Below are 144,179 nucleotides of genomic sequence, written 5' to 3'. Positions count from 1 at the left end.
TTTATCAGAATATGTCCCTACATTCAACGGCAAAAAGAAAAAATAGGGACATTTAAAGGGTTTCTGCCACTAGAATTTTCACTATTAACCCCTTAAGGACCAGGCTCATTTTCACCTTCAGGACCAGGCCATTTTTTGCAAACCTGACCAGTGTCACTTTAAGTGCTCATAACTTTAAAACGCTTCGACTTACCCAGGCCGTTCTGAGATTGTTTTTTCGTCACATATTGTACTTCATGACACTGCTAAAATTGGGTCACAAAAGTTAATTTTTTTGCATAAAAAAATAAATTTTTTACCAAAATTTTTGAAAAATTAGCAAATTTCAAAGTTTCAGTTTCTCTACTTCTGTAATACATAGTAATACCCCCAAAAATTGTGATGACTTTACATTCCCCATATGTCTACTTCATGTTTGTAGCATTTTGGGAATGATATTTTATTTTTTGGGGATGTTACAAGGCTTAGAAGTTTAGAAGCAAATTTTGAAATTTTTGAGAAATCTTCAAAATCCCACTTTTTATGGACCAGTTCAGGTTTGCAGTCATATTGTGAGGCTTAGATAATAGAAACCTCCCAAAAATGACCCCATTCTAGAAACTACACCCCTCAAGGTATTCAAAACTGTTTTTTCAAACTTTATTAACCCTTTAGGTCTTCCACAAGAGTTGATGGCAGATGGAGAAACAATTTTGAAATTTCTATTTTTTGGAAAATTTTCCAATATAATCAATTTTTTCCAGGAGTAAAACAAGGGTTAACTGCCAAACAACACTCAAAATGGGTTGCCCTGATTCTGTAGTTTGCAGAAACACCCCATATGTGGTCGTAAACTACTGTTTGGCCGAACGGTAGCACATAGAAGGAGGGGAACACCATATGGGTTTTGGAAGGCAGATTTTGCAGGACTGGTTTTGTTTATACCATGTCCCATTTGAAGCCCCCTGTTGCACCCCTAGAATAGAAATTTCAAAAAAGTGACTCCATCTAAGAAAGTACACCCCTCAAGGTATTCAAAACTGGGTTTACAAACTTTGTTAACCCTTTAGGTGTTCCACAAGAGTTAATGGCAGATGGAGAAACAATTTAGAAATTTCAATTTTTTGGAAAATTTTCCAATATAATCAATTTTTTCCAGGAGTAAAACAAGGGTTAACTGCCAAACAACACTCAAAATGGGTTGCCCTGATTCTGTAGTTTGCAAAAACACCCCATATGTGGTCGTAAACTACTGTTTGGCCGAACGGTAGCACATAGAAGGAGGGGAACACCATATGAGTTTTGGAAGGCAGATTTTGCAGGACTGGTTTTGTTTATACCATGTCCCATTTGAAGCCCCCTGTTGCACCCCTAGAATAGAAATTTCAAAAAAGTGACTCCATCTAAGAAAGTACACCCCTCAAGGTATTCAAAACTGGGTTTACAAACTTTGTTAACCCTTTAGCTGTTCCACAAGAGTTAATGGCAGATGGAGAAACAATTTAGAAATTTCTATTTTTTGGAAAATTTTCCAATATAATCAGTTTTTTCCAGGAGTAAAACAAGGGTTAACTGCCAAACAAAACTCAAAATGGGTTGCCCTGATTCTGTAGTTTGCAAAAACACCCCAAATGTGGTTGTAAACTACTGTTTGGCTAAACGGCAGGACATAGAAGAAGGGGAACGCCATACGGTTTTTGGAAGGCAGATTTTGCTGGACTGGTTTATTTACACCATGTACCCTTTCAAGCCCCCTGATGCACCCCTAGAGTAGAAACTCCATAAAAGTGACCCCATCTAGGAAACTACGGGATAAGGTGGTTGTTGTTTTGGGACAATTTTTGGGGTAAATTAGATTTTTGGTTGCTCTATATTACTCTTTTTTGAGGCAATGTAACAAAAAAATTTAATTCTAAAATTGTTTCTACATTCGCTATTTAGTTTTGTGGAACACCTAAAGCATGGATGTCAAACTCATGGCCCTCCAGATGTTGCAAAACTACAACTCCCATCATTCCCTGATAGCTGTAGTATGCCCAGGCATGATGGGAGTTGTAGTTTTGCAACAGCTGGAGGGCAACGAGTTTGACATCCCTGACCTAAAGGGTTAACATAGTTTGTAAAGTAATTTTTGAATACCTTGAGGGGTGTAGTTTCTTAGATGGGGTCACTTTTTTGGAGTTTCTAGTCTAGGCTACATCAGGGGGGGCTTCTAATGGGACATGGTGTAAAAAAAAAAAACTGTCCATCAAAATCTGCCTTCCAGAAACCGTATGGAGTTCCCTTCGTTCTATGCCCTGCCGTGTGGCTATATAGCCATTTACGACCACATATGGGGTGTTTCTGCAAACTACAGAATTGGGGCAATAAATGTTTAGTTTTGTTTGGCTGTTAACCCTTGCTTTATTACCGGCAAAATGGATTTAAATTTAAATTTTGCCCAAAAATAGGTGTTTTGGCACTGTTTTTATTTTATATTTTTAACACCGTTCATCCGAGGCGTTTGGTAAAAAGTTATTTTTATAGCGACGACTTTTACGCACGCGACGATGCCCAATATGTATGGCTCTCAGACTTTGGAGACACTAAGCAGGCATCCTAAAACTGCGGCCCTCCAGATGTTGTAAAACTACAATTCCCACCATGCCCTGATGATGGCTGTAGGTTGTCTGGGCATGCTGGGAGTTATAGTTTTACAACATCTGGAGGGCCGCAGTTTGAGGATGCCTGCACTAAAACTAATATTTTTTGGGGAAAGAAAAATTGTTTTCGTGTCTCCAAAGTCTGAGAGCCATAGTGTTTTATGTTCTCTAGTGAACTGTTGGGGATTATAAAAATTTAGTACTCCATGGAAGTGTGATACTCCCTGAAGCAATCGATAATGCAGAGGCCCGGATGATCGGGGCACATGTCACATTGAGTTGTGGTGTCCTTCCGTATCCCCCTCTTGTGACACACTCTGCACTTTTTTTGGGTTCGTCCCTTCTTTCCAGTATGGGGGACCACACCTGGAAAGTGTTGGCCAGGGACGATCCGGGTGCCTCCAGTTCCCGAGGTACTCCGGCCTGCTCTTTCCCGGTCCGAAAAGATCAGGTCTTTGAGGACTGCCTCATAGAATTGGAGGAATGTCCCTGTGCTGCCAGCGCTTCGGGATAGTACAAAAGAGTTGTACATGGCAACCTGCACCATGTAGACCGCAACTTTTTTGTACCATGCCCGGGTTTTGCGCATGGCGTTATATGGCTTGAGGACTTGATCAGAGAGATCAACTCCTCCCATATACCGATTGTAGTCGACGATACAATCGGGCTTGAGGACCGTTGCCGCGGTACCTCGCACAGGGACTGGGGTGGTGCTGTTACCGTGGATTGTGGACAGCATAAGGACATCCCTCTTGTCCTTATACCTGACCAGCAACAGGTTTCCACTGGTAAGTGCACGGGTCTCACCCCTGGGGATAGGTACCTGGAGGGGGTAGGCAGGGAGGCCGCGTTGATTTTTCCGCACGGTCCCACAAGCGAACGTGGATCTGGCGGCAAGGGACCTGAACAAGGGAATGCTGGTATAAAAGTTGTCCACGTACAAGTGGTAACCCTTATCCAGCAGTGGGTACATAAGGTCCCACACGAGTTTCCCGGTAACACCCAGAGTGGGGGGACATTCTGGTGGTTGAATCCGGGAATCTCGCCCCTCGTACACACGAAATTTGTAAGTGTACCCTGAGGTACTCTCACAAATTTTGTATAGCTTCACGCCATACCTCGCCCGCTTTGTGGGAATGTATTGGCGGAAACTGAGTCTCCCCTTGAACGCAACGAGAGACTCATCAACCGCGACCTCCCTTCCAGGTACGTAGGCCTGCTGAAATGTGGCCCCAAAGTGATCGATGACCGGCCGTATCTTGTACAGCCGGTCATAGGCAGGATCACCTCGGGGTGGACATGCTGCATTATCGGAATAATGCAGACATTTCCGGATGGCCTCAAACCGGTGACGTGTCATGACCATACTGTACAGTGGGGTCTGGTACAGGACGTCCCCACTCCAGTATTGCCTGACACTGGGTTTTTGGACTAGACCCATATGCAGCACGAGGCCCCAAAATGTCCTCATCTCGGCTGCACTGACCGGCGTCCAGCCACCGGGTCTAGCCAAAACTGAGCCTGGGTTTTGAGCGACGAACTGTTGGGCGTACAGATTCGTCTGCTCCACCATCAAATTCACCAGTGGGTTACTGAAAAAAAAACTAAAAAAGTCTATTTCAGTAAACCCCACTGTGGGAATCTGGATTCCAGGATTGCCAGCGAAATCCGGAATCTCAGGCTCAAAGTCCACTGGGGGACACCAGCTAAGTTCATCGGCAGGGGGCTCCGGTGAACTTATTTGGTGGGCCGGGAAACCAGTACGAACCCCAGGGCGGCTCGTACTAGGGTGGGCCACAGGATCCCTAGCATGTGTGGCCCGTGGCTCCGCCTGGCGGCGTCTCCGCTGCCTTGGTGGCTCATCGTCATCCGATGATGATGAGGAGGATGCGGATGACAAAAGGAACGTGGGGTCATCCTCATCCTCACTGGGGCTCTCAGAGTAGGAGGCAATCTGGGCATATGCCTCCTCGGCCGAGAACACCCGGCGGGCCATGGGTGTGTGTGTGTGCGTGTGTATGTGCGTGCGTGTAAACCTTTATTCTATGTGTGTGTGTGGGGGCACGGGTGTTCACGTACTAAAAAGTCCAGGCAAAAAAAATGGGCAAGTGTTAGGAAAAAAAAAAAAAGTTCAAACTTGCTGATCAGCGGTTCAACGCTGATCAGCGGTCGGTGGGGTGGTGGGGCGGGCGATGCGCTAACAGTGGACGGACGCTAAAAAGTGCCGGCCAGTCAGCGCACGCAGAAAAAAAAAAAAGTGGTGGTGGGGGAAGGGTCTGGTGGTGGGGGGAGGGGGTTGGTGGGTGGGGGGGGGGCTGGTGGTGGGGGGGATGCGGGGGGGGCAAGTGGCAGGGGGGGTCTGGGGTCTGAAAGTTGAAAAAAAAAAGTTTGGAATAAATGTGCTTTTTTTTTTTTTTTTTTTTTCTAACTTTTCCCTTCTATCCCTGCCTAAAGGTGCCTCTCCCTCACTGACCCTAACCTACCTGGGTGGCGATGGGTGCACGAGGGTGATGGATGCCGATTTAGGGGGACACAGGAGCTGGTGCTGGACGATGCTGCACGGTCAGGGTGCTGGACAGGAAGAGGAGGGGAGAGAGGAGCGCAGGAAGTTTGAATCTCGCGCCTCTCTCCCCTGCACCAATCAGCACCCTGGACAGCGGCGTTCAGCACCAGGGCCAGCTCCGCCTCTGCAAATCCTCGGACTGCGATTGGTGGTGTAAAATTACGCCACCGATCGCAGTCTTTTTCCAGTTCATCGGGTCACAGGACACCCGAATGGACCGGAAACGCAGAAAACCGCAGGTCTGAATTGACCTGCGGTTTTCTGCGATCGCCGATACGGGGGGGTCCAATGACCCCCCCTGCGTTGTTACGGGATGCCGGCTGAATGATTTCAGCCGAAATCCCGTTTCGATTAACCCCCGCGGCGCCGGAATTCAGATTTTAAGTCAGGACGTACCGGTACGTCCTCGGTCCTTAAGGACTCGGGAAATAGGGCGTACCGGTACGTCCTCGGTCCTTAAGGGGTTAAACTGGCTGACATTAGCGATGTGCTAATGTCCGCTGCACCTCAGTATGCTATTCTTGTGATTATTCATGCCCCCGTTACTGCTGAATTTTGACTTAATAAACTATAATATGCAAATTAGCCTCTAGGAGCAGGGGGGGGGGGGGGGGGCGTTGCTCATGGTCCTAGAGGCTCCATTCTCCCACCTCATTACACGCCCTCCAAGTCTTGATTGACAGGGCGAGGCAGCATTCGCATCCTCCTGTCGCCCCTGTGCGCTGGGAAAATCTCGCGCCGTTCAGTATTCGGCGCAGGCGCGTTGAGGAAGCTGGCAGCCGGAGAGAGTCCTTCCCTCACCGCACCAAACACTGAACGGAGTCCAACTGCCGCCTCCCGTGGATAGAGACACCAGGGCGATGGGATAGTCCTTTAAATCTCCATGTATGCACACGACCCCTGATTTTTCGGCCAGTATACTCGTTGGGCCGCACCAGGGTAGCTCTTACCAAGGACACCAGACTCCCTGATTCCAACAAAGCCACTGCCAGAGTGTCTCCCACTTCTACCTGGAACAGGTGGTTAATGTCTATAGTCTCTGGGATACCTGATGCACATAGCTTCCTGGAGTACAACGAGTTGCGGTATCCATAGTTAGTCTCCATGGGTTCGCTCCGATGGGGACAGTCGGCCCTTACGTGGCCAGGCTCCTGACACCGCCAGCATTCTATTGGAGCCGGGTCTACGGGGGGTACACCCCGGGCAGGCTTGGTTGGCACAAGTCACAAAGTGGTGGGGGCTGGTATTTGGTAATGCATCTGCAGACTGTGAAGATACTAACATGTGTGTTATCTATAGATCTTCCAGACAGGACTCCATTCATGTTATAGGTCCCAGTATTGGATTAGATCCAATGATGTCTGCAAATAACCTTTCCCAATTGTATGTTCCTCTATTTTAAAATGTGCCTGCAGAGATTATTCCTATGATGCCAACTGGAAGTGTCCCTAACCAATCCAGTCAATCTAAGTTTGCACCCATTCTAAGTCCTTGTTCAGATGAGTGGATTTCAGTCACAGGAAAATTTCAGATATCTAGCATCAAATCTGCTGTACCCAGTATCCCCAGTAGTGACATCAATTTTACCCGATGAGTAGAATTTCCAATTCAGAGGACTTACCTATGCTATTTGTTGAGGGAAGTGTTAGATTTAAATATATATGTATATATGCCCTTACATATATGCATATATATTGGCCCTTTTGAATGGGCTGGTCCAGGTGGTAGGTGTATACATAGAGATGTACAGTCAGGTACATGAATATTGGGACATCAACACAATTCTAACATTTTTGGCTCCATACACCACCACAATGGATTTGAAATGAAACGAACAAGATGTGCTTTTTTTTTTTTTTTATTCAACATTTTATTGAGAATTTCAGTTGAGATTATTCATGTGCATATGAACATTTTGACATGTACAATAATCATTGATATACATGAGTTGAAATAATATCATTGACTTAGATATACAAATACAGTATTGTAAAACCCTCAACATCTTTCCCTCCCCTCCCCCTCAACTGCAGACGGTCAGCTTTAATTTGATGGCATTTACATCCAAATCAGGTGAACGGTGCAGGAATTACAACAGTTTGCATATGTGCCTCCCACTTGTTAAGGGACCAAAAGTAATGGGACAATTGGCTTCTCAGCTGTTCCATGGCCAGGTGTCTGTTATTCCCTCATTATCCCAATTACAATGAGCAGATAAAAGGTCCAGAGGTCATTTCCAGTCTGCTATTTGCATTTGGAATCTGTTGCTGTCAACTCTCAAGATGAGATCCAAAGAGCTGTCACTATCAGTGAAGCCATCATTAGGCTGAAAAACACAACAAACCCATCACAGAGATAGCAAAAACATTAGGTGTGGCCAAAACAACTGTTTGGAACATTCTTAAAAAGAAGGAACGCACCGGTGAGCTCAGCAACACCAAAAGACCCGGAAGACCACGGAAAACAACTGTGGTGGATGACCGAATAATTCTTTCCCTGGTGAAGAAAACACCCTTCACAACAGTTGGTCAGATCAAGAACACTCTCCAGGAGGTAGGTGTATGTGTGTCAAAGTCAACAATCAAGAGAAGACTTCACCAGAGTGAATACAGAGGGTTCACCACAAGATGTAAACCATTGGTGAGCCTTAAAAAACAGGAAGGCCAGATTAGAGTTTGCCAAACGACATCTAAAAAAGCCTTCAAAGTTCTGGAACAACATCTTATGGACAGATGAGACGAAGATCAACTTGTACCAGAGTGATGGGAAGAGAAGAGTATGGAGAAGTAAAGGAACTGCTCATGGTGCTAAGCATACCACCTCATCAGTGAAGCATGGTGGTGGTAGTGTCATGGCGTGGGCATGTATGGCTGCCAATGGAACTGGTTCTCTTGTATTTATTGATGATGTGACTGCTGACAAAAGCAGCAGGATGAATTCTGAAGTGTTTCGGGCAATATTATCTTCTCATATTCAGCCAAATGCTTCAGAACTCATTGGACGGCGCTTCACAGTGCAGATGGACCATGACCCAAAGCATACTGCAAAAGCAACCAAAGAGTTTTTTAAGGGAAAGAAGTGGAATGTTATGCAATGGCCGAGTCAATCCCCGGACCTGAATCCGATTGAGCTGCATTTCACTTGCTGAAGACAAAACTGAAGGGAAAATGCCCCAAGAACAAGCAGGAACTGAAGACAGTTGCAGTAGAGGCCTGGCAGAGCATCACCAGGGATGAAACCCAGCATCTGGTGATGTCTATGCGTTCCAGACTTCAGGCTGTAATTGACTGCAAAGGATTTGCAACCAAGTATTAAAAAGTGAAAGTTTGATTTATGAATATTATTCTGTCCCATTACTTTTGGTTCCTAAACAAGTGGGAGGCACATATGCAAACTGTTGTAATTCCTGCACCGATCACCTGATTTGGATGTAAATACCCTCAAATTAAAGTGATTGTCAGAGTTATCAAAAAAATAATACAAACCGGATTCCAAAAAAGTTGGGACACTAAACAAATTGTGAATAAAAACTGAATGCAATGATGTGGAGATGGCAAATGTCAATATTTTATTTGTAATAGAACGTAGATGACAGATCAAACGTTTTATCCGAGTAAATGTATCATTTTAAAGGAAAAATACGTTGATTCAAATTTTCACGGTGTCAACAAATCCCAAAAAAGTTGGGACAAGTAGCAATAAGAGGCTGGAAAAAGTAAATTTGAGCATAACGAAGAGCTGGAAGACCAATTAACACTAATTAGGTCAATTGGCAACATGATTGGGTATAAAAAGAGCTTCTCAGAGGGGCAGTGTCTCTCAGAAGCCAAGATGGGTAGAGGATCACAAATTCCCACAATGTTGCACAGAAAGATAGCGGAGCAATATCAGAAAGGTGTTACCCAGCGAAAAATTGCAAAGACTTTGCATCTATCATCAACTGTGCATAACATCATCCGAAGATTCAGAGAATCTGGAACAATCTCTGTGCGTAAGGGTCAAGGCCGTAAAACCATACTGGATGCCCGTGATCTCCGGGCCCTTAAACGACACTGCACCACAAACAGGAATGCTACTGTAAAGGAAATCACAGAATGGGCTCAGGAATACTTCCAGAAACCATTGTCAGTGAACACAATCCACCGTGCCATCCGCCGCTGCCAGCTGAAACTCTACAGTGCAAAGAAGAAGCCATTTCTAAGCAAGATCCACAAGCTCAGGCGTTTTCACTGGGCCAGGGATCATTTAAAATGGAGTGTTCTGTGGTCAGACGAGTCACGATTCGAAGTTCTTTTTGGAAATCTGGGACGCCATGTCATCCGGACCAAAGAGGACAAGGACAACCCAAGTTGTTATCAACGCTCAGTTTGGAAGCCTGCATCTCTGATGGTATGGGGTTGCATGAGTGCGTGTGGCATGGGCAGCTTGCATGTCTGGAAAGGCACCATCAATGCAGAAAAATATATTCAGGTTCTAGAACAACATCTGCTCCCATCCAGACGTCATCTTTTTCAGGGAAGACCCTGCATTTTTCAACAAGATAATGCCAGACCACATTCTGCATCAATCACAACATCATGGCTGCGTAGGAGAAGGATCCGGGTACTGAAATGGCCGGTCTGCAGTCCAGATCTTTCACCTATAGAGAACATTTGGCGCATCATAAAGAGGAAGGTGCAACAAAGAAGGCCCAAGACGATTGAACAGTCAGAGGCCTGTATTAGACAAGAATGGGAGAGCATTCCTATTTCTAAACTTGAGAAACTGGTCTCCTCGGTCCCCAGACGTCTGTTGAGTGTTGTAAGAAGAAGGGGAGATGCCACACAGTGGTGAAAATGGCCTTGTCCCAACTTTTTGGGGATTTGTTGACACCATGAAATTCTGATTCAACATATTTTTCCCTTAAAATGGTACATTTTCTCAGTTTAAACTTTTGTTCCGTGATTTATGTTCTATTCTGAATAAAATATTAGAAGTTGGCACCTCCACATCATTGCATTCAGTTTTTATTCACGATTTGTATAGTGTCCCAACTTTTTTGGAATCCGGTTTGTAATATAGCACTAAAAATCTGATGGGCAGCAATATATAACTAAGCTAAGCAAGTTTTATGCAAAAAAAAATATATATATATTTCCTCATTTCCCTGGTTCTTTTCTGGTCCTTTGTTTACATGCAATACAAACAACCTCTGCCCCCCCCCCCCCCCCCCCGCTCTGCTAAGGGAGTGAATACAAGAGCTGCCCTGAGTGACTGCTCGGAGACTCTGCAGCATGTTGTATGTGTAGGACTACAAGTCTAAGCTGTATAATGACACTGCTAAGGGAGTGGATACAAGAGCTGCCCTGAGTGCTGGGAGAATTAACAGCAACTTGTAAGTGTAGAACTACAAGTCCCAGCTGTATAATGACACTGCTAATACACACAGGATCTTCCCCCTACCTTCTTGTGCAATGATCTCTCTAGTCTGTCAGCTACTGTGCCCAGAATTGTTACTGCTGCAGCTAGCCAGTGTGTGCAGCTGAAGGGGTTAAGAATCTTAGGAGAGAGAGCAGACGGCAGTGAAGGGGGGCGTGGCCAGCACAGTGACCTCTGGTTTACAGGCTTGTAAACGACCTTTTATCAGAGCAGGGAGAGAAGCTGACATCACAGGTCATGTGACCCTCAGTGAAATCTGAGAAACCAGCCACTGCAGATAAAGTGAGTGAATTGGAAAGCTGCTACATTAGCTTAGTTAGGAACATAGAAAGAAGAAAAAAATAACTCGGACAACCCCTTTAAAGCTGACAGTCTGCAGGTAAAGCACATCTTGTTTGTTTCATTTCAAATCCATTGTGGTGGTGTATAGAGCCAAAAATGTTAGAATTGGGTCAATGTCCCAATATTTATGGACCTGACTGTATGTATGCCCCCTTGTCAGCATACATCTCTATGTATATAATATATATGTGTAGGTGGGCTTATTGCTGCCCATTCAGACCCCCTGTTTTATATATATATATTTATGGATGTGCCGCAAGCATCTATAAGTATATATGTATAGTTAAACTGTGCCCAGAAGCTCCCATGGATGCCCCCCTCTCTGGAATGTGCCTACTGGGGGGGAAGGGGGAGACCGACAACTGGACAATTATGTCCAGTTTCGGCCTCTTCAAAGGACAGATGATCAATAAAGATCCTCTGCCATTTGTCACCATCTCCAGCAGCGACGGATAAAGAGTTCCCATGCCCCTGTGCACTGTAATTACAACGCCAAAGGTATGCGTTATCTTCACAGGCGGGAGGATCAAAGGATCCCCCTGCCTGGAAGCACGCTCAAGGATGCGCAGGCTGGTGCGGTGACGTCATATCACCGCGCCAGCCCGCGTGGACTGGGCCGAGGGTGGGAAAACGGGAGCGAGCGCCGCAGGGTTTAAATACCCCAGCGGAACCTCTACCCGCCTCCCTGAAGCAGAGCGCTGTGCTGCGCTCAGAAGATGAGAAGAGCGCAGCCGGCGCTCAGAAGAGACACCCCCACCCCTGACAGGCTGCGCTAGAATTCGGGATCCCTACCTTCCCCTCCATAGAAGAGAGCGCAGACATCCCCCACACCCCTCAGAAGAAGGAGAGCGCCGCAGGCACTCTGAAGAGAACCCGCTCCCCCCTGCAGTTCCCACAGCTAGGAGAGAGCAAGCGGCGCTCTGAAGAGGGATCCCGACCTGCCCCTGAAGAGAAGCGCAGGCACCACACAGCCCTGCACTTACCCGATCAGATCCCCGGCAGCCCCAGAGAAGAGAGAGAGAGGGAGCAGACAGTGCTCATCACTGACCGAGTCATGGATTGACTAAGTATCCCTGCCTCCTTCCTCTGACCCATTGCCACCATTACCTAACCCTGCATTGCCCTGTACCCCTGTTATCTGACCATTAACCTCTTCACTACCTGCTGCCCTGCCTCTATGTTAACCCTTTCCTGGGTTAACCCCTGCATTCCACCACCAACCACCCCCTAACCCCGGCTGCTGAACTCAGCAGTCACACTTTTATTATACTGACCCTGCAGAGCATTAACCCCTGCATTGCCCTGTCCCTGCAGAGCATTAACCCCTGCTTTTCCCTGTCCCTGCAGAGCATTAACCCCTGCATTTCCCTGTCCCTGCAGAGCATTAACCCCTGCATTGCCCTGTCCCTGCAGAGCATTAACCCCTGCAGCAGTAACCCATTCATTGCTGCTGCCGTGTAAACCCTTTCTTGGGCTACCCCTGCACAGTTAACCCTTGTTGTCCAGCTACAACCCTGTGTACCCTGGCCGGCAAGTATTAACCCCTGCAGTGCCACAATTGTGTTTAACCCCTTGTACCCCGTAGGGACAGTAAGTAGCCAGGCGGGTGGGTTGCTGCTAATGTGAATGTGAGTGTAAAGTATAGCTAGTGTGTGTGGGGTGGAATGGGAATTGTGTATTGTGTGTAATAATATCGTTTATTGTAGTGTTATCGCTGTACTATGGTGTGTACGTCTATATGCATCCACCATTAAGTGTAATTGTAGTTAGATCCTGGGGAGGACTTGGGACTGTGTTAGCGTAGTTAGGACCGTATTAGTGTGTTGTTATAGTGTGTTTACATATTATATTGCTGTGTGCTGCTATAAATATATATATCTATTCCATTGATATAATAAAAGAAAAACAAACAGCAGCACTCTATAGGTATGCCAGGTGCAAATCCCGCAATAATTCCCGGACCAGGAACAGTAAACTAGAAACGATAAAAAGAGGGCGGCACTCCGGTCTTGCGATGAAAATAAGGTGGAATTTATTACACCCAAAAGCAATGCAGCATTTCAGCTCTCTCAATGGAGCCTTTGTCAAGCTGACAAAGGCTCCATTGAGAGAGCTGAAATGCTGCATTGCTTTTGGGTGTAATAAATTCCACCTTATTTTCATCGCAAGACCGGAGTGCCGCCCTCTTTTCATCGTTTCTATTCCATTGATATAGATATATATAATTATAAGCAAATATTAGACTATAACGTGTAGTGTGTTAATAAATACCTTTGGTATTTCACAGGGGTTGAAGTTGGGCAAAAGGCATCAGTTGGTGGAATTAAGGAGTAAATAGTTGGGATTATGGCATAACGTACATCCTGTCTGAGGCTACAGGGTAGGTACAGAGTATGGGGGTCTTATAGTGCTAAATATCATATTGTGCCCCTAGTGGTATGGCCGTTGTAAGTGCTGGGTGGGTACATGGATAAGTTGCTGCGCTTGACAGAAGTCTTTGACAGGCATGCTGTGGAAAGATGTGTACAGGCTTACTACGTCAAGGGTGACCAGAATGGAATCTGGCTGGACCTGTTTGATGTCCCTTATGAGTTGTAAGAATGTGGATGTGTCGAGGAGGAATGACTTGGTGGTTTTAACCTTGGGTGTGAGGACCTTCTCTAGGAACTCCGAGAGGGGAGATAGGATGGAGTCAGAGGATGAGACTATAGGGCGTCCCGGGGGTTTATTGAGACGTTTGTGAACTTTTGGTAGTATGTACAGTACCGGCGTTATTGGGTGTTTTTTTAGATAGATAGGATACTGTTTCTTGGTCAATAGTGCCCTTGTTGAGATGGGTTATTAGGACTTGTTGGATGTTATCCCTAATGACCGAGATGGGATTCCTTGGTAGACGTTCGTAGATATTGATATCGTTTAGTTGTTTGTTAATTTCTTCGAGGTAATCACTTTTGTCCATAACTATCAATGCCCCGCCTTTGTCGGCGGGCTTGATAGTTAAGTCCTTATCCTTTTGAAGACATGTGAGAGCATTACGTTCGTCTTGTGTTAGGTTGGATTGACATGAGAGTTTTCCCCTCTCAATGTCCTTCCTGAGGACTTAACTATCAAGCCCGCCGACAAAGGCGGGGCATTGGTAGTTATGGACAAAAGGGATTACCTCGAAGAAATTAACAAACAACTAAACGATATCAATATCAACGAACGTCTACCAAGGAATCCCATCTCGGTCATTAGGGATAACATCCAACAAGTCCTAATAACCCATCTCAACAAGGGCACTATTGACCAAGAAACAGTATCCTATCTATCTAAAAAAAACACCCAATAACGCCGGTACTGTACATACTACCAAAAGTTCACAAACGTCTCAATAAACCCCCGGGACGCCCTATAGTCTCATCCTCCGACTCCATCCTATCTCCCCTCTCGGAGTTCCTAGAGAAGGTCCTCACACCCAAGGTTAAAACCACCAAGTCATTCCTCCTCGACACATCCACATTCTTACAACTCATAAGGGACATCAAACAGGTCCAGCCAGATTCCATTCTGGTCACCCTTGACATAGTAAGCCTGTACACATCTATAACACACAGCAAGGGCTTAGCTGCTACCAAAAGACTACTTGAGACAACGGGCACTAAGCCTGAAGTCTCGTCACTATGCATGGACCTCCTCCACCTTGTCCTTACCAAAAATTACTTTCTGTTTGAGGACAACTTCTTTATTCAGAAACAAGGGACCGCGATGGGGGCGCACATGGCCTCCCCTACGCTAATTGTTATATGGCCACATTAGAAGAAGACTACATCTATACAAACAGAGTTCCAACAACATGTAGTAACCTGGAAAAGATACATCGAAGATGTCTTCTGCATATGGAATAGCACAATAGAATCACTACAAGATTTCCTCATCTACCTAAATTCCATTTGGCCCGAACTTCAATTCACGCTACACCACAGCAGCACATCAATAAATTTCCTCGACACTATAGTTTCTAAAGATCCTAATGGCTATCTTCATACCGACCTATATACAAAACCCACAGACCGCAATAGTCTACTACACTATTCCAGCTTCCACCCCACCAGCATGAAAAAGTCCCTCCCACGGTCACAGTTCCAAAGAATATCCCGCATAGTAGACAACAAGGTAACAAAAGAAATGAGAATAAAAGAAATGCCAACACGATTTCTGAATAGGGGCTATCCCAACACCGTGATCAAGGAATGCCTACAACCCAGCCAGAAGGTCAGGGTAAAACAGGCCCAGAGGGTACCCTTTGTACATACATTCCACCCCTTTGCACACAAGGTCCAACAGATCTTACGTAAACACTGGCACCTCCTACATCAGGCGTACCCACATATCGAAGCATTCTCGCTTCCCTTCCTACCATGTAACAGACGCCCTAAGAACCTAAGGGACATGCTTGCAAGGGCAGATGTGGGCTCCAACATCAGGATACCAAGACAAATGCTCCTACAGACACAACGTAGAGGCACATTTCCTTGCCTACATTGCACACAATGCTCACATGTCACAAAGGGTGATAAGATTTTCCACCCCCTAACCGGCAAAGGGCTCCCAATACAGGGTTTTTTCCCATGTGAGTCCACCAATGTCATTTATGTCATCAAATGCCCCTGCAGCCTGACTTATGTGGGCGAAACGACACAGACCATCAGGGACAGAATATGTCAGCATAAATCCAACATTCGCTGTGAAAGCAATCATCTGCCCATTCCCGCACATTTCGCAGCCAAACGTCACACTATTGCCCAACTGCGATTTCAGGTGGTGGAACAAGTAACAGTTCCCAGAAGAGGCGGAGATTTATCCCGCATCCTCATGAACAGGGAAGCCATGTGGATCCACCGTCTACAAACGTCGGAACCCAAGGGGCTTAACCGGGAATACGAAATAGGAGGCTTCATATAGCCCCTACAGTAAAGCAACTTCTCCCTCCTTCCTTTCCGTTTATAAAAGACACGATATTCACTCATATCAAACATGGACACTATCAGCGGATGAAATGTACAATTCAATATGTATAATCCAGTTATTTTGAAATATGAATGACAGTGACCTTGGCATCAATAGGCTTCAATTTGAATATAACAACAACATGCACGTTTATTTTACGTTTCTGTATATATGCTTTATTGACTGAACATTAATCACATGTAATTCTGTATGTACTGCTAAGAGCATGACCATTATTCGCCGATATTAAGCTGTTTCCATACCCAAGATAGCACTAACGGTACCTCTATTCCTATTCTAGAGCAGATATTGACTCTCATCAGTCCCAACAAGAGCTGAATAGACCATATCCTTTTCTTGGCATATCCTTTTGGTTGTAATCTCTAGGTAAATACTGTGAATACAAGCATCGTCATACAGAGTCTCACTCTTTGCCACTACAGACTAACGTATGACACACCACAACATACCCACCACCTTAATCACAACCCCCTCTATAAGCTCATAGTCTTAGCGGCCCCCCTTCCTGCGTAGCACACTTTTGCAGCTTCAGCCAGCCCTGGACGCATGCGCGATCTTAGACACTGGTCGCGACAACCGGCTGCCCCAACGCCCGCCTCGGTGCTGCGAGCACATGAGCAATTGATCCACAGGAGCTCCGGGCACCATCTTGGTTCTCCCGGAAGTGCGTCAACCAGTACCCGCCCCTCCAGTCACGCCGCCACGCCGAGCCTCTTCATAAGGGGATCGGAGACACAGCTACCCCTATGGCAATCCGGCACACAGGCCTTAGCCTCCCGGAACGCATGCCAAACAGGGCCATAGAGCCCACGTGAAACGCAGCATCCTGACACCCACTGAGGGAACCCCATCTTTAACACTCAGATTTACACTGTATGCGGCCAAAATCCGGGTAAGAACTAACTAATGCACTTCCACATGCCATGGTCTTCATGCCACTATCGCTACTGCCTCTCTGCCTGTACAATGTATGAATTTGATTGTAACTTACACTATGTCGGACTCTGCACAATGCCAGATCCTATAGTATGCCTGATGAGGTAACATGTTTGATTCCACAGCATGCCTGTCAAAGACTTCTGTCAAGCGCAGCAACTTATCCATGTACCCACCCAGCACTTACAACGGCCATACCACTAGGGGCACAATATGATATTTAGCACTATAAGACCCCCATACTCTGTACCTACCCTCTAGCCTCAGACAGGATGTACGTTACGCCATAATCCCAACTATTTACTCCTTAATTCCACCAACTGATGCCTTTTGCCCAACTTCAACCCCTGTGAAATACCAAAGTGATCCATTGGAGAATGAACTCACCTCCTAAGACCACCAACCTGCCACAGACAATTCCGATGAAAAGGATCCCTCAGGGTCCCCAGATGACAGACTGCGCTCTCTCAATATGCTATATCGACATGCTTTTCTTCTTCTGTCTAAATTATAATCGATATACTATGTGCTGTATGTCTATTTCACACTTATTGTGATACTTTATATGCTGTATGTCTATTGCACACTTATTGTGATACTTTATATGCCTTTCCAGTTGTACTGAAGAAGGCAATTCAGCTGAAAACATTTTTTGACTGGAACCGCACAAAATAAAAGCATTATACTGAAACCCAAGTGGAGTACAGGAGTCTTACTAAATTACTTTTGTTGTAGTAGGCGCCGCAGCAATAGCCGCAGGTAGTTCAGTGTAGAGTAAGGTAATCAGTAGTGTTTGTCTAATTGTGGTCCCCAATGCACGGAGCAGACGCATAACGGCAGTGTGCATGAGGCCTGAGGCATTGCTTAGACTCCATCCCACAGTCTAGCCAGTGCCTAATGGGTTACAGTTTAGACCACCTTCTGGTACATGTTGATAATTCCCTTTTAAACCCCAGTCCATGTCCCCTCAGTATTGGGAATCAGTGGGAGTCATATTAGAAGGTAACAAAAGGTTGGAGCATAACTAAAGGTGGAATTCCCTTTTAATGTCCCCTAAAGGTGGCCACACATTAGATAGAAGTTGGTTGATGATCGCACAGGTGTCTGTCCCCGAGTGTGTCTGTCCCCGTGTGTGTCTGTCCCCGTGTGTGTCTGTCCCTGTGTGTGTGTGTCTGTCCCCGAGTGTGTCTGTCCCCGTGTGTGTCTGTCCCTGTGTGTGTGTGTGTGTCTGTCCCTGTGTGTGTGTCTGTCCCCGTGTGTGTCTGTCCCTGTGTGTGTGTGTGTGTCTGTCCCTGTGTGTGTGTCTGTCCCCGTGTGTGTCTGTCCCTGTGTGTGTGTCTGTCCCTGTGTGTGTGTCTGTCCCTGTGTGTGTATCTGTCCCCCTGTGTGTGTCTGTCCCTGTGTGTGTCTGTCCCTGTGTGTGTCTGTCCCTGTGTGTGTGTGTGTGTGTCTGTCCCTGTGTGTGTGTGTCTGTCCCTGTGTGTGTGTGTGTCTGTCCCTGTGTGTGTGTGTGTCTGTCCCTGTGTGTGTCTGTCCCTGTTTGTGTGTCTGTCTGTCCGTGTGTGTGTGTCTGTCCCTGTGTGTGTCTGTCTGTCCCTGTGTCTGTCCCTGTGTGTGTGTCTGTCCCTGTGTGTGTGTCTGTCCCTGTGTGTGTCTGTCCCCGTGTGTGTGTGTCTGTCCCTATGTGTGTGTGTCTGTCCCTATGTGTGTGTGTCTGTCCCCGTGTGTGTGTCTGTCCCCGTGTGTGTGTCTGTCTGTCCCCGTGTGTGTGTCTGTCTGTCGCACAGGTGTCTGTCCCCGAGTGTGTCTGTCCCCGTGTGTGTCTGTCCCCGTGTGTGTCTGTCCCTGTGTGTGTGTGTGTCTGTCCCCGAGTGTGTCTGTCCCCGTGTGTGTCTGTCCCTGTGTGTGTGTGTGTGTGTCTGTCCCTGTGTGTGTGTCTGTCCCCGTGTGTGTCTGTCCCTGTGTGTGTGTGTCTGTCCCTGTGTGTGTGTCTGTCCCTGTGTGTGTATCTGTCCCCATGTGTGTGTCTGTCCCTGTGTGTGTCTGTCCCTGTGTGTGTCTGTCCCTGTGTGTGTGTGTGTGTGTCTGTCCCTGTGTGTGTGTGTCTGTCCCTGTGTGTGTGTGTGTCTGTCCCTGTGTGTGTGTGTGTCTGTCCCTGTGTGTGTCTGTCCCTGTTTGTGTGTCTGTCTGTCCGTGTGTGTGTGTCTGTCCCTGTGTGTGTCTGTCTGTCCCTGTGTCTGTCCCTGTGTGTGTGTCTGTCCCTGTGTGTGTCTGTCCCCGTGTGTGTGTGTCTGTCCCTATGTGTGTGTGTCTGTCCCTATGTGTGTGTGTCTGTCCCCGTGTGTGTGTCTGTCCCCGTGTGTGTGTCTGTCTGTCCGTCCCCGTGTGTGTGTCTGTCTGTCCCCGTGTGTGTGTCTGTCTGTCCCCGTGTGTGTGTCTGTCCCCGTGTGTGTGTCTGTCCCCGTGTGTGTGTCTGTCCCTGTGTGTGTGTCTGTCCTCGTGTGTTTGTGTGTCTGTCCCCGTGTGTGTCTGTCTGTCCCTGTGTGTGTGTCTGTTCCCGTGTGTGTGTGTCTGTCCCCGTGTGTGTCTGTCCCCGTGTGTGTGTGTCTGTCCCCGTGTGTGTGTGTCTGTCCCCGTGTGTGTGTGTGTCACCATGCCCGCAGTGTTCCCTTTGTCTTGACGCACCTGCATCAGGACATTCTGCGCGGGGCAAGATGAAGATGGAAGAGGAGGCAGCACCGCCAGCATGGAGTCCGTGGTAGAGGCACACTAAGGATGCAAGTAACACTACCACATGATCTACACTAGTGTTATCTGTGGTTTTACATAGGACTGCAGGTAACACTACTACATTTTTTCTGTACTCAGATAGCCATGACTGTGTTATCTATGCTGTTACATAGGACTGCAGGTGATATCTACTGTATTATCTGTACTCAGAGAGTTATCACTGTGTAAGGGGGCCCACTGAGACTTTATCGCCCAAGGGCCCACATGATCCTGGAGCCGGCCCTGGTCTTAAGCATCATCTGGAAAGGTCTAGTATTAGCTAGGCCTGAGTGAAGTTCATTTTGTTGAAGTTGAATTGAACAAAGGCCTAAGGCGGGCATGGCTGCCTATCAGTCCTCCCCACAAGAAGGGGGAAGGAAGACTTTGCATGTAGCTGCCCACTTCCTCGCCCGTGGGAGGAGCTACAAATGTTCAGCCCTTCAAGTGCAACGCCCATAGGGAATTAACAATCCAGAATCAAATGCTGGATCCCTATTGTCTATACCAGGGGTGCACAACCTTTTCTGTTTGGGGGCCACATTTTCAGACTGAAGGGATCCCAAGGGCCGAAAATGAAAGTTAAAGGGGTATTACCAACTAAAATACTGTATTTATGGTGTATTGTACATACAGTATGTAATATAAATGTCTGATTACACCTCCAGGATTTCCATCTAATGGGAAAATACATGAAAAATGTATGAGAAGAGCTACAAGACATAGACATACATGTCTGTTACCAGATGTTTGGGGGCCGCACAGAATGATATCAAGGGCCTCATGTGGCCCACGGGCCGCAGGTTGTGCACCCCTGGTCTATACAATCCTTAGGATCTGCTTCCATTGCCTCATAGCAAACATGTTCCATGATCTCTCATAGCTAAGGGTAGTATCACATGTGTAGGAGTAGATAGTAATGCAGTTCCTACTCCTCTCACCAATTGTTCACCGCCTTAAAGGTAGGGATCGACCGATTATCGGTTTTACCGATATTATAGGCCGATATTCAGGATTTTGAACGTTATCGGTATCGGCATTTATTTTGCCGATATTCCGATAACTTATTGGGAACACAAATCGCGCTGCTCTCAGTGCTTTCCGTGTTCCCTCAGCAGCACAGGGGAGAAGGAAGCAGTGTCTCCCTCCGACCTGTGCCGCTGCTGCCGTTGCCACCAATGAGAGGAGGGAGGACAAGAGAAGGGAAGGGGCTGTGGCCACTGCACCACCAATGAAGATAACTCATTTATTTGAATTCAACAGGAGGCGGGAGCTGGTTGCAGAATCACATAGCCGGCTCCCAACCTCTATGAAAAGTAGCTGCGATCTGCGGTAGTTAACCCCTCAGGTGCCACCCCTGAGGTGTTAACTGCCGCGGATCGCAGCTACCGCTCATAGAGGTCGGGTACCAGCTATGTGATTCTGCAGCCAGCTCCCGCCTCCTGTATATAAATTAATGAGAGAGTTATCTTCATTGGTGGTGCCGTGCACCCCCCCAAACCCCAGTATTAATCATTGGTGGCGCAGTGCGCCCCTCACCCCTGTATTAGACATTGGTGGCGCAGTGCGCCCCCCACCCCCCAAACCCCAGTATTAATCATTGGTGGCGCAGTGCGCCCCCCACCCCCGTATTAGACATTGGTGTCGCAGTGCGCCCCCCAAACCCCAGTATTAATCATTGGTGTCGCAGTGCGCCCCCCCCACCCAAGCCCCCCAGTATTAATCATTGGTGTCGCAGTGCGCCCCCCCCACCCAAGACCCCCAGTATTAATCATTGGTGGTAGTGGCCACAGGGCCCCTTCTCCACTCCTCCTCACTGGCAGTTCTGATTGGAGGCCCAGCAGTGTAATGCTGGGACTCCAATCTGTTACCATTGCAGCCAGGACGCTATTGAAGCCCTGGCTGCCATGGTAACATCCCTGATGCTGTGAGCAGCAGGGACAGTGTGAGGTCCTATTCACCCTGCTAGAGATCTATCAGGGTGAATAGGACAAGGGTTCTAGTCCCTAAGGGGGCTAATAGTAAAAAAAACAAAAAAAAAACACATCAAAATATTAATTATAAATGAAAAATAAAGATTAAAAAAATATATATATACATGTTAACAATAAACATTAATTTTCAGCAGATTTGTATAGGAATTATATTTTTTTTTTCAAAAATGAAAATTCACAGAATAACGGTATAAATTATCGGCTATCGGCCTGAAAGTTCACAGATTATCGGTATCAGTATCGGCCCTAAAAAATCAATATCGGTCGATCCCTACTTAAAGGTGCGCAAATTTAGATCCGACTACTCTGCTGCTTCTGGCGGGGGGAGGGAGTAGTAGTGCCTTCCCACCTCTGAAAATAAAAATTCGAATTCACATAATTGTCTCCAATTAATTATAAAATTTTTGAGTTTTTGCTAGATAATTTCAGGTTCTTGGAAGATGGATCATCTCAGACAGGATATGCTGTTCCTACTTAATCTGATGTCAAGAAAGAACCACTCCCTCCAGCAATGTTAATGCAGGAGATAGAGCTGAAGACACTCGCTGAGGTTGGTAAGATGGCTGAGGGTAAGACTGCTGACATCAATATTAATCGAGGTATGCCTTCGGTATCACTCATTATTATGGTCTAATCTGGTGAAGCAGAGATTTTGTTTGATCCATGGGTAAGCCCATCAATAATGAATGATGAGTGCATGAAAGATGTTTGATGCCCTGGTGCTACCTGAGAAGGTAGAGGCTAAACTATTACCTGAGGTCTATGCTAAGTAGAAATCTGTGTGATAAGGGATGGCTTAGGGCCAGTGGACTTCCAAAAGTTTGTCTTTTTCAGATACAGGCTACAGAGGCTGAAAGGAAACATAAAAGGATAAAGGTAGAAGTGATGATTGAGAATAGACTTTGGAGGGTTGGTAAGAAACTCTTCCTTCAGAGGGCACTCTACCTAAAGAGGAATATGGGCAAAAATGTTTAATACAGTTCAATAAAATGTTTAATACATTTTTAAAATGTTTAATAAAATGTTTAATAAAATGATATGTACCCTAAAATAGTACCAATAAAACTGGCACCTTATCCCCTAGTTTCCAAAATGGGGTCACTTTTTGAGAGTTTCTACTGTAAAGGTGCATCAGGGGGCTTCAAATGGGACATGGCATTTAAAAACCAGTTCAGGTAAATCTGCCTTCCAAAAACCATACGGCACTCCTTTTCTTTTGCGCCCTGCCGTGTGCACGGACATCAGTTCGCGACCACATGTGGGGTGTTTCTGTAATCCGAAGAATCAGGGAAATAAATATTGAGTATTGTTTGGCTGTTTACCCTCGATGTGTTAAAGAAAAAAATTGATTAAGATGGAAAATCTGCCAAAAAAGTGAAATTTAGAAATATCATCTCCATTTTCCTTTAATTCTTGTGGAACACCTAAAGGGTTAACAAAGTTTGTAAAATCAGTTTTGGGTAACTTGAGGGGTGTAGTTTCTACAATGGGGTCATTTATAGGGGGTTTCCACTATGTAAGCCCCACAAAGTGACTTCAGACCTGAACTGGTCCTTAAAAAGTGGGTTTTGAATTTTTTTTTTTAAATTGTAAGAATTGCTTCTAAAATTCTAAGCCTTCTAACGTCCTAAAAAATACTAAATGACATTTCCAAAATGATGCCAACATAAAGTAGACATATGGAGAATGTTAAGTATTAAATATTTTATGAGGTATCACTTCCTGTTTTAAAAGCAGAGAAATATAAATTTTAGAAAATTGCTAAATTTTCAAAAGTTTTGGTAAATTTTGGATTATTTTATAAATAAAGGGGAACTATATTGACTCAAATTTACCACTTTCAAAAACTACAATGTGTCACGAGAAATCAATCTCAGAATGTCTTGGATAAGTAAAAGCGTTCCAAAGTTATTACCACATAACGTGACACATGTCAGATTTGCAAAATTAGGCCTGGTCCCGGAAGAGGGAAATGGCCCGGATGTGAAGTGGGAACACCCCTTTTGTGCTGTCATGTCTGCTATTTAAGTGAATATATCTTGAATAAAGCGTACATAGAAATCTTGGGGCCCCATAGCAAAATATTTTGGGCCCCTCCCTCCCCGCACAAATATAAAGCACAATTTAAGTAATTATATATATATATATATATATGTACACACACACACATATATTTACTAGTGATGCTTATATTGAGAACAGTTGTACCCCAAGCAGACCCCCTATGAACTCTGCTTGCTTTTGTTGCTTGGGGAGAGTGGGGGGCTGCCTAAGGCACACACTGTCCTCTATATATAAGCAGCAATCAGAGTTTATGGGGGGGGGGTCCTTGGGCACACTGTTCTCTCTATGATATGCATCAGAAGCAACATGAACTCTGCTCGCTGCTGATGCTTATATGGAGATTGGAGAACAGTGTGCCTCCCCCCACCCAAATAAACTATTCCTGCTACTGTGGAAGGCAGAATCGCTGCCCCCCTCCTCCCCACCACCAGGTCATGTATTTGCAGCCCAGGAGTTACTCACTCTCTCTGCGGGGGCTGGAGTCCGATGGCTGACTGCGCCAGGCAGTGCGCACATCCCGCCCGCTCACTTCTTTCTCCTGCTGCTGCGATACACTGGCCAATCAGCAGCAGGAGCCTAGCACTGCTAAAAGCTGATTGGCCAGTGCAGCGCCCAGCAGACAGAGGAGAGCGAGTGTCCTGCTCACCTGGCTGACGACATGGCCCCCGGTCCGTGCACTGTGCTTCCAGTGCACACAACAAAATGTATGTAAAAGAAGAGGGGAGGGGGGCCTGAGCACAGGAGAAGCAGGGCCCGCCCGCACCCCAGATAGGGACTTGGGACGAAAGAAGAGCCATACAGAAGACATTGTAGGGGGCGGAGCCTTCCATCCACTCTGCCCCCCCCCACCCCCCGCCACAGGCCCTGTAGCAGTTGCGTGGTCTGCCGCTATTGGCAGTATGCCACTGAGTCACACTGACACTGATGACCTATCCTATTGAAATCCATGACAAAAGAGCCTTAAGGATTCCTGTGGAATGTGCAGGGCTTCCATCTTCAGTTCAGAGTGTGAGCTGAACACTGGGAGAACTACTTGCTGCCAAGGTAGTTGCAAATACCCTGCTACCTCTGAGGACTGTTTATTTTGCTATTTATTTTAGGGGTTTTTTTCTGCTCAAAATAAATATAAGCTTTTGTTTTGCCCAAAAATGGGAGAAGACTTTTTATAACTGCATATACACTGGGCCGGCGTTGGGGGAGGGGGGGGGGCAAACTGGTCTAAGGGGCCCCCTGATTCAGTGCTGCTGTTCAGCTGAAGGTCTGTGGAAGCAAACGGGCGGACAGCTGAAAAGCTGCACTTTACAATACAGTGTAAGGCCCCCTCCCTGTACACATAACAGTCATTACCACAGTGCTGCTCTGCAAAGTGACAGCTCCAGACACTAGCAACACTCTTCTTACTGGAGCTGTAGGACCTGCCATGATGTCACCTGCAGGAGGCGGAGCTCAGCAGAGAAGAGGGGGTGAAGGACCTGCGATGACCTCACCATCATGTGACCAAAACAGGAGGCGGAGCTATGCAGTAAAGTAATGAAGAAGAAGACCAGTGATGCATGGGAAGGATTAAATATAAGTGCCAGGGAAGTGCTGGGAGTTGTAGTCTTCTCCTCTTATACCTCCTATTATGTAATATCAGAGTACATTACAAGATGAAGTATGAGAAGAGGACAAAAACTCAGAGCATGTCCAGCTTGTTATGTAATATCAGAGTACATTACAAGAGGAGGTATAACAAGAGAGGACTACAACTTTCAGCATGTGCAGGCCATTATTTTGTAAGATAACGGTATATGACAACACCCTGGATATGCTGGAAGTTGTAGTCCTCTCTTCTTCTACCTCTTTTAATGTACTTATACGTCCCCCTGTAATGTGCACTCATATTAAATAATAATGGCTTAGACATTCTGGGAGTTATAGTCCTCTCCTGTTATATCTCCTGCAGTAATGTGCTCTGCATTAGGGCCGGGACAATGGATAGGCAAGGGTAGTCATCCACCTAGGGCGCAACTTCGCTACCCATAAAGGGGGGGGCGCACTCATGGCCGTTCAACCTCACAAGCCTCAGGCCGCTAGGCTTCAAGCCTGTGAGGCATTAAAACAGCGCAAGAAGCCGCAATGACATCAACACAACCTCCTGCACTGGGTCGCGCATGATCACATGGGACCCGGAGCAGGAGCGGTGATGTCATTGGGACCGCATGCATCAGGATGCAGCAACACAAGCCACAGATAAAACTGTGGTCTGCATTGCAGACAGCGGCGGGGAAAATGGGAGTGAGTTTAATTTTTTATACTAAATGTCCACACTGCTGGGGGCATCAGGAAAGGGGGAAGGAGATCATTATATACTGGCACTATTGGGGAACATTATATATATATATATATATATATATATATATATACTGGCACTATAGGGGGGAGCATTATATATTGGAACTAGTGGGGGGCACTACAGGGGGACATTATGGTTATATTATTACTACTAGGGTACTGCAGGGGCACCCGGCACCCCATGCCGATCAGCTGTTTGAGGAGACGGCGTGTGCTGTGCTCATGTGCGTCTTCCTGTTCACCGCTGTATGTCTATGGGACAGCAGAAGTAAATAGCACGCGCCGTCTGCTCAAACAGATGATCGGCGGGGGTGTCAGGTGTCGGATGTCAACGTATAACATGGTTATAAGGGAAAATAATAGCATTCTTAATACAGAATGCTTAGTAAAATAGGGATGGAGGGGTTAAAAAAAAAATAAAAAAATAATTTAACTTACCTCATCCATTTGTTCGCGCAGCCCGACTTCTCTTCTATCTTCTTCTTTGATGACCAGGAGGAAAAGGACCTGTGGTGACGTCACTGCGCTCATCACATGGTCCATCACATGATATATCACCATGGTGGTGGATCATGTGATGGATCATGTGGTGAGCGCAATAATGTCACCACAGGTCCTTTTCCTCAAAGAAGAAGACAGAAGAGAAGCCGGGCTGTGCGAACAAGTGGATGAGGCGAGTTAAATTATTATAATTTTTTTTTAACACCTCCATCCTTATTTTACTAAGCATTCTGTATTAAGAATTCTATTATTTTCTCTTATTACTATGTTATAAGGGAACATAATAATGATCGGGTCCCCATCCCGATCGTCTCCTAGCAACCATGTATGCAAATCGCACCGCATCCGCACTTGCTTCCGGATGATTGTGATTTTCACGCAACCCCATTCACTTCTATGGGGCCTGCGTTGCGTGAAAAACGCACAATATAGAACATGCTGCGATTTTCATGCAACGCACAAGTGATGAGTGAAAATCACCGCTCATGTGCACAGCCCCATAGAAATGAATGGGTCCGGATACAGTGCGGGTGCAATGCGTTCAACCCACTCATTGCACCCGCGCGGAAATCTCGCCCGTGTGAAAGAGGCCTAACTGGAGCTTGGCTTCAGAAGTCTAATTAGAAATTAGCTTTTTAAAGAGGACCTTTCACGGGAATTTTCTAGTTTAATTAAAGTACCTTTCCTTGCGGGGTGCCCCCCCCCCCCCTCACCCCGCTGATGCTGACACCCTGGTTGTTTTTTTTAAATACCGCTCTTACGCCCCGCTGCCCCCCCTCTCTGCAGTTTTCCCGCTCAGTATGTTAATCCTGAGCATCGGTACTGGGAGGAGGAGACGCCAGGGTTTCTCAATGGGCGTGTCCTTCTCCCTGGCTGTGATGCTCTCCACTGTGATTGGACTGTGGCACAGCCAGGGAGAAGGAGACGCCTACCGAGAAACCCTGGCGTCTCCTCCTCCCAGTACCGATGCTCAGGATTAACATACTGAGCGGGAAAACTGCAGGGGGGCACAGCGGGGTGTAAGAGCGGTATTTTAAAAAAACAACCAGGGTGTCAGCATCAGGGGGGAGGGGGTCAACCCGCAATGAAAGTAATTTCATTAAACTAGAAAATTCCCACGAAAGGTCCTCTTTAAATGCAGAAGTGAGGAAGAAGTAGCATTCAGAACAGGTTAATGGGGGTGATTTATCAGGAAAAAAAACTGGCTTAGTTGCCCATAGCAACCAATCAGAGTGAGCATTTCGTTTTCCAAAAGGAGCTCTGAAAAATGTCACAACCAGACAGCTGAGAATCTCTGACAGAAGCCTTTCAGAACCTCCTCCTTGAGTTTTCTTTGTTTTGGTTTTCAGTTCCTCATCTCGTTAGCCTCTTTCAGCTGTCATGTAGTTGGACTGATTGCATCCCTTTAAATTCCTCCCCATAATGCATTAGTGTGCGGTTTATACAACTTCCTGGAGTGTGTGTGCATGCTGATCCTATTTCCCAGTCTTCTACAAGATAAGTGCTGTACATTCATTAGTGATTTTCTGTTTGCTGGATCCCAGGTGACCCTGACTCCCTCCGTGTCTGGTGTAGGGAGCCGGTGGTCGTGTCCCCTCACTATTGTAGGGTTTTCAGGTGTTATATAGTCGAGGCACGAGGATATGCGATCATCCACCATTGGGGTGTTCGCATAGGCTGAGCAGTCAGGGAGAGTGCCAGGTCTTATGCAGGGGTCTCCCTTTTGTTCCTTAGTTTTGGATCCAGTGAGTCATATATTCATTTTGCATGGTCTTGTTTCCTGTACACCTTCCGTGACAAAAATCAACAATCAAATCCAATTGGTTGCAATGGGCAACTCGGCCAGTTTTCCTTTGTGCCAGTTTTGATAAGTTTATCCTGAGTACTTTATTTAAAGGCTATGTACACCTTCGGAGGCAATTTTTTTAAATGATTGCATGTTACTTATTTTTGGCTAAAAATCATTTTTTCAATTGGCCTTTATTAAAAATATTAAGCTATTCTGTCACAAAGGATTAACCGTTTGTCTAGCTGTGTGACTGGTACCTTAACTTTGCGCCGGTCATCTTATAAAACTTATCACTAAAGGTACTAAGAGGTCATAAAACACTTACCGTATTTAAGCCACATTCTTATCCGTAAGATAAGAACTGAGCTATAAAGAGTGTTTATAATGTCAGAGAGCAGAGATAAGGAGTCCGTCTGCTCCTGGTCTGACGGAAAAGACAGAACATCCAAAGGGTGGTACTAGAGCTCTGTACAGAAAAGAGGATGGCATATTTTTAATAAAAAACTATTTAATAAAATATTTTTTGCTCAAAATGAGTACAATGCAATAACAAAAAACTGACCCCAAAGGTGTACATAGCCTTTAATTCTTCTTCCTTTCTGTGTTATCTAACTGATAATATTGTATAGTTCTATAATAGGTTTTCTATAATACATTCTAATCACCCAACAAACAATTCCAGTTGCTCTACACGGAAATGCAGCATAGTTCATACATTTAGAAGTAAAACTGTAGATATGTAAGAGATTCTATTCTTTTGAACCCTCTTCAATGAGCATATAAATGGTATAATTTATGATCGAAGGTTACACTGCTTACCGTATATACTCGAGTATAAGCCGACCCGAATATAAGCCGAGGCCCCTAATTTTCCCCCAAAAAATTGGGAAGAATTATTGACTCGAGTATAAGACTAGGGTGGGAAATGCAGCATATGTGGGGGATCTGTGGAGGACGCTGTTATGTGGGGGATCTGTGGAGGACAGTGTTATGGGGGATCTGTGGAGGACACTTATGGTGACCTGTGGATGGCACTGTTATGGGGTGGATCTGTGGAGGACAGTGTTATGGGGGATCTGTAGAGGACACTTATAGGGACCTGTGGAGGACGCTGTTATGTGGGGGATCTGTGGAGGACAGTGTTATGGGGGATCTGTGGAGGACACTTATGGTGACCTGTGGATGGCACTGTTATGGGGTGGATCTGTGGAGGACAGTGTTATGGGGGATCTGTAGAGGACACTTATAGGGACCTGTGGATGGCACTGTTATGGGGTGGATCTGTGGAGGACAGTGTTATGGGGGATCTGTGGAGGACACTTATGGGGACCTGTGGATGGCACTGTTATGGGGTGGATCTGTGGAGGACAGTGTTATGGGGGATCTGTGGAGGACACTTATGGGGACCCGTGGATGGCACTGTTATGGGGTGGATCTGTGGAGGACAGTGTTATGGGGCATCTGTGGAGGACACTTATGGGGACCTGTGGATGGCACTGTTATGGGGTGGATCTGTGGAGGACAGTGTTATGGGGGATCTGTGGAGGACACTTATGGGGACCTGTGGATGGCACTGTTATGGGGTGGATCTGTGGAGGACGCTGTTATGGGGTGGATCTGTGGAGGACAGTGTTATGGGGGATCTGTGGAGGACACTTATGGGGACCTGTGGATGGCACTGTTATGCGGTGGATCTGTGGAGGACGCTGTTATGGGGTGGATCTGTGGAGGACAATGTTATGGGGGATCTGTGGAGGACACTTATGGGGACCTGTGGATGGCACTGTTATGGGGTGGATCTGTGGAGGACGCTGTTATGGGGTGGATCTGTGGAGGACGCTGTTATGGGGGATCTGTGGAGGACACTTATGGGGACCTGTGGATGGCACTGTTATGGGGTGGATCTGTGGAGGACGCTGTTATGGGGTGGATCTGTGGAGGACAGTGTTATGGGGGATCTGTGGAGGACACTTATGGGGACCTGTGGATGGCACTGTTATGGGGTGGATCTGTGGAGGACAGTGTTATGGGGGATCTGTGGAGGACACTTATGGGGACCTGTGGATGGCACTGTTATGGGGTGGATCTGTGGAGGACGCTGTTATGGGGTGGATCTGTGGAGGACGCTGTTATGGGGGATCTGTGGAGGACACTTATGGGGACCTGTGGATGGCACTGTTATGGGGTGGATCTGTGGAGGACGCTGTTATGGGGTGGATCTGTGGAGGACAGTGTTATGGGGGATCTGTGGAGGACACTTATGGGGACCTGTGGATGGCACTGTTATGGGGTGGATCTGTGGAGGACAGTGTTATGGGGGATCTGTGGAGGACACTTATGGGGACCTGTGGATGGCACTGTTATGGGGTGGATCTGTGGAGGACGCTGTTATAGGGGATATGTGCTATGACACATAGGGCCATGAGGGGGGGGGGGGCAGCATAAGACATATAGCATCTTATGCTGGTCCCCCTCATGGCCCTATGTGTCCCCTTGTGTCCTAAACTGTGCACATACACGCAAAGACAGTTAAAGTGTTACTCCTGTGTAAAACAAACAATCTCTCTCCTATTGATAACAGGTCCGGCTGTACTCACTGTCACGATGAATGCACTGCAGCGAGCGGGAGCTGGCTGGCCGGCCGGCGCGTGACTGACATCACTTAGTAACGCTCCTCCCACTTCAGGAAGCAGGAGCGTTACTAAGTGACGTCAGTCACGCGCCGGCCGGGCCGCTCGCTGCAGTGGCATTTTCGGGTCGGCCAAATCGAGACTCGAGTATAAGACGAGGGGGCTTTTTGAGCACAAAAATATGTGCCAAAAAACTCGTCTTATACTCGAGTATATACGGTAATTTATATTTTTTTTAAATGAAAAACAAAACAGAAAATAAATAAACATATGATATAAATACTTTTATCGTACAGTTTCTCCACTATTTATAGTGGATTATATTAACAGTATATTAACCTCTTAACAGAACTGCCTGCCGGGCAAACCGTATGCAAATGGAACTGTTTTTTCCGGATCCGTTAGATCAGGCATGGCCAACCTGCGGCTCTCCAGCTGTTGTAAAACCACAACTCCCACCATGCCCTGCTGTAGGCTGATAGCTGTAGACTGTCCGGGCATGATGGGAGTTGTAGTTTTGCAACAGCTGGAGAGCCTCAGGTTGACCATCCCTGCGTTAGATGGAACCGGTGATATACCGGATCCGTCTCATCTGGTATCATCCGGATATAGTATTTAATATTTTTTTCCAAGATCAAAAGCAAAAATAGCTCCTCCTAGGTCCCGGCGCATGCGCAGACCCGAAAACTGGATCAGTCAACGCGGCAATTTCCGGAACACTTGGTACCGAATCCGGCATTAATACATCGCTATGGAAATTAATGCCAGAACCGGCAAGTGCGGAAGTGTTACGGGATTTTGGCCGGAAAATATACCGTACAAGGGAGGGAATAGAAGACATCCGTGCATACTGAACGGATTGCTTTCCAATCAGAATGCATTAAGACAAAACGAATGCTTTTTTTTCCCCGGTATTGAGACCCTTTACCGGATTTCAATACCGGAAAAGAATAACACTAGTGTGAAAGTACCCTACATGAAAAATGTCTTGGCGCATTTAAGATGAGGATCTTGAATTGCCTTCCACATGACTAACATCTGATATGGTATAAAACGATGAACCACTAAAAGTTCTTTATAATAACAAGGATTGTATGAATCCTGTTTGGCGTGAGGTTCTTGCACTCCCCCTGTCCTCATGCCCGTGTGTGAGGTTGGGACAAGGCCAGCCTTTGCAAGACACATGGCTAGATAAACATCATCAATAGGGAAGAACTGGATGTCCTGAGATTGATTGTGGATGGCATGGGCAGTATAACTGGACATGACAATTCCTCCACCTGCACAGTAACTTGGGTAGGTAGAAGTAGTAAGTTGTTCTGGTACATAATATTTGCTTCCAGAATCACGAATAGGTCCAACATGCTCTACCAGCTGACCTACAAAAAGGTGCCTATCTGCTTCATAACTACGTAGGTAGGTGACGACATTAAAGATGTTGACAAATACATCATCATCTCCATTAAAAATAAAGTTTGCTCCTGGACAGTATTTATCCAGCCAAATGTGGAATAGGAACTGTTTCAGTGTCAGGTTAAAAAAGGTGTCATGAAAGTCCCACTGTAGGATATCACCATATTTTGTACTCTCAATTTTCAGAAGTTGTCTTAAATGTTCGTCTTCACCCTCATTTTTTGAAGTTCCAGAGATAAAAATTCTTCTCACATGAGCACCTCCATAACTGGTTTCCTTCCCCCATGTCTGACGGATTATAGCTCTTCTTTCGTAGTTAGATGGAGAAGATTTTATGGCAAGTAGAAGGAAGATGTCTTTTGACGCTGCTGCACCTCCACACTTGTTTGGCGAGTCAAGGATCTTGGGAAAGCTCCTGCAATGGCTATACCGCATGAAATCCTGAATATGTGCTGGTAGTTTTGAAAAATCTTTGATACTTTCCACCGTTTTGTTCTCCTGGCATTGTGGGAGCCTCACAAGATTTTCTATCTCAGTCGGAGAAACAGTGAGGCGGGATGGAAGGACAGGTTTATGTTCCGTTTTGTTCCGAGTGGGTGGTTCATATCTATCTTCACCTCGATGCATGATAAATAGAAGTACGGCAAAACCCGCACCTAGAAGGACAACGCTCCCCAGCTTAATAAACGATAGCCTCATGGTGACACTCTACAATAAAAAACAAAACAAAAAAACAAGTCACATAAGAGGATTCTACGTGTATAGACATTAAAGGGGTCGTCTCATCATGGACAATGGGGGCATATCGCTAGGATATGCCCACATTGTCTTATAGGTGCGTGTCCCACTTATATGGAGAACGGAGCCCCGCAAGGTGGTGGCTGGAGGACTCCGGTCCGGCCACCACCAAGCCGGCTCCCCATAGAAGTGAATGGGAGCACACCGCGCCTGCTCGGCCCACGCTCCCATTCATTTCTGTGGGGCTGACAGCACTCGGCTATTTTCGCCGGCCCCATAGCAAATGAACGGGTGCGCCCTCCTTCACTTGCGGGGCCCCGTTCTCGATATAGGGCGCGGGTCCCATTATATAGTTGTGTCGTAATTTTCATGTGTCATTTATGGCCGCTGTGCATTTAGACAGTCGCAAATGTGGTGTATTAGAAAGTCGCATTTTTGAAAGACGCAAATATATTTTAAAAAGTCGAAACATAAACTGAAAAGCCGCATTCATAAAAAGATCTAGGAGAAGCAACATACACCACTTTTATAAATCACATTGATAGGTAAAAAAAAGTTGTAAATACATAAATCACACTCTGCCAGTGAAAGAACACTAAGCCCCATCAACGAAACAAACGTAAAAAACAAACACGCACAAATACCATCTAAAATCTTATGTTGCAATCATAACGAACGTGCGAAGCCCCGCAAATTGCACTTGGCACTGTCCGTGGGGCAGGCGCATTGGGGATCACAGACCCATTCACTTGAATGGGTCCGCGATCCTTCTGTTCCGCAAAAAGATAGAGCAAGTCCTATCTTTTTTGCGGTGCGGAAGCACGGAACGGAACCCCAGAAAGCACTCCGTAATGCTTCCGTAGTGTTCCATTCTGTTCTTCCGTTACGCACAGTTCCGCATCTCAGGATTTGCGGACCCATTGAAATGAATGGGTCCACATCCGTGATGCAGAATGGCCACGGAACGGTGCCCGTTTATTGCAGATACGCAAATACGGCAACGGGCTTCACACGGTCGTGTGAATGAGCCCTAAGGGTACTTTCACACTAGCGTTGCTAGAATCCGGCAGGCAGTTACGGCAAGCCGTATACAATCGGATAGCTTTTTTTTTCCTGATCCGGATCATCCGGAATATCAGATCCAGTATTCAAAGATCAAAAGCGAAACTAGCTCCTCCTATATCCCGGCGATGCGGCAATTTCCAAAACACTGGGTACCGGATCCGCTATTAATACATGTCTATTGAAATTAATGTCGGATCCGGCAAGTGCGGTATTGTTCCGGGATTTTACGGTCAAATACCGTACAAGGTACATCCTGATGCATACTGAATGGATTGCTTTCCATTCAGAATGCATTAGGACAAAACTGATGCGTTTTTTTTTTCAGGTATTGAGACCCTTTACCGGATTTCAATACCGGAAAAGAATAACGCTAGTGTGAAAGTACCCCAAAGAGAAATGTCTGCCCAACACACATGAAATACGACCAAAACAGGCGCAAATCATCATGATAATTGTGCCCCTGTGAGTTTGTCTCCAGACCTTCTGTCTCCTTGTTCTAGCGATCAGTGAGGGTCTCAGCATTTGGATACCCACCAATATCAAAACTTTTTGTTCTAAGTGCACAGACACTGTAAGTAGCCTAAAATGGTTTCCCACCTTTTTTGATTTTTGTTTCCAGCGCCAGTGGCTTCCTTAGACTGTTGATCCGATATTGGCCTGTCCAGGGGATCGGTCTTCAATATAAAAAAGGTGGAAAACCCCTTTAAGAAGCTAAAAAAAAAAAGCACACAATGAAAGTACTGAATAAGAAATGATACAGATTTCTTGAAAAAACTAAGGATTTATTTCAAATATGTGAAACGACAGAAGAACTGCATCCACACAGAAGGTACATGCCTGTTGCGAGATACGGGGCAAGCACTGAACCAGCACTCTGCCCTGCCTCTATGCTGGATGTTGAGTGAGGCATTGGTGTACATTTTGGCCAAAGCGTAATAAGCCACTCACCACGTCAAGGTCGCCTCCATGAGTGGTCCCTAACACTAGTTCCTACCTGTTATGGGCCATGACAGCCACACAAAGTCCAGGGACAGTCATGGCCCATAAACAGGTAGGAACTAGTGTTAGGGACCACTCATGGAGGCGACCTTGACGTGGTGAGTGGCTTATTACGCTTTGGCCACAATGTACACCAATGCCTCATTTAACATGTGTTTTTGCGTTTGTATCTGTATTTCGCCATAGCAATCTGCACCTGCTAGGGGTTGTGCGGGCTGAACCCCCACATTTTTTTCTTTGAAGCACTGAACCATGCCTGGATTTACCTGGTACTTTGAGCCTAAAAGCTTTGGTAGAAAACCTTCATAAATCATTTGCATCCCGAAAGTCATATCTCCTTTTACGGACATGCAATGGCAGCCAGACCAGCTCCAAAAGCCCTTCACAAATATAGGTTTGGTGCAAAAGCCAATTTATTTTATAAAATGACACACAAAAGACTGTAAATAGGATAAAATAAGACTCACGGGAACTAAAAACAAGGTACTATATGAGAATTCTTTGGCATAGTTAATAGACCAGAAGTTTTTGAGTGGAGGCCCGGACAGAGGGGTGGCTGTGGATGCACTGCTCTTGGATTTTGCATACTGTCACTCATAGGTGTTTAATAGGTAAAATAAGGTCTATAGGTTTAGAAAGTATAGTTTGTAATTGGATTGAAAATTTGCTGAAGGACCGTGTCCAGAGAGTTGTGGTCAATGCTTCCTGTTGCGAATACTAAGTTTATAAGGCCGAAAAAAAGCCCTCCATCCATCCAGTTCGGCCTGTTCTCCTGCAAGTTGATCCAGAGGAAGGAAAAAAAACTGAGGTAGAAGCCAATTTTCCCCACTTTAGGGGAAAAAAATTCCTTCCCGACTCCAATCAGGCAATCAGAATAAATCCCTGGATCAACGACCCCTCTCTAGTAGTGTAGTGTCCTGAAACACGCTGCTTAATACTGTGATTGTGTTTCATGTACATTGTGCTTGTATAGGAGTTCCAATAAAGTTGCGTAGGGAGTGGGAGGTTCTAACAAGCCTCCCAGGTCTGACTCCGCCCTGCACAAAGTACCGAGGAGAAGGAGGTCAGTGTGTGTGTGTGATGTCAGAGGACAAAGCTGCACCTCAGCAGCCATCTTGGAGAGTCACAAAAACTCCATAGTTAGTTCCATGAACCAGCCCATAGAAGGGAAAGATTACAGAAGAACCAGGCAACTCTGAGAGGGAGTGAGAATATTGTCAAAGGAAGGTAACTGTAGTTTATCAGGCTCTAGTCTCCTTTGCATTAGGTGGAGAGATTCTAAGCTACAAGCTGCCCACCGTAACCAAGGACAGAAAGGCCACCTGTCAGAATATAGTATTCCTAGAGAGGATACAGAAGTATATGATTATACAGTACAGCAGAGATAGTCCATCCCTCCAGCCTGGAGAAACAAGGGAGATAGATTGCACGACCAAACAACTGGACCATTCTTCACCAAATTTGGCACACGGGTACATCAAGTGTCTGGGAAGGTTTTAGACCAGGTCTCAGCTCTCTAGGACATACTGTTCCTGAGATATTCCCAAAAAGTACCTGCATTAGTCAATACAAGCCTGCAAGTCTCTCTCTTCATATGCCAACTGCCATACACATGGTCACATGTCCCTTATCAGCCAATAGAAGCTCGCAGGCCCTTAGTCTCCACATACACACAGTTTAACTTCAGGTTTCCATAACAACCCAGCCATTTTTTTTCACTGCTGTAGGTCAGCTTTAGGCTAGGGCTACACGATGACTAGCACAGCCCAGCAGAGAGTATCACACAATAGAATTAGATATCCAGTAGACAGTATCACACATGATAGGATTAGATACACAGCTCAACAGACAGTATCACACAGGATATGATTAGATACACAGCTCAGCAAAGATTAGATACACAGCTCACCATCAGTATCACACAGGATAGGATATTAGATACACAGCTCAGCAGACAGTTTCACACAGGGTAAGATTAGATACACAGCTCAGCAAGGATTAGATACACAGCTCAGCAGACAGTATCACACAGGATAGGATTAGATACACAGCTCAGCAGACAGTATCACACAATAGACTTAGATACACAGCAGGCAGTATTGCACATGATAGGATTAGATACACAGCTCAGCAGACAGTATCACACAAGATAGGATTAGATACATAGCTCAGCGGACAGTATCACACGATAGGATTAGATACACAGCTCAGCAGACAGTATTACACAGGATATGATTAGATACACAGCTCAGCAGACAGTATCACACAGGATAGGATTAGATACACAGCTCAGCAGACAGTATCACACAGGATAGGATTAGATACACAGCGAGCAGACAGTATCACACGATAGGATTAGATACACAGCTCAGCAGACAGTATCACACGATAGGATTAGATACACAGCTCAGCAGCTCAGCAGACAGTATCACACGATAGGATTAGATACACAGCTCAGCAGACAGTATCACACGATAGGATTAGATACACAGCTCAGCAGACAGTGGGGCGGGGTGCTGTAGATGTCACTGTTAGGGTCCATTCACACGTCCGTTTTTTATTTCCTGATCTGTTCCGTTTTTTGCGGAACAGATCAGGACCAGATCTGGACCCATTCATTTTCAATGGGTCCTGGAAAAAATCGGACAGCACAATGTGTGCTGTCCGTTTCCGTTGTTCCGTTCCGCATGTCCGTTTAAATATAAAACGTCCTATTCTTGTCCGCAAAATTCGGATCCTGGTACAATACAAAGTCAATGGATCCGCAAAAAATGGAAGACATTCGGATGTCATTCCGTATGTCATCCGTTTTATGCAGAATCCGTTCCTGGAAACACATAACAAATTTTTTTATTTATTTATTTTTTTTATTTTTTTTCAAAGAAATCCAAACAACTTCATTTGATTAGTGAACTTTATACATGTTTCCGTTTTTTGCGGATCCGCAAAAAACGGATGACATACGGAAACATTTTCAGGAACAACGGATCCGCAAAAAACGGACCGAAAATCGGGATATAGGAAAATACTGACGAATGTAGCCTTATGGGGGATACTGTCGATATCTTTTAACGACACACAGAAACATTAAATGAAATAGATGAAATATACCCGTGCGAAGCCGAGTCCTTCTGCTAGTAAATATATAAAAATGAGTATCTGTCTGTCCGTCAGTTTTTATGCGCAACCAAACGATTGGGCCGATCTTCACCAAATTTGGCACACAGGTACATCAGGTGTCTGGGAAGGCAGACCGGGTCTCAGCTCTCTAGGGCGCATTATTCCTGAGATATTCCCCCAAAATTACCTGCATTAGCCAATAGAGGCCTGTAAGTCTTTTTCTTCATATCACAACTGCCATACACACGGTCACATGTCCCTTATCAGCCAATAGAAGCTTGCAGGCCCTTAGTCTCTACATACACACAGTTTTACTCCAGGTTTCCATAACAACCCAGCCATTTTTCTTCACTGCTGTAGGCCATCTTTAAAGGGGCAGGGAGCTGTGGCTGACACTGTTAAGGGGGCAGGGGCCACTATTAAAGGGGCAGCTGCTGTGGAGGTCACTGTTAAGGGGGCAGGGGGCACTATTAAAGGGGCAGCTGCTGTGGAGGTCACTGTTAAAGAGGCGGGCACTGTGGAGGTCACTGTAAAGGGGGCAGGGGCCACTATTAAAGGGGCAACTGCTGTGGAGCTCACTGTTAAAGAGGCGGGCACTGTGGAGGTCACTGTTAAAGGTGCGTTCACTGTGGATGTTACTGTTAAGGGGTCAGGCCGCTGTGGAGGTCACTTTTAAAGGGGCGGACACTGTGGAGGTCACTGTTAAGGGGCAGGGGACACTATTAAAGGGGCTACTGCTGTGGAGGTCACTGTTAAGGCAGCAGGGTACTGTGAGGTCACTGTTAGAGGGACAGGTGCTGTGGAGGTCTCTGTTAAGGGGGCAGGGAACAGTGGAGGTCACAGATAAGGGGACAGTCCCCTATGGAGGTCAGTATAAAGGGGCGGGTGCTGTAGAGGTCACTGTTAAGGGGGCGGACCCCTGAGGAGGTCACTGTCAAGGGGGTGGGGTGCTGTGAAACTCACTGTTAAAGGGGTGGGCTGCTGTGAAGTCAAAGTTAAGGGGATGGGCTGCTGTGGAGGTCCCATTTTAAGGTGGCGGGGCACTGTGGGGGGGCAGTGTTATGGGGTGAAGGACTGTGGAGTTCACTGTTAAGGGGGTAGGGTACTGTAGAGGTCACTATTATGGGGGATACTGTCGATATCTTTTAACGACACATAGGGCTGCAACGATTCATCAATGTAATCGATTCAATTTCCCTGCATCGGAGACAAACCTTACTGCGAACGCTCGTTTCGGGCAATCTGTAAAGGTGCTGCCGGTCACCCGATGACCGGGTGTTTATAAAACTGTTGTTCATGCAGGCAAGTAAATGACTGTTCTGGGCAGCAGATCGTGCGGTCTAAACAGCGATCTGCTGTCCAGAAACAATGCAGCTGTATGAGGACAAATGATAGCAATAGCGACCACTCGTCCTCATACTGTGGAGGGGATCACTATCCCCACTGAACTATCGGCTGACTGCTGGGAAGGCTGCTCCTCACCCTGTGTAAACCCATCATTAGTTGCAGATCAGCACGGAGGTGTTCTACATTTTATCCATCACAAGATGACAGATCAAGCAGACGCTTTTCTCCATACTTAGACTATAAAACTTCAGTAAATGGTATTTATCATGTAGAGGAAGTCACTCACTGATGTATTGTGATTGTCCATATTGTCTCCTTTGCTGGCTGGATTCATTTTTCCATCACATTATACACTGCTCGATTCCATTGTTATGACCACCCCCGCCTTCCAGCAGCGGTGGTCGTACTTGCACACTATAGGAAAAAGTGCCGGCCTCTCTGGTGGCCAGGACTAAGGGAGTGCGCACAGGCTAACACTTTTTTCAACAATGAGAAAGCACGGCCACCACAGCTGGATTGCAGGATGGTTGTAACCATGGAAACGAGCAGTGTATAATGTGATGGAAAAATGAATTCAGCCGGCAAAGGAGACAATATGGACAATCACAATACATTAGTAAGTGCCTTCTATTAACTTTGTCTACATGATAAATGACACTTGCTGACGTGATCAGATCCACAGGCGTCATTTGTGCTGTTAAACAGAAAGGCGCACCATAGGGTAATACCGTTTTAATCAGGTAAGTATTGATTCCAGAAGAAGGCTCACCTTGAAGGGTTGTGCTACCTGTAGGCACAACTCTAGACAGAGCTCATCAAGATGTATACTGGAATCGCAGATGGCGGTCGGTCTGCAGCCACGGATGGAGGTCTTATCGGAGATGCCTGAAATCCCCAAGAAGATGCAAACTTTCCAAAACAGATTCTCCCACGGCTCAAGAAACCAACCACGGTCCAGAATGTTGAAGGCTGAGGTCTTTATTGCAGATATACATCACATTCAAATAAATAGTAGATAAATGGAAAAAATTTGAGAAAATTTGAAAAATATATCATATAAAATAATAATGATAATAATAGTGATGATATTATAAATTAAACATCCAGTCCAACCAGTCTTAGTCTACGCATTTCGGGCTGTCAGGTATATAAGCCCTTACTCATGACATGCTGAAGACACAACTGAGGGCAGCGTATAAAGTGGGTCAACACCTGTGCCCCTAATTGGGCTGTCATGTGACCCAATCACATGCATCAACTCTTCTGTTTAAAAGTTATATAATTAATTAGCTAAAAACACCAATATTCGACACAAAAGAAATTCTAGAGTGGGAAAATATATATCACTATATCACATAGCATTATTGCTGCAATATCAGATCCAATCTTTTGTTAAGTCCCTTAGGCTGGCGGCTGTCCAACTGAAAAATCCAGAAGGATTCCCTGTTGAGAAGTTTCCTCTTGTGATCACCTCCTCTGACTCGTGCTTTAACCCTCTCAATCCCCTGTACTTGCATGCCTGGACGTGTCTCCACCATGGGCTACCACAAAGTGCATGCTAGCCGCAGACACACTGCGGCTCCCATGGTGCGGCACGTCCGAAATGTGTTTATGTATCCTTACTTTAATAGCATTAGTAGTGCAGCCAACATACTGCAAGTGGCAAATCTTACAGGTAATCAGATATATAGCTGTCACGGTGGTGAGTGGGGAAATCCCCCCACTGTGCAATGTCCAAGATATACCGTAGCAACTATGCCTGGATGCTGGGATCAGGGAGAAGGTCACCTCCTAAAGCATCCTTAAATCTGGCCCTAATCTCCTATCTGTATGAGCTGACCCAGATGGTAGGAGAGCCCATACGCTGGAACCTCAGAACCCTGAAATACCTGAATATCCCTGAGGTTAGGAGACAGGGACAAGAGACAACCTAGGTTCATCCAAGACATGGATGAACCAGAGTCTCCACAGGCCTAGCTGCAGGGAAAAGTGGACGACTGAATACAACAGAGTTGGCAGGTAAGAACACCAGAAACACACTTACCTGCCGCAGCCACCACGACTGGAACCTGTGCATAAGTACAGGTGCCCACACACCAAATAGGACACCGTACAAACAACACTACACACCGGAATCCAGCACACCTGATACTGCCCAGGCCCCATACAGCAAGGTGCACGACAGCCCCAGGCAGCACTGCATCCAGACTTATGGTTCACCCCTCCGGGAAACCAGCCCCCTTCTGGAGGGACAACACACACAGGGAAATGTCTTGCACTCATGCAGGGACAAACACCAGCAACATCCCAGACATGCAACAACAAACAAGATGTACAACAAACCCTGAACATAAACCCACACCAAACATACAAGTGAGGTTGGGATACATAGAGGATACAAGGAAGACAAAGGAATGACATTGCTAAGAGACCTTGATGTCCAACAAGGTGGCCCTCAATGACTGGGCAGATGGAATAGCCACAGAATGGAGCATAGCTTCCAGCCCACAGCAAGGCTAGAGCACAACTCCCCTCCAAGCTACAAAAAAAGGCTAAATAGCTAGAAGAGACCACACTCTGATCTAACCAAGTCAGGATATTAACCCCACGCCCACCACACAGCAGGGAGACTCAACTTAAAGGGGAAGTGCACGTGGAAACCATAAACTACACGTTGCCAAAAGCAACGAGTCTGCACGGTAACCGCATCAATATGCCCGTGACAATAGCATATGTTGTATTGCAATTAAGGTATGACCTTATTGAAAAAACATTACCATTTGCGGTAGATCTAAATGATTTAGCCACCACAGTATGATCGCAACATATGCATTTACCATGTCCACATCTATAGCTGCCTTTCGTTGTTAACCAATTTGGCTGCAATAATGCTATGCGATATAGTGATATATATTTTCCCACTCTAGAATTTCTTTTGTGTTGAATATTAGTGTTTTTAGCTAATTAATTATATAACTTTTAAACAGAAGAGTTGCTGCATGTGATTGGCTGCATCTTATTTGGGTCACATGACAGCTCAATTAGGGGCACAGGAGCACTTTATATGCTGCCCTCAGTTGTGTCTTCAGCATGTCATGAGTAAGGGCTTATATACCGAAACGCGTGGACTAAGACTGGTTGGACTGGATGTTTAATTTTTAACCACGCTAATAAAGTACCGTTGAAAGTTTGCGAAATTGAGCTGGATGTTCGTTTTCTGTTTTGTATTTTATATATATAGATGATCAATTAATAAATGAAAGATTTGAGTGACATAGATAAGGTCTCTCTGGATTCCTCCAAATGAAGTGTGCCTGCCTGCAGTTATACATTAATCGATAGAGTAGTTGATTACTAAAATAATCAATAGCTGCAGCCCTAGTGTCAGAACATAGTAACTTAAAGGGGTTGTCCAGGTTCAGAGCTGAACCTGGACATCCCTCCATTTTCACCCAGGCAGCCCCCCTGACATGAGCATCGGAGCAGTTCATGCTCCGATGCTCTCCTTTGCCCTGCGCTAAATCGCGCAGGGCAAAGGGATTTTTCTGAGTTCCGGTGACATACCGGGTACTCTATGGGGCTGACAGGAACCCCGGTGACGTCACCGGCACTGATGGGCGGGATTTGGCTCTGCCCTAGCCAGTAAAACGGCTAGGGCAGAGCTAAAGCCCGCCCCTCAGAGCCGGTGACGTCACCGAACACACTGCTGGGCGGAAGTTACCGCCCGGCAGTGTGTTATTGAAAACACAAGAGCCCGTGCCCTGCGCGATCTATCGCAGGGCACTGGAGCGCATCGGAGCATGAGATGCTCCGATGCCAGGCTCAGGGGGGCTGCCGGGGTGAAAATAAGGGTATGTCCGGGTTCAGCTCTGAACCCGGACAACCCCTTTAAAGCAAATTTATTTTCAAAGTTTCTTTTTAAAACTAGCGAAGCATAAGAAAAACTATAATTGTCCTGACCCAAAGAATCAACGTAACATGTCCGTTTTAGCATTCATTAAAGGAAACATAACCTAAAAAAAAAACATGGCAGAACTGGATTTTTTTTTTCTGTTTCAGTTTTAGTACCCAATATGGTGAATTAATACATATACACATAGAATAATGGTGGAATCCAATAATTCTCAAAGAATAATATCACTAGATGCCCTAAAAAAAAATTGTATATACACATATATATACTGCAGTAGCTAGAACAGCCGGTTAGGGTTTTTAGGGAATATTAACTATCAAGGGAAGGAGTCCCATCACATTCCTGAAATATTTATATTTACCTGCTCCTTACCACTAAAGTCCTGCACGTTGGCTCCTGTTCCTCAATCTTCCAGTCCACGGTTTGTTTTTGTCTGGCCAGGGTATGGACACTTTGGGACACTTCACTGGTGAATCAGTCAGTAGCTGGAGTGGTGCACGTGGCTTTGTCCATGCACTGGTTGGATGAAAACAAGCCAGGGACCAGATGATGGAGGAAAAGGAGCAGGACCAAAGAGCTGGGGAACAGGCAAGTATTAATCTTTAAAGGGAACCGGGATTTTGTGTATAGAGCTGAGGACATGGGTTGCTAGATGGCCGCTAGCACATCCGCAATACCCAGTCCCCATAGCTCTGTGTGCTTTTATTGTGTAAAAAAACCGATTTGATACATATGCAAATAAACCTGAGATGAGTCCTGTCCCTGAGATGAGTCAGGAATAGGACTCATCTCAGGTTAATTTGCATATGTATCATGCAGTTTTGCAGCAGATTTCATCTTTCATTGGAAAAGGGTGAAATCCGCAGCTAAAACCGCAAACATAATTGACATGCTGCAGATTTGGAAATTTGTGGCACTTTTCTGTGGGTCCCTTCACACACAAATTTGTTCTGGCATTTTTTGCTCACTAAATAGGTTACATTTAGGGGTGGGGGGAGGGTTCCTTATGGAGGAGATCTAATAATGCCAAAATTAATTTCCAGAGCATCTCCTACTAACAGTCTGTGAACCCAACTGACCTATAGACTTCAATGGGTATGTTTGCTCCGCATCACGGACCAAAGTAGTGCATGTCTCCGCGATTTATCAGTGGGCCATGGTCAGTGGAAAACCACTGATGTGTGAACATACACATTAAAATCAATGAACATGTGTTCTGTCCATGGAAAATGTGGATAGAACGCATTAGGGTCAGAAGGGCCCAGGTTACTGAGTATGAGCCCCCCTACCATCAAGGCTGGCTCATACAGTTAGGAGGTCAGGGATTGGATTAGGGTGAATAAGGGGCCTGATGGGATACACCCAAAGCTATTAAAAGAGCTTAGCGGTGAACTAGCAAAACCATTAACATATTTATTTAACCAATCACTGGTAACAGGAGTCATCCCAGAAGATTGGAAATTAGCAAAGAAAGGTAGTAGGGAGGAATCGGGCAACTATAGGCCAGGAAGCCTGACATCAACAGTGGGGAAATGAATGGAAACCATACTGAAGGAGAGGATTGTGGAACATCTAAAATCCCATGGATTGAAAGATGAAAAACAGCATGAGTTTACTTCAGGGAGATCATGTCAAACTAATCTTATTGATTTTTTTGATTGGGTGACTAAAATAATAGATGGAGGAGGTGCAGTAGACATCGCTTATCTAGACTTTAGTAAGGCTTTTGATACTGTCCCACATAGAAGGCTTATCAATAAAGTGCAGTCTTTGGGCTTGGACTCCCATATTGTTGAATAGGTTAGGCAGTGGCTGAGGGACAGACAACAGAGGGTTGTAGTCAATGGAGCATATTCAGACCATGGTCTTGTTACCAGAGGGCTACCTCAGGGATCTGTTCTGGGACCCATATTGTTTAATATCTTTATCAGCGAAAAATTGCAGAAGGCCTCAATGGTAAGGTGTGTCTTTTTGCTGATAACACAAAGATTTGTAACAGGGTTGATGTTCCTGGAGGGATACACCAAATGGAAAAGGATTTAGGAAAACTAGAGGAATGGTCAAAAATCTGGCAACTAAAATTTAATGTTGATAAGTGCAAGATAATGCACCTGGGGCGTAAAAACCCAAGAGCAGAATATAAAATCAGTGATACAGTCCTAACCTCAGTATCTGAGCAAAGGGATTTAGGGATCATTATTTCAGAAGACTTGAAGGTCAACAGACAATGTCATAGAGCAGCAGGAAATGCTAGCAGAATGCTTGGGTGTATAGGGAGAGGCATTACCAGTAGAAAGAGGGAGGCGCTCATGCCGCTCTACAGAGCACTAGTGAGACCTCATTTGGACTATTGTGCTTAGTACTGGAGACCATATCTCCAGAAGGATATTGATACTTTGGAGAGAGTTCAGAGAAGAGCTACTAAACTGGTACATGGATTGCAGGATAAAACTTACCAGGAAAGATTAAAGGACCTTAACATGTACAGCTTGGAAGAAAGACGAGAAGAAAAACTGCTACAAGAGGACATAGTTTTAAATTAGAGGGGCAAAGGTTTAAAAGTAATATCAGGAAGTATTACTTTACTGAGAGAGTAGTGGATGCATGGGATAGCCTTCCTGCAGAAGTGGTAGCTGCAAATACAGTGGAGGAGTTTAAGCATGGATGGGATAGGCATAAGGCCATCCTTCATATAAGATGGGGCCAGGGGCTATCCATAGTATTCAGTATATTGGGCAGACTAGATGGGCCAAATGGTTCTTATCTGCCGACACATTCTATGTTTCTATGTTTCCTGCTCCCTTATCCCGGCATCCTGGCCTGGTGGCATTCCATTCTCCCCTGACATTGTACGGTGGGGGGGTCTCATCTACTCCCCGTCGTACCAGAAATTCAAATGCAAGCCATCTGTGAACTGGCGTAGATTTCCCCTAAAATTTATGCCACTTTTAGGCAAAGCTGTGTGAGGCCACGTCCTTCATCGCCCCTTCATTCCTTGCCATTTTTAACATGTGGCAAAAAGAGTAAAAATTATTGTGCAATTATGGTGTGTGCCATAATTTGCTAATTTTTCACACCATAACAGTAAAAAACTTAATAAATATTCATCACTGTTTGACGAAAATGCCACAAAACCATCTAAAAAGGTTATAATAACTGATTTGGTTTCACACATGGCTTTAAAAAAAAGCTACAGTTTTTTGTGAAAGTTTTTCATGAAGTTTTCGAAGCCAAATTTCAAAAGGCATGGGGAATATATAAGGTCGTCTACTTTTCCATTCATGGATTTGGTTAAAATAAAAAACTGCATACATTTAAAAAAAATATATATTTTAACGCCATATATGAAACTACCCCTGGGTGATAATAGTTTAAAATAACTACCCAACATGAACATTTGCAGGGACTGAACGGCAAAAGATACTTCATATCCTTTACACAAATCCACACAGGTAGACAGGCATCTGAATACTCTGCAATGTGAATGCAAATCTTGTGATCGTCAGTCACTGCATACTTTAAAAAGGTTTCTGTCCTTGTAAAACAAACCCTCATGCACACACTGCTTGCCTCGGCTTCTTCACATTGGCATTGTCTGCCCTAAATCAGTATCCAATAAACACAAATACAATAGATACAGGTACTGACAGAACAGAGCACAATAAATCCACTAAAAGCATACCGTGGTAACTACACGTTACTTGCTGCACTCCGGGATCTTGTCTGCTCACGTACTTTCATCCAAATGTAAAATGCTCAGCCGGTCTGGTTTCACAGATGGCAGTTTGCCAATAATCACAGATAGTAAAATCACACACCTATAAGGAGGAGCTTTGTACTGCTTGAAAATTGGGCCGTGTCCATCCTGGATCAATGCAATTTCTAATACAAACAGATCAATGAATATTTGGGTTCAGATGAGATATAAAGACCTTCATGACAAAGATCTGACTACTACTCTAGTCTACGCCTTTACCTGGATCCTCAGACACTTTCTACAGAATTGGAAGGAAGACGTAGGAGAAGGTTTATCTCGAGGAGAATTTTTATCCCCTTCGTGACCAAGCATAATTTTTTTTTTATTACTGTTGCATTCCAAGAGCCATAACTTTGTTATTTTTCCGCCTATAGAGCTGTATGAGGGCTTACTTTTTGCGGGACAAGTTGTAGTTTTTAATGTCCCCATTTTGGGGTATGCATAACCTTACTGATTAACTTTTATTAACTCTTTCCTAAAGAAGGTGGAAATAAAAACGCACCTCTGGCATTGACTTTTTTCATTAAAAATTTTGAGTTGTTCTCTTTGTGGCATAAATAACTTGGTGACTCTCTGGGTCAGTACGATTACAGAAATACCATAGGTAGAAATGTTTTTTAAGTTTTGTTACTTTTCCACAATAAAAACCTTTTTTTCAAAAAAGATTATGTTGCATCGCTGCATCCCAAGAAGAATAACTTTATTTTTATTTTTTTTATTTTAGTTTTGTAAAGTGACTTGTAGTTTTCGCTGGTGTGATTTCGGGGTACATAAGACACATTAAAGGGGTTGGTCACTTTCCGGCTACCGTTGATCGATGTGTTTGTAAGGTGACTATATGGCACTTACTAATACAGACTTTGTTGATATTCTGTGCCATTTGCTATATTTCATAAGCCCAAATTCTCTGGGCTTCCTGCATAGAGGTCCTGTCCATAAGATGGCCGCCAATGGAGAGTCATGTGACCAGACACATCACTCAGCCTCCTCCACTCTAACACATTGCACGTGCACTTAACTCCCCACAGTGCAAGTACAGATGGCAGGTGCCGGGGATTTGAATGGAGGAGGCATCACATGTGTAGTGTCCCACTAGGTAAAGGTGGGCACTACACAAGGGTTAATGTGTTTATTGCATTAATGTGATGTTTAATGTGCATTTCCCTGTGTTAGCTGGGTGTCAGGCCTGTCAGGGTGCAGTTTAGCCTCCCAGACGTTAGAGGGAGCTAGAGAGCCCTAGATATATATAGGTAGGCCCAGAGAGTCAAAGTATGCCAGGGGACTAGAAGTGCCACCTAGTCAGCCTGAAGCTCCTGAGGCTAAGCTTAGCTCAGTAGAGACACCCCAGTAGTAGGAGTGGACCTCCTGGGAGAAACCTGCAGCCACCTTCCAACCTAGCAGTAAGTAAGCTGAGAGGCAGAGGTACTGTGATATATAGAGCAAGTGTCAATACTGGAGGAAGATTTTGTATACCAAGGATTCAAGCCGGCAATTAGGCATCCGGGCCTTGGGATCCAGCCAGCTAGAATAGCTGTGAGGATAGAGCAGCATTGTACTGCAAAGCATTAACTGTTTACCCTCCAAGTATCTTGCAAGATTTAAACCTGCCGTATTGTAAAGTGAACCTGCTGTGCGTTATGTGCTGTAAAGAACATCACCATCATCTACTGTAACTGTCTGTACAAAGTTGGACTGTTTTCCAAAGTAAAGCAACGTTTGGTTTACCGTCTGTGTACTCTCGGTGTGCCACCGTTACAGGCACTGGCGTCACGACTCTTAAAGGGACCTTACCTAAGGCACTCAAAACACCTGCAACATCCAGGGCACCTCACATACCATCAGGTCTGGTCCCTACATCCAGAGTGTGCCCCAGAGGAACTAGTGTCTACCTCTCCTTCACTGTCGCATGCCTGCCCAGGGTTCTCCTCAGAAAAGTGAGTAACCCTCGTTTGCCCATAACCGTGACCTCACTATCGCTATACCCTGCAGGTCTGGCGTGCTGCATAAATTGGCGTCACGAACAGGATACGATCATTCCTGCGCCATTGCGGATACAAAAACTGTGTGTCGTTATTTGCCATTAAAGTGACCAAGCCCTAATTGTTTTATTGAAAAATTGCTGGGCCAAAGAGAACTGTAATAATTTGCGGTGTGAAGATTATATTGTATGGACTGTTTGCCGTTTGCTTAAGCCACCGCTTGCTGTCAGTGAATAGACAGTGATTTGCTCAAAGATGGCCGCTTAACCTGACTGGATTACAAGTGCGCCTCGTGGGACCTGTTTGGCGCGAAAAAGGACAAGGTGAAGTTACCGCCCAGCCAACAAGGAGGAAAAACGCCGCCCTGTCTGGAAAAAGGTACCGCCTACCCGAATCCCGGAGCTGCGAGAGGCCGCGCCTACTTGCTGACACTGTGCGTAGGTCTCCCAGCGAACGTAGCCACGCATCTCGCAAGACTTGGAGCGAGCACCACCGGAGTAAGTACTGACTTTAACCTTTTTGCCGGCCCCTTCCGATTGCTATACCGGAACATTCCCGACCCTTGCCAGGGTACCGGAGAGGGTCCCCTACTAGCGACAAAAGACTTGACCTGAAAAAAACTGACATTGTCGCTCCGGTCCGCTCCGCTGACATTTAAAGGGCCATACCCACCTAGTGACACCATGTCCGCACCTCAAGAAACAGGGCAGGTGACCCCAGTCGTGCCTTCTGAAGTGCCCGCAACCAACCATAGGGCACCTGCCGCCGCCGCACCGTCAAGCCCTCTAACCATGCCGTATTATTTTGGGGCCCCCTGGTTCCCACAATATTCAGGGGAAGCCCATAAATTAAAGGATTTTAGGGAGCAGATACTGGCCTTGTTCCGGCTTTACCACATATCTGCTGAACAACAAATGGAGATCCTCTTAGCTCAGTTAGAACAGCTCAACACCCCCATTGTACATTTTTGGACTTTAAAGAATTGGCCATTAGTATACTAGGCCAGAACCCTGCCGCAGGGCCAACAGCCACCCCTGAACCTCAGGCTTGTCAGCCAAAGACTGTCAATGTGGGACCCGCTGGAGTCAGTCAGGCCACCCAGGCTCCAGTCACAGATGTAGTGGCAGCACTAATGGAGCAAGTGAACCATCTAACTCTGAGCTTAGAGAAAGTATGCAAGAAAATAGAGGAGTGGGAGAGACCATTGTTACTGGAAGATGAAGGCCCTTTTCCTCCAAGACTCCTACCTGCATATAGAGATGTGTATCCAAAAGAACCTGATGGGCGACCGAGTTACCGGTCTAGAAGTAAAAAGCAGCCTATCTGCCACTATTGTAAGAAATATGGACATACTGAATCAATGTGCTGGCAGGTAAACCGCCCCTCGGGAGGTAGAACAGTAGGTCCAAAGGATCCAAGCTGGATGCCTAAATATGTAGGATCCCGTCCAAAAATTAAAATATGTATCAACGGGATACCCTTTGAAGCCCTGCTGGATACTGGGTCACAGGTCACCACCATTCAACGGCCTGCCTTTGACAAGTTCTGGGATCCAAGTCTCCTCACCCAGCCACCAGAGTCCTGGCTAGATATCATTGCCAGCAACGGTAAGCCAGTGAAAGTCCATGGGTATTGGGAACCTACTCTTCAGGTGGGAGAAGTCACCTTACCACAGCAAGGTGTGATTGTGGTACAAGCAGGAGATAAAGGAGGACACCCTGTGATCCTAGGGACTAATGTCCTTAAAAATTGTTACTCCGAAGTGCTTGACGCATTGAATCAAACTATATCTTCAGCCTCGCCTGCTTCCAGAAGAGTCATTCAAAAGACTTTCAGCGTGCTGTGTGCTCAACAAAGGTTCGCCAACAAAAAAGGAGAAATTTGTACTGTCCGGATCCGGGATAACCGGACGGTAATTCTGCCTCCAAATTCCCAGATCATCCTGTGGTGCCGTGCTGTGTTAGGGATCCAGGGCCAGGACTATCAAGCCCTAGTGGAACCTATTCAAATTGAGAATCATCCCTTCATACGGACAGCCAAGAGCCTGGTGACTGTGTCTCAAGGTAAAGTGCCTGTCCGTTTAATTAACTTTGGTGATCACCCTGTTACTCTTTTTAAACACTGCCCCGTTGCTCAGCTTTTCCAGGTGTCTTTCCAGTATTTAATATATTGTGTATTGTCATCATGTCTCTCAGTGGTAATGGTAGATTATTGTATACATGTGTTTGTTAGCTGGCTATGTTATTCTAAATGATGGTGTCTTGTCTTCCTATGTCATCACTTCCTGTATGTCATCACTTCCTGTATGTCATCACTTCCTGTATCCTTGTCTTGGGCCAGCCCCTTTTACACCTTTTGTTAGTCAATAAAGGACGGAGACTGGGCAAGGAGGAGAGGGGGTTGCTCAGAATTTCAATCAAAATGGTAGCACTTGGGTCTGTCTCTTACTGCACCTGAGCGAGAATGGATTTACCTTTTTCCCTACACAAACTTTGATGCGAGCTGATTAATATTAATATTTTTCTACAACAGTAGCAGCTATGCCTGGGATCAGGGAGAAGGTCACCTCCTAAAGCATCCCTAAATCTGACCCTAATCTCCTATATCAGTGTTTCCCAACCAGTGTGCCTCCAGCTGTTGCAAAACGACAACTCCCAGCATGCCCGCACAGCCAAAGGCTGTCCAGGCATGCTGGGAGTTGTAGTTTTGCAACAGCTGGAGGCACACTGGTTGGGAAACACTGTCCTATCTGTATGAGCTGACCCAGATGGTAGGAGAGCCCATACGCTGGAACCTCAGAACCCTGAAATACCTGAATATCCCTGAGGTTAGGAGACAGGGACAAGAGACAACCAGGTTCATCCAAGACATGGATGAACCAGAGTCTCCACAGGTCTAGCTGCAGGGAAAAGTGGACGACTGAATACAACAGAGTCGGCAGGTAAGAACACCAGAAACACACTTACCTGCCGCAGCCACCACGACTGGAACCTGTGCATAAGTACAGGTGCCCACACACCAAACAACACCAGACACCGGAATCCAGCACACCTGATACTGCCCAGGCCCCATACAGCAAGGTGCATAACAGCCCCAGGCAGCACTGCATCCAGACTTATGTTTCACCCCTCTGGGAAACCAGCCCCCTTCTGGAGGGACAATACACACAGGGAAATGTCTTGCACTCATGCAGGGACAAACACCAGCAACATCCCGGACATGTAACAACAAACAAGATGTACAACAAACCCTGAACATAAACCCACACCAAACATACAACAAGTGAGGTTGGGTACATAGAGGATACAAGGAAGACAAAGGAATGACATTGCTAAGAGACCTTGATGTCCAACAAGGTGGCCCTCAATGACTGGGCAGATGAAATAGCCACAGAATGGAGCATAGTTTCCAGCCCACAGCAAGGCTAGAGCACAACTCACCTCCAAGCTACAAGCAAAGGCTAAAAAGCTAGAAGAGACCACACCCTGATCTAACCAAGTCAGAATATTGACCCCACGCCCACCGCACAGCAGGGAGACTCAACATAAAGGGGAAGTGCACTTGGAAACCACAAACTACACGTTGCCAAAAGCAACGAGTCTGCACGGTAACCGCGTCACAATCAAACACCAATATGCCCGTGACAATAGCATATGTTGTATTGCAATTAAGGTATGACCTTATTATAAAATCATTACCATTTGCGGTAGATCTAAATGATTTAGCCACCACGGTATGATCGCAACATATGCATTTACCATGTCCACATCTATAGTTGCCTTTCGTTGTTAACCAATTTGGCTGCAATAATGCTATGTGATATAGTGATATATATGTTCCCACTCTAGAATTTCTTTTGTGTTGAATATTAGTGTTTTTAGCTAATTAATTATATAACTTTTAAACAGAAGAGTTGCTGCATGTGATTGGCAGCATCTTATTTGGGTCACATGTCAACTCAATTAGGGGCACAGGAGCACTTTATATGCTGCCCTCAGTTGTGTCTTCAGCATGTCATGAGTAAGGGCTTATATACCGGAACGCGTGGACTAAGACTGGTTGGACTGGATGTTTAATTTTTAACCACGCTAATAAAGTACCGCTGAACCTTTGCGAAATTGAGCTGGATGTTCGTTTTCTGTTATAGATGATCAATAGAGGGTTCTCCTCAGAAAAGTGAGTAACCCTCGTTTGCCCATAACCGTGACCTCACTATCGCTATACCCTGCAGGTCTGGCGTGCTGCATAAATTGGCGTCACGAACAGGATACGATCATTCCTGCGCCATTGCGGATACAAAAACTGTGTGTCGTTATTTGCCATTAAAGTGACCAAGCCCTAATTGTTTTATTGAAAAATTGCTGGGCTAAAGAGAACTGTAATAATTTGCGGTGTGAAGATTATATTGTATTATATTTTTTTATATTTACCTGCTCCTTACCACTAAAGTCCTGCACGTTGGCTCCTGTTCCTCAATCTTCCAGTCCACGGTTTGTTTTTGTCTGGCCAGGGTATGGACACTTTTGGACACTTCACTGGTGAATCAGTCAGTAGCTGGAGTGGTGCACGTGGCTTTGTCCATGCACTGGTTGGATGAAAACAAGCCAGGGACCAGATGATGGAGGAAAAGGAGCAGGACCAAAGAGCTGGGGAACAGGCAAGTATTAATCTTTAAAGGGAACCGGGATTTTGTGTATAGAGCTGAGGACATGGGTTGCTAGATGGCCGCTAGCACATCCGCAATACCCAGTCCCCATAGCTCTGTGTGCTTTTATTGTGCAAAAAAAAACGATTTGATACATATGCAAATTAACCTGAGATGAGTCCTGTCCCTGACTCATCTCACATACAGGACTTATCTCAGGTTAATTTGCATATGTATCATGGAGTTTTGCAGCAGATTTCATCTTTCATTGGTAAAGGGTGAAATCTGCAGCTAAAACCGCAAACATAATTGACATGCTGCAGATTTGGAAATTTGTGGCACTTTTCTGTGGGTCCCTTCACACACAAATTTGTTCTGGCATTTTTTGCTCACTAAAAAAGGCCACAATAGGTTACATTTAAGGGGGGGGGGGGGGTCCTTATGGAGGAGATCTAATAATGCCAAAATAGCTCAGCTGAAAATTAATTTCCAGAGCATCTCCTACCAACGTCTGTGAACCCAACTGACCTATAGACTTCAATGGGTATGTTTGCTTCGCATCACGGACCAAAGTAGTGCATGTCTCCGCGATTTATCAGTGGGCCATGGTCAGTGGAAAACCACTGATGTGTGAACATACACATTAAAATCAATTAACATGTGTTCTGTCCATGGAAAATGTGGATAGAACGTATTAGGGTCAGAAGGGCCCAGGTTACTGAGTATGAGCCCCCCTACCATCAAGGCTGGCTCATACAGTTAGGAGGTCAGGGATTGGATTAGGGTGGTGTTACAAATAAGGGGCCTGATGGGATACACCCAAAGCTATTAAAAGAGCTTAGCGGTGAACTAGCAAAACCATTAACATATTTAATTAACCAATCACTGGTAACAGGAGTCGTCCCAGAAGATTGGAAATTAGCAAAGAAAGGTAGTAGGGAGGAATCGGGCAACTATAGGCCAGTAAGCCTGACATCAACAGTGGGGAAATGAATGGAAACCATACTTAAGGAGAGGATTGTGGAACATCTAAAATCCCATGGATTGAAAGATGAAAAACAGCATGGGTTTACTTCAGCGAGATCATGTCAAACTAACCTTTTGATTTTTTTGATTGGGTGACTAAAATAATAGATGGCGGAGGTGCAGTAGACATCGCTTATCTAGACTTTAGTAAGACTTTTGATACTGTCCCACATAGAAGGCTTATCAATAAAGTGCAGTCTTTGGGCTTGGACTCCCATTTTGTTGAATGGATTAGGCAGTGGCTGAGGGACAGGCAACAGAGGGTTGTAGTCAATGGAGTATATTCAGATTATGGTCTTGTTACTAGTGGGGTACCTCAGGGATCTGTTCTGGGACCCATATTGTTTAATATCTTTATCAGTGAAATTGCAGAAGGCCTCGATGGTAAGGTGTGTCTTTTTGCTGATGACACAAAGATTTGTAACAGGGTTGATGTTCCTGGAGGAATACACCAAATGGAAAAGGATTTAGGAAAACTAGAGGAATGGTCAAAAATCTGGCAACTAAAATTTAATGTTGATAAGTGCAAGATAATGCACCTGGGAGGTAAAAACCCAATATCCGAGGAAAGGGATTTAGGGGTCATTATTTCAGAAGACTTTAAAGGGCTTCTGTCACCCCATTAAACCGTTTTTTTTTTTTCTTTACTAATAATCCCTACACTGCGATCTCATCATACATAAGCTAATTAATGATTTTCGTTCAGTAGAATTTGTTAAAAATCGATTTTTGAAATATGTAAATTACCTTGCTACCAGCAAGTAGGGCGGCTACTTGCTGGTAGCAGCCGCATCCTCCGATGGTAATGACGCCCCCTCTGCTTGTTTATTTAACAGATCCCGTCCGCTGGCCCTTTCTCTGCTGGCCCTGCCTGTTTTGATTCAATATCTGGCGCCTGCGCCGCGGCTGTACCTCTCTTCAATCTGCGCAGGCGCACTGAGAGGCGGCCGCTCGCTCCTCAATGCGCCTGCGCCGGGTGTAGATGTGACGTCATCGGCGCAGGCGCATTGAGGATGGAGCGGCCGAGCGAGTGGCCGCCTCTCAGTGCGCCTGCGCAGATTGAAGAGAGGTACGGCTGCGGCGCAGGCGCCAGATATTGAATCAAAACAGGCAGGGCCAGCAGAGAAAGGGCCAGCGGACGGGATCTGTCAATCAACAAGCAGAGGGGGCGTCATGACCATCGGAGGATGCGGCTGCTACCAGCAAGTAGCCGCCCTACTTGCTGGTAGCAAGGTAATTTACATATTTCAAAAATCGATTTTTAACAAATTCTACTGAACGAAAATCATTAATTAGCTTATGTATGATGAGATCGCAGTGTAGGGATTATTAGTAAAGAAAAAAAAAAAACGGTTTAATGGGGTGACAGAAGCCCTTTAAGGTCAACAGACAATGTCATAGAGCAGCAGGAAATACTAGCAGAATGCTTGGGTGTATAGGGAGAGGCATTACCAGTAGACAGAGGGAGGCGCTCATGCCGCTCTACAGAGCACTAGTGAGACCTCATGTGGAGTATTGTGCTCAGTACTGGAGACCATATCTCCAGAAGGATATTGATACTTTCAGAGAAGAGCTACTAAACTGGTACATGGATTGCAGGATAAAACTTACCAGGAAAGATGAAAGGACCTTAACATGTATAGCTTGGAAGAAAGACGAGACAGAGGGGAGATGAGAGAAACTGCTAAATACATAAAGGGAATCAACAAGGTAAAAGAGGAGAGCATATTTAAAAGAAGAAAAACTGCTACAAGAGGACACAGTTTTAAATTAGAGGGGCAAAGGTTTAAAAGTAATATCAGGAAGTATTACTTTACTGAGAGAGTAGTGGATGCATGGTATAGCCTTCCTGCAGAAGTGGTAGCTGCAAATACAGTGAAGGAGTTTAAGCATGCATGGGATAGGCATAAGGCCATCCTTCATATAAGATAGGGCCAGGGGCTATTGATAGTATTCAGTATATTGGGCAGACTAGATGGGCCAAATGGTTCTTATCTGCCGACACATTCTATGTTTTTGTATGTTTCCTGCTCCCTTATCCCGGCATCCTGGCCTGGTGGCATTCCATTCTCCCCTGACATTGTACGGTGGGGGGGTCTCATCCACTCCCCGTCGTACCAGAAATTCAAATGTAAGCCATCTGTGAACTGGCGTAGATTTCACCTAAAATTTATGCCACTTTTAGGCAAAGCTGTGTGAGGCCACGTCCTTCATCGCCCCTTCATTCCTTGCCATTTTTAACATGTGGCAAAAAGAGTAAAAATTATTGTGCAATTATGGCGTAAGCCATAATTTGCAAATTTTTCACACCATAACAGTAAAAAACGTAATAAATATTCCTCACTGTTTGACGAAAATGCCACAAAACCATCTAAAAAGGTTACAAAAACTGATTTGGTTTCACACATGGCTTTAAAAAAAAGCTACAGTTTTTTTTGAAAGTTTTTCATGAAGTTTTCGGAGCCAAAATTCAAAAGGCATGGGGAATATATAAGGTCCATTCATGGATTTGGTTAAAAGAAAAAACTGCATAACATTTTTTTGAAAATTTTTTTAACGCCATATATGAAACTACCCCTGGGTGATAATAGTTTAAAATAACTACCCAACATGAACATTTGCAGGGACTGAACGGCAAAAGATACTTCATATCCTTTACACAAATCCACACAGGTAGACAGGCATCTGAATACTCTGCAATGTGACTGCAAATCTTGTGATCGTCAGTCACTGCATACTTTAAAAAGGTTTCTGACCTTGTAAAACAAACCCTCATGCACACACTGCTTGCCTCGACCTAAACGGCTTCTTCACATTGGCATTGTCTGCCCTAAATCAGTATTCAATAAACACAAATACAATAGATACAGGTACTGACAGAACAGAGCACGATAAATCCACTAAAAGCATACCGTGGTAACTACACGTTACTTGCTGCACTTCGGGATCTTGTCTGCTCACGTACTTTCATCCCATAGAAGATAAAGCAGACAAACGTCTCTGTGTCCTAAGCCAAATGTAAAATGCTCAGCCGGACTGGTTTCACAGCTAGCAGTTTGCCAATAATCACAGATAGTAAAATCACACACCTATAAGGAGGAGCTTTGTACTGCTTGAAAATTGGTCGGGCCGTGTCCATCCTGGATCAATGCAATTTCTAATACAAACAGATCAATGAATATTTGGGTTAAGATGAGATATAAAGACCTTCATGACGAAGATCTGACTACTACTCTAGTCTACGCCTTTACCTGGATCCTCAGACACTTTCCACAGAATTGGAAGGAAGACGTAGGAGAAGGTTTATCTCGAGGAGAATTTTTATCCCCTTCGTGACCAAACCTTTTTTTATTACTGTTGCATTCCAAGAGCCATAACTTTGTTATTTTTCCACCTATAGAGCTGTATGAGGGCTTACTTTTTGCGTGACAAGTTGTAGTTTTTAATGTCCCCATTTTGGGGTACGCATAACTTTACTGATTAACTTTTATTAACTCTTTCCTGAAAAGGGGGGGGTGGAAAAAAAAATGCACCTCTGGCATTGACTTTTTTTTTATTTTAAATTTTGAGTTGTTCTCTTTGTGGCATAAATAACTTGGTGACTCTCTGGGTCAGTACGATTACAGAAATACCATAGGTAGAAATGTTTTTTAAGTTTTGTTACTTTTCCACAATAAAAACCTTTTTTTCAAAAAAGATTATGTTGCATCGCTGCATCCCAAGAAGAATAACTTTATTTTTATTTTTTTTATTTTAGTTTTGCAAAGTGACTTGTAGTTTTCGCTGGTATGATTTTGGGGTACATAGGACACATTAACCACTTCAACCCCGCTAGCTGAAACCCCCTTAATGACCAGGCCACTTTTTACACTTCTGCACTACACTACTTTCACCGTTTATCGCTCGGTCATGCAACTTACCACCCAAATGAATTTTACCTCCTTTTCTTCTCACTAATAGAGCTTTCATTTGGTGGTATTTCATTGCTGCTGACATTTTTACTTTTTTTGTTATTAATCGAAATGTAACGATTTTTTTGCAAAAAAATGACACTTTTCACTTTCAGCTGTAAAATTTTGCAAAAAAAACGACATCCATAGATAAATGTTTCGCTAAATTTATTGTTCTACATGTCTTTGATAAAAAAAAAAATGTTTGGGTCAAAAAAAATGGTTTGGGTAAAAGTTATAGCGTTTACAAACTATGGTACAAAAATGTGAATTTCCGCTTTTTGAAGCAGCTCTGACTTTCTGAGCACTTGTCATGTTTCCTGAGGTTCTACAATGCCCAAACAGTATAAAAACACCACAAATGACCCCATTTCGGAAAGTAGACACCCTAAGGTATTCGCTGATGGGCATAGTGAGTTCATAGAACTTTTTATTTTTTGTCACAAGTTAGCGGCAAATGATGATTTTTTTTTTTTTTTCTTACAAAGTCTCATATTCCACTAACTTGCGACAAAAAAAAAAAATTCTAGGAACTCGCCATGCCCCTCACGGAATACCTTGGGGTGTCTTCTTTCCAAAATGGGGTCACTTGTGGCGTAGTTATACTGCCCTGGCAATTTAGGGGCCCATATGTGTGAGAAGTACTTTGCAATCAAAATCTGTAAAAAATGACCAGTGAAATCCGAAAGGTGCACTTTGGAATGTGGGTCCCTTTGCCCACCTAGGCTGCAAAAAGGTGTCACACATCTGGTATTGCCGTACTCAGGAGAAGTTGGGGAATGTGTTTTGGGGTGTCATTTTACATATAACCATGCTGGGTGAGAGAAATATCCTGGCAAAAGACAACTTTTCCAATTTTTTTATACAAAGTTGGCATTTGACCAAGATATTTATCTCACCCAGCTCGTATGCCCTGGCAAACCCGATTTCTCCATTCACATCAATCGATGTGGATGAATAAATCATTGCCGGGATTTTTTATTATTTTTTTATATACAAAGTGTTTGCCAAAGCATAGGAACGCCGCCTCCTCCTCAGCTTGTATGCCTTGGCAAACGTATCTTTTACTGCAGAGGAGAAATCTCGTCTTGCAGCGCCGAATACACCGACTTGTGTGTAATATGACAGCAGCGCAATGCTTCTGTCAGAATGCACATCAGTGCTGCAGCTAGTCGATCGGTTGGTCCACCTGGAAGGTAAAAAAAAAAAAAAAAAAACAGGCCGCAACGCAATAATTTTATTAACTTTGGAACAGAACATATAAACTTTTTATGAACTAAACATTAACCTTTTTGCTTACTGGTGTTTGTCCCAGGTGAAAGGAGACGTTTGCAGCAGCTGTATGTGAATAGGCCCTAATGGCCCTGTGTGCCTGTCCTGGTGAGATGTGATCCCTATGCTAGGTGTACCTATGTGTGGTACTTCCGGAAACACTCTCCAAAGCATAGGGCAGGGTGGTCAGGACAGTCAGGACAGAAATAGCGGGTGTCACGCCTTATTCCACTCCTGCTACAGACACGACATTTTTTTCGGGGTGGCGGTCGGTTTGAGGTACCAGGAACGACACTGGGGAAATGTCGCTCGTGTAGACGGCTAACTACACTGGTGGATGGGGCCACGGAACCTCCTGGGTACAGGAGGTTCGCGATGATCTCTTCCTGAAATTTGAGGAAGGATCCAGTTCTCCCAGCCTTACTGTAGAGAACAAAACTATTATACAGAGCCAATTGAATTAAATATACAGACACCTTCTTATACCAGCGTCTGGTTCTGCGGGACACTAAATACGGAGCCAACATCTGGTCATTGAAGTCCACCCCTCCCATGTGAAGGTTATAGTCGTGGACTGAGAGGGGCTTTTCAATGAGACGGGTTGCTCGCTCAATTTGTATTGTCGTGTCTGCGTGAATGGAGGAGAGCATGTAAACGTCACGCTTGTCTCTCCATTTCACTGCGAGCAGTTCTTCGTTACACAATGCAGCCCGCTGCCCCCTTGCAAGACGGGTGGTAACGAGCCGTTGGGGGAAGCCCGCGCGACTAGTTTGCGCGGTGCCACAGGCGCCAATCCGTTCTAGAAACAAATGCCTAAAGAGGGCCACACTTGTGTAAAAATTGTCCACATAAAGATGGTACCCCTTGCCGAATAAGGGTGACACCAAGTCCCAGACTGTCTTCCCACTGCTCCCCAGGTAGTCAGGGCAACCGACCGGCTCCAGGGTCTGATCTTTTCCCTCATAGATCCAAAATTTGTGGGTATAGCCTGTGGCCCTTTCACAGAGCTTATACAATTTGACCCCATACCGGGCGCGCTTGCTTGGGATGTATTGTTTGAAGCCAAGGCGCCCGGTAAAATGTATTAGGGACTCGTCTACGAAGATGTTTTGCTCAGGGGTATACAAATCTGCAAATTTCTGGTTGAAATAGTCTATGAGGGGCCGAATTTTGTGGAGCCGGTCAAAAGCAGGGTGGCCTCTGGGACGGGAGGCGGTGTTGTCACTAAAGTGCAGGAAACGCAGGATGGTCTCAAAACGTGCCCTGGACATAGCAGCAGAGAACATGGGCATGTGATGAATTGGGTTCGTGGACCAATATGACCGCAATTCATGCTTTTTAGTTAGACCCATGTTGAGGAGAAGGCCCAGAAAAATTTTAATTTCGGAAACTTGGACTGGTTTCCACCGGGAAGACTGGGCATAAGAGCTTCCCGGGTTGGCGGATATAAATTGTGTGGCATACCAATTTGTTTCGGCCACGACTAAGTCCAAGAGCTCCGCAGTCAAGAACAGCTCAAAAAATCCCAGGGCCTAACTGATCTGAGCTGTCTCAACCCGAACTCCAGACTGGGCGGTGAAAGGGGGAACTACAGGTGCGGCTGAAGTTGGGGACTGCCAATCAGGGTTTGCCAGCACCTCAGGGATTCTAGGGGCTCTACGGGCACGTCTTTGCGGTGGCTGCGACGGGGTCACTACTGCTCGTGCCACCGTACCAGCTTCAACTGCCCTTCTGGTGCTCGCTACTTCACCAGGTTGTACGGCAGTGCTGGTACTAGGTCCAGGAAGGGCTGGGCTGCTGGTGTATGCCTCACCACGTAATCCGACAGCACCATCCCCACTCTGCTGCTCTTGAAGCGGATCCTGCGCAACCTGCGGTCTAGCGACAAGGGGCCCGGTACGCCTGGTGCTATCAGGGACCTCAGCCTCCTCGTCCGAACTTTGGGTCAGAGAGCCACTGCTTTCTACAGGTTCGTATTCTGACCCGCTAGATTCATCAGATGAGGGTTCCCATTCCTCATCCGACTGGGTCAGAAGCCTGTAGGCCTCTTCAGAAGAATACCCCCTGTTTGACATGTGGGCAACTAAATTTAGGGGTATTCCCTGAGACTACCCAAGAAAAAAAAAGCAAGCCTGTCTTACAAATGGGAGGCTAGCGAAGTACCGGAGGCTGCTGCGGTTGATAAAAAATATCAAAACAGATTTATTTATCGCCGCAGCGCGTGTAAAGTGAATGTGCAGTGATCAAAAAAAATAAAAAATGTTGTCACTGCGGTGGGGCGGGCGTGGGTGAACGCACGTGTGGGCGACCGATCAGGCCTGATCGGGCAAACACTGCGTTTTGGGTGGAGGGAGAACTAAAGTGACACTAAAACAATTATAGATCTGACCGTGATCAGTTTTGATCACTTCCAGATACTATAAAAGTACAAATGCTGATTAGCGATACGCTAATCAGCGAATAAGGGACTGCGGTGCGGTGGGCTGGGCGCTAACCGATCCCTAAACTACCTAACCAAGGGGCCTAAACTATACCTAAAACCTAACGGTCAATACCAGTGAAAAAAAAAAAGTGACAGTTTGCACTGATCACTTTTTTCCTTTTCACTAGTGATTGACAGGGGTGATCAAAGGGTTAATTGGGGTTCAGGGGGGTGATCTGGGGGCTAAGTGTGGTGTTGGTGGGTAGTCACAGTGATGTGTGCTCCTCTACTGGAACCAACCGACGAAAAGAAGGAGCAGAGGAGCACAGCAGCCATATAACCACATCATATTTACTAAATATGATGTGTTATCTGGCTGCTAATTCGTTTTTTTGAAAATCAACAACCTGCCAGCCGTGATCATTGGCTGGCAGGTTGATGACGAACTTGTCTTTTAAATTTTGCCGGCCCGCGATACGCATGCGCGGGCCGGCTTTCCCCGAAATCTCGCGTCTCGCGAGAGGACGCACCGGCGCGTCCACCCAGAGGAACAGGACCGCCGCAAAGACGCGGTCCTGAGCAGGTTAAAGGGGTTGGTCACTTTCCGGCTACCGTTGATCGATGTGTTTGTAAGGTGACTATAAGGCACTTACTAATACAGACTTTGTTGATATTCTGTGCCATTTGCTATATTTCATAAGCCCAAATCCTCTGTGCTTCCTGCATACAGGTCCTGTCCATAAGATGGCCGCCAAAGGAGGGTCATGTGACCAGACACATCACTCAGCCTCCTCCACTCTAACACATTGCACGTGCACTTAACTCCCCACAGTGCAAGTACAGATGGCAGGTGGCGGGGATTTGAATGGAGGAGGAGGCATCACATGGAGGTAATTTGCCTTGTCACATGACCTTCCATCAGCAGCCATCTTATGGACAGCACAAAAGACTTTAAGGGGGCATACCTTTTAAAATATAGAAAATAGTGCAGAATTTCAACAAAGGCTATATTAGTAACTGCCATATAATCTTACAAAACACATCTTATAACAGTAGTGGCCAAAACCTTTAATTGCGTTTTTATTGTAGTTTTTCTTCTTTCGTTTTTACTGTGTCAACATTAGTGATGAGCGGCAGGGGCAATATTAGAATTCGCTAATATTTTGCTAATATTTTTGAGAATATTCATAATATATTCGCAAATTCGAGATTACATTCTTGATTGCGAAAATCGGCAATGTATTATTTGCGTAATGCGTGCGACATACCGGCGTGGGTCACTTATGCAAAAAATTTTAAGCTGGTATAAGTTTCCTGAGACTGGAGAAAATGGTTGGCACGGCAGAACATTAGAATAGCTTTATATGCAGATAGAGTGCACCAATATATTTGCGAATTTTTTGGGCAATTAATGAGGCGCATATTTTCCTATCTTTGAACGGAACGGGAAAACGGAAGGCATACGGAGTACCTTCGTGTTCTTTTTTGCGGACCCATTGAAATGAATGGTTCAGTATATGGTCCTGTATACAGAACGCAAAAAACGGAACGTAAACAGGAAAAAAAGGTCTTACGGACAAGGATAGGACTGTTCTATCAGTGGCCAGCTGTTCCATTCCGCAAAAAACGGAATGCACACGGACATTATACGTATTTTTTGCGGATCCGTTTTTTGCGGACCGCAAAATACTAAAAAAGAGACAATTCCTTCGACCATTGCCAGTGCTGTGCCAGTAATTCGAACCAGGTTTCGGCATTGCGGGCGCAGCTGGCATAGAATCTTCTAGACACGCAGGTGGCTAGAATAGAGTCACAGTTAGTAGAGCTGCAGAGGCAGAAGGAGGAAATTGAGGCTCAGGTGACTCAGTCGTATGCTGAGATCAAGGCCTTTAAGGAACGGACTGCCTCTACTAATGTGATGGTAGACAAATTGAATGACGAGGTTGCTGTTAGGTCCCAGCTGATCACTGGCATGCAACATGTCATCGACAATTTTTCCAAAATGGTGCTGGTCTTTTCTTTTTCCTTAAAGTCAGGGCTAGAATCTCCCCAAATTTTGCCCTGTCCAGGGCAAAAAGGGGGGAGATCAGTCTGTGATAGGCCAAGTCTCCCAAAGTTTGAGCCTATTCATAATAACAGAAATTGTTCCATGACTTTGGGAAAAATAAATATTGGGAAAAGTGCGTCCCTGGGGATGGAACAGTTCAAAAGAAGGGACCATGACCGCAGTGTAGACAGACCTAAGCCATGCAGGGCAAACATCAGATGTTTCGCGTGGGCTGGCTTAGGTCACATAGCGAAGCATTGAAAAACAGGTAAGCACAAAATACTCAGGACAGGAAGCCAGGTTAGGTGTTTCAGGTGTGGAAACAAAGGACACATTGCAAGGAACTGCCCTTGTGCAAGTAATTGCAGTGTGTCCAGTAGTAGTAGCCAGGTAACAAATGGTGCAGTGGGGCCTAGTCAGCTTGGCCATAAAGGGATTACCTCTCAGCAGCATACGCCTCCCCAGTAGAAATGTTGCGAACATAAAATTTTCAGTTCGCGAACGGCAAACGCAAATTTCCACAAATGTTCGCGAACGGGCGAACCGCCATAGACTTCAATAGGCAGGTGAATTTTAAAACCCACAGGGAGTCTTTCTGGCCACAATAGTGATGGAAAAGTTGTTTCAAGGGGACTAACACCTGGACTGTGGCATGCCGGAGGGGGATCCATGGCAAAACTCCCATGGAAAATTATGTAGTTGACGCAGAGTCGGGTTTTAATCCATAAAGGGCATAAATCACCTAACATTCCTAAATTGTTTGGAATAACGTGCTTTAAAACTTAAGGTATGATGTTGTATCGATCAGGTAGTGTAACGGTTACGCCCGCTTCACAGTGACAGACCAAACTCTGACAGACCAAACTCCCCGTTTAACGCACCACAAACAACCGCAAACAGTCCATTTGCACAACCGCAAACTCCCCATTTGCACAAGGTTGGATACTAAGCTAGCCATGTCTCGTTCCTTGTCCTCACTGACGTCATTAAAGGTCTCTTCCTCCACCCAGCCACGTACAACACCAAGGGTCCCCGAAAGGTGACAACAAGCCCCCTGGGACGCCTGCTGTGGTTGGTCTTCCACCTCCTCAAAGCCACCTTCCTCCTCTGACTCCTCTTCTTCAGACTCCTCTCTCTGCGTTGCCGCAGGTTCAGCAATCGACGACGACAAGGCTGCTTCTGGTGGTGATGGTGACCACAACTCTTCCTCTTCATGCTCATCTACGGCCTGATCCAGCACTCTTCGCAGGGCACGCTCCAGAAAAAACGCATATGGAATGAGGTCGATGATGTTGCCTTGGGTTTGACTGACCAGGTTTGTCACCTCCGCAAAAGGACGCATGAGCCTACAGCCATTGTGCATGAGCGTTCAGTAACGCGGCCAAAAAATACCCAGCTCCGCAGAGGCTGTCCTCTTTTTTTTTATTAAAAAAATCTGTTCTTACCAGTTTAATCTCGGTTTTGTCCCCTATCAGGGGCCGATGTATGGAATAGATTTTAGGAACCAGGAGATGGAAAAAGATGGTTGGTGGATCCTCTTACTTCCAATTTGGGGCACTGCGCGTGCGCCGTGCAATGTACTGTGCCACCCTATATGAGTGGTGTGTTAAGTAGTACTATTCCTATCAGTTTAATCCCTGTTACGTCCCCTATCAGGGGACGTGTATGGAATAGATTTTAGACAACCGCAAAGAGTTGACACACTCATGACATAAATTTTATTCCTCTATGCGTCAATCTTGGTGTAGTGATGACTGTGCTCGTGCGCACGTTTGGGAGCTTGCAGGCAATGGCGGTTTTTGAAAGCCTATGTTCGTGCTGAGGTAGTTCAGTGACAGTTAAGTGACCCAGAAAACAATGATTCTGCAGTGTGGGCCCATTGTTGGCCTAGTAGGCTTTAATGATCAACTTAGATGATCACAAAGAAAATTTATGTTTTTTCTATGCAAAATTATCCAGCCGATCGCTTTTGGTCTGTTTACAATGAAGCAACGACCTTATCATCTGGGGTGTGCCAACATTGCCAACACACTCATAGAGGTGATCGCTTCATTGTGATACGCAAGCCCCTTCACCACAACAAGGTAACGATCACAAAGGGGAATTGACACATGTATGTGCCTTTTTTTGTTTTGTTTTTGCAGCCACAGTGCAGCACCAGAGGCCAGAAAAATTAGGCATGTACACATGCCTGAAAAATCTGGTATTGTTGCAGCCGCTGTAGCAGCAGCCGGAAAAATGTATGCTTTCCAGGCAGAAAAGTGCCCTAAAACATTGCGGCTTCAACCCTAGTTGGTGGCAGAGAAGTCACGCAAGTCATCCGGCATGCAGAGATAAAATACAGCAGCGGGTGGACCATTTTTAGCCCAAGGCAGCTCATCTCATCAGGCCTTTTTTACTCAAATGCATCCCCCACTGTCAGTCCCTTCGGGATCCATGCCTTATTCATCTTAATAAAGGTGAGGTAATCTAGACTTTTTTGACCGAGGCGACTTCTCTTCTCAGTGACAATGCCTCCTGCTGCACTGAAGGTCCTTTCTGACATGACACTTGAAGCGGGGCAGGCCAGAAGTTCTATCGCAAATTGGGATAGTTCAGGCCACAGGTCAAGCCTGCACACCCAGTAGTCAAGGGGTTCATCGCTCCTCAGAGTGTCGATATCTGCAGTTAAGGCGAGGTAGTCTGCTACCTGTCGGTCGAATCGTTCTCTGAGGGTGGACCCCGAAGGGCTGTGGCGATGCGTAGGACTTATAAAGCTCTGCATGTCCTCCATAAACAACACGTCTGTAAAGCGTCCTGTCCTTGCCGGCATGGTCGTGGTAGGAGGAGGATTACTTTCACCTCTTCCCCTGTTAGATTCCCGTTGTGCTGTGACATTACCCTTATACGCTGTGTAAAGCATACTTTTTAACCTTTCCGACTTCCGGTAATTCGGTAACACTTCAGCCACTTTCTGCTTATACCGGGGGTCTAGTAGCGTGGCCACCCAGTACAGGGCATTCTCCTTCAGCTTTTTTATACGAGGGTCCCTCAACAGGCATGACAGCATGAAAGACCCCATTTGCACAAAGTTGGATGCCAAGCTACTCATGTCCCGTTCCTCATCCTCACTGATCTCATTGAAGGTCTGTTCTTCCCCCCAGCCATGTACAACACCACGGGTACCAGATGGGTGACAACGAGCACCCTGGGATGCCTGCTGTGGTTGGTCTTCCTCCTCCTCAAAGCCACATTCCTCCTCTGACTCCTCTTCCTCATACTCTTCCAGCGTTGCCGCAGGTCCAGCAAGCAATGCTGGTAAGGCTTTTTCTTGTGGTGATGGTGACCACAACTCTTCCTCTTCACGCTCATCTATGGCCTAATCCAGCACTCTTTGCAAAGCACGCTCCAGGAAGAAAACAAATGGGATGGATGATGGTGCCTTCGGTGCGACTGACTAGGTTTGTCACCTCCTCAAAAGGACGCATGAGCCTACAGGCATTGCGCATGAGCGTCCAGTAACGTGGCAAAAAAATACCCAGCTCTGCAGAGGCTGTCCTGGCACCCCGGTCATACAAATACTCGTTGACGGCTTTTTCTTGTTGGAGCAGGAGGTCTAACATTAGGAGTGCTGAATTCTAACGTGTTGGGCTGTCGCAAATCAAGCGCCTCACTGGCATGTTGTTTCGCCGCTGAATATCGGAAAAGTGCGCCATGGCCGTGTAGGAACGCCTGAAATAGCCACACACCTTCCTGGCCTGCTTGAGGACGTCCTGTAAGCCTGGGTACTTATGCACAAAGCGTTGTACGATCAGATTCAACACATGTGCCATGCACGGCACATGTGTCAACTTGCCCAAATTCTATGCCGCCAACAAATTGCTTCCGTTGTCACACACCACTTTGCCGATCTCCAGTTGGTGCGGAGTCAGCCACTCATCCACCTGTGCGTTCAGGGTGGACAGGAGTGCTGGTCCGGTGTGACTCTCTGCTTTCAGGCAAGTCAACCCCAAGACGGCGTGACACTGTCGTATCTGGGATGTGGAATAGCCCCTGGGGAGCTGCAGTTGATGTGGAGCAAGACGCAGCAGCCGAAGAGGACTCAGCCAAGGAGGTTAGCGAAGAGGATGGAGTAGGAGGAGGTGACAGCAAGCCTGCCTGCAAGTCGTGGCGGTGTCACCAACTCCTCTGCAGAGCCACGCATTCCATGCTTGGCAGCCGTCAGCAGGTTTACCCAATGTGCAGTGTACGTGATATACCTGCCCTGACCGTGCTTTGCAGACCAGTTATCAGTGGTCAGATTGACCCTTGCCCCAACACTGTGTGCCAGACATGCCATGACTTCCTTTTCCACAATAGAATACAGGTTGGGGATTGCGAAAAAAATGTGTCCGGTACCTTCCACTGCGGTGTCCCAATAGCTACAAATTTTTTGAAGGCCTCAAACTCCACCAGCTTGTATGATAAAAGCTGGCGGGCTAAGAGTTCCGACAAGCCAGCTGTCAGACGCCGGGCAAGGGGGTGACTCTGTGACATTGGCTTCTTACGCTTAAACATTTCCTTGACAGACACCTGACTGTGGGCAGATGAGCAGGAACTGCTGAAGGTGAGAGGCAGAGTGGCGGGTGGTTGAGAGGGGGCAAGGAGAACAGCAGCAGTGGTTGACGTGGCTGAAGATGCTGGACCAGGAGGAGGATGGCGGCTTTGAGTTTGTGTGCTGCTTGTCATCATGTGTTGATCCCATAGGCGTTTGTGATGTGAGATCATGTGCCTTCGCAAAGCAGTTGTACCTAGGTGGGTGTTGGACTTCCCACGACTCAGTTTCTTTTGGCACAGGTTGCAAATGGCATCGCTGTTATCAGAAGCAGACACACAAAAAGAATGCCACACTGCAGAGCTTTGCAATGACGGCATTCTGGTGGTGGCAACAGCATGCATTGATTGGCGTGCTGTCTGGCTGACCCCGGGTGCCGATACATGCTGTCTGACTGTGCCACTAGCTCCTTGCGAAGACCTCCCCCTGCTTCCAAGTCGCAAAGGGATCACCTGTTCACAGCTTCTCAGGAACTCCAACTGAGATGTGGTAGGAATTATTTGATCCTTTGCAGACTACTGCTAGTTAAAAGCACCTGTGCCAAATGGGGAGGAGTGCTGACTCAGAATAGAAAAAAGGGGGATACAACATATAAATTATGGAATGTAGAGAGAATCTGGATCGCACATCCTCATTCCTATACTACTAACATGACAACTGTATGAAATATGCAGCATTTTGTTTGATAAAACATGGCTATACAGCACTAGTATCAATCATTTGCTGTACAGTACTAAGAGGCATTAATATACAGTTTGATCAAAGAGCATAGTCCCACTTACCGCGAGCATAGGCCTACTTACCGCAACGGCCACCGGCGCTGGACGGTGGCCGTCGCTGCTTCTGTGCCGTGCTGGTGGAGTGATGGGATCCGAGGCCTAGGTGGCTCTGCCTCACGGTGGGGCCGCGGTGTGGCTGTTGGATCCCGTTGCCTGCTGGAGCGGTGTGGAGGCGCTGTGGTCGCCGCACGGCGCCGCGCTATGGTTAGAGTAGGTCCCCACTTAACAAGAGTCAACCTTGTCGCGGTAAGTAGGCCTATGCTCTTTGATCAAACTGTATACTAATGCCTCTTAGTAGTGCACAGCAAATGATTGATACTAGTGCTGTATAGCCATGTTTTATCAAACGAAATGCTGCATATTTCATACAGTTGTCATGATTAGTAGTATAGGAATGAGGATGTGCGATCCAGATTCTCACTACATTCCATAAGGTAACTTGAGATGTGCCCGAAGCTGAGCTGGAGGAGGATGGTGCGTCAAGGTTCCGAGCGGAAGCTGTAGAAGATTGGGTGTTCTGTGTAAGCCAGTCAACTATGTCCTCAGAACTTTTTGAGTTCAGAGTACATGGCATCTGAACACTGGGCATTATTCTAGGGCCAAAGAAAATCACAGCACCACGACCACGAATGGCCCCTGCAGGGTGGCCTGCCTCTGCCTGTCATTTTTTTTAGATTAGTGGTACTATATGTGCAAGGTACTGTGCCACCCGATATGAGTGGTGGGCACTGGCAGTGGGCAGTCTGTGGGCAGTCTGTGGGCCTGACACCCACTGGCAGGCAACTGCAATTATATTACAGAGAAAAAATTGTAGTACTTTTTTATCTGCAAGGTACAGTGCCACCAGATATGAGTGATGGGCAGTGGGCACAGTACAGTATATGGGCCTGACACACACTGGCAGGCAACTGCAATTATATTACAGAGAAAAAAAGTATTACTTTTTTATCTGCAAGGTACTGTGCCACCAGATATGAGTGGTTGGCAGTGGGCACAGTACAGTCTGTGGGACTGACACAAACTGGCAGGCAACTGCAATTATATTACAGAGAAAAAAATGTATTACTTTTTTATCTGCAAGGTACTGTGCCACCTGATATGAGTGGTGGGCAGTGGGCACAGTACAGTCTGTGGGCCTGACACACACTGGCAGGCAACTGCAATTATATTACAGAGAAAAAAATGTATTACTTTTTTATCTGCAAGGTACTGTGCCACCAGATATGAGTGGTGGGCACTGACAGTGGGTACAGTACAGTCTGTGGGCCTGACACATACTGGCAGGCAACTGCAATTATATTACAGAGAAAAAATTGTATTACTTTTTTATCTGCAAGGTACTGTGCCACCAGATATGAGTGGTGGGCAGTGGGTACAGTACGGTCGGTGGGTCTGACACACACTGGCAGGCAACTGCAATTATATTACAGAAAAAAAGTTGTATTACTTTTTTATCTGCATGGTGCTGTGCCATCAGATATGAGTGGTGGGCACTGGCAGTGGGCACAGTACAGTCTGTGGGCCTGACACTCACTGGCAGGCAACTGCAATTATATTACAGAGAAAAAATGTATTACTTTTTTATCTGCAAGGTACTGTGCCACCAGATATGAGTGGTGGGCAGTGGGCACAGTACAGTCTGTGGGCCTGACACTCACTGGCAGGCAACTGCAATTATATTTCAGATAAAAAATTGTATTACTTTTTTATCTGCAAGGTACTGTGCCACCAGATATGAGTGGTGGGCACTGGCAGTGGGCACAGTACAGTCTGTGGGCCTGACACTCGCTGGCAGGCAACTGCAATTATATTACAGAGAAAAAATGGTATTACTTTTTTATCTGCAAGGTACTGTGCCACCAGATATGAGTGGTGGGCACTGGCAGTGGGAACAGTACAGTCTGTGGGCCTGACACACACTGGCAGCCAACTGCAATTATATTACAGAGAAAAAAATGTATTACTTTTTTATCTGCAAGGTACTGTGCCACCAGATATGAGTGGTGGGCACTGGCAGTGGGCACAGTACAGTCTGTGGGCCTGACACACACTGGCAGCCAACTGCAATTATATTACAGAGAAAAAAATGTATTACTTTTTTATCTGCAAGGTACTGTGCCACCAGATATGAGTGGTGGGCACTGGCAGTGGGTACAGTACAGTCTGTGGGCCTGACACATACTGGCAGGCAACTGCAATTATATTACAGAGAAAAAAATATATTACTTTTTTATCTGCAAGGTACTGTGCCACCAGATATGAGTGGTGGGCAGTGGGTACAGTACGGTCGGTGGGCCTGACACACACTGGCAGGCAACTGCAATTATATTACAGAAAAAAAGTTGTATTACTTTTTTATCTGCATGGTGCTGTGCCATCAGATATGAGTGGTGGGCACTGGCAGTGGGCACAGTACAGTCTGTGGGCCTGACACTCACTGGCAGGCAACTGCAATTATATTACAGAGAAAAAAAATTATTACTTTTTTATCTGCAAGGAACTGTGCCACCAGATATGAGTGGTGGGCAGTGGGCACAGTACAGTCTGTGGGTCTGACACACACTGGCAGGCAACTGCAATTATATTACAGAGAAAAAATTAAATTACTTTTTTATCTGCAAGGTACTGTGCCACCCGATATGAGTGGTGGGCACTGGCAGTGGGCACAGTACAGTCAGTGGGCCTGACACACACGGGCAGGCAACTGCAATATATATATATATATATATATATAAATAAAAAAAGCAGACTGATGTACTAGCCCTAAAAAGAGCTTTTTGGGGTGCTGTCAGGACGCTGTCCTTACAGCAGATCAGATAAGTCTTTGAGGACTGCAGTGGACACAGAACACTGGCCTAGCTAATGATTTCCCTATTAATTCAGCAGCAGCAGCAGCACTCTCCCTGCTGTAACTAACATTGCAGCTTCAGAATGAATCTATGATGGATGCGGTCCTTGCTTTTTGATAGGAGGTGGGAGGGTCTGGGAGGGAGGGTATGCTGATTGGCTGGAATGTGTCTGCTGACTGTGAGGTACAAGGTCAAAGTTTGCTCAATGATGACGTAGAGGGGGTGGACCGAACATCGCATATGTTCGCCCACCGCGGCGAACGCGAACAAACGATGTTCGCCGGGAACTATTCGCTGGCGAATAGTTCGGGACATCTCTACTTACCAGGTGCTAAGGGGTCAAAATGGCCAATCTAGGCTAGAAAAGAATATTTGGCACCCCTGTACTTTTTGTTACACCGTTTGTTCCCCGTGTACAGGTGAAACTCGAAAAATTTGAATATCGTGCAAAAGTCCATTTATTTCAGTAATGCAAATTAAAAGGAATTGCATTAATGTAGCTTAAAATTAGAATTTTGTGAAAAGGTTGAATATTCTAGCCTCAGATTGTCACACTCTAGTCAGCTAATTAATCTATATCCCCTGAGCAAAGGGTACCTCAAAATTGTGACTTTGGGGTTTTATAAGCTGTGAGCCATAATAATCCAAATTATAACAAATAAAGGCTTGAAATATCTCGCTTTGCCTGTAATGAGTCTCATATATTAGTTTCACCTTTTAAGTTGCATTACTGAAATAAATGGACTTTGCACTATATTCTAGTTTTTCGAGTTTTACCTGTAGACTGTAGATAACTAAAAACCAACCGCTTAACCCATGTCTTCCCCACCTAAACCAAATAACGACAGAGGCACATGTTTTGTGGAGTGAGGATCAGTCACAGCTTTATTTATCTTTTTTAATCGCTTTTTCACTAAACCACCATTACTCTTATTACCAGAATCCACTTCCAGGAGTATGAGAAGCGATATGCCCCACAGAAACCACAATGGGCAAGTCTGCCTTCACCTCCGGTCTTAAAAATTTATTTCCACTGACCTCCATGGAGGAGCCCGTGTACTCCTACCCTCCTACACGGCGCTCCGAACCCCACCCAACAAAAACAAGGCCTGTTCCACTGCGTCTTGAAGGCCGGAAAGAAAAATGTCCAGGCCAATTGCATTCAGGTGGACACCATCAGGTCGCATAAGGCGCTGGTTGTCCACTTCCAGCTAATGATGGCGGATTACCACGCCCCCACGTTAGCGAACAAAGCAATAGATCCTCGCATTCACCGTACGTCTAGCCCTTTTAATAGCACCTGCGTCTCTGGCACCTTGGCAAGTAACTCTAGAGATCATCTCAGAGCAGACCAGAATAACGTGCTGAAAGAATGTAGGGATTCTTTCCAGATTGACTCTAATGAGGGTGATGAGCTCTGCAACCTTGAGCATGCAGAGGTCCTTCCCCTCAGCGTGAATAACTAGAACAAACGGGAGGTTGGATCACTGTACTGACATTAACAGTCTCTGGAAGTAATTGCGACCAGCGAAGACTATGAATGCCATGCCACATGACCTCAACATTCGAGAAACCCAGGCTTCGTCCACCAGGCATGAACTCCGCTCTTTGCCCGGCCCAGAGAATGTAGGAATGCCCCAGAAAACAAACCGTGGGGTGAGGAGAATCTGTGAAGAAAATAATTATAATATCTCAGGGCGAACATAAGAGACAAAGCATGCTGACTTCCACCTACCAATCCGTTGTACCGCAGAATCCGGTAAACCGGCCCTGGTGGCCTCCGTGGCCGCTCCGATGCGAAACAAATGAGATCCATATTCTGTGACAGGCATACCCAATGATGCGAGGCAACGGCGGAAAACAGAGCAAAACTGAAAACGAGCGAGGGGGAGGCCAGAGACATGGCATAAAAAAGAAGTGCCATCTACACGGGAGGCATTGAAGTCCGCAACAGCGCGGACAAGGCAAACCAGGCCCGAAATATGGTGCAAAGAAACCACGGCACCACAAGCAAAAACATCGGTTTTAGAACGACGGATACAAACTCGCACAGATGAGTCGGAAAAAGAGACATCAGCAGGAGCAAGCCCACCTGGGCGGAACCTGGACTGAGGAAGCAGCTCGCCCATTCTAAAAGCGCTGAAAAAAACTAGGCAAAAAGCAGCACGAAAAAGTAAAACCTCAGCAGGAGAGGAGCAGACCTTGTCTAATGACTGGACTAACTGGGTGAGAAGCTGATAAGAAATGGGGCGCCTGCATTCCTTCCGAACATATTCTTTCCGCCACCCTCTAAGGGCTTAGCGAACGATGAAAAATTTTGTGACGTCAGACGCTGCATCCCAAGAAGAAGAACTTTATTTTTATTTTTATTTTAACAGAGCTGTTTGGGAACTTTAGTTTTGCAAAGTGACTTGTAGTTTTCGCTGGTATGATTTTAGGGTACATAAGACACATAAAAGGGGTTGGTCACTTTCTGGCTACTGTTGATCGATGTGTTTGTAAGGTGACTATATGGCACTTACTAATACAGACTTTGTTGATATTCTGTGCCATTTGCTATATTTCATAAGCCCAAATCCTCTGTGCTTCCTGCATACAGGTCCTGTCCATAAGATGGCCGCCAATGGAGGGTCATGTGACCAGACACATCACTCAGCCTCCTCCACTCTAACACATTGCACGTGCACTGAACTCCCCACAGTGCAAGTACAGATGGCAGGTGCCGGGGATTTGAATGGAGGAGGAGGCATCACATGGAGGTAATTTGCCTTGTCACATGACCTTCCATCAGCAGCCATCTTATGGACAGCACAAAAGACTTTAAGGGGGCATACCTTTTAAAATATAGAAAATAGTGCAGAATTTCAACAAAGGCTATATTAGTAACTGCCATATAATCTTACAAACACATCTTATAACAGTAGTGGCCAAAACCTTTAAAGGGTTTCTGTCATCAGAAAAATGGTTATGTAGCTGGCTGACATTAGCGATGTGCTAACGTCAGCAGAACATAACCGTATGACTTATATCTCCCTGCCTGCCGCCGGTCGCGCTAAATAATGACTTTTATAATATGCAAATTAGCCTCTAGGTGCTAGCGGGGCGTTGCTGCAGCACCTAGCGGCTCCGTCCTCTCACCGTTTGGCACCCCCTTGTAAAGGTGATTGACATCCTCGGTCTCCTCTGTGCCCCACAAATCCGCAGGTGCAGTGAGTGAAGGACGGCAGCTGCGCATTGCACCCGCACTGAATCCAGACCCATTAATTTCTATGGGGTTGTGCACATAAGTGGTGATTTTCACTCATCACTTGTGCGTTCCGTGAAAATCGCAGCATGCTCTATTTTGTGCGTTTTTCGCGCAACGCAGGCCCCATAGAAGTCACCATGGTGCTGGATCATGTGATGGACCATGTGATGAGCGCAGTGATGTCACCACAGGTCCTTTTCCTCACAGTGGATTAAGGTGAGTTAAATTTTTTATTTTTATTTTTAACCCCTCCAGCCCTATTGTACTAAGCATTCTGTTTTAAGAATGCTATTATTTTCCCTTATAACCATGTTATAAGGGAAAATAATACAATCTACACAACACCTAACCCAAACCTGAACATCTTTTCCCGCAATGCACCCGCAACGCCTGTGTGAAACCAGCCTTACTAATGTACTGTGATTGTCCATATTGCTTCCTTTGCTGGCTGTATTAATTTTTCCATCAGATTATACACTGCTTGTATTCATGGTTACGTTATGCAATCCAGCAGTGGTGGCCGTGCTTGCACACTATAGGAAAAAGCGCCAGCCTATCTGTGCTCCTATATTCCTAGTCATTTCCTATAGAATGCAAGCATGACCACTGCTAATGCATTGCAGGGTGGTCATAACCATGGAAACGATCCGTGTATAATGTGATAGAAAAATGTATCCAGCCAGCAAAGGAGGCCATATGGAGAATACCAATACATTAGTAAGTTGCTTGTATTAACTTTCTCTACATGATAAATAATACTTGCTGAAGAGTAGACAACCCCTTTAAGAAACTTTGTAATACACCTTATTAAATAGAAATGTCTAGTTTTCCTGTTATCAGCCGTTCTACCCTTCCAAATGAGCCCACTAAAAACAATCTCTTATATGTCAATGAAAAATAAAAAAGTTAAGACTGTTAAATGTGACAATGCAAAAATGAATGAAATCCAGTGGCCTAAGGTAGCAGTTTAGGTACTGTAAGGGATCGCCTCTTATTTGGGGGTCATTCTCACAGATACGACTTTAGGACACCAGGTTTCAGGTCCAAACCGTGCATTTATTGCGCACACTCCAACCAATACAGGTTATCATGAAGTCGCAGCTTCACCTAACACATGTGACATCCACATAAAATAATAAACACTTGCCCGGCAAGGCTCTAACTAACACAGAGTTTCCTGACTCACCTAAGTCCCTGTTCATACCCTGTGAACACGTGCGGCTTTCTCAGCCAATGTCCCACAGCCTCCTGGCTGTACAGAGCACAGTACGCCCACTGCCTCCAGTCCAGTGTCTCAGCACACATGGGGAATAGTGGTCTCTCAGCCCTCCTGGCTTGGACCACACAGAGCCTCCAGGCCTCTGTCGACAGGCAACACACTCCCCACAGTGAGACCCCCTGGGAGGTGCTTAGTGCAGCCTGATTACTTCCAGCTGGTCTCACCTGTGGTGGAATAGGGGTGTGGACCGAACTATCCACCCCTTCCTTGCCTCTACCCTGCGTGAGACCTGTCACTGTCTCACAGTACTAAAGGGGTTTAAAGGGAACCTGTCAACAGTTTTATGGTGTCCTAACTAAGGGCAACATAAATAAGTGACTGATTCTCTTAGCAAAATGCTGGGTCAATTTCTTTAATTGACCCAGTCAATCTGCCAACATCTTGTATTGAAAAGCTCCAGCTAATAATGATGAGTCCTGAATATTCATGAGCTCCTGACTCTCCCCGCCCACCTGCTGCTGATTGACAGTTATTTTCCATATGAATCAGCAGCAGGTGGGCAGAGGAGTGGCTATAGCTCTGAATTAAAAAAACGCTGGACTCAATGACATCACGCTGGTCTCAAATCAGCTCATTAGCATGCGGCATGTGGCATCTTTGTGTGTATATTATGAGGTAACCATCTGTCACACCAGTAAGTGAATACATCTAAGGTACTTTTTAGTAGTTAATGATTGTATACAATTAGTTAGATCATAATCAAATATCCACATGACAGGTTCCCTTTAAGTAACTGCCATCCACAGGATAGGAGATAACTTAGGCTGAGTTCACACTTCAGTTATTTGATCAGTTATTGTGAGCCAAAAACACAGCAGATATTTCCACTATATACCTTATCACTGTGTGGGCTTCACTACTGGTGAAGGGATAACTGATTAAATAACTGAAGTGTGAACTCAGCCTAAGGGCTCATGCACACGGATGTGTGCCGGCCGGACCCGTATTTCATCCCGCAAACAGCGGGTCCGTAATGTACAGGCACCGGCTGTTTGTGCACCGCATCGCAGATGCGGACCCGTTCACTTGAATGGGTCCACAATCCGGAAGATGCTACGGAGTGCTTCGCGAGTAGAGCGGGTGCCATAGCCACCAGGTACCTGCTGTTTCATATAGCAGCACCTGAGCATGTGAAAACCCAAAAGTGCGCGCTTCCGGGTATGCTCCGGCTTTCCCCAGCGGAGATCGGGCAGCAGCCCCTGTCCTCCTGTGTGACAGGAGCCTCTCCATAGAAACATAGTAAAATCCTCACAGACTCTAATGCTAATCCATAGGAATCTATTAGAATAGCAGTCAAAAGATTGGAGGGTGGGAGGGTGCTGCTGTGGTCACGTGTATGTGTGAGGGTATGTCTAGCTAGATTTTGGGATGGAATTATAGTTAGGCTTGTATAGTTGGTTTATTATAGTGCTGTTAGTGTATTGCCATGTGCATCTATATATATATTGTGGTAAGGTGAACAGAAAAGTGTATGGTAAAGTCCTGGAAGGGGTGTATATCCCACCAATCTTCCTCAACTGGGTGAGGTAAATTAAATCCAGAAGGTTAAAATGGTCTCAGCAATGTGTAGGACAGTTTTGTTAAGTTTATGGGCTGGATTTTATTGGACTGGGGAAGGTAGGCTTGGTAGAGGGACCTCCCCAGTCACCCCCATTCCGGGGCAGGTTTTACCCTAGTCTGAGGGATCCCCAGCTAAAGGCAGCTGGGATCATCAAGGGGAAATAAAGCACAGTCCAGGCTGTCAGTCTGGGAGAGAGTAATGCCTAGAGAAAGTCTGGGAAAATGGCTGCCCCGCTGGCTAGAGAAGCCGAATTCTCTGTGTGACCTGTCTTCAATAGGTGAGCTAGGATCTTCACTGTATTAGCCAGAGCCCAGATGGGCAGGTGTTTATTTTGGCTTGGTTTATGTTTTATGGTGTTGGACCTTCACCCTACCCAGTGAGTTATAACTGGGTTATCCTGTATTGCCGGAGTGTTATAAAAGATCAAAGCAACGTTTGGACTTTAACCCTGTGGTTTGCACGAGAATCTGTCATCGCCTGAGAGTGTAACCCCTTACAATATATATGTATATTTATATAACCATAAATATATAAAGATATAGCCGAAATAATTGACTGTAAATGTGTTATTGGTTTAATAAATACTTTATTATTCAAATACAGCTTATAGTCTTTTGCCGCCAACGTAATTCAGCGCACGCAGTTCAGGAAAGAGGGAGAGCAACAGGTAGAATAAAGAATAAATAGACAGAGTCAGCAAAAGATAATCTACGTCTATTTATTATTAATATTAACTTCAAATATTAATAATTAAGATTCCCTTTTACATTGGCGAGCCAGGCCTACTGCTGGGAATTTGTTTCTGTGTTTGGCGTTGGTGAAGAAAATCGCTTACTCTCTGAACTAATCAGGCAAGAGAGACGTGGACAGTGGATTCTGTGCGTCCAGAGCCTGATAGTTCGGACTAGCTGAACATAGAGCAATATCTACAGCAGAGAACCTAGATCTTTTGTTTTTGTATTTTAACGATTTTCTGTTGCTTTATACGCCCCCTGAACACGTGTGAGCGTCCATAGAAGAAGTCACATACCGCTTTGAGAGAACTATCGCCGTTGGTGCTGATCAGAAGAAGTCCGGATGGTCGGGAGACAAACTTGTGCATTCATTTAAGGATAGCATCTGCAAGCCAGAGCATGTTGTACTGGTGTCTCAGTCAACAGAGACAATTCCTCCGACCATTCATTGTCAGTGCTGTGCCAGTAATTCGAACCAGGTTTCGGCATTGCGGGCGCAGCTGGCAGAGAATCTACTGTTGACCGTGCAACATGTCGTCAACAATTTTTCTAAAATGGTGCCGGCCCTTTCTTTTTCCTTAAAGTCAGGGACAGAATCTCCAAAACTTTTGCCCTGTCTCCTCTTCCCATTCATTTATTATGGAGGGGGTGAAGATATCTGTTTGCATGTTCATTGTTAATTGCGTCACAGACAATGCCATTGTGTTTGTTGAATAGGGTTAGTTTTGTGTTTAAACTGTACAGGATTGGCTGCTATGTGATATCCTCAGTATGTCATGTGTATATAAGTCAATGCTGTGTGTTCAATAAAGAGTTCCTGTTTTACCCTTCATCATGTTGAGGCTGGTGTTTGGGTAACTGATCGACACTGGGGATTGCTATACGCTGAAGATTTGCTATACTCCCCTGGCTTTACTATTAGCTCTTGTAAGAGCTGTTCCTGCTCTCTGGATTTAGGAGAGGTTAACCCACTGGAGCCTTGTCATAAGTCCAGGGTGGGTAGGAGACGGCCAGACCTCAACCAAGCTTTGGCGGTTCGTGGGGTCTGTGGCGGTTATGGTGTCAAGTGGAGTGCTTGGAGTCCTTGGGAAGCACTAGGAGCATCTATCAACGGAGGTACCCAGTCGGGGTGCTAGGAGATCCGTTACAAGTTGCATTACTGAAATAAATGAACTTTGCACGAAATTCACGTTTTTCAAGTTTCTCCTGTATGTCTATGTCACGTGTTTTGGTTATCTACGTTTTTTATGTTGATGGCGGTAGTCCTTGTTTACGAATGTGTTTCGCCTTGCTGATTTTTGTAGTTTGCATTCCCCACTGTACAGGCGCAGTTGTTTTTTATTTATTCTTGTGTCTTCTTTGGGTAGAACTGTGTTATACTGTGGACTGAGGAAGGTGTTGGTTTGCAGACAGAGAACATTGGTACACGGTGCAGTTTAATGTTATGTTGTGCAGCCAATCCATCAGATCCGGACAGGTAGCGCAGTTTTGTTCAAGGTTTTCGGTAGGACTGTGTTATACTGTGGACCAGGACAGGCATCATTGGCACAAGGTTCAGTGTGATGTTGTACTGTGCATTTACTTTCTGGTCAGGACAGGAAACATAGCTCTGATTGAGATTGGACGCAGAGTGATATAGAGCAGAGTGTGGCCTGTATTTTTGTGTTTTGGAGTCCTGAAGAGTCAAGGCATGACCTATCCCATGGATTCTACTGGCCTCCACAAGACAGGTTAACAGGGGGAAATCAGCCTGAGTACACATGAGTAAGACAAGGATACAGTGCCATCAAGAACAATATGGTGCTTTATCCACAGCTCCCCTCGAATATCCTAACCTATTAGAATGTCCATCTTTATCTGTTGGTACAGATGAATGTGGAAGCAGAGGATGCAATCCTCTGATGGTTGGGTGTTCAGACACCAGTGTTGGGATAACGAGGGTCCCCATCAGAACTCAAATCAAGGGATCTTGAAAGAGAGTCCCGAAGGTTGATGAATTACAAATTACATTGTGTCACATTGGCCGAATATCTGAAAGTCCAACGGATACCCCGCGGCCTCAGGATTCGTACGAGGCCCACGTTCTTTAAAGACGATTCAGAATTTTGCAGAAAATTTGAAATGATCTTGAACAAGTGTCCATTTGACTTGATGGCACTGACACTGTCAAACCTACAAGAAGCCATTACCAAAACTCAGAGAGAAATAAAGACGATCGAGGATTAGCTCACAGCAATCCTACCATCTGAAGAGCTTTGCCAACTACAAACGAAAATTGAAGCCACACTCCAAAACCACAGAAGAGAGATCGAGATCACAAAACAGAATAAATTCCTCCGCGATACTGAAGACTATAGGCTCAATAGAGTCTATAAATGGCCTGACTACAACCGACCACCCCTCTATAGACCATGATACCGTTCACAATCAAGAGATTCGTCTCATTCAAGTGCTAACAGTGATCCACAGACTACACCAGACGCCCAGACTCAACGTTTTCCAAGAGGACGATGAGGGAATCGAGGAGGACCAGCCACCATCGCACGTGTACCCATCACCACAAGATCCCAGGTATCATCGCTAGTTGTGAATATTTCATCACACACACTGGGACCAGCCGAGATGGCTCTTCTCAAAAAAGGCCTATCATACTGCCCGTCTGTCCAAGTGGACTCTTTCCAATTGGAATTAGACCTCTGCAGACTCTTTAGGAATATTCGCTTAAAAGCACACTTCGCAGAACAAAAGAAATCAACTCGGACCACTGCTTGTTCTCCTAGCCCACAGGTTTCTATTAGCAGCCTGGGACTAAGGAACAAGAACCACTACACATCGCCCAAAAATAAACCTGCAATAGAAACATTCATCTCACTTGTACAAAAAGATGTCATCCAATTCAAGAAAGATCTGTCCACAGGCAAATACAAATTTCAAAACAACTTAGATGCAACACTACGACAGGCACTGACTTCCCTCCGTAAGCAGAGAAACATCATTATAAAACCAGCCGACAAAGGGGGAGCAGTTGTCCTCCTGGACAAGGCAGAAATTTACCGCCAATTACAGGACGAAACAGTATACAAAAAACTCCGCTCTGACCCTACACCCATAATCAGAGACAAAATTCATAAGGTCATCACTCACTACCATGCATTGAATATCATTGAAAATGCCACCCTCACTTTCCTCACCAACAGCAACCCAGTCATTCCGGTCCTCTACACCCTACCCAAAATCCATAAAGATTTACACCATCCCCCTGGTCGACAAATTGTCGCATCCACCAATGCACTCCTGTCACCACTATCAATCCTCTTGGAAAAATCACTTACACCATTCATAAAAAAGACAAGATCATTCATATTGGATACCTCAGAATTCCTGGATATCATTCATAATTTCTCACCATTACCGCCAAACAGTATTCTAGTCACATGGGACGTTGCTAGCCTGTATACCTCTATACAGCAAATGTCTCCAATCTAATATCTCCAATCCTGACACCATATCTTTCTACATGGACATCCTTGAAGTGGTCCTTACAAACAATTTATTTTTATTCGAGCACACATTTTATTTGCCAGGGGACCGCAATGGGGTCAAACGTGGCCCCTCCATATGCAAACTGTTACATGGCTGAATTCGAAGATAGGATAAATGTGTCTAACTCTCATTTCATCGATTATGCGCTCCTATGGAAGCGATACATTGACGTCATTTTTTGCATATGGAGGGCCCCGAAGAGTCCCTTTTTGAATTTCATAGCTTCCTCAACAATATTTTCCCGAACTCCAATTTACCATCCATTTCGATACCTCATCTATCAGTTTTTGGGATACGACAGTCATCATAACGCCCACAGGCACACTGACCACTGATCTCTACAAAAAAACAACAGACCGCAATAATCTTATACATTAAACCAGTTTCCATTCCCTCAACACAAAAAAATTGCTTCCCAATTCACAATACTCCCGTTTAAAACTGATCGTGTCCAATAGTTCACAACGTGAAATCCGTCTTGCTGAAATGAGAGACAGATTCAGGGAACGTGGTTACCCCGAACATATCCTCGCAGACACTAGTTCCAAGACCCCCCGGTCAACTAAGACTGACTTAGCCCGTATCCCATTTGTACACACATACCACCCGAGCATCAACAAGGTTTTGAACAGCATCCGCAATCATTGGCCCATATTACAGAAGGCATTTCCTAAGGTACAGGAATAAAAAAAATCATATTCTTGCTTGTAACCGCAGACCTAAAAATCTTAGAGACCATTTGGTTAAAGCTGACATTGGCCCATTACTCAACATATCCAAACAGAGATTCCTGAACACACATACCAAAGTCCGGAACCTTTCCATGTCTCCACTGCTTCCAATGCTCCAATATCCTCAAAGGTTCTCATTTTCACCATCCCCAGTCTGGACATCGTTTTCCCATCAAAAATTTCTTCACGTGTGACTCCTCATTTGTCATATACCTGTTGAAATGTCCTTGAGGCAAAATGTATATCGGGGAAACCACACAGAAAATTAGAGATCGAGTGTGCCAACATAAGTTGTCCATTAGATGCCAGAATCTCCTTCTTCCAGTTCCATTTCACTTTCATCAGGTGGGTCACAATATCGCTCAGATTTCAGGTAATGGAGCACATCCCACCACACAGACGTGGATACGACCGCATTGCACAACTCAAAAAAAGAGAAACCTTTTGGATACACACATTAGACTACTTAGAACCAAAAGGGCTTAACAGGGACTATGAAGTTCAGAGTTTCATCTAAATTACTCCTGCTTTCCACCTAGACCTCTCTGCCCCACTTGTGATTCTCTATCCACTCTCCCTAATACAGATATCGGTTGTTTCTATCGCCTCACTGTAATGCAATAACCTCCTATACCTGTGCATATATCTCTACATCACTAATTACCCCCCTAATCACCCCCTTTTTACTTTATACTCGTTTCATGTACCTCATTCTCTTTAACATTTACTGTATTCACATACCTATAGTATTACCATAATAGGCCCTATACACTCATGGTCAAACATATGATCTTGGTTTCTACTATTAGGTTCTTTTCACTCGTAGGTTTTTAGGTCCTTATAGGTTTTCCCTAGTTGACTGCACACCAATTATATCCTTATTTACTTTATAGGTCTCATAACTGTACTTCCACATACGGTGATTTGTATCCTTTCATAGTTGATTCTATAACCCCTCCCCAAACCCAATCCCCCCTCCTTTCCCTTTTTATCATCTATCCTGTGTTATAATGGGTCCCAGCACTAATATCTCGTAAGCGCTCCTTGTTACCACACACTTCCTGCCTGTGGAGCGCAAGTGGAACGCACCACATACACCAACGTCACTTCCTGCTTGTGGCCGCACCACTTCCGGTCTCGTGATACTGGACACGCCTCTCCCGCCCATCTATCCGGCCTACATGTACGACGCCTTGGCTCCAATATGGTGCGCTCCTTTCCATTGCGCGCATTTGCACGCAACCTCCATTCACAGCTCAGCATTTATTGGTTCCTGCTTCCAGAGCGGCTGATGGTAAGTCCCGCTCCTAGGTTTCACTATACCCTCTACCCGCATGATTGTTCTCCCCTTTGGCTCAGTTTCTACTGCCTAGTCATTGATCCCATGTATGACAGTATTTCTGATCCCCAGGTTGGGTGATATTTGTATGGGTGATTTCTTTATATTTTTTTGATTTTTAATTCACTTTACTTTATCATTTGGACTTCCATTGACTTATTTCTTACCCTGATGTATTTGATATAATTTTTGATGTACCTTTGATATATGACGCATTTCCTTAACCACCATTCATGAGATGTGGTTCCTCATCCTGCTTCTGGACTCTTCATCAATACCTTGAGAGACCTCTTGTCTCTACGCCGATTTATGTCCACCATGTTTACATTTATATTTGATACTTATCACTATGTCACTATGTTGATTTATCTATATGCTTATTGATTAATTTTTCTGTACTTACACAGTTTGAAAAAGGCTACTTCAGCCGAAACGGGACATGAAGTTGTAACTTTGCCACACTATAATAAAGACAATATCAACGCAATTTTGCTGGAGTTTTTTTGATATTCTAGACGTACGGGGTGGGATCCCGACTCCATGCAGCACCATCTAGTGTGCCATACTGGTTGATTCTGCTATAACGAGGGTCCTGTTAGATGAAGGTCAGCCCAATACCTTTCTCTACACTTGGGTCAAGTGTATTGTTGCTGGTGACAGCATGCAATTAATTGCACTGTGAGGGGAAAACTCCCCTAGGAGCGTATGGTACTGTCTTTATTCATAGGTATGGATACAATGGAGCAGGAAAAAAGAACCCCAACTACGCCCAGCTAAGAAGGTGAATATCCGACCAGATACCCCTGAGAGCAGTGAGAAAGAGAATCAGAGAGAAGCTGAGACTCTGAGATGCCATGGAAAAAGACTCCGTTGTGTCCTGGCTGCTTTGGATACCATCTCAAAGGTACTTTGCTCTTCAACCTGCCCATCCACCCAGTGATCGTCCTTAGTACCCGGGTGGTCATACCTTGGACTATCACTGAACGGTCATCAACAAACGGACTAAAGGACTGGCCAAGTGACTACCACAAGGACAGTCAGAAAGTCCTATACTGATGAAGTCAGGGGTCAAGGACTTGACTCTGATTTGGTCCTGGGATGCCGAAAGTGTTAGTCGATTGTGTAGCCATAGACACTCTAGGTGCAAATATGTGACAGCCTATACTCGGGGAAACTCGCCCAACGTACTGCGGGGAGTTACAATATGGGGGTACACACATTTGCATCCTATAGTCATTTCCCACTGAAACGTGGGTCTGTGACCTACCTTTGTCTTTGGAGGTGTAGAGAGGTATGCCTTGTTGCATGAGTTTCTATGGGTACTGTGGGGACTCGCTCTGGTAGACAGGATTAGCGGACGCACTATAGAGGCAACAACAAGTTCTTTGGCTTAAACAGTGTTTTATTCACACTTTAGGCAAGTGACAAAACAAGCAGTTATATTCAAACAAAAAGTCACCTTGCGGTGTTGGTGGTAATTTACACCATGCGGCAATTCTGCCTCAAAGAGTCCTTGCTGATAGAAGCAGCAACCTGTTTTCACGCCAAACAGGTAGCAAGCCTTCATCCAGACACAAGGCTCCCAGATCCCAACACAGAGACATGGCTTCTGAGCCCAGCTGCCTATTTAAGGACAGCCAGGTGCTGCCAAAACCCGGACCGGCATTTGACCTCACCTGGCTGTAAATCAGCCCAGCAGCACATGCTGGGAGAAAAATACCTGTTTTCCCAGACTAAACCTCTCACTGTGTCACAGTACACACACTAAATTTAATTAGCGTCGAGGGGATTAATTTGTTGTATGATGTATCTGTTTTTGTGTGAATCAGAAAAAGAGTAGATTCCTTAGGGATAGGTCCCCCTACTTTCTTAAGGTATTTGCCACTTCAACCCTAGCCGTGGTGAAGTTCATAAGGGATGGATTGAATGTCGGTTACAGTTAGACGGTATCCCTTCCCGCAGCTAACCTAGGTATTGTGACATCACTCCTTACTCAAAAAAATCTGACCTGCCTTGTAAAGACCTACGTATCTGTCCATGGGAGAACCCCCTCAACGATAGATTCTTCAATCAAGATGAAAGGATGGAAGTTGTGCCTTTGCTGAAAGGAGGCCATTCCACAGTTGACCATATCCCAGAAAGAAGGAGGTGCTACGTGGATCGACCTAGATACTGTGAGGGGGAAGCCATCCCAGAGTCTGACCAGTAAAAGAAGACGTTGGGAGTGGCTGATACCTGAAGTAGACAGCAGAAATTGCAGCCAGCCAGTCGCAGGGGCAACATGTGAGGTGCACGGTGGACCGATGAGGGGCCAAAAAATATAACACACAGTTCATCAGTTTACTCACGGTTAGCAGAAAGCCTCCCTGGGCTGGCAGCACAGTGTTGAGGTGGACAGCACGAAATCCTACGGGGCACACTCTGTGTAGGGAAGCATCAGCCAAGATGGTGGTTGAGGTGCCCTTGATGCTTCATTCTAGAGCCAAGAAAGTTCCAGAGCAAGATCCAGAGAGAAGAAGACGGTGTATTCTGTGGATGGAGATGTTTGGTTATGTTGAAGAGCAGGTCGGAGGTGTCAGTCGCGATGTCTAAATACCTAAGTGTAAGAATTATACTTCATTCCATCCTGAACTGTCACCAGTCATAAGCGGGGTTGAGAAGGCAAATATATCCCAGCACAACACTTCTCTCAAACGTCATTGTCGTGCTCTCGACAACAGGGAGATTGTAGAGGGAAGTGCATATATTGGGTATATACCAGCCTAGTTATTATGCTCTCCCCCCCTTCTGTTTAGGGATTGTTTATGTGTGTGTGGTGCCATGGTGTATCTGGGGGGTGCTCTCATTTACACATTGGATGGGAATTCTTTTGTACTTTTGTTTTTACAGACCCTAAGCCTCAGAGGACCAATTGGCAGTTATCTGTTACAGTTCATGCATTCCAAGACACGCACAAGATGATGTCATATCCCTGCGCCTTAGGTTGAGGAGGGGAAGGTGGGCTGTTACGGGCTTATATTAGTACAAGCCAGGACAAAGGGGCTCTCTCTCTCTTTTCGGCTCATCACCACAAACAGAGGAAGGACTTCACACATGGAAGAGTGGACATGAGTTGAGCCGAGCAGCCCCTCCAGAAACAGAGACTATGAACCTTGGCTGAGTATCATTAACCCCTGTACCCCTGTATTGCTCCAATTATTATTAACCTTTTCCCACTGCCACCAATATATATATATATATATATATATATATATATATATATGTATATTTATTGTGAGGGATTAGCTCTTTCTTGGGGGTCATTCGCACAATCATCTCCACAACAGCTGGGTTGCAGGTCCAAATGTGAGGTTTATTTTCACAGACCAAAACACAAAACAAAACCTTGCCCTTCTGGGCTCTAACTAAACAGGAGTATTCCTACCTCACTTATAACACCGTTTACACACGGTACGACCATGCGGCTTTTCCAGCCTGTGCTCCAGCACTTCCTAGGCTGTAACAAAGTCCAGTCCTTTTGAGGGATTGTGGCCCAGAAGTCCGCCTGTCTCTGGCCTTGCGACAATTCCTTCCTGGACCTCGCGGAGTCCACCAACGCTCTGGCTAACAGCTAGCCCGGCTGAGACCACTCTCCTAGAGACTCCAGCAGGTCTCTTTTGCACAATGAATCTCTGATAACACACACTCCCCTGACTAACACACTAGGAGGTGCTTTATCACAGCCTGATTAGAGTAGGCCTCACCTGCGATCACCTAAGGTGAAAGGGAATACCCGTGCCGGAAGAGTGTGGACTGGCAGCTCCCTCTACCAAGCCTAACTGCCAGTCCAAGTAAAATCCAGCCCAGATGTAAATGTATACAAAACTGTCTCAGCAAACTATGCTTTTGCTGAGACCACTGCCACTCTCTAGATTTTATCTGTTTCACCCATCTGAGGTACCTGAGTGGGACAACACACCTTCCAGCACTGTACACCTTACCACAATACATATTAACCCCTGCATCACCCTGCCTTGCACAATGCGATTTATAGAACTTGAATTAATCGCATTGCGATTTCAACTTTCTCAAATCCGACAGTACATTCTAGCATGGAGTCGTTCCCATGGTGATGGGGACGCTCCATGAGCACGGAAGTCGGCAGAAGTTCTGTTGAAATCGCAATGCGATTTATAGAACTGGAGTTAATGGCATTGCGATTTCAACTTAGAGCTTCTGCCGACTTCCGTGCTCATGGAGCGTCCCCATCACCATGGGAACGGCTCCATGCTAGAATGTACTGTCGGATTTGAGAAAGTTGTAATCGCAATGTGATTAATGCAGGTTATATTAATCGCATTGAGAATTCAACTTAGAGCTGCTGGGTTCCTAATGGTTGTATTGCTAGAATATAACGAAGATTGAGAATATAGTGCTGTATTCGTTATATTCGTCAATTCTAGCAATACAACCATTAGGAACTTAGCTTGCATTCGCTAGCTTGAATTCGCAATGCGATTAATATAACCTCCATTATTCACATTGCGGTTACAACTTAGATCTGAGTTCCTAATGGTTGTATTGCTAGAATTGACAACGTATATAGCACTATATTCTCAATCTTCGTTATATTCTATCAATATAACCATTAGGACCCCAGCTCTAAGTTGTAATCGCAATGCGAATAATATAACCTGTATTACTCGCATTGCGACTACAACTTTGTGACACTGCAGCTTCAGAATGAATCTAAGATGGATGCTGTCCTTGCTTTTGATAGGCGGTGGGAGGGTCTGGGAGGGAGGGTCTGGGTGGGAGGGTCTGCTGCTGATTGGCTGGAATGTGTCTGCTGACTGTGAGGTACAGGGTCAAAGTTTGCTCAATGATGATGTATAGGAGGCGGACCGAACATCGCATATGTTCGCCCGCAGCGGCGAACGCGAACAAGCTATGTTCACCGGGAACTATTCGCTGGCGAATAGTTCGGGACATCTCTAATCACTGCATTTAACCCCTGCATTGGACCCTGTAACCCTTGTAATGTGTAACCCCTTGTAGGGACAGTCTAGCGTCAGGTGGGAAGGTGCTGCTGTGGTTACGTGTATGTGTGAGTGTATGTCTAGCTAGATTTTGGGGTGGAATTATAGTTGCACTTGTATAGTGTTAGTGTAATTAGGTTTATTATAGTGCTGTTAGTGTACTGCCATGTGCGTCATATATATGTATGATATACACTCACCTAAAGAATTATTAGGAACACCTGTTCTATTTCTCATTAATGCGATTATCTAGTCAACCAATCACATGGCAGTTGCTTCAATGCAATAAGGACAGACAGGCTAGGCACGGGGACGGAGTGTTCCCACCATCAGGGTGCATCTCTGGGCTGAGACAAGGTCAGGGACACCACAGGGACACAATAGGGACCCATATGGTTGTTTCCCGGGTGTACTATCACGACTAGCCATCCTGTCTGTTCTCTGCAATTGGCTCTGAGTGTCTGTCTGTAAGTGTTGTATGTCTATCAGTCCCCACGTGAGGGACTTCTGTGTAACTTTTTTAATAATCTACATTAAAAGTTATATTTTAGGTAGTTGGCTCCAGTGATATAATTCTTTATATACAACTACCCATTACGCATTTAGTTGGTTTACATGTAGGGTTGCGGTCCTGGTCAAGACAATCTCCTGAACTCCAAACTGAATGTCAGAATGGGAAAGAAAGGTGATTTAAGCAATTTTGAGCGTGGCATGGTTGTTGGTGCCAGACAGGCCGGTCTGAGTATTTCACAATCTGCTCAGTTACTGGGATTTTCACGCACAACCATTTCTAGGGTTTACAAAGAATAGTGTGAAAAGGGAAAAACAGCCAGTATGCGGCAATCCTGTGGGCGAAAATGCCTTGTTGATGCTAGAGGTCAGAGGAGAATGGGCCGACTGATTCAAGCTGATAGAAGAGCAACGTTGACTGAAATAACCACTCGTTACAACCGAGGTATGCAGCAAAGCATTTGTGAAGCCACAACACGCACAACCTTGAGGTGGATGGGCTACAACAGCAGAAGACCCCACCAGGTACCACTCATCTCCACTACAAATAAGAAAAAGAGGCTACAATTTGCACGAGCTCACCAAAATTGGACTGTTGAAGACTGGAAAAATGTTGCCTGGTCTGATGAGTCTCGATTTCTGTTGAGACATTTAAATGGTAGAGTCCGAATTTGGCGTAAACAGAATGAGAACATGTATCCATCATGCCTTGTTACCACTGTGCAGGCTGGTGGTGGTGGTGTAATGGTGTGGGGGATGTTTTCTGGGCACACTTTAGGCCCCTTAGTGCCAATTGGCCATCGTTTAAATGCCACGGGCTACCTGAGCATTGTTTCTGACCATGTCCATCCCTTCATGGCCACCATGTACCCATCCTCTGATGGCTACTTCCAGCAGGATAATGCACCATGTCACAAAGCTCGAATCATTTCAAATTGGTTTCTTGAACATGACAATGAGTTCACTGTACTAAAATGGCCCCCACAGTCACCAGATCCCAACCCAATAGAGCATCTTTGGGATGTGGTGGAACGGGAGCTTCGAGCCCTGGATGTGCATCCCTGAAATCTCCATCAACTGCAAGATGCTATCCTATCAATATGGGCCAACATTTCTAAAGAATGCTATCAGCACCTTGTTGAATCAATGCCACGTAGAATTAGGGCAGTTCTGAAGGCAAAAGGGGGTCCAACACCGTATTAGTATGGTGTTCCTAATAATTCTTTAGGTGAGTGGGTTTGGTTTACCCCTTAAGGACCGGACTCATTTTCACCTTAAGGACCAGGCCATTTTTTGCAAATCTGACCACTGTTCACTTTATGTGTGAATAACTTTAAAACGCTTTGACTTATCCAGGCCATTATGAGATTTTTCAGAAATTTTCAAAACCCCACTTTTCAAGGACCAGTTCTGGTCTGAAGTCACTTTGTGAGGCTTACGTAATAGAAACCACCCAAAAATGACCCCATTCTAGAAACTGCACCCCTCAAGATATTCATAACTGATTATACAAACTTTGTTAACCCTTTAGGTGTTCCACACAAATTAATGGAAAATAGAGATACAATTTCAAAATTTCACTTTTTTGGCAGATTTTACATATTAATAATTTTTTTCCAGTTACAAATCAAGGGTTAACAGCCAAACAAAACTCAATATTTATGGCTCTGATTCTGTAGTTTACAGAAACACCCCATATGTCGTCGTAAACCGCTGTACGGGCACACGGCAGGGCGCAGAAGGAAAGGAATGCCATACGGTTTTTGGAAGGCAGGTTTTGCTGGACTGGTTTATTTACACCATGTCCCATTTGAAGCCCCCCTGATGCACCCCTAGAGTAGAAACTCCAAAAAAGTGACCCCATTTTAGAAACTACGGGATAAGGTGGCAGTTTTGTTGGCACTATTTTAGGGTACATATGATTTTTGGTTGCTCTATATTGCACTTTTTGTGAGGCAAGATAACAAGAAATAGCTGTTTTGGCGCCGTTTTTATTTTTTTGTTATTTACAACATTCATCTGACAGGTTAGATCATGTGGTATTTTTATAGACCAGGTTGTCACGGACACGGTGCCTAATATGTATACTTTTTTTTATTCATGTAAGTTTTACACAATGATTTCATTTTTGAAACAAAAACATCATGTTTTAGTGTTTCCATAGTCTGAGAGCCATAGTTTTTTTAGTTTTTGGGCAATTATCTTAAGTAGGGTATGATTTTTGCGGGATGAGATGATGGTTTGATTGGCACTATTTTGGGGTGCGTATAACTTTTTGATCGCTTGCTATTACACTTTTTGTGATGTAAGGTGACAAAAAATGGCTTTTTTTACACCGTTTTAATTTTAATTTTTTTCACGGTATTCTCCTGAAAGGTTAGGTCATGTGATATTTTTATAGGGCAAGTTATTACGGACGTGGCGATACCTATTATGTATATTTTTATTTATTTAAGTATGTTTAACACAATGATTTCATTTTTGAAACAAAAAAAATCATGTTTTAGTGTTTCCATAATCTGAGAGCCATAGTTTTTTCAGTTTTTGGATGATTATCTTGGGTAGGGTATCATTTTTGCGGGATGAGATGACGGTTTAATTGGCACTATTTTGGGGTGCGTATGACTTTTTGATTGCTTGCTATTACACTTTTTGTGATGTAAGGTGACAAAAAAATATTTATTTAGCACAGTTTTTATTTTTTACGGTGTTCATCTGAGGGGTTAGGTAATGTAATATTTTTATAGAGCCGGTCGATATGGACGCGGCGATACCTAATATGTATACTTTTTATTTATTTTACACAACAACAGCTGTTTTAAAACAAAGAAAATGATGTTTTAGTGTCTCCATATTCTGAGCCATATTTTTATTTTATTTTTTTGGGCGATTGTCTCAGGTAGAGGCTCATTTTTTGCGGGATGAGGTGACGGTTAGATTGGTACTATTTTAGTGAGCATACGCTTTTTTGATCGCTTGCTGTTGTACTTTTTGTGATGTAAGGTGACAAAAAATGGTTTATTTAGCACAGTTTTTATTTTTACAGTGTTCATCTGAGGGGTTAGGTTATGTGATATACTTTTTTAGAGCCGGTCGATACGGACATGGCAATACCTAACATGTCAACTTTTTTTTCCCCCCTATTCTTTACAATTTTTTTTTTTTACTTTATTTAGGGAAAATGACTTAATATACAAGCAGTCTCTAATCTTTGTGGTTACTTATCGGCGCTGCAGATCCACCAAGCGACGTGGGTAAAGTTCGCTTCACAGTCAAAGTTCCAATAAAGGTTGATCGCGCGGCCTATGAGTGTAGGGTTCCAATCTCGGATTCTTATTCCAAATGCGCAGGTGTTTCACCTTGTAGCCAAACAATCGGTTACCAGAGGCTGGTGCACTCACGTACACCTGCACCCTAGAGGAAAGTTATAACACAAATAGTGAAGTTCCACCAGGTAATTCCTCAATCAGCAGGTTTTATTCTACTTACAAAAGGACATAAAATTTCAGCCTTAAAATCAATATGCTTTCATCATAAGTCCACCCGACCCGGGTTTCGCCAGTCCAGCTTCTTCAGGGGCGAAACCGGCCTGTGAGATCCAGGGGGCTGGATCTCACAGGCTCGTCGCAGGAAGGCAGCGCAATGCCAAAAGAAGGCATCACGCTGCCTTCCCTGCCATCGGGTCCCCCCTACAGCCCCACGGGGACCCGATGGCACCACCGCCTGTCACCCGCCGCAACATGAAAAGCTGCAAACCGTGCATTTAGCCAAGGTGCCTGCTCAATGATTTGAGCGGGCACCTTGTTCCGATCATGATCGGAAATACACATGACTTACCGGTACGTCATGTGTCCGGAAGAGGTTAATAAATACTTATAGTCTTTTGTTGCCGCCGTAATTCAGCGCACGCAGTTCAGGAAAGAGGGAGAGCAACAGGTAAAATAACGGAAATAGGCAGAGTCAGCAATAATAGATGATCTACACCTACTTAATAATATTAATGATTAATATTAAGCCAAAATATTAATATTTAATCATTCCTTTTACAAGCACCCAGTGGCTTTCAGAACACAACATTTGTTTGAAAACGTTTTAGGCCCCATTGCACACTTGTAATGGCGTTGAGCTGCCAAAACAATAGAAATCCCCCATAATTGACCCCATTTTGAAATTTAGACCCCCTAGCTTTTTGTAGAAATTAATGCTAAGTAAGCAAAAAATATATTTTTCATTTTTTACACAAAAGTGTCAATTTAAAGACTGTTCTTTTATTTACAAAGCACATGAAAATGAGGAAGTACGCCCCAAAATGTATCACCCCATTTCTCCTAACTTTAGAAATATCCCCACTGTGGCCCTAATCTTATGTCTTGACACACGGCAGGGCCCAAACATAAATAAACTGAACAGATAATAAACTGAAAATGGTTTAGGCCCCATTGTTAATAAAATTTTCACAGGAAATTGGAGAAAATATTTTTAGATGGGTAAGGCTACTTTCACGCTGGCGTTTCTGGTTCCGCTTGTGAGATCCGTTTCAAGGCTCTCACAAGCGGCCCAAAACGGATCAGTTTTGCCCTAATGCATTCAGAATGGATAAGGATCCGCACAGAATGCATCAGTTTGCCTCCGATCAGTCTCCATTCCGCTCTGAAGGCGGACACCAAAACGCCTGACGATGCGGAGCCAAACGGATCCGTCCTGACTTACAATGTAAGTCAATGGGGACGGATCCGTTTTCACTGACACAATATGGTGCAATTGAAAAAACGGATCCGCCTCCCATTGACTTTGAGTGTAAGTCAAAACGGATCCGTTTGCATTATCATGAACATGAACGTTTGCATTTTTGTTCATGGTAATGCAAATGGATCCGTTCTGAACGGATACAAGCGTTTGCATTATAGGTGCGGATCCGTCTGTGCAGATACCAGACGGATCCGCACCTAACGCAGGTGTGAAAGTAGCCTTAACCCTCTTACTGTCTTAGAAATATGCCACATTCTAATCTTTGTGGCGCGTACAGATGAGAAGTGAAGCTGTGAACTTATAAGGAAGGCAGATTTCTAAAAAAGGCATTTGCCTGTACATATGACTATGTTTTGTCAACAAAGCAGTTGTCCCGCATTTCTGTTATTCTGATGCTGTTCTGGTCTGACACATACAGTGGATATAAAAAGTCTACACACCCCTGTTAAAATGTCAGGTTTTTGTGATGTAAAAAAATGAGACAAAGATAAATTATTTCAGAACTTTTTCCACCTTTAATGTGACCTATAAACTGTACAACTCAATTGAGAAACAAACTGAAATCTTTTATGTAGAGGGAAGAAAAAATATAAAAATAAAATAATATGGTTGCATAAGTGTGCACACCCTTAAACTACGGTAATACTTTGTTGTAGCACCTTTTGATTTTATTACAGCACTCAGTCTTTTTGGGTAGGAGTCTATCAGCATGGCACATTTTGACTTGGCAAGATTTGCCCACTCTTCTTTGCAAAAACACTCCAAATCTGTCAGATTGCGAGGGCATCTCCTGGGTACAGCCCTCTTCAGATCACCCCACAGATTTTCAATCGCATTCAGGTCTGGGCTCTGGCTGGGCCATTCCAAAACTTTAATCTTCTTCTTGTGAAGCCATTCATTTGTTGATTTGGATGTATGCTTTGGGTCGTTGTCATGCTGAAAGATGAAGTTCCTCTTCATGTTCAGCTTTCTAGCAGAAGCCTGAAGGTTTTGTGCCAATATTGACTGGTATTTGGAACTGTTCATAATTACCTCTAGCTTAACTAAGGCCCCAGTTCCAGCTGAAGAAGAACAGCCCCTTGGCATGATGCTGCCACCGCCATGCTTCACTGTGGGGATGGGGTTCTTTTGGTGATGTGCAGTGTTGTTTTTGCGCCAAACATATCTTTTGGAATTATGGCCAAAAAGTTCAACCTTGGTTTCATCAGACCATAACACCTTTTCCCACATGCTTTTGGGAGACTTCAGATGTGTTTTTGCAAAATGCAGCCTGGCTTGGATGTTTTTCTTCAGAGAAAGGCTTTCGACTTGCCCCTCTACCCCATAGCCGAGACATGTGAAGAATACGGGAGATTGTTGTCACATGTACCACACAGCCAGTACTTGCCAGATATTCCTGCAGCTCCTTTAATGTTGCTGTAGGCATCTTGGTCGCCTCCCAGACCAGTTTTCTTCTCGTCTTTTCATCAATTTTGGAGGGACGTCCAGTTCTTGGTAATGTCACTGTTGGGCCATATTTTCTCCACTTTATGATGTCTTCACTGTGTTCCATGGTGTATCTAATGCCTTGGAAATTATTTTGTCCCCTTCTCCTGATTGATACCTTCTAACAATGAGATTCCTCTGATGCTTTGGAAGCTCTCTGTAGACCATGGCTTCTGCTGTGGGATGCGACTAAGAAACTTTCAGGAAAGACCAACTAGAGCAGCTGAACTTTATTTGGGGTTAATCAGAGGCACTTTACATGATGGCCGGTGTATGCTAACTCCTATTTAACAGGATTGTGAATGTGATTGCTTAATTCTGAACACAGCTACATCCTCAGTTATAAGAGGGTGTGCACACTTATGCAACCACATTATTTAAGGTTTTTTTTTCTTCCCTCCACCTCCACCTGAAAGATTTCAGTTCGTTTTTCAATTGAGTTGTACAGTTTATAGGTCACATCAAAGGTGGAAAAAGTTCAGAAATTATTTATCTTTGTCTCTTTTTTTTTTTACATCACAGAAACCTAACACTCTGAGGACTGAGCCATGAGGAGTTTGGGGGCGTTACTAAGGGGGGATGGGAATGTGCGGCAGGAGGCTGAATATGATTCAAGGGGGGCGGATGCATGGAGGACATGGCGATGTGCGGCAGGAGGCGGAATAACAATGAGGGGGCGGAGTCACGGCGGAGAGTCGTCTGAATGCACGTGATGCCGCTATCACGATCGGCGTAACTGTCACATACGTGACACGGAGGGAGGAAAAGAGGGAGGCCCTGCCCTAGTGAGAGGGAAGGTGGTGACCCCTGACTCACCTTGCGTCTGGCACCTGGCTGCCCTGTCGTCCCTAGACGGGTTCCTCACCCGTACGCCGATCACGTGCCTAAAACCCTGGCTTTCCCTAGGATGAGCCCTAGATAGTGAACAGGGCGGTGGGAACACTAGTCCGCACCACTAGCTCTAGAGGAAAACACCAAGGGGAGGACAGACAATACAAACTAAACATATAATCCCAGGTGGGCAACAACAGGAGACAACAAAAGCCCAACAGGGATCCGGAGGGTAGCACTCTGGAACAACAACCAGATTCTCAGCTCCAGTGGGTCAGCATAGATGTCCAGGCAGGAAGCTCTATAACTGGCAACAAGAGAAGTGTGAGAGGAGAATATAAGGAGTTTGGGAGTGGCAGACAAGAAACAGCTGAGGAGGAGAAGCTACGGATCCCTGAGTGAGACAAAAAGGATAGCAAGGCAAACACAGAAAACAAACACTAAGAAACACCGTGATCTTTAGACATAGAGCGCGCAGCCACCCGCTGCGACTTCCTGACCCCGGGTATAACGGAGTCAGGCGTGGCTCTTGACACCCTCGTGACAGTACCCCCCCTTTCACGAGGGGCCTCCGGACACTCAGGACCAGGTCTCTCCGGATGAGAGACATGGAAAGCCTGAATCAACCTGTTGGCGTTTACCTCTGACGCTGGAACCCACATTCTTTCCTCGGGACCGTAACCCCTCCAATGCACCAGATACTGAAGAGAGCGGCGGACCCGACGAGAATCAACAATTCTGGATATTTGAAACTCCAGATTACCATCCACAACAACAGGAGGAGGTGGCAGCGGTGATGGTTCTAGAGGTGGAACATACTTCTTGAGCAACGACTTATGGAAGACGTTATGGATCTTAAAAGTCTGAGGTAGCTCCAGGCGAAAAGCCACAGGGTTAATGACGGCTACAATTTTATAAGGACCAATGAACCTAGGACCCAGTTTCCAAGAGGGAACCTTCAACTTAATATTCCTAGTAGACAACCACACATAGTCATTCACTCCTAGGTCCGGACCTGGCGACCGTTTCTTATCGGCCATGCATTTGTATTTACCACTCATATTTTTCAAGTTAGCTTGCACCTTCTGCCATACCGATGAAAGAGATGAAGAAAACCGTTCCTCTTCGGGAACCCCAGAAGACCCCCCCTCTTTGAAAGTACAAAATTGGGGATGAAAACCGTATGCACCAAGAAATGGTGACTTTCCAGTGGATTCCTGACGGCGATTATTTATGGCAAACTCGGCTAACGGTAAATATGATGACCACACCTCTTGGTTTTCAGACACAAAACACCTTAGGTATGTTTCTAAGTTTTGGTTGGTACGCTCAGTCTGTCCATTCGACTGAGGATGGAAAGCTGAGGAAAAGGATAAGTGTACCCCTAAACGGGTACAAAAAGCTTTCCAAAACTTAGAAATAAACTGGGTTCCCCGATCCGAAACCACATCGGAAGGGACCCCGTGAAGCTTCACGATTTCACTGATAAACACCTGAGCAAGAGTCTTAGCATTAGGAAGTGCGGGTAGCGCAATAAAGTGTACCATTTTGCTAAACCTGTCTACTACTACCAAGATAACTGTTTTACCCGCAGACAAAGGTAAGTCAGTGATGAAATCCATTGATAGATGTGTCCATGGTCTATTGGGGATGAAAAGTGGCAATAAAGACCCTGCTGGACGTGTATGAGAGACTTTCGCGCGTGCACAAGTAGAACAAGTAGACACGAAATCTATTACATCCTGACGCAACCTTGGCCACCAAAAACGACGAGACAATAGCTCCAAGGTTGCTTTACTACCTGGGTGCCCAGCAAGTGCCGAATTATGATGTTCCTTCAATAACTCAAGACGCAGGTTCAACGGTACAAACAATTTCTCTGAGGGGCAAGAGGCCGGGGCGTCCCCCTGGGCCTCTAACACCTTTCCCTCTAGAACAGAGTGTACAGCAGAGACAACCACTCCTCTTTGTAAAATAGGTACCGGATCACTAACATTACCCCCTCCAGGGAAACTACGAGACAATGCGTCTGCCTTGGTATTTTTTGCCCCAGGACGATAGGTGATTACAAAGTTAAATCTGGTAAAAAATAGCGACCACCTAGCTTGTCTAGGGGTGAGACGCTTAGCCGATTCTAGGTACAGAAGGTTTTTGTGATCCGTAATTACCGTGACGGGGTGGATTGCTCCCTCTAAGAAGTGACGCCACTCTTCAAACGCCAGTTTAATCGCCAACAGTTCCCTATTTCCAATATCATAGTTCTTTTCCGCTGCAGATAATTTTTTGGAAAAGAAAGCGCAAGGACGCCATTTGCCAGGAGACGGACCCTGAGACAATACAGCCCCCACTCCCACCTCCGACGCATCAACTTTAACAATAAAAGGCTGGGAGACATCAGGTTGAATTAGAACAGGTGCCGAGGTAAATCTCTCTTTTAGAGAGGAAAATGCAATTTTAGCGGCGTCAGACCATTTAGAAAAATCAGTCCCCTTCCTAGTCATGTCAGTAAGGGGTTTAACGATCACTGAATAATTTTTAATAAACTTTCTGTAGAAATTTGCGAAACCCAAAAACCGTTGTAGAGCTTTAAGGTTCTCAGGAAGATCCCAATCTAAAATTGCCTGGACCTTCCCAGGATCCATACGGAAACCTGAAGCAGATAATAGATATCCCAGGAATTGTATTTCCTGAACGGCGAAGACACATTTTTCAATTTTCGCATATAATTTATTCGTCCGTAGGACCTGCAGTACTTGCCTGACATGTACTTCATGTGTTTTCAGATCAGCCGAATAAATTAAGATATCATCTAGGTATATGACTACAAACCTGCCGATGAGATGACTAAAAATATCATTAACGAAATGTTGGAAGACAGCAGGGGCATTGGTCAGACCGAAAGGCATGACTAAATTTTCGTAATGCCCCTCAGGGGTGTTAAAAGCTGTCTTCCACTCATCCCCTTCCTTGATACGAATCAGATTGTAGGCCCCCCTAAGATCAAGTTTGGAGAACCACCTAGCACCCGCAATCTGATTAAAAAGGTCAGGAATGAGAGGAAGAGGGTATGGGTCTCGGACGGTTATTCGGTTTAGCTCACGGAAATCTAGGCAAGGACGCAGGCCCCCATCTTTCTTTTTAACAAAGAAAAACCCTGCAGCCACGGGTGAAGAAGAGGGTCTGATGTGTCCCTTGGCCAGACTCTCGGAGATATAATCTTTCATGGCTTGTCTCTCGGGACCCGAAAGATTATACAACCTGGACTTGGGTAATTTTGCACCGGGAATCAGGTTAACCGGGCAATCATAAGGACGATGAGGTGGTAGCTTCTGACAACCCTTTTCAGAAAAAACGTCCTCAAAGTCCGAAATAAATGTAGGTAGGGAAGCTATGGAGGCGATTAAGCAATTGTTATTCAAGCAATTCTCTCTGCAATGCTCACTCCACTCCAATATCTCCCTGGCCTGCCAATCCACCACTGGATTGTGCGCTACCAACCAGGGAAGACCCAATACCACAGGAGAGGGAAGGCCCTCCAGAACGTAACATGAAAGACGCTCCTTATGGTGGTCCCCTACCCGAAGATGTAAGTTATGGACAACGTGAGTGAGGTTTCTCTGAGACAGAGGAGCAGAGTCAATAGCGAATATGGGAATGGGTCTCTGCAGCGTACAGAGAGACAAACCCATAGTGCGGGCAAAATGGGCATCTATCAAATTTACCCCTGCACCACTGTCTAGGAAAAAAGAAATAGACTCCGTCTTAACACCAAAAACAATAACCGCTGGCAACACAAATTGAGATGTTCGTATGGAGGAAACGTATACCCCCCGGCTGACATCCTCCGCACAGCCTGGGGTTAGTAGTTTTCCGACGGTCTTTTGTTTTTGGGAAAGGAGGGACAGACATTAATGAAATGACCCTTCCCCCCACAGAAAAAACAAGCCCCCCACCTACGGCGAACCTCAGGAGGACGGACCTGACGAGAAGTTCCTCCTAGCTGCATAGGCTCATCCAAGTCCGTACAGACTAACTGCTGCTTGGGAGAGGTTACCGATTGCTCAGGAATTTTCGATCTCTCCCTAAGACGTCTATCTATCCTGATAGAGAGGGACATAACAGCATCAAGGGAAAGGGGGGTCTCATACAGCGCCAGCGCATCCTTAACCCTTTCAGATAACCCAGAGCATTACTGACTCCTGAGAGCCGGGTCGTTCCACTGAGTATCCGTAGCCCACCTGCGGAACTCTGAGCAATATTCCTCTGCTGGCCGATCTCCCTGTAGGAGTCTCCGTAACTTCGACTCAGCCAGGGCGACTCGGTCAGGGTCATCATATATGAGACCCAAAGCCCCAAAAAATCCCTCCACTGACCGGAGAGCCTGGGAACCAGGGGGTAACGAGAACGCCCAGGATTGCGGGTCCCCCTGAAGCAGGGAAATAACAATCCCCACCCGCTGTTCTTCATTACCTGAGGAGTAAGGGCGCAGCTTAAAATATAATTTGCAGGCCTCACGGAACAACACAAATTTGTCCCTTCCCCCAGAGAATCTGTCAGGAAGAACAACCTTGGGTTCTGTAAAAACCTGGTTACCCAGAGCAACCGCTGGGCTTATGGTCTGCTGCATTTGCTGCTGCTGTTGGAGGACAGACGCCTTCAATCCTGCCACCTCCAAAGACAGGCCTTGAAGCTGTTTTGCCAAAGCAGCAATAGGATCCATATTGGATTCTAAGTAGAGAAAAAAAAATTAAATATATATATATTTTTTTTTTTTTCTCAAAAAATAAGGGCCAGTTATAATATCACGATCGGCGTAACTGTCACATACGTGACACGGAGGGAGGAAAAGAGGGAGGCCCTGCCCTAGTGAGAGGGAAGGTGGTGACCCCTGACTCACCTTGCGTCTGGCACCTGGCTGCCCTGTCGTCCCTAGACGGGTTCCTCACCCGTACGCCGATCACGTGCCTAAAACCCTGGCTTTCCCTAGGATGAGCCCTAGATAGTGAACAGGGCGGTGGGAACACTAGTCCGCACCACTAGCTCTAGAGGAAAACACCAAGGGGAGGACAGACAATACAAACTAAACATATAATCCCAGGTGGGCAACAACAGGAGACAACAAAAGCCCAACAGGGATCCGGAGGGTAGCACTCTGGAACAACAACCAGATTCTCAGCTCCAGTGGGTCAGCATAGATGTCCAGGCAGGAAGCTCTATAACTGGCAACAAGAGAAGTGTGAGAGGAGAATATAAGGAGTTTGGGAGTGGCAGACAAGAAACAGCTGAGGAGGAGAAGCTACGGATCCCTGAGTGAGACAAAAAGGATAGCAAGGCAAACACAGAAAACAAACACTAAGAAACACCGTGATCTTTAGACATAGAGCGCGCAGCCACCCGCTGCGACTTCCTGACCCCGGGTATAACGGAGTCAGGCGTGGCTCTTGACACCCTCGTGACAGCCGCGCTGCACTGGGACCCACAGTGCAGAGCAGCAGGAAGTTAGACAAAAATAAACAGAGATGTAAACAGTGCGTGGGGGACCGTCGGAGCCGTTTAGAAATGGCGAAAATACCTTAAAACATATGGGGGTACCTAGAATCACCTGTTAACAGTGAGTACACGTAAAAAAAAAAAAATTATTGATCCCGGACAACCCCTTTAAGAATAATTCAACACCATACACTGGTTACATATCCACTGAGGCTTTTTAGCTACGCTATACTGGACGCAGACACCTAAAAACTTCTAACTGCCCCCCAACATGTTTCACCAACAAAATGGCTTCATCAGGGGCACGGGCAGCAATGAGGTTGGGTGTTGCCATGGGGGTATAAAAAGACCATCCAGTCAGGATGACAACTTTGTCATCCAATAGAAAATGCAATTGCCGGACCTGTGTATTGAAAGACAGGTGTCTGGACCTATAGTACCAAACATAGGGGAAAGATTACCCATTTGTTTGCAACCAATATTGATTCATTATGGGAGTGTCTGAGTTGACAAAAAAATAAATAAATAAATAAACTTTAAATACCCAGACACGATCGAAAGCATTGGCAAGTATGCTGCAAGGATGTATTACATATTTATACATTGTCATAGTGCCCAAGCCAAGGAGAACCAGAGGATAGACCAGATGTGTAATAAATATGCTGTGATATTTCATTTGCATGATAACGTCACCTGGTATATGTTACAGGGTAAGCAGACCCCCTACTATACAGCAATATTGTACAAATGAACACCCATGTCATCTGACCAACCCGAACACCGACAATCCCAACAGACGGCATGAGACACTTTATGAATGTGAATGGTACCAACATAACAGCAACATTCACACACACAATGAGTTCATTCTCACCCAGCTGAGGTATCTGGGTGAGATATACACACCCTCGTGCACTGTACACCTTGCCACAGGACCTCTTGCAGCCCACAACACGTCTTGAAATCCTGACATCATTTTGGGAATTAGTGATCCATTACTGTTCCTACAGACGGTTCTGGACACTGTCCTCCTATATATTCTGTATATACCAAAATTCCCTAATGGACCCTATCAGGGTATGGGCAAATGTATAAAGTGAGATAACTAAAATCTAGAAGTGTGCAGTGGTCTCAGCAAAGAATAGTTTGCTGAGACAGTTTTGTTTATTAATTCTGGGCTGGATTTTAATTGGATTGGCGGGTAGGCTTGGCAGTGGGATCTGCCAATCCACACCCTTTCGGCATGGGTATTCCCTTCTACCTGAGTTGATCGCAAGTGAGGCCTGCTGTAATCAGGCCAGCATAAAGCGCCTCCCAGTATGTCAGTCTGGGGAGTGCTTTGTGAAGCAGAGTCCTGGTGAAGCTCTTTGTCAGTGGTCTTAGCCAGGTTGGCTGAGGGGCCACGAGGCTAGGCGATAGCCTGAAGTTGACGCCTGCTGGAGCGACGGTTGCACGACCAGAGTCGGTAGGACTACTGTGCCACACTATTGGACTTAATACAGTGGGTATACTGTGCTCTGTACAGCCAGGAGGCTGTGGGACATTGGCTGGGAAAGCTGCATCGGTTCACAGGGTGTGAATTGTACCTAATAGGCGAGTCAGGGACGTTAATGTATTAGTTAGAGCCTGGACGGGCGAGTGTTTATTGTTTTGTTGTTCTGCTTTTGCTGGTGTGCCACAATAAATGCACTGTTTGGACCTTAAACCTGGTGTCTGAAGAAATCTGTGAGGATGATCCCCTGAAAGAAAGCTAACCCTTAGAGGTCCACAAGGTCCACAAAAAGAAAATTCTTAATAAAGCCCTTAGTGTACTGGTAAAAAAATATCATGTCAATATCATTATACGGTAATGTGAATGGAATAACAGCTTTGTGTGGCAGGTCATAAAAAAATTAAATATAGAAAATTAAGAAAACAAATCAAAAAAGGTAAAATATGTTCCAATGTCTGAAAGAAAAATTAGCTCCACAACCCATCCCAAAAGGATCCCTCCCTCCCTGGAAATCCCACAAACTAAACAGAAAATGAGAAAAAAATGGCTTCCTGAAGAGACCCTCCACCCACCCTTTTTGGTATTAAATAAAATGAATAATTAGCAACCGTATGGTATGTCTCAAACCCGGGGTAATTGCAGAGGCCCGGTTGTGATGGACAACTGAGGCAGTAAAATCGGGTGTCCCTCCTTCTTCCATGTTTGCTACACACCTGGCATCGTTTCTGAGCATATGTCTTGCTGGTTGTGGTAGGGATGGGGTGAGGGAAGTGGCGTTCTGAAAGGCTTCGAACATCCTCAGATTCAAAGACTTGCCCAGGTGCGGGGGACTCAAACAGGAGACTCTTAACCACCTTGTCCTGGAACTCGAGGAATCTGAGGGTTCCTTGGGCCTTTTTAAATAATACAAAACTATTATAGGTAGCAATCTGAATGAGGTAGATTGCCACCTTTTCACCAGGTAGGGTTGAAGCGCCTGGTCTGAGAGGTCTACACCTCCCATAACTTTATTCTAATCTGTATGGGCCCATAGCATTGTGAATGCAATGAAGGGAACACATGGTGGCATGAGTGCTGTTCATTGTATAGATAGTCAATAAAGTTACATTACCTGGTAATAGGTGTCATCCTCGCTGGGTAACGACAGATTCTGTTGGTTATCAGGATCTTCATCTTCAATGGATGGCAGCCTAAAGGGCGAAGCAGGCAGTCATCTATAAAAAAAACAGAAAACGGTTACAGTGCTGGAAAGAAAATATACAGACCTGTCGCACCCGCTCTCCATAGAGGATTTCCTAAAGCAGCTATTATTCAAAGCGGAGACAAACGGGGGAGAAGACTGGCTTAGGAAATGCCTCTCCTTACCTGTCTCTCCAGCCGTCGACGATCATCCTTCGATGGATCCTGTCTGCTGTGAGCTGATTGAAACATCACCCGTCACAGGCGCAGTGACGAAGAAGCCGCATCTGAACCTGTAAAGCGGAATAGGAAGGAAAGAATAGGCTATTCGCTGGAACCTCCTTCAATAAAAAGGTCCAAGAACAAGAAACGTTCTACGGAACCCCGGAAGACTACCTTCAGAAAAAAACACACATCTCCTCCTAACTCCGTTCCTACAACTATGAATGGTACGGTAAAAAATGGTGTGATTTCTATGCTACATTCTCACAACTTTGAAAATGTTAATACCGAGTCCACCTCCACTGCTCATATAATTTCTGACAAAATTGGTTTATTCAATGATTTCCTGCAATTCATATCTCTAAAAGATAAGCAGGACAATATAGGAAGCGTTTGGTTGACACATGACCACAATTTGGTTGACGTTTCTGCAAACGACAATTCACTCAATCCCTCGCCTCTTCCTATTCCCATTCAGTCTACTCCCGTACAAAATACGGTCAATGAGGCTTGTTTTAAAGAGGCTATGGTTTGCCAGATTTCCCCATTGGGTTTCCACCTACCATTACTAGTGAAGGAAAAGATTTGGAAAAGAGAGTTTATAGATTTGTACTCTCTCCTTCCCTCAACAAAGAAGGGAAACAAAAATGATAAAAAGGATTAAAAAAATGAAGATGATACAAAAAATTTCAAGTCTAAGTCCATATTTAATTGGATTCAAGTCTTCTCAATCTACTCTGCAGTTCTTGGAGAAAAGCATCGGGAATTGTGTAGTAAACTTTTCTACCATATGGACTCAGTCTTGGAAGCATACCGAAATTTCGGAAGTATTGCTTGGAATAATTATGACGAGATGTTTTGTCAAAAATTAGCAGTATACCCACACCTTCAATGAGCAATAAAGATGTTGGGCTCTGGCTGAATCTAATGTTGCCAAATAGACCCCATCTTTTTCACCACTACAATCAATCTGGTCCCAAAAAAGGGATCTGCTTTTCCTTCAACGAAAACCAGTGTAAATGGGGATATGGCTGTAAATACCTCCACCACTGTACATTCTGCAATGGCCCCCACCCTGTTTTCAAATGCTTTAAAAAATCCGGAGCCTCAATTGTTTCTAACTATAAGGAGTCTCACAGAAAAGGCTTCGACCCCGGTGAAACTAGCAGAGTTAATCCCATGGTTAGACTGTTATCCAAACAGAATAATGACTGATATGTTAAAGAACATGTTTTACGGGATTAGGTTGTAAGCACATAGAAAATCTAAAATCGGTCAATCTTAATCCTTCAATAGTCAAAGAATTTTTTTTTTTATGAAATAAAAGAAGGTAGAATAGCTGGCCCCTTTTCAGATCCACCTTTTCTTAATTTCCGTTTGTCCCCCATAGGTCTAGTTCCACAAAAGAAAGCTAATCTGATTCATCACCTTTCCTACCCTAAATTTTTTTCGATAAATAATTTTCTTCTGTTTCATATGTGTCTTTCGAATACTTTGCTTGCAAAAAACGACATAAAATCAGCCTTTAGATTACTGATTATACATCCATCTGGATTTAATTCACTAGGCTTTCAGTTTCAAGGCCCATTTTATTTCGACAAGGCCTTACCCATGGATTTCACTCTTTCTTGCTTCTATTTCAAAGTGTTTTCTACCTTTGTGAATTGGATCCTGGATCTCCCACCAACAAAAGGGAAAGCTATTCATTACTTAGAAGCGCAGAAGCGATTCAGATGATTGCACGTTCCTTCTCAATAAATTCTTCACCTTGTCTAGAATTTTCAGTATCCCACTAGCTACGGGAAAAAAACGGTCTTTCCGACCACTTGTATAATCTTTTTGGGAATTGAAATCGACACGAAGAACATGCAATTTAGAATCCCCTCTGAAAAAATAAACAAAACTAGTTTGGCCATTGCGAGTGTTCTCTCAAAAAGAAAAACTACACTTAAAAATTTGCAATCACTTTTGGGATCCTTAAATTTCATCTCAAGACAGAGTGATTCCCATGGTAAGAGTGTTTTTTAAGCGCCTATATGGGGCAACAAAGGGTATGTCTTCTCCATTCTCACACATCAGATTGAACAAAGATTTGAAGGATGATCTTAGGATGTGGTTAAATCTCTTGAGTAATTTCAATGGACACACAGTTTGGCAGCAGAATTTTATTGAATCTGATGCGTTACAATTATTCTCCGATGCCGCAGGGTCAGTGGGTTATGGGGTCATCTTTCAGAAGAGTTGGTCAATGGACCTGTGGCCGAAAAAATGGCTCGATAACAGTTTAACAAGGAATTCAGTCTTCATTGAGCTTTTTCCGGTCCTCGTAGCTTACGAAATATGGAAACCGTCTTTCAGTAATAAAAGGATTTTACTGCATTCAGACAACAAAGGTGTGGTCTTTGCTTTAAACTGTCTGTCTTCGAAATCGGAGCCAGTCATCAAATTGCTATGAGAAATAGTGTTATCATGTTTGACTAACAATGTTTGGATACAAGCCAAATATGTACAAGGTAGTAGCAATTTAATGGCTGACTCTCTATCTCAACAGGACATGCGGACCTTCAGAAAGCTGTTGCCGGATGCAGATACAAAGAACATCTCATGTCCACAATCCCTGACGCCAGTGGAACATAGTCTAACGACCATACTTAATATTGTTAAAAATTCCTTCGCCGAAAATACGTGGTCATCATATACTTCCTCTTGGAACATGTGAAAGTCTTTCTGTGAAAGATCTGATTCAGATAAGTTCCAATTCACCATTTTTAGCATGCTCATCTTTATCATGGAGCTGTTTGATAAAAAATTATCAATCAGCTTCGTCCATAAGATTTTAGCTGGCATATCTTTTTTCCTTAAATTATTCGACCTCCCTCCTATTCGGTCAAATTTTTTCATAAATCAAATCTTAAAGGGCTTGAATAAGCAAGTTCCTTTGAAGCCAAAAATTAGACCTTTTTCTATAAACAATTTTGCCTCTTTAATTAACACTTTACCTTCTGTTTGTTCTTGTTCTTTTGAATCGCAGCTGTTCAGAACGATGTTCCTCCTTTCGTTCTTAGCAGCTCTGAGGATAGGTGAAATTCTGCCCATACAGATATCTCTCCTGTGACCAGATATCAATTTAATTTCGTATTAAAGAGATGTCTTTCTCTTCTCGGTTTTGACAAACACAAATTCTCTGCTCATTCTTTTAGGATAGGGGCTGCAACTTTGGCTGAGCAATTAAATTTACATGAAAATACTATCAAAAAATTAGGCAGATGGCAGTCTCATAGGTTTGAAATTTATATTAGGACGAACTTAATTGTTTCATAGTTTCTTTCAGGTCCCCCCGCGTGATTTGGATATTCGGGAACTCTATTGTAGTTGAAGCTGAGAACAGAGCGCAAGAGCGAAAATATCCAGCTAAGTTAGGTCTAAAAGATAATATTAAGATATACTGGAACGGAAAAGTGGATTTAAAATTAAAGGACTTATATTATGAATGTCACAGAATGTCAAAAAATGTCCCCACTCCACAATTGTTGATTATACATATTGGCGAGAATGCTACATTGCTCTATTAGCTACATTACGGAATTTAACCCCTTAAGGTCACATGATGTACCGGTATGGCATGTTTCCCGAATCATTAAGGACACATGACGTACCGGTAGGTCATGGGTTTAAAACACGATTGCGGCGCGGCGGGGGTTAATCGGAACAGGATGCCTGCTGAAATCATTCAGCGGGCATCCTGTCACAACGATGGGGGGGTCATGTGAACCCCCCATATCGGCGATTGCAGAGACCTGCGGTTTCTGATCAGAAACTTTAAAATGCCCAAAATAAAGATTTTTTCACCCCCCTGCACCCCTGAATGATTTTATGCCGGCGGGTGGTACAGAGGGGGGTTGCAGGTGGTGCGGGAGGCGGGCAGTGCGGCAGGCGGGATCGTAATCCCCCGCCCGCCTCCTCTTGAATATTCATTGGCGTCCAGTGGGTATACCAGAGTACGGACCGCTGTATGGAGCTCCCTCCTTTGCCTTTGCAGCCCCCAGACAGGATGGTGTCACAGAGGGAGGCAGACGGGGAAGTTCCCATGGCAACAGGACGCCTTCTCAGGCATCCTGCTGTCCATGGTGCTGAACAGATCTGTGCTAAAGGCATAGATCTGTTCAGACAAAGTGTAAGTAAAATACAGCACAATACACTATATCGTTTACTGTACTGTATTATACAGACATCAGACCCACTGGATCTTCAAGAACCAAGTGGGTCTGGGTCAAATTTTTTTTTTAAAAGTGAAAAAAGTAAAGATAAAAAAAACACATTTATCACTGAATAAAATTTAAAAAAATAAAATACACTACACATATTAGGTATCGCCGCGTCCGTAACGACCTGATCTATAAAACGGTCATGTTACTTTCCCCACACGGTGAACGCCATAAAAATATAAAAATAAAAACTATGAGGAAATTGAAAATTTGCCCACCTTACTTCCCCAAAAAGTATGGCTCTCAGACTATGGAGACACTAAAACATGATTTTTTTTTGTTTAAAAAATGAAATCATTGTGTAAAACTTACATAAATAAAAAAATTGTATACATATTAGGTATCGCCGCATCTGTGAAAACCTGCTCTATAAAAATACCACATGATCTAACCTGTCAGATGAATGTTGTAAATACCCCAAATACAATAAACTGTGCCAAAAAAGCTATTTCTTGTTACCTTGCCTCACAAAAAGTGTAATATAGAGCAACCAAAAATCATATGTACCCTAAACTAGTACCAACAAAACTTCCACCCTATCCCGTAGTTTCTAAAATGGGGTCACTTTTTTGGAGTTTCTACTCTAGGGGTGCATCAGGGGGCTTCAAATGGGACATGGTGTAAAAAAAAAACTGTCCAGCAAAAACTGCCTTCCAAAAACCGTATGGCATTCCTTTCCTTCTGCGCCCTGCCGTGTGCCCGTACAGCAGTTTACGACCACATATGACGTGTTTCTGTAAACTACAGAATCAGGGCCATAAATAATGAGTTTTGTTTGGCTGTTTACCCTTGCTTTGTAACTGGAAAAAAAAAAATTTAATGGAAAATCTGCCCAAAAAGTTAAATTTTGAAATTGTATCTCTATTTTCCATTAATTCTTGTGGAACACCTAAGGGATTAACAACATTTGTAAAATCAGTTTTGAATACCTTGAGGGGTGTCGTTTATAGAATGGGGTCATTTTTGGGTGGTTTCTATCATGTAAGCGTCATAAAGTGACTTCAGACCTGAACTGGTCCTTAAAAAGTTGTTTTTTGAAAATTTCTGAGAAATTTCAAGATTTACTTCTAAACTTCTAAGCCTTGTAAGGCCCCCCCCCCCAAAAAAAATGTCATTCCCAAAATGATCCTAACATGAAGAAGACATATGGGAAATGTAAAGTAATAACTATTTTTGTAGGTATTAATATGTATTATAGAAGTAGAGAAATTGAAACTTGGAAATTTGCAAATTTCTTAAAATATTTGGCAAATTAGTTTTTTTTATAAATAAAAATGATTTTTTTTTTACTCCATTTTACCATGAAGTAAAAAATGTGACGAAAAAACAATCTCAGAATGGCCTGGATAAGTGTCACATAAAGTGACACTGGTCAGATTTGCAAAAAATGGCCTGGTCCTGAAGGTGAAAATGAGCCCGGTCCTTAAGGGGCTAAACAGATTTGGTCTCAGATACATTATAAATTTCCAGATACTTACTTAATGCTCTCTGAAATGATACCGAGATCAATTTGGAATTATAAGGATCTTCGTTTTCACCTGTATGTTGAGGGTTTCGTTGAGGGTTTTACTCCAAAAATTGAACATCGTGGCCAATATAATCCACAAGTAAAACTTCTATGTATCTGGTTTTACAGTGTAAAGATACTGATGGCCTATCCTCAGGACAGGTGATCAATATCAGATCAGCGGAGGGTCCGACGCTTGGTTCCCCCGTGATCAGCTGTTTGAAGAGGTAGCAGTGCTTGTCCAAGAGCTTCTCCTGCGTCAAAATGACCCGTGCGGCGTCTCAGTGGCAGCAGGCGTGCAGTGCAATTACTACTGGCCGTCTTGTTCACATGAATGGGACCAGCAGTTGTAATCACATTGCTCGGCCTCTACCAGCGGGACGGCGCTCAGGCAATTTTGAAGTGTGAGCTGAGCTTGCAGGAGGGCCGCTACCCCGTCAACCAGCTGATGGAGGGGGTGCCAGGAGTCAGACCCCTGCAAATCTGACACTGATCACCTATCCTAAGGATAGTCCATCAATACTTACCCACAGCACAACCCCTCACAGTTTTCATAATGTGTAGAAATGGTACATTAGATAGATATGAGATAGATATGAGATAGATTGATATAGATAGATCGATAAAAGCAGCCTTTTTTAAAAGGTTCCATGGAGTGAACCGAAACGTTGCATTTTTGTGAATAAAGCACATGTCACTTTAATGGATGTGCCGCGGTACTCTTATTTTTATTGATACATGGGTGGTAGGATCACCACCCCAACCGCTGGCACTCCGTTTATAGGTTGGTTTGGTGGTGCTGCCCAGAAGTCTTTGTTTTAATTTGTAGATAGATAGATATGAGATAGATTTGAGATAGATAGATAGATAGATAGAGAGATAGATAGATAGAAAATGGAAAAAGAGGCAGCATTCCAAAATTCACCCATACATATAAAGACGTTCACATTTTTTCACAGATTTTTGGAGTGCTTGTCCGTGGTCTTGAGAGGGATTGTGCAGCGTCCCACTATGTGTGTGTGAGCACTGCTTAAAAGCACTTTTTACATTTGAAACTGTATTATGTTGTATTGTATGACTTTGTACTATTATATCTGCAAAATCCCTGTTACCAGGCAGATTAGGTGCATTTTATACATCCCACCACTAGATGGGGATATAGCTTAGGTTTTATATATATATATACCTAGGTCAGGCCTAGTGAGAGCGAGTAGTGAGAAGGAGTTAGAGATCAGAGCAGATCTGAGGAGGTCAGATTAGATTAGTGGGAGAGAATGTAGAGTGAAGACTCCATGACACAGATTAGTGAGTGGGGCCAACTTCGCTAGGAGGTGATACTAAGATGTTAGGCGCAGAAGAGCGTTTTCCTTCTGTGGCCGGACTATACACTTGCATCCCTGACCAGTGGCAGAGAGTTTGCCTCCCTGGAATAGAAACAAGCTTCCTAAGGAATCATCGGTGATAAGAGCCATTATTGAGGGCCACAGACAGCTTTGCATGGTGGAGGATTTATAGCTTCTGGCAGCCACACCATACTTCTGAGAGACAGTTGAGTTTTCCTTTTCAAATGTTTAGCTTGTAGGGAAAGGACAAGGAATAGGACTGAGCACATCAATAGGAACCAGGTACACATAACCCACTGCTCCAAACTAAAACCTGAAAAGCTTAGAAAAAGTGGATTTGCAGAATCGACTCTGTATCGTCAAGAGACTGCATATTTGTACTGCCGCAACCAAAGTTATCAACAGTAAAAGTTGTGAGGTGCATCTTACCACTGTCTACCTCATTATTACCACTACTGGTTGTACCACCATTAACGGTACTGGCGTCACGACAAGAACCATCAAGGGACTCAGCCGCAACAAGCACCCTAAGCACCCCCAACATCAAGGGCACCTCAACCTCCATCTTGGCTGAAGCTTCCCTACCACAGAGCGTGCCCCGGAGGATTTCGTGCTGTCCACCTCAACACTGTGCTGCCAGCCCAGGGAGGCTTTCTGCTAACCGTGAGTAAACTGATAAACTGTGTGTTATATTTTGGCCCCTCATCGGTCCACCGTGCACCTCACGTGTTCCTCCTGCGACTGGCTGGCTGCAATTGCACTCGTCCACTTTTTGAGTGCGCTGCTTTTCTTTTTCTTTTCTCTGAATAGATAAGATATATAGATATTAGATAGATAGATATTATATAGCCGGAACCCTTCTGTCCTGGGGGGGACCTGCTTTGATCCTTGCTATGGGGCCCTTACTTCTCTATGTACGCCACTGCGTAGACGCCACTTTGCATTGGTTTCGACCAACAATCTGTGCTATTCCAGTAGCGGATTCTGACATTGGCCTTAGCTAAAAGGTAGGGTGCCCCCTCTAATAGCTAATAGGAGACATATAAAAAACACGATAAGAGAAAGCATGCTTTTTGGGAAACCTTCTGGCATTGAACTGCAATTCCCGCCGTTGCTTACAGCAGCCTGTATTCTGCCAACGGACTTGCAGACGCATTCTGTTAGGAAATTGCTATTTATGCACTTCCTTGACGTATTGCTAAAAGTGTCACCAAAGGTAAGGGGGGGGGGTTACTTTTTGACACCTGGGTGGCATTGTGTGCCTTCTTTGACACCATTCAGATCCTGTTAGCGACTTGGGGCGATTTGCTTACTTCAGGGGGGGGGGGGGGGCTGGATATTCTCTTTTGTCCCTGAGCAGCTGAGAACAGGACGCACCTTGTTCAGCAATCTGTGATCCTGCACGCCTCGGGCTCCGTGACATCAACCTGTCACCAGTAAAAAGACAAAAAGATCACATAAAAGGACTTTAGTACCAAACCCAGCCGCTCACCTCTTTCACCTGCACTTTAATCATCAAAAAGAAACCCTTCTTGTTTTTCTGATGTCAGTCATTTTTGGACCTGGGGGGGGGAGGTAATGCTGACAACCGGGACAAAACAAAAAATAAATGTAATTTACCAGCATATGTATAGGAAACTGTCAGCAAGGAAAGACTAGTTGGTCATAAGTATGAGATAAACCTCGTCCTAAGACCATCTAATCTTTACGGTGACCCATGAAAACTTGAAAAAAAAAAAGTTAGATTTTAATATGGCGTGGACACGAACCCGAACTAAAATTTCAGGGAATGTCAGTGGCTCACCTGCATGCACAACCGTGATATGGTGCTCACTCCAAGGGCAACAACCTAAGCCCAATAAAATAGACAAAAGTGGTTAGAATTAGAAGTTGGAGGGCACTCAATTACCAGGAGACCAAATGGAGATTGGCAGTTTCATTCAGATAAAAACCTTATTTATTGATATATAATAAAATGTAATATATAAGAATAGCAATAGCGAGAAATATAATATACAGTCCTGATCAAAAGTTTAAGACCACTTAAAAAAAGTCAAAAAATCCTATTTAGCATGGCTGGATCTTAACAAGGTTCCAAGTAGAGCTTCAACATACAACAAGAAGAGATGGGAGTGAGACAAAACAATTTTTGAGCATTCAATTTAATGAAAACAACGAATAAACTGAAACAGGCTGTTTTTCAGCTGATCAAAAGTTTAGGACCACACCTCCAAAAAAAAACCTAAACCCTCCCAAAACATAAATCCAACTTCCAAACATGAACTCAGTAATGAGTAGCTCCGCCGCTATTGTTTATCACTTCCAAAATTTGTTTCGGCATGCTTGATGCAAGCGTTTCCATGAGGTGAGTGGGAACATTTCTCCAAGTGGTGAAGACGGCCGCACGAAGGCCATCTACTGTCTGGAACTGTTGTCTGTTTTTGTAAACTTCCCTTGCCATCCATCCCCAAAGGTTCTCAATTGGATTTAGATCAGGGGAACACGCAGGATGGGCACAAAGTGATGTTATTCTCCTGGAAGAAGTCCCTTGTCCTGCGGAGATTGTGTACTGTAGCGTTGTCCTGTTGAAAAACCCAGTCGTTACCACACAGACGAGGGCCCTCAGTCATGAGGAATGCTCTCTGCAACATCTGGACATAGCCAGCGGCCGTTTGACGCCCCTGCACTTCCTGAAGCTCCATTGTTCCACTGAAGGAAAAAGCACCCCAGACCATTATGGCGCCCCCTCCACTGTGGCGCGTAGAAAACATCTCAGGTGGGATCTGCTTGTCATGCCAGTAACGTTGGAAACCATCAGAACCATCAAGGTTACATTTTTACTCAGCAGAGAATAAAACTTTCTTCCTCCTTTGAATGTCCCATGTTTGGTGCTCTCTTGCAAAGTCCAAACGAGCAGTTCTGTGGTGTTCAAGGAGACGAGGTCTTTGAAGACGTTTTTTGTTTTTGAAGCCCTTCAGTCTCAGATGCCGTCTGATGGTTATGGGGCTGCAGTCAGCACCAGTAAGGGCCTTAATTTGGGTCGAGGATCGTTCAGTGTCTTGACGGACAGCCAATTGGATCCTCCGGCTCAGTGCTGATGACATTTTTTGGGGTCTTCCACTTGACTTTTTTGTTCCATAACCCTCAGGATCATTTAAGAAATTCCAAATGACTGTTTTACTGCGTCCCACCTCAGCAGCGATGGCGCGCTGTGAGAGACCCTGCTTATGCAGTTCAACAACCCGACCACGTTCAAAAAGGGAGAGGTTTTTTGACAGAAGATGACAATGAATCCACATATTTGCACAGATTTGGCCTTTTAATGGCATGTGGTCCTAAAATTTGGATCAGCTGAAAAACAGCCCGTTTCAGTTTATTCGTTATTTTCAATTAATTGAATGCTCAGAAAATGTTTTGTCTCACTCCCATTTCTTCTTGTTGCATGTTGAAGCTCTACTTGGAACCTTGTTAAGATCCAACAATGTAAAATATGATTTTTTGCCATTTTTCAAGTGGTCTTAAACTTTTGATCAGGACTGTATAAGAATGGCAATAGCGATAAACACTGCGTGTTCTTAGCAAAACACCAGTCTGTAGTTTAGATGGTACCAATGCTCTATTTCAGGGAGAATCCCTGTGTGGAGCTCTGTGTGGATGGTCTGTGTGGATACCAGCGAACCCGAACTACCCACCATAACCTGCATGATCATCTCACTGACACAAAGAGTGTCGCTTGAAGAGGTCCATATAGCGATATACCTACTGGAAATCCTTTTTAAGCGTCAACCACCAACAAAATTGGATGTGAACTCACTATTTAAGTGCCGGAACAGACACTATTTCAACGGTTTACAATTTTGTGGGTACAACATTGAACCCACTGAGAACACCTAGCAATCTAAATGATATACTGGCTGTTGTCAACAGAAGTACACACTACCACGGGTTGAACCCAACAGTATATATTGACTGATTTTGATGTAACTTTATCACAGCAATCTCCCAGTAACCTCCAGCATGTGACCATGCATACAATGTGAGGAGAGAGAGGGCTCTGAGCCCCACCCAAGACTGGCTGATATAGCCCGGGCCTCACATGTGCACCAGAATGCTGCCTGTATATGGAAATAAAGGCACATTCAGACTAGGAGCTTTTACACCTCCAAAAAATCAATATACAAATTACAGATTGGCGTGGTATTATAAAGCAGGAAATGCTCAACCCCACATGCTGGAGGTTACTGGGAGATTGCTGTGAGTCAGACCTTGCGTTCCTGCGTTCCTGTAATTCGTCCACTGGCTCCTGGTATTGCCCAAACGGCACAGGTAGGTTTAGCGTTAGGTCCCCAGCTACTGAAGAAACCTTGGCGCGGTGCTCGGGCTCAGACATGTCCTCCAAGTAGGATATGTTGGCTAATCTCTCAATTTTACACCAGTATGAGTGTTACTTAGACTGCAGAGTGCACCTGTCTTAGTTATTGTTTTATTATTGTTCCTTTTTCCAGGCAGTAAATTGTTTTTTATTTTTTTGCCCTAGCAACATTTGCCCTAGCAACATATCAAAGCCTTTGATCGGTGGGGGTCTGAGCACTGGCACCCCCACAATCACTAGAACGAAGAGAAAGAAGAGCGCACATATCGCTCTCTCTCCTCCAGGGGTGGACTTGGAACTTAAAGTGGCCCTGGGAAAAATTAAATAAAAGTGGCCCCATTTTGTAGGCAGGTCTAAATTAACAGAAGGTAGGGCATCCCTGTAGAACCAAATAACACAGTGCAGCACAATATACTGCCCCAAAATCTGGCCATCAATAGCTACCATCTTCTCCTCCTCCAGTTGTCTATGGAGCAGAGGGCTTGGGATGTGAGGTGCCGGACACAGCAGTTAAATTCAGGAGAGCATGTGCAGTCTCTGGCTGGGTATATGAGTACCTGATTATCACAGCGTTAATTACTGTTGAGAGCTCATTATGTACCTGGCCAGTGTCAGAGGAGGGCTTGGGTGGCCCTCCTGATGCATTGGCCTACCGGGAAATTTTTCCTGTAGGGTCTATGCCCAATCCGCCCCTGCTCTCCTCACTGCAGGAGAAGGCATGGAGATGGGCCGATAGACTTTCTATGGAGACCATCTCCTGCGCCATGTGAGCGCTTCTGTCATATCATTCTAGCAATCAGTGGGTGTCTCAGAATTCAGACCCCCAATGATGACTAGAACGAAGAGAGAGAAGAGCTCACATAATATGCTTTCTCTACTCTCGCAGGAGATGGCATCGAGACAAGGTTGTAGCATTTTTATTGAGTCTGTCTCCTGCACTATGTGAGAGCTCTTATCCTGTTCAGGCAATCAGCAGGGATCTCAGAAATCAGACCCCCAATGATCGCTAGAACAAAGAGAGAGAAGTACTCACATATTGCCCTCTCTCCTCGCTGCAGAATATGGCATCGAGATGGGCCCACAGACTTTCTATTGAGCCCGTCTCCTGTACTATGTGAGCACTTCTCTCGTCTCGTTCTAGTAATCGCTGGACATCTCAGAATTCAGACCTCAAATGATCGCTGGAACGGAGAGAGAGGAGCTCAAATATCGTGCTCTCTATCCTCGCTGCTGAGACGGATTTGAGATGGGCCTATAGAGTTTCTATTGAGCCACTATGTGAGCGCTTCTCTCGGCTCATTCTCACAATCGGTGGGCGTCTCAGTGCTCAGACCCCCACTAGTCAAAACCTTTGTTATGTCGCTATGACATATGAAAAGTTTTTTCAAAGGAGGGTGACACTTTCACAGTTTGGAAAGATCTGTAGAATCGGGTTCTTAAAGGGGTTGTGCCAAGTTTATAAGTTATCCCCCATCCACAGGATAGGGGATAACTAGATGATCGCTGGGGGTCTGAAGTGGCAGTGCGCACGCAAGACCTGCCGCTCCATCAGGGGAATCGGACCCCCGTTCTCATTATCAGTAGAGGTACTAGTGGTCAACCCCCCAGAGATCAGCAAGTAATTGTCTATCCTGTGGATAGGGGATAACTTATAAACTTGGCACAACCCCTTTAAGGCGGCTGTCTCACGAAGATATCCTTGTACAAGTTGCCAAATCAGCCGCTCGGACCTCCAGAAACCGGATATTATCTCTATAGAAAGTTGCATAGATTATACATACCATGCTAGAAATATATACTGATCATATAATGCATGCACGGGCCAGGGCTGCCAGAACGGTCATGCTTTTATATGGCGGTGCTCCATTCTGGCCCAGTGGGTCATATCCCCATATAGGTGACATATCATGACAAATGCTTTCAGATCCTCCATCATGACATTACAAACCATTATGTGGGTGGGGTTCACAAAATTTTGTACCATTGACTTTCCCATCTATGACATGTGGCTCAACGAGCAAGCAAGTCCTGAAGAAGAGCCCATAGCAAGGAAATCTGCATTACTTACCGCTCTTACAAAGTGACACCTGGCTGCTGGCCAGGTGCATAGGAGAGAATCAGGTTATTATCTACGGATGTAGCAGGGTTAACACACATGCTTTATGAGACATGTTATCTAAACTAAATGCAACTAAATGCGTTACGCAATTGCTTATCAATGGCTTTTATTTCAAGATAACGCCATGAGTTAATAAATTTGAGTTAAGAGTGTGTGTGTTACCCCTGATACATCTGTACCTGGCTCGGAGCCGTGAGGAGGGCTTGAGAGATGAAAGTTGATCCTCAACCACAGAGGTACAGATTTTCCCCCCAAGTATAATAGACAGACATACTACTTGGGGGGCGCCTCACCACTACAGCCAACCCTTGGATGCAGCAGCACACGTGACCCCCCATTCGTGCAAGAAGTTTACATGCGGGGAGCGCGGCAAAGAGGGTAGTGGACCGAAAAAGCTGGAACGAAGCAGTAGTATGCGAAGAAAGCTGTGAACCGTAGGAGCCAGATCTGCCGGAACAGAGCAGCAAGGAGCAGGTAAGTATGCGAGAAAGCAGTGAAATGAAGGACTCAGAACTGAGTCAGAAGTTCAAGGAGCCACCATATGGAGGTTTGGCAATTATGTTTTATTTAGGCCGAATGAACACGGCCATGTTCTGCGGCCGAGAGCGCAGAACATGGCATGCACAGCACCGCTGAATACACTCATGTGCATGCAGGGCCGGCTCCAGGTTCATGTGGGCCCTTGGGCAATACATCTCAGTGAGACCCTTGTGGCATTTGTCAAATGTCACCACGGCATCTAAGAGTGTAAAAAAATGGAAACGCTGGCTTCCTGCTCAGACGCACCTTCCCCCAGCAGAGATCAGAGAAAGCACCCTGTTCTAAAAATGAGCCGCAGCCTGTACTAGACTTCCAGGCTCATTATTAGTATATCCCAGTTCAGGCCACTAGGTGGCAGCACTAAACTGTGATATAGTGATTTCTATACAGAATAATGGAGCAATTTCCATTATTCTGTATAAATTGCAATAAGTAATAAAAAAAAGCAAAAAAATAGTTTTTAAAATATTAAAAAAACTTTATAAGTAAAATCACCCCACCTCCCCCCCCCCCCCAAAAAAAAGAATAACAGCCATACTATTAAAATATTTTTAAAAAGTTAGCCCATATGGTGAAGTATGCAACAGAAAAAAAATAAAAGAAAAGGCTGAGTTGCTGTTTTGTCATCACTTTATCTCCCAAGAAAATTGAATAAAAAGGTGATCAAGTCATACACACCCCAAAATTGTATTGTCAAAAATTTCCCTAAAATGAGCCCCCACACATCTCCGTAGACATAACTATAAAGAAAAGTTATAGGGGTCAACGGGGAGTGGGGGTTCTGTTAGGGTTGCCACCTTTCCCAACCAACAAAAAATAATAGTTACACAAATTAAAAAGGTTGGTGTGTCTATTTAAGTTTGATTTAGCCTCTATTTTTTTAATGCTTTAAAGTCAAGAACCTTAACCACTGAGCTATAGAGCTTCATGTTAATCTGCTGTAACTATATTATGGCTAAAAACCTCAGTAGTATTTTCCCACATATTATGCATTCATATACAGTACAGACCAAATGTTTGGACACCCCTTCTCATTCAAAGAGTTTTCTTTATTTTCATGACTATGAAAATTGTAGATTCACACTGAAGGCATCAAAACTATGAATTAACACATGTGGGATTATATACATAACAAAAAAGTGTGAAACAACTGAAAATATGTCATATTCTAGGTTCTTCAAAGTAGCCAGCTTTTGCTTTGATTACTGCTTTGCACACTCTTGGTATTCTCTTGATGAGCTTCAAGAGGTAGTCACCTGAAATGGTTTTCACTTCACAGGTGTGCCCTGTCAGGTTTAATAAGTGGGATTTCTTGCCTTATAAATGGGGTTGGGACCATCAGTTGCGTTGTGGAGAAGTCAGGTGGATACACAGCTGATAGTCCTACTGAATAGACTGTTAGAATTTGTATTATGGCAAGAAAAAAGCAGCTAAGTAAAGAAAAACGAGTGGCCATCATTACTTTAAGAAATGAAGGTCAGTCAGTCCGAAAAATTGGGAAACTTTGAAAGTGTCCCCAAGTGCAGTCACAAAAACCATCAAGCTGCTACAAAGAAACTGGCTCACATGCGGACCGCCCCAGGAAAGGAAGACCAAGAGTCACCTCTGCTGCGGAGGATAAGTTCATCCGAGTCACCAGCCTCAGAAATCGCAGGTTAACAGCAGCTCAGATTAGAGACCAGGTCAATGCCACACAGAGTTCTAGCAGCAGACACATCTCTAGAACAACTGTTAAGAGGAGACTGTGTGAATCAGGCCTTCATGGTAGAATATCTGCTAGGAAACCACTGCTAAGGACAGGCAACAAGCAGAAGAGACTTGTTTGGGCTAAAGAACACAAGGAATGGACATTAGACCAGTGGAAATCTGTGCTTTGGTCTGATGAGTCCAAATTTGAGATCTTTGGTTCCAACCACCGTGTCTTTGTGCGACGCAGAAAAGGTGAACGGATGGACTCTACATGCCTGGTTCCCACCGTGAAGCATGGAGGAGGAGGTGTGATGGTGTGGGGGTGCTTTGCTGGTGACACTGTTGGGGATTTATTCAAAATTGAAGGCATACTGAACCAGCATGGCTACCACAGCATCTTGCAGCGGCATGCTATTCCATCCGGTTTGCGTTTAGTTGGACCATCATTTATTTTTCAACAGGACAATGACCCCAAACACACCTCCAGGCTGTGTAAGGGCTATTTGACCATGAAGGAGAGTGATGGGGTGCTGCGCCAGATGACCTGGCCTCCACAGTCACCGGACCTGAACCCAATCGAGATGGTTTGGGGTGAGCTGGACCGCAGAGTGAAGGCAAAAGGGCCAACAAGTGCTAAGCATCTCTGGGAACTCCTTCAAGACTGTTGGAAGACCATTTCAGGTGACTACCTCTTGAAGCTCATCAAGAGAATGCCAAGAGTGTGCAAAGCAGTAATCAAAGCAAAAGGTGGCTACTTTGAAGAACCTAGAATATGACGTATTTTCAGTTGTTTCACACTTTTTTGTTATGTATATAATTCCACATGTGTTAATTCATAGTTTTGATGCCTTCAGTGTGAATCTACAATTTTCATAGTCATGAAAATAAAGAAAACTCTTTGAATGAGAAGGTGTGTCCAAACTTTTGGTCTGTACTGTATATCAGAGGTATGATTTTATATATATTTTTTAGTAATTACACATTTATTTTGTGCCATACATTTTTTTACAATTACTAAAAAAAAAAAAAAAAAAAAAGATACTTCTGCTGTATAGGAATACCTAAGGGTACTTTCACACTTGCGGCAGAGTGATCCGGCAAGCAGTTCTGTCATCGTAACTGCCTGCCGTATCAGGCAATCTGCATGCAACCGGACATTATTCGTAGACGGATCCGGATGCGTATCAGTCTCACAAATGCATTGCAAGAACGGATCCGTCTGTCCGTTTGTCATACGGACAAACAGATCCGTTTCTATTTTTTTTCACATTTTTACCAGACAGGGAAAGCCGGATTCGGCGCTAGTACAATCCTATGGAAAAAAATGCCAGATCCGGCATTTAGGCAAGTGTTCAGTTTTTCGGCCGGAGATAAAACCGCAGCATGCAGCGAAATACTGAACTGAAGACATCCTGATGCATCCTGAACAGATTGCTCTCCATTCAGAATGCATGGGGATAAAACTGATCAGTTATTTCCCGGTATAGAGCCCCTGGGACGGAACTCAGTGCCGGAAAAGAAAAACGCAGGTGTGAAAGTACCCTAATATATGAGAAACTACTATGAGGTTTTTCTGTCACAGCTTAGCATTGAGCTTTATTACTCAGTGGTTAAGGTTCTTGCCTTTAGAGTACTTTCACATTTGCGTTGTTTGATTCCGGCAGGCAGTTCCGTTGCCTTAACTGCCTGCCTGATCAGGCAAACTGTATGCAAACGGATGTCATTTTTAGATCAGTTTTTCCGGTATTGCAGTGCATTTTTCAGATTAATTAGGATCCTGATCAGATATTCGAATGCATTTGTCATACTGATCAGGATCCTAATCAGTATAAAAACCGTACAGTGATGCATACTGAATGGATTTTGCTCCATTCAGAATGCATGGGGATGAAACTGATCAGTTGTTTTCCGGTGTTGAGCCCCTAGGACAGAACTCAATCCTGGAAAAGTTTACCACAAGTGTGAAAGTAACCTTAGGCCCCTTTCACACGGGTGATTATTCAGTGCGGGTGCAATGCGTGAGTTGAACGCATTGCACCCGCACTGTATATGGACCCATTCATTTCTATGGGGCTGTCCACACGAGCCGTGATTTTCACGCATCACTTGTGTATTGCGTGAAAATCGCAGCATGCTCTATATTCTGCGTTTTTCACGCAACGCAGGCCCCATAGAAGTGTATCTGGCCGCGTCAAAATCGCAAGCAAGTGCGGATGCGGTGCGATTTTCACGCATGGTTGCTAGGAGATGATCGGGCTGGGGACCCGATCTGTATTATTTTCCCTTATAACATGGTTATAAGGGAAAATAATAGCATTCTGAATACAGAATGCAAAGTAAAATAGTGATGGAGGGGTTAAAAAATTTATAAAAAATAACTCACCGAGTCCACTTGATCGCGTAGTTGCAGATCTCATGTCTTCTTCTGTAATGTTGAGCTGCCAGCTAAGGACCTGTGGTGACGTCACATCACATGATCCAATCACATGGTCCCTCACCATGGTGATGATACATGTGATTGGACCATGTGATGAGCACGGTGACATTATCAAAGGTCCTATTCCTGTGCACAGCAGAGAAGAAGACAGAAGAGATGCCGGCTGTGCGATTAAGTGGATTAAGGTGAGTTAAATTTTATTTATTTATTTTTTTAACCCCTCCAGCGCTATTTGACTATGCATTCTGTATTAAGAATGCTATAATTTTCCCTTATAACCATGTTATAAGGGAAAATAATACAATGTACAGAACACCTAACCCAAACCCGAACTTCTGTGAAGAAGTTCGGGTTTGGGTACCAAACATGCTGATTTTTTGCACTCACAGCGGAAAAATCACGCATTTTCCCGCAACGCACCCGCATCTTATCCAGGCAAAAAGTAGGACACCCGTGTGAAAGAGGCCTTAATGTAGGAGGTTGCGAGTTCAAATCTCAGCAGGAACATTTCAGAAAGAGAGGACAATTAAACTTAAATACACAGGGTGTCCCCAAGCATACTGACAATGCTTGGGGATACCCCCTTCATGGTCATAGCATTGATTCCATATATGGACATCCTAAGCAGGGACTCCTAAGCCAGAAAGAGTCCTGACCCGGCACTTGCCGGGTGCTGATGCCGGACCTGTGTGCATAAGGCCTTACCATTACCATCATTATAGCAGCCGCGCGTCGATAGAAACAGAATCATTTTATGGAAACTGCTTCATTTCACATCAGAAAACTGTGACCTGTCAATAATATATAGGGATGAGTCAATTTGCATAATACTTTGCTTTAATACTGTGTGTAACTCAGTACTCGCCATACGCTACTTGCCCGTTTTCCGCTGTCTATGTACAGCCTATAAAAAAGACTTTGGACTAGACGTCAAACTAGAACTCATATTTCAAGTTATTAATTTTTTGTTTTAGGCACGAAATTCTTTTTACTGATAGAATGACAAAATTACTTAGACATCAGGAAAAGCAACATTTTTTGACTGGGTGTAACATGATTTACAGAAGAAGGAAGTGTTTTAACTAACGTGAGACAGTATTAGAATGTATTGGCTCCTATGAGCCAAAGTTATTACTTCTCGATGTCTCGTGAGAGGTACCACTTAGAGCCGAATCCGAGTTCGGGAAATGTTTTTTTACAGTAGAAATTGATTTATGAAGTTATTATGCAAAGTCCTGCGAGACTTCGCGAAGTATTTACTTTGGCTCATAGGAGCCAATAAATTCTAATACTGTCTCACGTTAGTTAAAACACTTCCTTCTTATGTAATTCATGTTACACCCAGTTAAAAAAATGTTGCTTTTCCTGATGTCTAAGTAATTTTGTCATTCTATCAGTAAAAAGAATTTCGTGCCTAAAACAAAAAATTTATAACTTGAAATATGAGTCCTAATTTGACGTCTAGTCCAAAGTCTTTTTTATAGGCTGTACATAGACAGCGGAAAACGGGCAAGTAGCGTATGGCGAGTACGGTAAAAGTACGGTTGTAATGCTGTGATTACAGGGGGAGGAGAAAGGCACTGCTGTGATTACAGGGGGAGGAGAAAGGCACTGCTGTGATTACAGGGGGAGGAGAAAGGCACTGCAGTAGGTTACAGGGGAGGAGAAAGGCACTGCTGTGATTACAGGGGGAGGAGAAAGGCACTGCTGTGATTACAGGGGGAGGAGAAAGGCACTGCAGTGGTTACAGGGGGAGGAGAAAGGCACTGCTGTAAATACAGGGGGGAGGCACTGCAGTGATTACAGGGGGAGGAGAAAGGCACTGCTGTGGTTACACAGGGAGGAGAAAGGCACTGCTGTGATTACAGGAGGGAGGCACTGCTGTGATTACAGGGGGAGGAGAAAGGCACTGCTGTGATTACAGGGGGAGGAGAAAGGCACTGCTGTGGTTACAGGGGGAGGAGAAAGGCACTGCTGTGGTTACAGGGGGAGGAGAAAGGCACTGCTGTGGTTACAGGGGGAGGAGAAAGGCACTGCTGTGGTTACAGGGGGAGGAGAAAGGCACTGCTGTAATTACAGGGGGAGGAGAAAGGCACTGCTGTGGTTACAGGGGGAGGAGAAAGGCACTGCTGTGGTTACAGGGGGAGGAGAAAGGCACTGCTGTGGTTACACATGGAGGAGAAAGGCAATGCTGTGGTTACAGGGGGAGGAGAAAGGCACTGCTGTGGTTACACATGGAGGAGAAAGGCACAGCTGTAAATACAGGGGGGAGGCACTGCAGTGATTACAGGGGGAGGAGAAAGGCACTGCTGTGGTTACACAGGGAGGAGAAAGGCACTGCTGTGATTACAGGGGGAGGAGAAAGGCACTGCTGTGATTACAGGGGGAGGAGAAAGGCACTGCTGTGGTTACACAGGGAGGAGAAAGGCACTGCTGTGATTACAGGGGGAGGAGAAAGGCACTGCTGTGGTTACAGGAGGGAGGCACTGCTGTGATTACAGGGGGAGGAGAAAGGCACTGCTGTGATTACAGGGGGAGGAGAAAGGCACTGCTGTGGTTACAGGGGGAGGAGAAAGGCACTGCTGTGATTACAGGGGGAGGAGAAAGGCACTGCTGTGGTTACAGGGGGAGGAGAAAGGCACTGCTGTGGTTACAGGGGGAGCAGAAATGCACTGCTGTGGTTACACAGGGAGGAGAAAGGCACTGCTGTGATTACAGGGGGAGGAGAAAGGCACTGCTGTGATTACAGGGGGAGGAGAATGGCACTGCTATGATTACAGGGGAAGGAGAAAGGCACTGCTGTGATTACAGGGGGGGGGAGAAAGGCACTGCTATGATTACAGGGGAAGGAGAAAGGCACTGCTGTGATTACAGGGGGAGGAGAAAGGCACTGCTGTGATTACAGTGGGAGGAGAAAGGCACTGCTGTGGTTACAGGGGGAGCAGAAATGCACTGCTGTGGTTACACAGGGAGGAGAAAGGCACTGCTGTGATTACAGGGGGAGGAGAAAGGCACTGCTGTGGTTACAGGGGGAGGAGAAAGGCACTGCTGTGGTTACAGGGGGAGGAGAAAGGCACTGCTGTGGTTACAGGGGGAGGAGAAAGGCACTGCTGTGGTTACAGGGGGAGGAGAAAGGCACTGCTGTGGTTACACATGGAGGAGAAAGGCAATGCTGTGGTTACAGGGGGAGGAGAAAGGCACTGCTGTGGTTACACATGGAGGAGAAAGGCACTGCTGTGATTACAGGGGGAGGAGAAAGGCACTGCTGTGATTACAGTGGGAGGGGGGGAGGCAATGCTGTGGTTACATAGGACACTTTTGTTGCTGGAAGAAAGCACTGCTATCACTGGTGAAGAGTGATGACCCACTCTTATCACATGTAAGACATCCTGCTGTAACTACTGGGGAAAGGAAGGCACTGTGATTACTGTGAATACTTTTGGACGGCTTTACAGTGATTACTGAGGAGAGAGGATGGATACTGCTGTGATCAGGGGGAGGGAGACACTGCTCTATGAGCAGCAATTGCTGTACTAGAATTGCTGCAAATACAATTAAGGGGGTGTACTATCGCACCATTGTAGCGTGGGAGCATGCCGCTGTCAAATTGTAGGGTGCAATCCTTGTTGTGCTACTTTTTCTTACCAAGAAGGCAGAGGACCACAGAGGTCTCCATCTATTAATCTTCTCTATTCATCTTTCTTTGTGGGAAATAAATGAGTGTATTAGGGCTCATGCACGCGACCGTATGTATTTTGCGGTCAGCAAAACACGGATCTGCAAAAAAAAAACGGATTATGTGTGATTTTTCCGCGCTGAAAAACCGTAGCTTTATCTGACAATGCGTATGAGAGCAGACAAATCTCACGGACGCTTTGCTTTTTTTTAGTCAGTGAAGACCCGCCGCGCGGATTTTGAAATCCTCAGTGTACCAATTTTTTTATTTTGCAGATTTAACCCCTTTCAATAAAAGGGAGAGATGTGCGGCAAAACTGCATCAAATCCGCACCAAAAACTGCAAGTAACACTTTAGCGACTTTTTTCCGTCCCATTTATGTAGGTGCGCCTTCTTTGTGCCTGAATTTGTCGCAAAAACTGTCTATATTTCTGCTCCACTGCGGGGCTGACGTACTTTTCTTCATCTGTTTTCGGTGGTGAAGGGCGACATGTGACTTTTCTCCGCAAAAAAGCAACTTTTTCTCATGTGCAAATAAATGAGACCAATCTAAGTGACTATGAACCTGTCGTACTAATAAAGAACCACCAGAGGGCAGACGTCGAGTCTAATTCATCAACGCCTGTTCGACTCTTAGGGGTCTTTCACACGAGCGGATGCCGTGCGGGTAATCCGCTGCGTGAAAGACAACCAAGCTGCGCTCTGGACAGCAGAGACACGGAGCGGTAACATGATTGATAATGCTCCGTGCCTCTCTGTGATCTTTTTACTACAAAATCACAGTGACAGTACACGGGGAGAGGCTGCCGGAATAAATGTCGGACATTTCGTAGTTTTATTCCGGAAGCCTCTCGCCGTGCGCTGCCGTGCCTCCGCCCCTGCCCCCATTATAGTCAATGGAGACAGAGCGGCAGTCCGGGGGCACACATTCACTAGCGGCAGGACGGATCCGACAGGCTGTTCACCCGACGGAACAGCTTGCCAGAGGTCCGTGCCGCTAATGTGAAAGTAGCCTGACAAATGCATTAAAATACCTAATTAGGATCCTGATCAGTCTAAAAAAATGCATTGCAATACCGTATCCATTTTTCCGGTGTCATCCGTAAAAACGGATATGGTATTTATTATTTTTAAAGGTCTGCACGTGCGCAGACCAAAAGGCCGGATCCGTCAATGCGATAATTTTAATGCCGGATCCGGCACTAATACATTTCAATGGAAATTAATGACGGATCCGGCATTCCGGCAAGTGTTCCGGAACTTTGGCCGGAGATAAAATTGCAGCATGCTGCGGTATTTTCTCCGTCCAAAAGCCGTACAGTGACTGAACTGAAGACATCCTGATGCATCCTGAACGGATCGCTCTCCATTCAGAATGCATTAGGATAAAACTGATCAGTTGTTTTCAGGTGTTGAGCCCCTAGGACGGAACTCAATCCTGGAAAAGTTTACCGCAAGTGTGAAAGTACCCTTAATGTAGAAGGTTGTGAGTTCAAATCCCAGCAGGAACATTTCAGAAAGAGAGGACAAATAGACTTAAATACACAGGGTGTCCCCAAGCATACTGACAATGCTTGGGGATACCCCCTTCATGGTCATAGCATTGATTCCATATATGGACATCCTAAGCAGGGACTCCTAAGCCAGGAAGAGTCCTGACCCGGCACTTGCCGGGGGCTGATGCCGGCCCTGTGTGCATGAGGCCTTACCATCACCATCATTATAGCAGCCGCACGTCGATAGAAACAGAATCATTTTATGGAAACTGCTTAATTTCACATCAGAAAACTGTGACCTGTCAATAATATATAGGGATGAGCGAATCGACTTCGGATGAAACATTCAAAGTCGATTCGCATAATACTTTGTTTGAATACTGTATGGAACGAGCGCTCCGTACGGTATGCTAATGTATTGGCTCCTATGAGCCAAAGTTATTACTTTGCGAAGTTTTGCGAGAGGTACCACTTGGAACCGAACCCGAGTTCGGGAAATGTTTTTTTACAGTAGAAATTGATTTATAAAGTTATTATGCAAAGTCCCGCGAGACTTCGCGAAGTAATAACTTCGGCTCATAGGCGCCAATTCATTCTAATACTGTACGGAGCTCCTGCTCCATACAGTATTAAATCTCAGATGTTTCATCCGAAGTCGGTTCGCTCCTCCTTATATAACAGGGGAAATCTCACTTTAGGTAAAACACTTGCTTCTTTCTTAAAAATCCCCTTTTTGGTAAATTAGAAAAAAAAAAATCATATTACACCCAGTCAAAAAATGTTGTTTTTCCTGATGTCTAAGTAATTTTGTCATTCTATCAGTAAAAAGAATGTCGTCCCTAAAACAAAAATAGAATAACTTGAAATATGAGTTCCAGATTTGACGTCTAGTCCAAATACTTTTTCATAGGCTGTACATAGCCAGCGGAAAACGGGCAATGAGTGTACGGCGAGTACGGTAAAATCGAGGTGTGGTAACTGCTGTGACTACAAAGGACGGTAATGCTGTGATTACAGGAGGAGGAGATAGGCACTGCAGTGATTACAGGGGGAGGAGAAAGGCACTACTGTGGTCACAGGGGGAGGAGAAAGGCACTGCAGTGATTACAGGGGGAGGAGAAAGGCACTGCTGTGATTACAGGGGGAGGAGAAAGGCACTGCAGTGATTACAGGGGGAGGAGAAAGGCACTGCTGTGATTACAGGGGGAGGAGAAAGGCACTGCTGTGATTACAGGGGGAGGAGAAAGGCACTGCTGTGATTACAGGGGGAGGAGAAAGGCACTGCAGTGATTACAGGGGGAGGAGAAAGGCACTGCAGTGATTACAGGGGGAGGAGAAAGGCACTGCTGTGGTTACAGGGGGAGGAGAAAGGCACTACTGTGGTCACAGGGGGAGGAGAAAGGCACTGCAGTGATTACAGGGGGAGGAGAAAGGCACTGCAGTGATTACAGTGGGAGGAGAAAGGCACTGCTGTGATTACAGGGGGAGGAGAAAGGCACTGCTGTGATTACAGGGGGAGGAGAAAGGCACTGCTGTGATTACAGGGGAAGGAGAAAGGCACTGCTGTGATTACAGGGGAAGGAGAAAGGCACTGCAGTGATTACAGGGGGAGGAGAAAGGCACTGCTGTGATTACAGGGGAAGGAGAAAGGCACTGCAGTGATTACAGGGGGAGGAGAAAGGCACTGCTGTGATTACAGGGGAAGGAGAAAGGCACTGCAGTGATTACAGGGAGAGGAGAAAGGCACTGCTTTGGCTACATAGGACACTTTTGTTGCTGGTAGAAAGCACTGCTATTACTGGTGAAGAGTGATGACCCACTCTTATCACAGGTAAAACATCCTGCTGTAACTACTGGGGAAAGGAAGGCACTGTGATTACTGTGAATACTTTTGGATGGCTTTACAGTGATTACTGAGGAGAGAGGATGGATACTGCTGTGATCAGGGGGAGGGAGACACTGCTCTTTGAGCAGCAATTGCTGTACTAGAATGGCTGCAAATACAATTAAGGGGGTGTACTATCGCACCATTGTAGCGTGGGAGCATGGCGCTGTCAAATTGTAGGGTGAAATCCTGGTTGTGCTACTTTTCTTACCAAGAAGGCAGAGGACCACAGAGGTCTCCATCTATTTATCTTCTCGATTCAGGTTTCTTTGGGGGAAATAAATGAGTGGCAAATAAATGAGGTGGCTAATCGGTGAGGGTCCGACACCCAGTTGTATGAGAAAGCTTGCTGCGTACTCTATGCTATTTATGGAACTACCATAGAGGAGAATGGAGAGGTGGCTGCGCTTGCGCAGCGTGTTCTCCACTCACTTCTACGGGAGTTCTGAAAAGGGCTGAGCGCATGCTTGGCAATTTCTGAAACTCCTATAGCAGTGAATGGAAAGTGGCCATGCTTGGGGTGTGCCCTCGTTCACTTTAGGAGCCCCATTCTAGAGACAGATACGGGTCCCTGTTGGAGATTAGTGGCATATCCTAGCGTAGCTCCACCACCAGGGGGAGCTCAGTGCAAATAGATGATTATAACTCCCATTGCAATGGTAACTGTATAAACTCCTATGCCCAGGAGCTCCCCCTAGTGGTAGCTGCAGGCAGCCCTCTTTGTAATATCTGAGGTGAAGCAGGAGATTCAGTCCATTAATCTGGTGTGAATGGATTCAGGAAATATGGTCGTTAGAATAATCGTCGTATTTATGAAGCACCAGTTCTGCTTTTTCCGACATAAAAGTCACATCACGTGGAGACAATTTTTTAATCACAAGTTTTTTTATTAGCATTTCCAATAAAACAAAAAATTCAAATTTGGCAGAAATCTAGGGCGTTGTGCTTTGCATTCTGCATTGCCTGGAAATGTTTGACGTGCGCATATTGGGAAATTAGTGGTGATGGGGGCCCAAACTAAGCTTTGCTATGGGGCCCTATAAGATCTGTGTACGCCCCTGGGTGCGGATTCTGTTGTGGAAATTTACGGCAACGCGAGGGCAATTTTTTATTTTTATTTGACTCACTTTGCTGTTACTGCATGTGCCGCAAAGTTTACGCACACAATTTTGCAGTGGAAAGGCGTCGGACCCAAGGCGTTTTGCAGGCGGTTTTCTTTTCATTTGAGAAAACAGTGATGGCGGTGGCTCACTCCTAATTATCTATGGTATGGCGCTACCAACCCGATGGAGAGGACACCCTACCTCTCAGGGAAAAGTTGAGAATGAAGATATATACTGGGCGAGCACTCCAACATCAAGCACACATATAATCAAAATAAAATATCAATAACAATAGAGATAAAATATCAATCACAATAAAAAAAAGAACAAAAAAAACGGATACATAAAGTGGATAAAAATACATCAATAAAATAAAATAACCATAATGGGGCAGAAGGTGCAAATTGTGATAAATATTCACAGTACCGATAAGAGGCTATTCCACCATCTAGCACTCGGGATTCCTAATAGAGCCTGAGGTTGTGACCTTAGTTTAGTCAGCAAGAGTTCGGCACGAAGCCGCAGTAGTGAATATTACTTGCGTTTTTTAGAGTGTCTTTAAATGGCAATCACAGTCTGCTTTATATGGTGGTCTTCTTTATGTAAAGTGCTCAAATCCGATAATGTTCTTTGTGAATATAAACAATATTATAAAGGTGCAGTCCGGAGGTTCTTATCGGGTTATAGTTAATACTCAATCTGATAGTAGTTAGCGGTAATGTCGGCTATTCGGCCGCTTACCTCCTCCTTCCAGGGGTAGTCCACGTGTGTCCACTGGTGTTTATCGAGGGGCGAGTGTTGCGGGAAAGGTCCGGCGTCTTGCGTCGCACTCCTCGATAGCCGCACTTGCAAGCTCTCGTGGAATCACACTCACGTGACTTCCTGTTTCGTCCGGTGATGACGTCTCTACCGTGTCAATTCAGGAGATTCGATCTTCCAGATATTATAATAGTGTCTGCATGGCCATGCGACTAAAAATATTTCAGGCAGGTGTATGGCGTTTTACCAGATGCGTTTCGGGAAATATAACTATCCCTTCCTCAGTGGTAACGCTACACCTGTCTGTATCCGCCTTATATACTCTGTAGCGCTGTCACCAAAACATGGAAGCCGGATCTTAAAAAGGACCTTTCACCAGGAAAAAGTATGTAAACTGACTATACCGACGTGTAGAGCGGCGCCCAGGGATCCCCCTGCACTTACTGTTATCCCCGGGCGCCGCTCCGTTCTCCGGTTATAGCCTCTGGTATGTTCCTACTTAGGCTCCACCCAGGGGAACCTGCCGCGGTCTCTTTCTCCTATGCTGTAGCGCTGGCCAATCGCAGCGCTCAGCTCATAGCCATGTTCTAATTCACTCAGGGTCATTCGGCACAACTGCGTACATTGTTATATGTGACGTATTACATACCCATAAAAGGGATGTTCCGGTAATATCTGTATGGGCGTCAATGTTTATCATTTATGATTGGTTTAACGCTGTTTAACGAGTGTTTCTCAGTGATGTGTGTGTCTATTATTGCCAACTGAGAAACATCTCTCCTGACGTCAGTGTCTCAAACCAAGGTTGTCGTAGAGGTCCAGAAAGGTCCAAATCCTTTCAGTTTGGGGGCTCCGTCCGGGTTAGAGAAGGCCATCCTCGTGTCCGGTAAGAGAGACATCCCTTTTGTCCACTCCCCGGTCCGAGGGCACTGGCCACATCTCTACCCGTGAGTTTTTATTATGTATCCGGGATACATTGTTAAGCCTTAAAAATAAACTCCGGGAGTTTATAATGAGTACTTGGAGTACTTTCATTATTAAGGCCGGCACATGGAGTGCCATGCACGGAAAAAAATCTCAGGGAGATTTGTTTTGTGTCAGGGACACATCATAGGATCCATTCCGTAAGTTGTTTAGGGACACACTATAGATTCTCCGGGAGATCAAATTACTTTTACAGTCTCAGGGAGACTGACCTACTTTGGTTTGACGCATACCTACAGACGTGGACAAAATTGTTGGTACCCTTTGGTCAATGAAAGAAAAAGTCACAATGGTCACAGAAATAACTTTAATCTGACAAAAGTAATAATAAATTAAAATTCTATAAATGTTAACCAATGAAAGTCAGACATTGTTTTTCAACCATGCTTCAACAGAATTATGTAAAAAAATAAACTCATGAAACAGGCATGGACAAAAATGATGGTACCCCTAGAAAACACAGAACATAATGTGACCAAAGGGACATGTTAATTCAAGGTGTGTCCACTAATTAGCATCACAGGTGTCTACAACCTTGTAATCAGCCATTGGGCCTATATATATGGCTCCAGGTAATCACTGTGTTGTTTGGTGATATGGTGTGTACCACACTCGACATGGACCAGAGGAAGCAAAGGAAAGAGCTGTCTCAAGAGATCAGAAAGAAAATTATAGACAAGCATGTTAAAGGTAAAGGCTATAAGACCATCTCCAAGCAACTAGATGTTCCTGTGAGTACAGTTGCACATATTATTCATAAGTTTAAGATCCATGGGACTGTAGCCAACCTCCCTGGACGTGGCCGCAGGAGGAAAATTGATGACAAATCTAAGAGACGGATAATCCGAATGGTAACAAAAGAGCCTAGAAAGACTTCTAAAGAGATTCAAGGTGAACTTCATGCTCAAGGAACATCAGTGTCAGATCGCACCATCCGTCGTTGTTTGAGCCAAAGTGGACTACATGGGAGACGACCAAGGAGGACACCATTGTTGAAAACGAATCATAAAAAAGCAAGACTGGAATATGCCAAACTACATGTTGACAAGCCACAAAGCTTCTGGGAGAATGTCCTGTGGACAGATGAGACAAAAATCGAAGTTTTTGCCAAGGCACATCAGCTGTATGTTCACAGACGAAAAAATGAAGCATATCAAGAAAAGAACACTGTCCCTACTGTGAAACATGGAGGAGGCTCTGTTATGTTCTGGGGCTGCTTTGCTGCGTCTGGCACAGGGTGTCTTGAATCTGTGCAGGGTACAATGAAATCTCAAGACTATCAAGGAATTCTAGAGAGAAATGTACTAGCCAGTGTCAGAAAGCTTGGTCTCAGTCGCAGGTCATGGGTCTTGCAACAGGACAATGACCCAAAACACACCGCTAAAAACACCCAAGAATGGCTAAGAGGAAAAAATTGGACTATTCTAAAGTGGCCTTCTATGAGCCCTGACCTCAATCCTATTGAGCATCTTTGGAAGGAGCTGAAACATGCAGTCTGGAAAAGGCACCCTTCAAACCGGACACAACTGGAGCAGTTTGCTCATGAGGAGTGGGCCAAAATACCTGCTGAGAGGTGCAGATGTCTCATTGACAGTTACAGGAAGCGTTTGATTGCAGTGATTGCCTCAAAAGGTTGCGCAACAAAATATTAAGTTAGGGGTACCATCATTTTTGTCCATGCCTGTTTCATGAGTTTATTTTTTTACATAATTCTGTTGAAGCATGGTTGAAAAACAATGTCTGACTTTCATTGGTTAACATTTATAGAATTTTAATTTATTATTACTTTTGTCAGATTAAAGTTATTTCTGTGACCATTGTGACTTTTTCTTTCATTGACCAAAGGGTACCAACAATTTTGTCCACGTCTGTATATTTAGAGTATAAGATGCAGTGTTAAGTGTTAAGAGTAATCTGTTTGTGTGAGAGCTATTGTTCTGGTGGTAAGTGTAAGAACATATCTCACTGAAATATTATCACTCTGTCATTTGATGTATTTTCTTACTGTGGGTGGAGGAAAATCTAAGTGCGAGTTTCCCCCTCCCAACCAGGGAATGCAAGGCTGCAAATAGTGACAGCCTAATCTCATGTTGATTGTAAAGCAGCGCGTTTTCTCATGGACCTCAGACAAAATACAAGACTTTGAGAAACAGTTATATGAGAAGGAGGTAGGGGGATGCTTTAAGATCAGGAAGATACAGACCCCCACACATAGTTACAAACGTTTAGGAGCAAAACCGTGAGTAAACAGAGACAGCCAACACATTTCTTAGTTGCTGTCAGCCATTTACTGCAGATGCTGTTTGTTTCAGCGTGATAGACTTGAAAAATGGTTTCTTCTCTATTCCGGTTGAGAAGGAGACCAGACTCCCTTTTTGCTTTTTCCCTTTGAGGGACGTCAACTCACCTGGTGCAGGATGCACCAGGGATATACTGATTCACCTGTAGTGTACAGCATTGTCCTCCAAGCCAATTTAAAACACTGGCACCTCCCCCAGGGTTCTGTGTTCTTGTAATACGTGGATTATTTGTTATTGTGTAGTATGTCAGAGGAGGCCAATGTAACAGATTGTTTATCTTTGTTGAAATGGTTATCTGAATGTGGACACAAGGTGTCACGCAAGAAAATGCAATGGTGTAAAAAGCAAGTTGAATACTTGGGCTTTGTTCTCACAAAGGGAGAAAGGAGAATCAGCACAGAAAGAGTCCAGTCTGTTGCGGGCCTGGTCACCCCACACATCAAGAAAGAAATGTTATCTTTCCTTGGTATGATAAACTACTGCAGACAATGGATTCCTGATTGCTCCTACTATGACAATGTAATGAGACAAGCCACTCTGGCAGACACGCCAGATCTCATCAGGTGGTCTGAGGAAATGTTTAATGCATTTGATTATTTGAAATGTTCTTTAATGACAAGTCTAGGTTTGGGCCTCCCTGACTACAAACTCACATTCCACGTATATGCTCGACAAAATTGTAAAACCATGGCGGGTGTGCTGACATAGTATCACGGAGGCAAGCTACGTCCTTGTGCTTTTTTCTCAAAGGTGGTTCTGGTATCCGTCCAAGGAATGCCGGCCTGTCTGAGATCTCTTGCAGCCTGTGCTATGATTGCTGAGCTTGCAACGCACTCACAATGAGACATGAGACTATCCTGTACACCACACATGATGTAGTAGGCCTTCTCAAAGGCATGCACACACAGCACATGTCTGCACAAAGACTATCTGGATGGGAGATTCTACTCCTCAGCAATCCCTCCCTCCAAATCAAATATGCAACACACACCTCAGGTCCAGCACCCATCTTGAATGCCCTATTAGGACTTAAAGGACCTGAGGATCACTTGACAGAGGCACATGATTGTATACACGCCATACAACATGACACACATGTTGTTCTGAAAGCCAGACCCATCACATACCAATCTGCACAAGCAGCAGAATTGCGCTCACGAGAGCATGCATACTACATGAAGGCAAGCCAGTCACCATTTACACTGACAGCAGGTATGCACATGAAGTGGTCTGGGACCACGGGGTCATTTGGCAAAGGAGAGGATTCATTGCAGCTGATGGTAAGCACATCTCACATTCACAAACTTGTCATACAACTTTTAGAAGCCATAAGATTTCCCTCACAGATTGCAATTGTCCACTGCCGGGCGCATACTGGTGGTAAAGATCATGTGTCCCAAGGCAATACCCTGGACTTCCCCTACGGACCGACTACAGTGGTAGCCGCAACCCGCACAGCAGTACTCGCGGAAGAAGCACCTACTTGGATCCACGCCACTAGAGTGAAACTGGTAAAGGAGGCACCCCAAAAGGAGGTACTAACGGGGACAGACAGCTCTGACCTCGAAAAAGGACAAAGTGAGGTACTAACGGGAGCAGACAGCTCTGACCTCCACTAGGATGCACTCCCTCAATTCTGGAAGATGGCACAGATGGTCCACTTGGACTGTGGGATTACTGACTATCCTAAGGACTCTGTCGGAGGATAACAAAGCTGAAGTTGCTATAACTCAGAAAGGTGGAATCACTATTCTGGTACAATTCCTCCAGTACTCACGTTGCAACTTACTCCTTCTGCTTATGCAGCATAATGAAGTGCAGTCCTTCCACGAGATACGGCAACCACTATAAGAATGGACATACCCTCAGAAACAAACAAACCCCCTCAAACCTCGTATCTTAACTTTTAACAATATGAGAACAATATCTGACCCAACATATGAAGAGGCTCTTGCAGCAGAAACTGGGTTCTCTGATGCCAACCTATGGTTAGAATGGATGAAGTACAGCGCTGCTTCAGTAAATAAAAGTAATTGTTATATATGTGGGACAGCTAAGCCTCACCTAGGTACTGTGCCCTTAATATTGCCCTCTAGTGTTGAGGAATGGTTTTTGCAATTATTCTCACATTTATCTAGTAACCAGTCTGCATGTGAAGAATGGAAGCAAAAATACCCACTCCTCATAAAAGCTCCCCGCCCTGGTGCAGGTATACATATCTATCCTGGTAACTATACCTGCCACAGAGGGGGAGATCAAGGAAGATCACTGAAGGGTACTGTGCAACTTACAGTGAAACAGATACCTCCCTCACACAGAATCAAGTGTACTCGATTGGAGATGTATATTGGATCTGTGGGGATGGAAAGATAAGATCTAGACTAGAGGGTTCCTGGAAAGGTGAATGTGCTCTTGCTAAAGCCATCATGAACATACACATCTTCACTGAAAATGAAAAAGACTCCAACACACACATAGGCAACCGTCGTGCCCTCCCAAAAGGTAGCTTCGACCCACACGTGTATATAGACTCAATAGGCGTCCCAAGAGGGGTCCCTGATGATGAATTCAAGGCCAGAGGTCAGGTGGCAGCAGGATTTGAATCCATAATTCCCCACATAACAATCAACAAAAATGTAGACTGGATCAACTATATTTACTATAATCCACAAAGGTTTGTAAACTACACCAGGGATGGGTTACAGCAGAACAGCTACAGGCAGATTCCATTGTGACATTTCAAAACCGCATGGTACGCGATATGATACTTGCAGAAAGAGGTGGCGTCTGTAAGGTATCGACGGAACCCTCATCCTACTGCACGTTCATACCCAACAACACCGGCCCTAATGGTAAGGTCACACTGGCAATAAAGAAACTCGAGGATTTATCAATCGAGCTCAAAAGAAACTCAGGTATCGATAACCCTTGGGATCAGTATTTTGGCTGGAAACAGGCACTTGTACAGTTAGGAATTATTATCCTGATAATTATTATTGGAGTAGCATTAGTTGCAACATGTATCATACCATGTGTACGGAAACTGATAATGAAAGGAGTATCAAATATGTCATTTTATGAGACTCTGCTGCCTAATCCTGAAGACAACTCACATGAAGGATATAGAAAATATCTGGCGGTATACAGGGAAAGGGCAAGGGTAAGAACCATATTATCTATTAAATTTGGTTCTAAAGAGGGGATTGAAGGCAAATGTGACTCCATGTTGTCTTCCCTATGATGTACAGAATTGTTATAATATCTCACCTACGCACTTCACCCCCCCCCCCCCCCCCCCCCCCCCCGCTGTGAGTTAGGTTCACTTATCTGTCTCAGGACAGATTCTGGGAATCTCCCAGAATTAGAACAAATGTTCTAATTCACTCAGGGTCATTCGGCACAACTGCGTACGTTCTTATATGTGACGTATTACATACCATAAAAGGATGTTCCAGTGGTATCTGTATGGGCGTCAATGTTTATCATTTATGATTGGTTTAACGCTGTTGTTGTGCAAACGTTTCTGCTGCCTATACGAGGCCAAGCAATAGCATAATAAAATTAGAGTGTTTCTCAGTGATGTGTGTGTCTATTATTGCCAACTGAGAAACATCTCTCCTGACGTCAGTGTCTCAAACCAAGGTTGTCGTAGAGGTCCAGAAAGGTCCAAATTAGGGATGAGCGAACTCGAACTGTATAGTTCGGGTTCGTACCGAATTTTGGGGTGTCCGTGACACGGACCCGAACCCGGACATTTTCGTAAAAGTCCGGGTTCGGTGTTTGTCGCTTTCTTGGCGCTTTTTGACGCTTTCTTGGCGCTTTTTGAAAGGCTGCAAAGCAGCCAATCAACAAGCGTCATACTACTTGCCCCAAGAGGCCGTCACAGCCATGCCTACTATTGGCATGGCTGTGATTGGCCAGAGCACCATGTGACCCAGCCTCTATTTAAGCTGGAGTCACATAGCGCCGCCCGTCACTCTGCTCTGATTAGCGTAGGGAGAGGTTGCGGCTGCGACAGTAGGGCGAGATTAGGCAGATTAACTCCTCCAAAGGACTTGATTATTGATCGATCTGCAGCTGTGGGTCATTGAGCTGCTGATACTCAATTGCTCACTGTTTTTAGGCTGCCCAGACCGTTTGTCAGTCACTTTTTTCTGGGGTGATCGGCGGCCATTTTGTGTTTTGTGGTGCGCCAGCACAAGCTGCGACCAAGTGCATTTAACCCTCAATGGTGTGGTTGTTTTTTGGCTAAAGCCTACATCAGGGTGAAGCTGTCACACCAAGTGCATTTAACCAGCAATAGTCTGTTCATTTTTTGGCCATATACTACATCAGGGGCAAGCTGCGCCTGTCACCAAGTGCATTTAACCCTCAGTAGTGTGGTTGGTCAAGCTGTGACACCAAGTGCATTTAACCAGCAATAGTCTGTTCATTTTTTGGCCATATACTACATCAGGGGCAAGCTGCGCCCGTCACCAAGTGCATTTAACCCTCAGTAGTGTGGTTGATCAAGCTGTCACACCAAGTGCATTTAACCAGCAATAGTGTGGTTATTTTTTGGCCATATCCCAGTCTAATTCTGTCACTAAATGCATACCGGTCACCCAGTGCCTAAATACTAGGCCTCAAATTTATATCCCGCTAAATCTGTCGTTACCGCTGTCCTGTTGTGGCTGGGAAAGTTATTTAGTGTCCGTCAAAGCACATTTTTTGTTCTGGGTTGAAATACAATTCCCAATTTAGCAATTTCATAATTTAGTGGTTTCTGCTATATCAGAGCTATTTGAAATCTATCCCTAAAAGGGTATAGAATATTCAAGGTGCACATTGGGTCATTCAGAATAACTTCACACACACGCTACTGTGCATTTCCAAGTCTAATTCTGTCACTAAATCCATACCGGTCACCCAGCGCCTAAATACTAGGCCTCAAATTTATATTCAGCTGAATTTGAATACAATGCATTGGGCCAAATAATATTTTTGTTGTTGTGGTGAACGATAACAATGAGGAAAACATCTAGTAAGGGACGCGGACGTGGACATGGTCGTGGTGGTGTTAGTGGACCCTCTGGTGCTGGGAGAGGACGTGGCCGTTCTGCCACATCCACACGTCCTAGTGTACCAACTACCTCAGGTCCCAGTAGCCGCCAGAATTTACAGCGATATATGGTGGGGCCCAATGCCGTTCTAAGGATGGTAAGGCCTGAGCAGGTACAGGCATTAGTCAATTGGGTGGCCGACAGTGGATCCAGCACGTTCACATTATCTCCCACCCAGTCTTCTGCAGAAAGCGCACAGATGGCGCCTGAAAACCAACCCCATCAGTCTGTCACATCACCCCCATGCATACCAGGGAAACTGTCTCAGCCTCAAGTTATGCAGCAGTCTCTTATGCTGTTTGAAGACTCCGCTGGCAGGGTTTCCCAAGGGCATCCACCTAGCCCTTCCCCAGCGGTGGAAGACATAGAATGCACTGACGCACAACCACTTATGTTTCCTGATGATGAGGACATGGGAATACCACCTCAGCATGTCTCTGATGATGACGAAACACAGGTGCCAACTGCTGCGTCTTTCTGCAGTGTGCAGACTGAACAGGAGGTCAGGGATCAAGACTGGGTGGAAGACGATGCAGGGGACGATGAGGTCCTAGACCCCACATGGAATGAAGGTCGTGCCACTGACTTTCACAGTTCGGAGGAAGAGGCAGTGGTGAGACCGAGCCAACAGCGTAGCAAAAGAGGGAGCAGTGGGCAAAAGCAGAACACCCGCCGCCAAGAGACTCCGCCTGCTACTGACCGCCGCCATCTGGGACCGAGCCCCCCAAAGGCAGCTTCAAGGAGTTCCCTGGCATGGCACTTCTTCAAACAATGTGCTGACGACAAGACCCGAGTGGTTTGCACGCTGTGCCATCAGAGCCTGAAGCGAGGCATTAACGTTCTGAACCTGAGCACAACCTGCATGACCAGGCACCTGCATGCAAAGCATGAACTGCAGTGGGGTAAACACCTTAAAACCAAGGAAGTCACTCAGCCTCCCCCTGCTACCTCTTCTGCTGCTGCCGCCTCGGCCTCTTCTGCTGCTGCCGCCTCGGCCTCTTCCTCCGCCTCTGGAGGAACGTTGGCACCTGCCACCCAGCAAACAGGGGATGTACCACCAACACCACCACCACCTCCGTCACCAAGCATCTCAACCATGTCACACGGCAGCGTTCAGCTCTCCATCTCACAAACATTTGAGAGAAAGCGTAAATTCCCACCTAGCCACCCTCGATCCCTGGCCCTGAATGCCAGCATTTCTAAACTACTGGCCTATGAAATGCTGTCATTTAGGCTGGTGGACACAGACAGCTTCAAACAGCTCATGTCGCTTGCTGTCCCACAGTATGTTGTTCCCAGCCGGCACTACTTCTCTAAGAGAGCCGTGCCTTCCCTGCACAACCAAGTATCCGATAAAATCAAGTGTGCACTGCGCAACGCCATCTGTGGCAAGGTCCACCTAACCACAGATACGTGGACCAGTAAGCACGGCCAGGGACGCTATATCTCCCTAACTGCACACTGGGTAAATGTAGTGGCAGCTGGGCCCCAGGCGGAGAGCTGTTTGGCGCACGTCCTTCCGCCGCCAAGGATCACAGGGCAACATTCTTTGCCTCCTGTTGCCACCTCCTCCTACTCGACTTCCTCCTCCTCTTCTTCCACCTGCTCATCTAGTCAGCCACACACCTTCACCACCAACTTCAGCACAGCCCGGGGTAAACGTCAGCAGGCCATTCTGAAACTCATATGTTTGGGGGACAGGCCCCACACCGCACAGGAGTTGTGGCAGGGTATAGAACAACAGACCGACGAGTGGTTGCTGCCGGTGAGCCTCAAGCCCGGCCTGGTGGTGTGTGATAATGGGCGAAATCTCGTTGCAGCTCTGGGACTAGCCGGTTTGATGCACATCCCTTGCTTGTGTAACGCACCAAGTTGATTAGTTAGGATCTCAACTGCAGAGTCAATGGACATCAACTATTTACCACACTGCCTAAGTGCTGGCTGTGTGTTTTGCGGCTGCTCAATTTGAACCCCAGGCGGCTCTCTCAGTCTTAGGCGGAGAGGTTGGGGTTACCAAAATCATGTACCGCAATACACAAACGGATTAATTAATGGGGAGGAAGATCTCCTCTTAGTTGCAGAGGTCAGGAGGTATTTTTATAGCAATTCCTCAGGAATATATATTACTGCAATATCAACTCTCACCACCGGGTGGCAACAACTCTTCAGATTAGTATGTAACTGCAATATCAACTCTCACCACTGTGTGGCAGCAATTCTTCAGATTAGTATGCAACTGCAATATCAACTCTCACCACTGTGTGGCAGCAATTCTTCAGATTAGTATGTAACTGCAATATCAACTCTCACCACTGTGTGGCAGCAATTCT

General features: G+C 45.1%; 1 protein-coding gene across 1 annotated transcript; it reads right to left on the bottom strand.

Moving 5' to 3' along the window:
- Positions 1-31,940: 31,940 nt before the first annotated feature.
- LOC122919843 (N-acetyllactosaminide beta-1,3-N-acetylglucosaminyltransferase 3-like) lies at positions 31,941-106,262 on the bottom strand. The gene is made up of 3 exons (XM_044269032.1): positions 106,237-106,262; positions 105,983-106,061; positions 31,941-33,089 (listed from the first exon to the last, which is right to left on the bottom strand). Exons 1-3 carry the CDS (start codon positions 106,260-106,262, stop codon positions 31,941-31,943), a joined length of 1,254 nt encoding a protein of 417 aa, XP_044124967.1.
- Between the last annotated feature and the right edge of the window lie 37,917 nt (positions 106,263-144,179).

The sequence above is a fragment of the Bufo gargarizans genome, chromosome 9, assembly GCF_014858855.1.
Source record: "Bufo gargarizans isolate SCDJY-AF-19 chromosome 9, ASM1485885v1, whole genome shotgun sequence".
In the NCBI taxonomy this organism is placed as follows: Eukaryota; Metazoa; Chordata; class Amphibia; order Anura; family Bufonidae; genus Bufo; species Bufo gargarizans.
This window is presented reverse-complemented; position numbering and strand designations above follow the sequence as displayed.

Excerpts from the sequence above, each read along its gene's own strand:
- LOC122919843 (XM_044269032.1), bottom strand. The coding sequence starts at position 106,262 with ATGATCGTCGACGGCTGGAGAGACAG. Across the intron at positions 106,062-106,236 it reads GTCGACGGCTGGAGAGACAG|GCTGCCATCCATTGAAGATG; the intron begins GTAAGGAGAGGC and ends TTCGCCCTTTAG. Across the intron at positions 33,090-105,982 it reads AGGATGACACCTATTACCAG|AGTGTCACCATGAGGCTATC; the intron begins GTAATGTAACTT and ends TTTTTATTGTAG.